This window comes from Halichoerus grypus, chromosome 4, assembly GCF_964656455.1.
Source record: "Halichoerus grypus chromosome 4, mHalGry1.hap1.1, whole genome shotgun sequence".
NCBI classification, from domain to species: Eukaryota; Metazoa; Chordata; class Mammalia; order Carnivora; family Phocidae; genus Halichoerus; species Halichoerus grypus.
The window spans coordinates 173,291,013-173,424,536 of NC_135715.1; the positions used below are offsets into that span (position 1 = coordinate 173,291,013).

The following is a 133,524-nucleotide window of genomic DNA, read 5'->3' on the forward strand; positions in this document are numbered from 1 at the left end:
CCTGGAGTTCCTTGCTCTTATGGGAGATTGGGCTTGACTGATCGGAATCACGAAAGCTCTCTGGACACCAGCCTCACTCACTCCAGCTCTGACCCTGCCTCCAGGGCCCCCTCAAGACCCACCGCCCTCTGCCTGCCCTCTCCTCAGGCCCCTGGAGTGCCCCCTGGCCTCCCCACACCTGCTCCCCAGACTGCGGCCCCACTGGGCCCCGCCCCTTCCCAGGCCCACCTCCCCATCTCTGTGCATGGTCACGGCCTCCCTTTCAGGTGTCTCCTCTCACACTGTCGTGACCCTCATGACAAGCTCCCGGCTCCCGCCCTGGGGGCTCCGCGGTTCATGAGGCCGTAAGTGACTCAAGATGTGCAGGATGGTGTAAGCACAGTGGTGATCGGACAGAGGGCCTGAGGGATGGCTGGCCGCCCGAGCAGGGCCTTCTTCAGGGCCCGGGGTGCCCCCGGCCTCCTCTTCCGAGGAGGGGGCATTGGCCTGGGTGGCTGAGGAGGTCCGGGGGTTTGTCCTGCCTCCCGACTTTTGATCCTCCAGGTCTTTCGTCTTGTCATAGTTCAGCACTTTCCACTGCTGGTTGACAGCCTGCCAGCGTTTAAAGATGCGGTACACGGAGGGTCCCTCGTGCACGATGAGACCTGTGGCGCCAGGGAGAGAGGAAAGCAAAGGCCGAGTAAGAGACCTGAGGTCACTGCCGGAAAAACTGTCTCCCTGCGCGTATCCACCGAGAGAGAAGTTGGAGCCAACTGGATTTGTATGGGTTTCATTTGTTCTTTTCAAACCTCCCTTTCAGCTCTGAGCCACAGGGCTACCATCCCTGTATTCCTAGGCTCGATGTGTCCTCAGAAGGGGAAGGTGGAGGCTGCCATACCTAGTTCATGAAATGGTCGCGTGCCTACGGGCAACGCTTTTGCCTACCTCTCCTCCACCCCTCCCACTTCTTGGCTTGACAAAACCCCAAATCATCATCCACTGAGGCATGATAGAAGTGTATTTTCCTCCCTCTACCACGTAGCCGTGGCACCTGGCACTTGGCAGATGTTGAACGAACCGTGTGCTCTCAAAGGCACCATGAACAGGACGATGGGCATTCCGTACCTGCCGAATGAAGTCTGGAATTCCACTGGTTAACTCTCTGCTACTTAACAAATAGCCCAGTGCTACTGAACTACACCCCTGGGAGAGAGGACTTGGACCCAGCTATACTGGCCAGAAGCAGTGTAGAGCCAGAAAGAAGCCACGCCACACAACCAGGCAGATCAAATGGATTATGTGCCTACTCTGTTCCAGGCACTGGGGCTGGTGCAGTGAGCAGGACACCAGAGTCCTGCCTTCCCAGAGCTGATATTCTAGTGGAGAGACACGCGGTGGACACATAACCAAACCCATGAGACTATGTCAGGTGCTGGCAAATGCTACAAGGAAGATAAAATAGGGTTAAATAGACACTGGCTGCAGACACTGAGGGTCCTGCTTTATCGAGAGGGAGGCGGGAAAGGCCTTTTGGGGGGAGGTGATATTTACGTTGACATGTAAATGATGAGGAGGGGACCATGCAAAGATCTGCAGAGGGGCATGTTAGTGATAGGAACTGCAAGTGTGAAGACCAGCAGGTGGGAACGGAATGCACATGGGTCAGGAAGGAAGGTCAGTGTGGCCAGGGTGCAGTGATGGGTGGGAAGTACAAAGAGAGATAAGGTAGGGCAGAGGTCAATATGATAAGGCCTTATAGGCCAAGGCAAGGGATTTTTATTTTATCCTAATTATAATGGGAAGCCCCTGAAGGGTTTTAATGGGAGGGTCGGGGTGATGTGATCTGGTTTACCCTTCAGAAAGTTCATTCTCGATCCTGTGGAACTGGATGAGGGAAACGAATAGGAGCAGGAGACCAAGCAGGAAGTGATATAGTGATTCAAGCAGGAAGGGCTGTAGTGATTCAAGCAGGAAGGGCTGTAGTGATTCAAGCAGGAAGGGAGGGTGGCCTAGACTAGGGTTATAGCAGTGGATTCCGTGAGAACTTGTGTGGTCAGGGTTTATGTAGAGGTAGCTCACAGGCTTGCTGACAGGTAAGATGTGAGTCAAGAGGAAAATCTGGACAACTCAGGAGCTTCTCGTGGCGGTGCCATTTACTAATATGTGGACGGCAGGAGGGTAGGGGGTATGAATTTGTGTGGCTGTGGTCATGACTATATCAGTTTCCTATTGCTGCTGTAACAAATGACCACACAGTGGCTTAAAATAACACACATGTATTCTCTTACAGTTCTGGAGACAGAAGTCTAAAGTGAAGGTGTCAGAGGACTGGTTCTTTCTGGTGGCTTTGAGAGGAGGATTCATGAATCTCCTTGCCTTTAAGCTTCTAGAAGTCGCCTGCATTACCTGTCTCTTCCCTACATCGCTCCACCTCTTTGTTCCAATGTCATATCTCCTACTCTTCTGTCAATGTCTCTCTCTGACTCGCTCTTATAAGAACACTTGTGATTGCACTGGGTCTGCCCAAATAATCCAGGATTCTCTCCCTATGTCACGATTCTTAAATTACTCACATCTGCAAGTCCCTTTTGCCATATAAGGTAAGATTAACAGTCTCCAGGGATTAGGACCTGGATGTCTTTGGGGGCCATTATTCAGCCTACCACAGTGATTAATAGTTATATTTTGGTTATGGTAATTTAAGATGTCTGATAGAAATCTCACTGGAAGGTCCAGGTGGGCAGTTGGACATATGAGTCTGAGGTTAGGGGAGGTCTGGCCAGGAGGTATAAGTCATCAGTGTAGAGGTAGAATCTGAAGCCTTAGGAATGGCCCAGATCTCCTGGGGAGAGAAGGTAGACAGATAAGAGAAGGGGGCCAATGACAGATTCCTGGGCCTTCTCATGTATAGAGGTTTGGTGGAGGTAGAGCCGGCAAAGGAGGCTCTAAAGGAGCAATAAATGGTATAGAAGCAAGACCAGCAAGTGTGTAGACCCAGAAGTCTAGAGAAGAATGTGTTTCAAGAAAGACAGTGTGCTAACTCTCAAATTCCATTGAGAGGGCAGCTCAGGTGGAATGAGGAGTGCCATTGGCTTAGTAGGCACAGGTGGAGGGAGGATGATAGATGTGAAAATCAGGTAGTTCTCATCCAAGTGCCTCTGTCTCTTCTATGTCATCAGCTAAGATGGAAGGGATACAGGAGGAAGTGTTGAAGATTTGTGGAGAGAAGAAAAAGTGGGAAATGATTATCTTGGAAAATGGGAGACTGAATTTACAAAGGAGATGTAAAAGAATTGTCTGACAGTGTTGAGTGTCCATTTGAGATTTGTGGCCACAAATTTGAAATGAGTTGTGTGGCTTTTCTCCATACCTTCAACTGCCTTCTAGGTGCACCTATGGAGTATGAAAGTTGCGTTTAATCAGTATGGACTTTTCTCAGGCAAGCGAGACATAAGAGAGGACAATGAGAATTATGGATGTTTGCAAGGGAGTAGTTATCACACTGGCCCATGGAGTCTAGGCTGGGGAGAAGGAAAGTGATACACAAAAGGGATAAGGAAAAATGGAAAGTGATAGGGTCAATGCCAAGAGGTCTCTTTGAAGTTACAGAATTGCTAGAGTCAGTGATCTACAAGGATGGTGAGGGGGAGTGATGCTCAGAGAGTAGGATGTTTAAATCCAGACTTTGGAAGTGGTGTGGTTCTTGGTGATGATGAGGTCTAGGGAATGTCCTCTTGGGCAAGGGCTGAGGTGGGCTAAAGGAAAAGGCCTGTGGAGTATTGAGGTAGCCAAGGAGTTGGACAGATTATCTGCATCAGCCATCCTCAATGCTATCAGGCCAAATGCTCCCTTTTAAAACAAATATAGTTTAATATCCCCTTTCTTACTTATTCTGAAGTGAAATTCACAAGATGAAATAAGCTACCGTGATTTCTTTTTTAAAAAAAAATGCCCTAAACAGATAATGTTAAAAAAAAAAACAGGAGAAGTCATTTATAACCAGGCAATATAAATTTCAAAACAAATTCTGGGGCACAACTATATTAGAAAACAAACAAAAAAACCTCAAAGATTTGCAAAATGCCCCTAGGAGATGGTGCCACCTCTTCTGAGAGCCACTGATCACAGAGATGCTAAAGACAGGAATGGTGGGAGGGAGTGTATGAACCAGGGGCCCCTAGGAATGTGAGGAGTGAGTAGGCAGTCAGCAGCCAATAGCATAAAGAAGGGGAAAGGAGAGGTCAAATACGATGACATACACTGCCAGGGGCTGGGGCTTCTGAAGGATAAGGAAGAGAGGCGGTTTAGAAGGGGTAATGGGGAGCAAAGAGGATGTGGACCTTACCTCCAGGCCCTGTAGAATACAGTATATGGGAGAAAAAGCAGCTACCACTTGAGACAGCAAGAAACAGTGTCCTCAGAAGATAGCTGTTTCAATGAAAGGAACACTCACAGAAGAAGTTGCTAGTGATGGACCATGAGGTCCAGAGGAAGGGCTGGGAAGATGGGGCCAGTTAAGGAAAGTGCACAATAAGAAAGTGGTAATTGTCCATATCATGAGGGTGGTCTGGGGGGCTGGGCCCCATGATGGGGAGTGAGAAGACTGGGCATTCACCCTGCAGCAACTGTCAGTGGAGGGGAGGCTGATGGCCTGGCCTGCAGGGCGGGGGTGGGGGGTGGGGGATGAGGAAGAGCTGAGTCACAGGAGCAAATAGCCATGAGTCACTCCAGCCTCCTCAATGTCAAGCAGAGACGGAATGGAAACATCTCAAAGCTTCTCCAACCTTGAACACACTGTGATTCTATGAGACAAGATAGCCACCCACTGGCACTCTTTCCTCTAGCGTGACAACAGTTCCTGAGATTGCCCTCTGGCAACAAGTTTCCAAGCGTTCCTTAGAGAGACAGTCTCCCTGTGGCCCAGTTGTTCCTAATCTCTTGGGTCATGTGCCACTTTGAGGATCTGATGAAGGCTAAGGACCATCTCCCTGGAACAAAAACCACACAGATGAATTTTGGGGTTCATCAATCTCCTGAAGACCACCAATGGACCCCTTCATATGGCCTGCCTGACCCTGAACAAGGAGACCTCTCTGCCCCCTGTCTCATCACCCTGCCCCAGTCACTTCCTTCAACCCTGTGAATACGTGTCCTGTGTTCATTATTTCCACAAGCCTATCTGAACATTGCAATGCTCTTTTCCCTGGACTGTTAGCCCCTTGAGGACAGAGGCCAGGAATGGTTGAGGGTTGGGCAGCCAACACAGTAGCTGGAGCTTAACGAAGCCTTGGTGATGATGGAGGAAATGGGGGCCTCGGGGAGAGAGAAGCAGAATCTTTTAAAGCCCCAAACTAACTCTTTCCAATAACAGCCACTACACTTGATTCTTAATTAGCTTCTTGATCAGACAATTTTACCCTGATTGAAGAGGGTGGCTTAAAATTTTGGTCTGAACGCTGCCTTCTAATTATCTAACTGTCTAGTGTTCAGGAAGTAATTAAACCACTTTAATGGATAGATGGCTGAAGGGGGGAAGGTGCACCTGTTTTTGAAGATAATGCTTGTTGGGCAAAAATGGGAAAAGCACGAACTACCTCATTCGCATCCACTTCCCTTAGCTCTCCCTCTGCTTCCTGTTCTACAAATTACTTATTGATTCCTTGGATGGCAGAATAAAGACAAAACAAACAAAACAAAAACGGAGGAAGGTGGGTAGGGCTCATCTGATTGGGACAGGTGAAAATGGGGAAGTTGAAGAGATGGGAGAGAAGGAAGATGGGTTGGAAATGGTGGTGGATGGAGATAGAGGATGAAATTAGAATAGGAAGAAGGAAAGCTATTGGTGAAGGGAGGCAGAGAAGCAATAGAAGAAGATGGACCATTAGAATGCATGGCAGTACCAAAAATTCAGTATGTTTTGATTGGGTCCTTCTCTGGTATTTTCTGTTTCATTTAACAGTGACCTCATAACCACCTACAAGGTGCCCAACCCTGGACTGTATTTGTGGGAAATCCAGTTCCAGAAGAATTGCCACCTTCATCTCCCTGACATCTCTCCACCTTTGGGGGCAACTCTTCCTCACATCGCTGGAGGCTCCATAACTCTCAGAACACTTTGCTTGCCATCATATCTCTTCCCACCGGCCTCCCGCTGAAGTGGCCCTTTGGTTAGCCCACAAGGAGGGAGAGAAGGTGGCCACTGTGAGTGGGTGATCCTGTCTGCTTGGCTCCTCCTGCCCCTAACTCACCACTGACCCAGGGCTGTCAGGGAGTCCTCAATCCTTGGTTGGGATCAGCATCCCAATCCTGCCCTGCTGAATTCTGCCCATTGGCTCTTGCTGTGTCCAAAGCAGTGAGATACAATTTAATTCTATTTAGGTAATATTTCCTGAGTACCTATTATTTGCTTTTCTGAACACCTGTGATGGAACAAAAAAAAACTGGTTCTTATCACATATGGAGTTAATAGGCCAAGGCTAACTGAGAAGTCTGCAGAGAAGCTTCTGGTCCCCTCAGCAATGCCCAAATCTTCCTTCCCAACCCTCATCTCCTGCAGGTATCCTGATTTAAGTGGCAAAAAAGTTACAGACAAGTCTACAACAGTGCTTCTTAAACTTTAGCATGCATCAGAATCAGCCAAGGAGCTTATTAAAACATGGATTCCGGGGCTCTACCTCCAGAGAGTCTGAATCAGTAGGTCTTGGATGAGGCCTAAGGATTTGCATTCCTAAGCTGATGCTGCCTGTGTGCGGACCACACTTGAGTAGCACTGCCTAGAACATGGTCCTTATTCTGGCCTACTGCTTCATGGAAGGCTCTAACTTTTGGTCAAATAAAGAGTTAAAGGTAATTTTTTAAAAGTTTTATTTATTTGAGAGAGAGAGAGAGTACAAGCGGAGGGGAGGGGCAAAGGGGGAAAGAGAGAAAGAATCCCAAGCAGACTCCCCACTGAACATGGAGCCCGATGCGGGGCTCGATCTCACCATCTTGAGATCATGACCTGAGCCGAAACCAAGAGTCAGATGCTCAACCCACTGAGCCACCCAGATGCCCCAAGAGCTGTAGGTAATTTTTAAAAATACTCTAGTTCCAGATGGGACAGACATGGAAATGTGAGGCAACCAAAGAAATGGATACTTCCCTTCTAGACCCAGAGGACTTTGGGTCCCACAGTTCAGAGGCACCTCGCCAATGAACACGCACTGGACATTCAGAGTGTCTGCCACTTACTCGCCCTATGGATTTAGGCAAGTTATTTCCTCTTCCCAAGCCTCAGGTTCTTCTTCAGTAAACTGGGACTGATACCTCCTTGCTTATAGGTTGTTAGGAGATTAAAGGAGGTAATGAGTCCTGTGTGCTCCTGCTTGGTGCTGTGCCCAGCACACATTTAACATGCAAAGCCACATGATATTGATTATTGTGGGGGTGGGGGTAGAAGTTACAGGACAGAAAAAGCCCACTCATATCTTTTCCTCCTCCTTTATCTCCAACTCCCTTCCCAAGCGCAAGCACCTGCTCTTCCGACTCCTAAATGCCCTTCCCAATCCTCAGTCTGAGTCACTGTTTACAGATGAGTAAGATGCTGGAGCTGAGAGGAGCTCTAGGGGCCAGCTGATTCTGTAGATGTGGTGACCAGCCTCCACTCCCGTCTCCTCTCCCACCACCAAGAGCCTTCAGCAGTGCCGAGGGAGTGATGCTCCCCACCTGCAGAGTCACCTGCTGTCAGATGGCTGTGGGGCAAGACTTCACCCTGCAGCCCCACCACTGCCAAGCTCAGCTTCCCGATGCTATCCCCTCGAGGGCCCAGCCCTGTCAGAACCTGCACTGAAGAACTTATCCGGCAATCGTGGGAAAGAAATCAATCTAACCAGTGTCCAGGGAGGGGCTGTCCTCTTGGAGGCGACTTTTATTGGAATTCCCTTCCCAGCAGAGTCCTTGCTGGACTGGTTGACCTTGGTCAAGCTGTCCAGGATGTCTCTAAACACATCAGAGCCAGAATCATCCCAGCCCCTCTGCCCACTCAAGGCATTGCAGAGACCTTTGAGAAGACCTTAGCTAGAAAATCATTAAGAGTGCTGAGACTCCTTGAAATGAATGAATGAGCTTAACTCAGTAGGACTGGGTAGGGAAGAGAAATATTCCTGGAGCCCCAAATATCCCTGCATTGGTACAAGTGAGGGGTTCATTCCTGGAAGTGTGTGCATGAAGCTATGTCCCAAGATACTGTGGGTTTTTTCCGTGGCGGTTCTCTAAAAGCTCAGAGCTATCACTATCTGGAAAGACACAGACAGAATTGCATTTCTCAGCCATTCTGGGCGATGGTGGTGCAGGTCATGGTAATGAAGGTGATGGTGATGACAGTACTTAGGGAATGCTTCCTATGTTCTGTCACTCTAAAAGGGCTTTGCAAATATAGTCTACATCTCACGGAAATCCCATGAGGTAGGTGGTATTGTCTCCACCTGACAAAGAAGAAACTGAGCTCAGAGAGGCTTAGTGTCTTGCCCAAAGACACACAGCTTGTACAGGTAGTGGGACATAAACTTAGGTTCATCTGAAACGGAATGGTGCCATGTGTCTGGGCTCCTTCCTCCTCCATGCTGCAGGTCGTGGGCTCCTCCAGAGAAAGCAGCTATGGAGGAGATAATTTTTTTATAGTCTGTATATACAATTTCTATTTCAATTCACAATAAGATGTCTTTTGTGCTATGCATTTAAAAAATGTGTTACAGCATTATAACCAAGTGGTTAAGGATGTGGGCTTTGAAATCAGATGAAACTGGGTTCTAGTTGTATGATGTTGGGTGATTTACCTCTTAGTCTTAATTTTTTTATTAAGGAAAATGAGCATTTTAATAGTAACTACATCGTGAGGTTGTAGGGAGTAAATAAGATAATGCACATAAAGCACTTTTTAACAGTGTTTGGTGTATAGCGAATAGTAAATTTTAGTTATTATTTTATTATCATCATTATGAAATAAGTTTCACATGATTTCATCTTAAAGGAGTTATGTTAAAGTTACAAAAGTAGTTTCTTTAAGCAAATGTGCCAGAATTCTATATCTAAAAAGAGTTTAAAATCCCAGGATTTTAAAAGACTATCCTTGGGGGGTGCCTGGGTGGCTCAGTTGGTTAAGAGTCTGCCTTCAGCTCAGGTCATGATCCCAGGGTCCTGAGATGGAGCCCCGCATCGGGTTCCCTGTTCAGAGGGGAAGCCTGCTTCTCCCTCTCCTGCTCCCCCTGCTTATGCCCTCTCCCTCTCTGTGTCAAATAAATAAATAAAATCTTAAAAAAAAGAAAAGACTACCCTTGGGAACTGGCGTAATCTTTCTTAGGCTGTCCTAGTGCAGAGCATTTCTGGAAATTTCTCAATGACAGCCTTTGACGGACATGACTGACCGTCCACCAAAACCCCACTCTTCTCTTCCTTGGTACAGAGTTACCACTGAGAAGGAATGACATTTCACCACTTTGCACCCACGGGGAGCTGGGTGACCAGGACTGCATGTGAGCATTAGTCAGGCCGAGGTTTAAGAATGGGTATTGAGGGGGAGAGTACGTGGTTTGTGTGTGTGTGTGTGTGCTTTATCCATGCTTGCTCTTATTTTCTATTAGCTGGAAATAAAAGATTCAAAAGCCTAGGGGACTGTGGTCACAAAATGGAAGGAGCATGGGTCCCTGAGTCTCTGTGTGGAGGAGAACCTCCCCACTGATCAGGAGCTTCTACTGCATTAAACCACTGAAATTATATATATATATATATATGTATATATATATATACACACATTCCATTGAACCAAAAACTGCTTTTCTCTTGTGGCCCCTACCCTAGCACTACAGGTATTTTAGTTAGGGTATTTGGTTAGACTAACTCCAGCAGATGCATATATATATATACGCATGTTTCATGTTTTCCCCCAAAATATATTACTTGGCTCAAGCAGCCACCTTATTTACTAGATTGGGGTTTTTTTCTAGCTATAGACCCACTGTCAATGGACAGACATGCGACTCCTGAAGCTATTCCCAAGACTGTGCTGTAGGCACTGAAGATGGTTCCCAAGAGGTGTTCCTAAACTATTTGAGCCCCGTCCACACACTGGAAGAAATGAAGTGCCTCCCAAGGGGTCTCCTTTGAGGGGGACAGTGCTCACTTGGCGTGTCTGCTTCTAAATCAGTCACCTGCACTTACCGAGCAGCTAGCATTTAGAGGTGGAGAGAGGGGACCTTGCATAGGAAGCCCTTGTTGGTCGGGGGAGGCAGGGGGTGGGTGGAATATGAGTTAACAGTTAATCTGGAGAGTTGGATAAGCCATATGCATTTAATGGAACACAGACTGAACATCATCCTCCCCATTTACATGGCTGACGCTTATCAGTTGTTTGGTCTAGCCAACATGATTGGGAATCCCCCCACCGTCACAGTGGTCAACCTCTGAGAATTATGACATCTTCTTGCAATGGAAGTGACTTCAAAATTCTAAAATGTCAGACCTAGAAGTACCTTGCAAGTTATCAGGTTCAACCGTCTCATGTTATAGAGGACTTAACTGAACTATAAAAAGAAGTAACTTGCCCAAGGTCACAGAAGTGGTGGCAAATCTAGTCTTCAGACCTAGATTTTCTACTTCCTAGTCTCTTCTGGGGTACCAGGCTGCCTTCCCCATATTTTCAGTTTATTAATCAGGGAATTAAAAGGTTTGACAGATGGGGTCATTTCTCGCCCAAGGGAAGGAAGAAAGGAAGGAATCTTTGTGCCAGGTAAGTGTTTTTTAGTTAATGTGAATTAAAATTAAGTTTGAAAAATCATGTTTTTGTAGTCCTGCTGCTCCTACCCTTTGCCCACTTACTATAAATTGGAATTTGAATTCCTTTATCTCAGACGGCAGGCACCAGGTATCTCTAAATTATAGGAAAGAACCTCAATGAATAGCAGACAGAGGAAGCTTTAACAAAAGATTTTCTATAATTTTGTAAATTACCATATTCCACTGTTTTAAAGATTTGGAACAATCTCGGAAATGCTCTCCTTCCTTTCCCTGACCACATCCCACTCACAAGTAAAAAAACAAACGTGATAACGATGAGGTCCTCATTTTTTTGCAGATTTGACTTTTTGGTGGCCAATCTCTTGAGTCTGTGGAGTGAAAAAATAATGTTTTTGGTGCCAAAGGCCTTAATTAATTTGCTCTTGTTAAATCCTAATAACTTGACCCACTAGAGCAGAGACTGTCCCATTTGTTTGCTGGGAGGCTCTGTCAGCTTTTCTGCTTGGGCAGCCACCGTCATCAGAAATGACAGAAGAGGAGGCAGGTGGTGGGAGGACATTCAATGTAATCAGATCTTCTCATTGAGGGGACATGTGTGAGGGAACTAAAAACCTTCAAGAAGAGGCACTGCTCCATATAACAGCAGACTCTCAATTATGTGAGGACACGGAGTCAGGCTTCCTAGGCTGTGACTAGCTTCTGGTTTTAACAGTTTCTGCAAACCTTTATTGGGTGCCCACTCCAAGGGGAATCTACCCGGATCAAGTGTCTCCCAGCCTGGTCACTGATTTTATGAATGCCTGCTCCTTTCCACATGCCATCGTATTTAATCCTCTCAACAATGCTCTGAAAATGGTATTATTATCCCATTTCACAGATGAGAAAAGGGAAGCAGAGAGTGGTTATGCAAATCACGGAAGGTCTCAAGGTTAGTAAGAAACTGAGCAACATGTGATCCAGGTGGCACACTCCTGCCACTCCAGAAACCCACCATCCTGGGTTTTGTGACCCATTCCCTCTTGTTTTTCTCATTCTCTGTCTTCATCCATCTTTTAAGCCTATAATGGTCCCCAGGTCTCCATGCTTAGCCACCTACTCTTTGAATGCTCCTTCTAAGTTGTCTTGCCAAAACCACAGCTTTACCCCCTCTTATTGTTGACCCCCAAACCCGTGTTCAAGTTTTATCCAACCGCCTACAGAAACCTTTCCTTACCTCCCTCCCCCACTTCTCATTAGTCACCGATCCTCATCAGAACTGGTCCAATGCCCTCAAATCTTCCTCTACGAACAGGAGGCCACCAAAGGCCCTTTCTTTCTTTCTACCCCTGCAGAGACTCTTTCCTGGCAATGCCTTCCCCTCTTTGCAGCCCATAATGTACTCCATGCGTCTTGCTTCTCTTCTACTGCAAACTCTTCGCTTAGGAGCTGCCTCTTACCTCACTGCCTGGATTTTAGGCTTGTGATGGGCCTTTTGTTTGGTGCTTTTGCCAAAGACTTACCTTTGGTTCCTCTTTGCTTCTCCCATTGCCAACCCCATTCTCATGCTCAGCTGTATCCCCACGCAAGCCAGACCCTGGGATTCCTACTTGCTTCAAAGAAGTTCATATAGTCCTATCTTATCCACATCCTAAGTGCTTCTCAAGGTCATCCCATACACGTCTTCCCCACTGCAGTTTTGCATTTCTTTCCCTTTTGCTCGGACCATTACAAGCATTTTCCAGCTGGCCCCTCGCTGCCTCTAGTCTTTCCAGCTCTGGTCCATCCTCCCTACCATTGCCAGAGTTACCTCTGTAAAGCACACATACATCTGACCACACTTCTTTCTGGTATAAAATCTTATTAATGCCTCCCTGTCACCAACAGGGTGAAGTCTGAGCTGCTTAGCCCATGATTCATGATACTGTGTGACTTGGCTCCTGCCAATCTCCACATCCCTATGGCCCATCACCCACCTTCCCACTCTGGCTCTTGACACTGAGCCATACACACCTGCTCCGAGTTTCCCAAGTGTCCCTGGTTCTCTCAAGTCTCTGGCCTCTACACATGCTAGTCTCTCTGCCTGGAATGTTCTTTTCCTCTCTTCTGGACAAACTTTGACCTATCTTTTGAAAATGGCTGAAGGATAGGGTTCCTTCCTTCAAAAAGCCTTCCTGGACTCCTCCAAGAGGGAGTTAATTGCCCTCTATTCTGTTCCACATTTCTCTGTATCTTATCCTGGCTGCCACTGTGCTGTGATTTATTTGTAGATTGGGAGCTCCTTGAGGGCAAAGACTGTGTCTCGTTCATTACTTTATTAAAGTTCCCTAGTTTTAGGAACAAAACCAGACAGCCAGGAAATGCTACTGAATGAATGGAGATGCTAATCCTGAGCCCCTTCTGACTCATAAATGATAAATGATAAATGATTAACTTGTCTGCCTTCCCAGTGAAATGTAAGATCCTTGAGACCAAGTGATTCTCTTATTGGGAGTGCCCTTTCAATAAATATTTTTTAGTGAATGAATGGATTCCCTAAGTTCATGTTAGCCAGGACATGTAGCTTCCCCTGCCCTAAGTTCCTTCCACCAGAGTGTCTCACAGGGAGACAAACCACCCAAATTTCACCTCAATTTCTATTTTTTTAAAGATTTTATTTATTTATTTATTTATTTGAGAGTGAGAGAGAGCACAGAGGGAGAGGGAGAAACAGACTCCCTGCTGAGCAGGGAGCACAATGCGGGGCTCAATCCCAGGATCCTGGGATCATGACCTGAGCCAAAGGCAGACACTTGACCAACTGAGCCACCCAGGCACCCCTTACCTCAATTTCTTAAGCCTCCCTCTCAGTTGGTGTCAGAATAGCACTGATCAAAAGGGAGGTGCAACAATGGCTAAACTCCAAGACCCTGAATAAAGGACAGGAGCAGCCAGGACTCACTAAATTTCTTATTGCTCAGCCATTACCTTATGGGTCAAGGTATTACTGGACCAATTTCCCTTCAACCTGCCTCCCCATCCAAGCTCTGCGTTTGCAATTTCACAGAGCAATCAGAGATAAAAGAGGCAGTGGAAAGCACCCTGGAATTGGAGTCCAAGGTTTTTGGTCTAATTCTCAGCTCTGCCATTTTTTTAGCTATGTGACCTGGAGCACTATTACTTTAAGCTTTTCCTTATCTGTTAAATATGGATCATAATACTTACCCTGCTCATCTTTTAGGGTTATTGTGCCCTTTCTCAGTTCTTCTGTGCCCTTGCAGGAGTGTTTGGTGGTTTGTTCTGTCCACAGCAACTTAGTTTTGGTTTTCACAGTGGCATGGATTGGTCTAGGAAGTTAGGACTCTACCCAAGAGACGTTTAATCTGTAAGGGCAGCTTGTCTCCCAGAATGTACAACCTTCTGATATAACCAAGTCTAGAGCCCTTGTCCACAACCCTGGACCCATGCTGCATCCAACAGAGAACCCAGACCTTCCTGGCACCCATTTCAGGCAAAATTCTTTGGTGAGAACCAAAGGCCCTTCCCTGGAGGTCAGCCAGGTGGACATAGCTGTGGATGGAGCAGATGTGGCTTCGTGGGCAGCAAGGTGACCATGTCCCATACACTGCATCCTCTTGGCTTCATGGCAGAGAATATCTGCTCAGCTGGTGCTGGCACCCAATGGAGTGTCTCTTTGTGTCCTGCCCACTCTCATGAGTTTTCCCTTAGAGCACTGCTCTGATAAAAGGTAAATCTATTTTTAAGGATTACTTAAAGCTATATATTTCATGTTTACTCAGATTCTTTACTGTCTGAGGCCATTTAACAGTCTTAGGGAATAGACAAATTGTTTTTGGTGTCTGAAAAATAGAGAAAGTCCAAAGACTCATTTTAACAGATGGTCTTATTCCTTTCTTACTCAGCCTTTTGAGCTAACACAAGGCTAGACTCATTTTCCTTCTTCTAGTGATAAATTTCCATCCAGGTACTGAATTTCTCCATCCATCCAAGGAGCTCAAGTCTATGGATATGGATTTTTTCATTTAACATTTTTTTTCAACCAACATTTCTTGAGAATAGTCACCTCTCCCATTATCACTTCTACCTACTTTCTGATAAGGAATCATCTCTTCCTCTGTCCACTCTGTCACATCATTTTCTTCCACTTTCTTAGGACTTCTGGAAGGGAAACTCCCCTTTTCCCATAGGAATCAACTAATTGACTGAGTTTTAAAACTGATGACCACCTCTATAGTAATATAGGTGCCATCCTGTGACTCTCATCCATGTTGTTCATTTTCATGCAGTAAGAAGACAACATTATGCTTCCTTCTGGCTCACCTAGCCAGGTCTCTTTCTATGTTCTAGCTCCTCTGTCTTGCATTGGTTCAGTGAAACAGGTTTGTGTGGCCAGAGTCAAGATTCATGGATAGAGGCAGGAGGTGGTAGGATAGAGGTGAGCAAGCATACTTGCTCCTTCTCTCAAAACAAACTAGACCCTGGGTTGCCATTCTGGCTTGTTTCCCTGGAATTCTGATGAAGGTGGAGTGTCAGCCGTGTTACAACATTCCCTAGGGTGGAGGTAACCCCTGACTGGTGGCTGCTTTACTATCAATGCCTGGTGGGAGGCTGTAGTTTGGGCGTCCCTGAGTACAGGGACACTTGTAACTACATATGACTTTTGTGGGGAAACTATGTCAAGGTGGATCCTGTATGCACTATTGTGGGTCTCATCTCTTTCTTCATGAGCTATCAGCTGGGGGCTGAGAGACTAGCCCTGGACTAGGTTATGGAGTACAGCAAGGACTCACCTGCAGAAGTAATCTGGACTTGCCTTATGGAGGTTGTGGTTCCTGTCCTAAATTCCTCTAAGTGAATCTAGTGCTAAGTGTACTCTCTGGTAGTTCTGTGAGTCTAAGTGTCTAATTGAGCCTAAAAATAAATACACTGCTGGTACATTCCAGGCTCCACCTGACTGTCCTACCAGGGAGTCCCTAAGAGGCTGATACTTTATAACCACTTATACAGTACTGAGTGTTTTTCCTCAACTGACCAGAACACTGCAGAAGAGAAGTAAATGACTGATACCTGAACTTCACCATTGAAACCACCATCATCACTACTGATTATCATCACCAATATCAAAATCATCAATGCAACCATCACAAGAATCTGTTTGTGCATTTCAACTACTGTCCATCATCTTCCACTCTCTTTAGATCACATATTACTCTCTTTTTGATTCTGTCTCCTAGAATATTCTCTTATGGACAACCTCTCCTAGAAAAACAATGAATTGAGAGTCCTGCTCTGCTGCCTGAGTCAGCCTAGGACAAATCCTTCAGTATCAGTTTCCCCATCTGAAAAATGGGAAGAAAATTATTGCCCCCGGGGAAATGGTCTGACAACTGAATTAGCTCCAGTTATAATCAACAAAATGATAGAGCAGTCTAAACTCTTTAAAGGTGAGCTAGTCTAAATATAAATATATCTGACTACTTTGGGATGGCACTAAAAGCACTTGGTCCCTAGGCAGCCCCCTCCTGTCCAATGGCTATCTCCAGGCAGTCACTGACTTGTCAGAGCAGAATGGACAGATCATGGTGTGGCTTTGCATCCTGGGAAATTATGTTTTCTTAAAAGCTTGGAAGGAAGGAAAGCAATATGAAAACTCTCAATATCTAGCTCACTGTGTTTCTTCCAGAAATTGGGTGACTGAGTGCCATATATATATGAAGAGAAAGAAGAGAAAGAATTTGAGAGATAGAATTGGGTTGGAGGGAGGCAGATGGAGAGGAGCCAAGAAAGAGACAGAGGATGAGATGGTTCTGTGGAGTCCTGCTCAGAGGGAGACACTATGAGCAGGAGGGACCAGGGTGCCAGGAGGCACAAGCAGAGGTGCTGGGTGGCTCAGAGCCACAGGGAGCAGGTCTGTTGGTGAGGGCTCTTCCTATAAGTGGGCCCAGGTGCACTCAAAGTTGCAGATGGCATCTACAGATGTTCCATAAGGGACACAGAAGACTCCTGCTTTCTGACGCAAGAAGAGAATGGAAAGAGCACTGGACTGCCAATCAGGAGATCTTGCTTCTAATCCCAGCTGAGCAATACTGAGCAGATCACTTCCCTTCTCTGAGCCTTAGTTCTCTCAACTTCAAAACAAGAATCATACAGGTTGATCCCATGATCTCTTCTATGTTTCCTTCTCTCAGTCTTCAAATCTATGAAGCCCTGAATGGCAGGTGGTATTTATGCTCCTCTTTCCCTCCCATGCTCCCTCCAGGGGAGGAGGAGTATGCTTCCCTTGCCCACCCCCACACTGATGTTGGTCTCGTTGATGACTTGCATTGGCCCATGGGCTGTGGACAGAGGGGACAGTATGCCAGTATTGAGAAGAAGCTTTGAGAGGCCTTGCAAATTTCCACCAGTCCTCTTGTGCTCTTGTACCTGCCTAGAAAGGTACACCCCAGAAGTCCCTGCCCCTTTACCTGGGCCCCAGCATGAGAAGCCACTCAGAGCGGGCTGCAACCCAATGCACAGTCAGAAGCCAAACCGAGCCAAGCCCAGCTGAGCCACAGCCATCATGCAGACCCAGCCACAGGAAATAAATGCCTGTCATTGTGAGGCACTGCAATTCTGAAGTTGCCTGTTACTGCAGCCAAAGCTGACTAATACACCACGTGACAGGAAAGCAAGTCTCGTAGAAGGGACCAGTCAAAAGCCTTCCTGAAGGAGAATGAAGGACAGCTGGAGAGGCTCCGCCAGGCCCTCTGCTGCTGCCCCCCTTCATGCCAGAGCTGTACACCTCCATATGGAGACACACCTGGTTTTTGGCAGCCACCACCTGTGCCTCAGCAGGGTAGGAAAGGATTTTGGTAGAGGGGGAACGAAATTAGAATGCTCCAAGTCAAATTCCTCCCCATTCACAGTCCTCTCTTCCACAGTCCTCCAAACCTGGGCAATCTGTCTAGGTGCCATAAAAGGCTGCCTTTAAAAAGGCTCTTGAACTCAGGGCTGAGGCATTGGTTTAGCTAGCAGGGAGAGGCAGCAAGATGCTTAGACAAGTATCAAGTGCCAGCATCACTGGTCTCTGGCTGCCATAATCAGATGCAAGTCTCCAGGCCTCTCTGACTCCTAATATTAAAGAGCCCCAAAGAAATTCACATAGCATCTTCCAGCCAAATTCTAGCTAATAGATGTTTTCCTGCCAAACGGAGCAGTGTAGCCTATTTGATATAATATACAAACTAAAGCCCAGAGAACACAACTGTGGAACTTTAGTGCCATCAGCATCATGGCCTAGGGGGTAACATGAGACTTCCAGGTTAGGATGTATGACCAGTGCTTAACCATGCTTCATGTCACTGAAAGAAAACCGGGATCTTGGTCACTTGAATGACAACTCCAGAGTTGAAAACCATAAGCATTTGTTGGGAAGAACAAAAAGACCCGGCCCTCCACCAATCGACCTAACATAATAGAAAAGGAAGGAACACAGATTTGGGAATGGTGTAAGGGAACAGACAGGAATTAAAGTGGAGGGTTTCCAACTTTTTTTCTAAAACACCAAAGATTTATTTAGAACAGAAATATATGTAAATGGATAAAAGTACCAAAACTCAAGGTGAAGCAAGGGTGAAGATTCAGAGGCTGTCTGCCCTGTGTTCCATTGCCCACTCCCAAAATTGGTTCCTGAAGCTATGTGTGGAACATTGGGACTCCATACAATTTGAAAACCACTAGACTAGAGAAATCTGGGGCACTATAATAGGCTTATGGAAAGCTGAAGAAAAGGGGGGAAGGGCAGGTATCATGATGCTGTTTCTGGGCATTTTGCTGGGAAGGGAATGGAATTAAATGTATAGTCATCCCTTGTCATGGCTTGGCGACCATGGAGTACACAACAGAGAAGAGGGCCTCCACATCCCGTTTGAGGCGGACAGACTGACAAACTGACCTTTCTCAAGTCTTCTTAGAGGCAAGCCTCCTTATCCTTATCTTCAACTGGGCAAGAATAGATTTGTTTGGGAAAGATTTAGATCTTCTTCCTTTGGCCTGCCTCCTCCCCCACCCCATTGACCCCTCAAATCTAAGGTGCTGGCTCCTCCTGAGTTTACAGGTCTCAAGCTTGGTGCTTCGACCTTTCAGAGGGAGGGATCCTGAGAGATCTGTCTAACTCACCAGCACATGGCTCCTCACTTCCCATAGAGACAGGCCCCCAGACCCACCTATGCACACCACATCCATGAATCCGTACATCCCATAGCAGATCTGGAAGAGGAGATCTTGGCGCTGCCATTTTGCTGAGGGACTGAAGGTTGACCAGATAAGCCAAGAGATACTGGCGATGAGGAAGAGGGAACCCAAGATGGCGGCTGCAATCTGAACCTTCTCAATGACTGTCAGAGAGATGGCTTGCCACTGCAAAGAAGACAAGGATAGGTTAGCTGTTGCTTGGATGCCCTTACCCCATTTCCACCCCATTCCCATCCCTCCTCCTTCTGCTGCCCCAACCTCTTACCTGGGGTTTAGGATTTAATGCAAAATTCTTAACTTGGAATACAATGGCTATCGTTACAAGTTTCTGAGTTTTTTTTAAATTTTATTTATTTATTTATTTGACAGAGAGAGACAGCGAGAGCAGAAACACAAGCAGGGGGAGTGGGAGAGGGAGAAGCAGGCTTCCTGCCGAGCAGGGAGCCCGATGAGGGGCTCGATCCCAGGACCCTGGGATCATGACCTGAGCTGAAGGCAGATGCTTAACGACTGAGCCACCTAGGCGCCCCAAGTTTCTGAGTTTCTTGTTGCACTTTTAATATGGAGGAAACTGATACCACACCAAATGGTCAGAAGTTATTGTAGGGAGGGAGTTCTGGGCAGCCATGGCTGGGAAGGAAGGCCTTTATAATTGATTATGATACAGACAGAGAAAGTGAAAGTGCAGAGCCAGTGTAGGTGGTATTCTAGGGCCCAGAATATTCTTTTCAGAGCAATGTTGTTTATTTTCACACTAATAGGGCACAGGCCTTTCTTTTACTTATTTTCTACAACACCTGACATGTCATTTAATATAAATACCAGATATTACCAATTCAACAGACAAGGAGAGGACACAGGATGTGGGGGAGAGATAAGAAAAACAGTATAATTTACTGACTATATATGAGCACTGAGATCTCATTTTTTAACAGAAAAAGCACTACGCTAATAGCAGTATTGAAGGATGGATTGAAGGCTGAGGTGTGGGTGGTTTTCAACTCTGAAATTCTATGATTCTATGACTGGCCTCAGTAGCACAGGCCTAAAGGAGCCTGGAGTTGGATTTTAGTTTGGGATTTATTCATGCTCTCACTCAACAAATATGTACTCTGCTAGGTGCTGGAGATAAAGCAGTAAGCAAAAACATATAAGATTTCTGTCCTCATGGAATTTATAGTCTAGGAAACACAGATGATCAAATAATTTATTTACAACTATAGGTCACCAGGCATAAGCGAAGGAGGTACATAGAACTATGAGAGCCTTTGATAGGTGGATTCGACTTGTCAGAAGAAGCAATGCTTGAGTTGAGTAGGAGTTTAGGCAAAGAAAGGGGGGAAGAGTGCTCTAGGCACAGGAGAAAGCGTGTGCAAAGGTCCTGTGGCAGAAAAAAAAAGTATAGTGAATATGAAAACCTGGAAGACCAGAAAGGGTGGAGCAGAGAGAGCAAAAGGGAGTGTGGGGTGAGACAGCTGGGAAAATAAGAAGAGAAGACCATATGGAATCTTGAAGAATATGCACAGAATTTTGGCTGTGTCCTAAGAGTAAACATGACGCTATGGAACAGTTTTAAGCAGGGAAGTGACAGGATCCCATTTGGGAAGGCAGAGGGCAGGACAATCTTCTGATTGTCGGGATTTGTGTAAAGTCCTATGGAGAACACCCCCAGCAGGATCTCAGCCTGAACTCCCCAGAAAAATCAGACAACTTTCCATCTGCCAATAGTGAGTCCTTCCTCTGCACTAAATTGTCGTGGATGCAAGCACTGAGTCCGGCTCCAGAGGGACTGACCAGCGGCCCCTAAGGAATTGTAACCATTGGAATACGTTTCACTTGCTGTTCTAGATGTAGGACATCAGCCTTTACATTTAATTGTACAGATAGCATCCCATTACAGGTAATTGGGCCTTTAAATTTTCCACTGCTTCCCCCAGCCTGGGGTTACACAAAACAAGGGGATTTTCCAGAAGATGGCCTGATCCTACAGACTCCTCTCAAATATTGCACCACAAATGCTTTCTCCAGAGCCTGCCTCTCCGTCCATGAAGAGGGTTCCTGACTGAGCTTTTTGTTTTGACCACTGAGTCATCAATAACCTTCACTTTCTCCTGCTCCAGACTTCAAAACACCCAAATATAGAGGCACAGAAAGGTCCCCTTAATCCCTAAAGCCACCCTAATCCCTAGTCCCCCAAGTGAGCTGTCGAACCTCAGCAGGGCCCCTGACTACAGTCTGAAGCATGATGGGAAGGAAACAGGGTGGGGTGCTGTAGCCAGACTCTCCTCCTGTCTGTCCCATGTGAGCCTCTACAAAAGGGGCGGGGAACAGAGCTGCAAAGAGCAAGAGAGAATAAGACAGCTCTGAAATCTCAAAGGGAGGCTGGGAAGGGGCGAAGGCTCCAGAGACTCTGCTACTCCCAACATTGGGGCTTCATTCCAAACAAGGTTCCAATCGCAGTATCGTGAGACCCCCTTCCGCCCCCACCCCCGCACCGCAGCACCAAGACTGGGCATTTCCTTCAACCCCGGAAGGGGCACTGAGCAAGGAAGGGGTCAGGACCCCGTTCTGGCCGAGCTCTGCTCCAGCTTGCACGGTGTCAGCTAGTAGAAGTCAGTAAGTCATAAGGACCGTCAGTTTTCCCTTTCATAACAATGGAAATCATTGGCCCTTCCCACTCCCTAGAGTGCCATGAGGGTGGAATGAAAGAACTCTTTGAAGGGGACAGGCAGCATCATTTCCACTTTCCAGTATGTTTGAGTAAAAATACAGTGACGCACGTCCCGGTGGGATATTCCTTTTTCTCCCCCCAGGTGGGACCTTCCCAAACGCACTCAGCAAAGCCGTGGCTGCACACCGCAGGTCGGAAGAGTCAGCCCCCTGTGTGCAAGCCGCCCCGCCAGGGTAACTGTGAGCGAACTGTGCCTCCACTGCTTCATCTGTAGATTGGGAAGAAGAACAGTGCCCACTGCATTGGGTTGTTTTCAGTATTAAATGAGATAATACACGTGAAGACTTAGAGTGGCCCCCAGGAAGCACTAACTAAACGTCATTAATATAACTACAGTTCAGCTGTAGCAGAGAGAGGGTGAGGAGCAGCCAGGGAGCCCCGAGGCCACCCCGAGATTCCTTTCTCCATGGCTCTTCTGCTAGAAACAGAACCTTGCGCGTGTCACTGAGATACCATGCCGGGGCGAGCACTGTTTCTCACAGCTTTGTATGGGGCTGGACCGCGAGGTGAGGGACCTGAGACATGGGAGAGGCCCCCCGCCCCGCTCTGACAGCAGAGGCTTGTCACCCTGCCACCCCACCCGCAGCTCCACTTGCTTGCAGGAGGGCCCGCCTGCTCCGTCCCCGACTGCAGGTGCTTCCGCTGGGCTGTGGGAGCACGAGCTGCTCCCTGGTGGCTGCCTCCCTCTTGGCTGGGCCTGAGAAGCCCAGGACACACAGCTGGGACAATCTGGGCCACAACCACACAATACTGCCACTAGGCCAAACTACTTCCTCCTTCTGGTGCTATCCAGAAAAGTGCAATGCCATTTACTGAGCACACATCATGCGTTTCCAAGAGCAACAGAATCAGAGGGAGTCCCCGGTGCCTAGAAACTCACAGTTAGAGACATGTTAGTCACTTAAATTCATGAATCAGTATTGTCAATACTGCCATTTGCTCACCATACTTAAGAGAGCAGAATAACCTTTTCTTTCTTTCTTTCCTTCTTTTTTTTTTAACTCCCAGAGAAAAAATTATCCCTAAATGGTTTTTCATTTTATGAGTCAAAGTCTGGTGCCTGTTTATGAACCAAGGGGGGATTTGGGGGTGGGCTTGTGGATCTGGACTCTGACCCTTTCCCAAGGCTTGAATGAGAGAAGAAGAGAGTGAATGCACCCCAGAGGGTATGGACTCTGCGGTCTCACGACACCACTATTTTAAGACACTTGAAGATTTGAAATGAATGACTGAAGACGGGACCAGCACAGGGAGAGGCTCCTCTCATTCCGACCCCTTCATAGACATCAGGATGGCTGAGGTGCCTGGGAGTTTTAATGCCTCCTTCCAGAAATGATGCCCCCTGCTGGCCCACAGGCATGTGCTAGCACTCTCACACACACACACACGCACGCACACACTCACATGCGCGTGCACACACACTCTCCTTCCTGGCAGCGCCTCATGTAAAACTCCACAGTGTTTAAACTAAAATGCCTGGACACCACAGCTCCAGGCTTCTGGCTGCCCCTCCACACGAAGCCCCCAGCCCCACAGTCGCACCACACCACCGCCCTTCTGGGACGGCAGAGTCCACTCTTCCCCACGCCACCGCCCCCCCCCCCCCGCCCGGAGAAAGGAGGAGTGAAGCGAGTGTGCCAGGCCACTGGTGTGCTGGCTCATTATTATGTGGCAGCTTCACTGGCTGACCGTGCGTATGTGCAGGTATTTTCAGAAGCAAAGTGCTCTCTATATGTGAGTGCGCCTTGCAGGGAGAGCCATTGGGTTTGAAGGATTTACGAGGTGGAGCAGGGCCTGCCAGCAGCGCTGGGGATGAGGGATGTGTCAGGGCAGGGCGGGAGGGTGGGGGAGGACGGGGGTGCAGCCCTGTCCTAATCCGTGGAATCCATGCGGCAGGCCCCACCCCAGCCCGGCCGCTCTGCCCTTGCCCCTGACGGTAGCCCATTCTCAGTCCCTCCTTTTCCTTTTTCCTTCCCTTCTGTTTCTCACTGCCTCCCTCTCCTGTCTCTTCTCCATTTTTCTGCGGTTCCTAGTCACGAGGAGCGTGGTCCATGGACCAGCAGCAACAGCATCACCCAGAGGTTGTTAGAAATGCAGACTCTCAGGCCCTGCCCCAGACTCCTGAGTCACAGTCTGCATGTTAACAAGATTCCAGGTGAACTGAATGCACCTTAATGTCTGGGATAGGCCGCTGAGTCTCCTCCTCCTTATTTCTTCTTTTCCCGCCCTTAGCTTTCCCTCAGTCTTCCTCCCACACCTCCCACCCTCTTTTTTCCATCCTGCTCTCATCTGCCCTCTAGTCTGTCCCTCTTTCTTTTCTTTTCCTCCCTGCCTCCCTCCCTCCTTTCTTTCTTTCCTTTCTGCTTCCATCCACCCACCTACCCTTACATACATCCATCCACCCACCCATCCTTATATCCATCCATCCATCCAACCATCCATCCATCCATCCATCTGCCCACCCACCCTTACATCCATCCATCCACCCATCCATCCTTACATCTATCCATCCATCCACCCACCCTTACATCTATCCATCCACTCACCCATTCATCTGTCCATCCATCCACCCATCCACCCATCCATCCCTTAGCTCACTGATTCTGTCTACCATTTAATTCTCGACACATCTTTCCTTCTAAATCTTTCCTCTGTCTTTACCCATCCCTTTCTCTTCTTGCTAAGGCTGAGGAGAAAACACAAGAGCTCTCATCCTGTCTGCCCGCATGTCACTGTTATCGTGCCCACCTAGCTCATCTTGTTACTTTTCTCCAGACTGCCCTGGACTCTAAGGGGAAAGCATTCTCCCACCCCAGTCGTACCTGCAGAGGATTTTTTGTGCTTATGGCGATGACGTGGTACTTGTAGTAGCACAGCTCGCAGCTCCAGCAGCCCCGCTCGCTGATCCACTTGATGAGGCAGGGCTGGTGCGTGCACTTGACGGAGCCATCACAGCGGCACGGGCTCAGCAGCTCCCCCTGCAGGGAGAGAGGCAGAGGGTGGTGAGTTCTGGGTCTGGAGTCTGGCGGGTGGGTGGCTGCTGGAGTGATGGTTTGGGCCACCTGGATAAGACAGACCACACCACTTAAACCAGTCCCTGGCTTTGTTGGGAAGTACCAGAATCCACGGGGGACAGGGGAGCCAGGCAACTTCAGAGAACTCAACTAACATTTCGGAGCCTCGGCTCCCATTGGGTGCTGCCCAAGTCCTGAGGTGCCTACGAAATGAGTGGGTTGATTTTTATGGAAGCCCTCTACCTGCACTGTCCTGAGGAACAGGGATGAGATGCCTGCTCCATGAGAATGGGAATCATATCCATTCGTGGACGTCCAGACCCCAGCACCTTGCTCAGTGCCCAGCACTCAGTGTATATACGTGCCATGAATGAACTTGGTAGCAGAAACGCTCAGAGCGCCTCATCCCCATATAACCCTTCCCAGTTCCCCGCTCTGCTCCTCCAGTATTGACAGGCCCCCTTCACTGTAGCTCCTGCCCTTCCTATACCCACTGTTGCAGCACTTCCCCCATTTGTCTCTGGGTTACTGCACCGTGACCCCTTACAGGGACAATAGCTTATCCATCTTTGCATCCTTAGCACCTAGTGCCGTGCTTGAAACAGATCCTCCTTGCAATGTTGGTGGCAAAATGCATTCCTATCTGTTTGATGAACAAGAAGTTCTGCTCCCCTAGGACATGGCCAGCTCTGGCACCAGGTGGCCAACTGTGGCACCTGGGAGAGAAGAAGAGGCAGGAGATGCCCACGTCGCTGGGCACCCGCCACAGCCTTCCAGGTCTAAAGGGCCCTCGGTAGTGAGTAGTTGCTGTGTAGCTTGGAGAAAGAAATAGGAGGGGGTGAGCGGGCAGAGGTGCTGGGGGAGGGGCAAAGCCCTCATTATTCATGGCAGCATTTCCTAGGCTCATTAATTCTAACAGGCTGAGCTGGGTTTGATTAATCGGGTTGTTAAGCAGCCATGTCAAATTGCCAATGAAGTAAGAGACATTACTTCCGGTCCCTGGCAACGCTGCCAAGTGACCGAGAAGGGCTGCACTCCTTGCTTCCAAGGAGCTGTTCCAGCAGCTAGGGGACAGGGCAGCGAGGGCTGTTGGCTGGGCACAACTGATAACAAGACCTGAGCTCTCCAGCGTGACTCTGGATGTGCGAACACACCACCAGTGCTCACAGGGGGCCCCGGACTGCCACACACTGTCGTGGGGAAGGGCAGAGCATGACCCAGCCTGGTCCCAATGCCTGGCTATGGGGCCCAGAGGCCAAACGAGCACTGTGTCCCCGGCGGCTCCTCGTCCCCCACGCTCTCCCCCCAGAACCGGACAACTCAAAAGGCAGAATAGGAACTCACTTCGGGTGCTACAAAGATTAGAAAGCAAGGACACCAAAACTGTTGGAAAAGTTTAACTCTGATGAAGGAAGCAATCCAGGATTTTTGCAAAAAAACAGTAAATCTGGAAAGATGTTATTTTAACCTTGGCATTTACATAAGTTTTGTATTTTATGATCTGGTATATTTTTATGTACATTTGGGAGAAGGGCCATCATCTTCTTTATGTTTAAGGCTTCTAGGAGGCCTTAACGTGGACGCTTTCCCGTCTTTGGCTGGTCAGGTCTATGCATCTTCAGGAGCAAGAGAAGTGGAAATGAGCCAGTGGCCCGACGGATCAGGTTAGACTTCACGAAGATGAGCTTTGAAGTCAACTCCGTGAAAAGCTGAAGTGTCGGGGCAGGGAAGGGGAAGTGGTAAACATCTCTGAGTGTAGGAAGAGGGAGGTTCAGTGACCAGTTCCAAGTCACTCAGCCGGCCGGTGGCGTGGCCAGAACGGGAAGCCTGGTCTTTCTGACACCAGACGCCAAACTTCTCAGCACCCCACTCTGTTCATCCCTCCTAGGCACTCTGTCCCTGCTGTCCCTCCCGCACCTCTGCCTGCGTCCTCCACCCCCCCCCCACCCGGGCCCCTCCGCCAAGTCTCTCACGCCTGCTAGCTGCATGCCTGTCTCTTCTCCCTCCCTGCACTGCCACCCAGAGTTTGGCACTTGCTCTCTGTGCTTTCTAGGACTCAGATGCTCCCGTGTGTCCCACAGAGCCCAGCACGTCACAGGTGCACAATGCGGAGTGTTCGCTGACTGGAGGGGCACCAGGGTGTGGCAGAGGATGAGCCCCCCGCCGGCCCAGCTCCTGAGGCTCCAGCCCTTGGGTTGGGGTGATTATTACCATCTTTTCTTTTTGTAATTTTTATTTTATTTATTTATCTTATTTATTTTTATTTGTATTATTTTTTTTATTATTACCATCTTGTCTGCAGAGCTCAGCAAATGCCACAGATCAAAGGGGCTCATTAAATGCAAAGGGCACCAGACACTTCTCAATATCTGCTCGGGGCTCTGGGGCCCAGGGAATGGTTAAGGCAAGAAAACTCGGGTCTTCTCGAATCCCCCCGCCCCCAACGGACACGGTGTCGGGGAGGAATGAAGAGCATGGTTTTCAGAGATGGACTCCTTAGGTTTGAATGCCTCTTCATGCTCACCAGCTGTGCAAACTTGGGCAAGTCCCTCAACCTCTCTGAGCCTTCTTCATCTTTCTGTTGCCGGCAACTCTTGCCCCCTCCAAGCGTGGCTGTAAGGATTGAGTGATTTCACACCCACAGAGGTGCTGGAGACGGCGCCTGGCACAAGTAAGTCCCCTTGTGCGTGTGTTACAATTCTAACTCCCATTTCCATGAGGACTTTAATTTCATAGTTTTTTTTCCCCTACTATAGCTCTATTTTATTCTCTGCTGGCAAATAAGGAAGGAAGGAGCCAGGCCATAGGTAAAAGGTCAACGGAGCCCCTGAGAGAGGGGAGCCTGCCCTTGTGAAGTGGATAAGAGGTCAGAACACAGATCTGCCAACTTGTGGCCCAGGAATGTCCTCTGGGTTACGAGGGGGATGCTGAGAGCACGGGGTGGGGGTGTGCTCTCCTTCCCTGAGGATGCTGAACAGAAGAGCGTGGGCCTCTTGGAGGGGTTAAGTGGGATCATGCTCAAGGCAGGAGGCAGGACAAGTTGATCTGCAGCCCTTGGCTGTGGCTGAGCTGGTGGCTGAGGAAGAGAACAGGGTGGATTCTTCTTACTGCCAATGACACAGCGAGCTGCAGATGCAAGACTCCAGTGGTTTCTCCATTCACAGATTTCTTTCTGTTTATTTCCGGTTCGCTTCGATTGTCCCCCATCTCAATCTGAAAGGACTCGCTTCTGGAGTCCTTGGGTTACCTGGTTGCCATGGCAATGGCAGGTAAGCCAAGATTTCCCCTTCCATCCACACGGGCACCGGGCATCCCTGCCACTGAGCAGAAAGAAACAAATACAGTCTAGTGATGCAAAGACTCCAGCCCCGTTGCAGTTTGCAGCTCCTCCGGAAGATCAGAACAAAGGAGACAATAGAAACCCTAGCCTTGGGGTGCAGTTTGGGGGCATCTTCCTTTATTGCCACTCATGTGGTGGTTAAGAGCTTGGACTCTGATCTTGGGAAGTCTCGGGTATATCCAGGCTCTTACAATCTGTGTGACCCTGGGAAAGTTGCTTAACCTCTCTGGGCCTCATTCAGTCATTCCTTTATTCATCAAGTATTCATCTAGTATGTTTCAGGTTCTGTTCTAGGTGACAAGGATACAGCAGTGAATGGAACTGACCAAAATTCTCTAGTAGAGAGAGACAGACAATAAAAAATATAAACAAACTATTAGTACCTTAGATGCTATCATGTGCTATAGAGAAAAATAAGCAGGGGAAAGGAAAATAGAATACCAGGAAAGGGGCAGGTTGAAATTCTAAATAGGTTGGCTATGAAAGGTTTCACCAAATGGGGACATTTGAGCAAAGACTTGAGGAAGGTCAGGGAGCAAAGCATGCAGACATCTGGGGGCTGGACATTTCAGTGCAAAGGCCCTGAGGCAGAAGCATGCCTGGCATGTTGTAGGGACATCAAAGAGGCTGATGTGCTGGGGTAAAGTGAGTGAGGGAAAGGGGAGTAGGAGATGAGGTCAGAGATATAATGAGGATGAAGAATGAGGGACAAATTAGGAGAGGCTTGTGGGCCATTTTAAGGACTTGGCCCTTACTGTGAATGAGATGGGAAGTCATGAGGGTTTTGAGGAGAGGAGAGTGTCATGATCTGACCATGTTTGACAGGATCACTTTGGCTGCTGTCTTGAAAACAGACTCGACAGAAGGGCCAAGTAGAAAGACAGGAGGCTGTTGCAGGCATCTGGGTGGGTGAGGATGGTGTTTTGGACCCGTATGGAAGCAGTGGGAGTTCTGAGAAGTGGTCTGTTTCTAGATACATTTTGAAGATACAGATAATAAGATTTGCTGATGGATTAGATGGGTACATGAGAGGAAGGAAAACAAGGATGACGCTGATATTGACTTGAGCCATAAGAAGGATGGAGAATTGCTCTCATTTGAGATGGAAAAGACTGAGGGAGGAGCAGGTTTTGGAGGGCAGAATGGGAGCTCAGTTTTGGACATGCTTATTAAATAGGCATCAGAGACTGCAATAGATACTAGTCTGGAGTTTAGGGGAGAGGTCCAGGCTCAAGACATAAATTTGAGAGTCACTGATATACAGATGGTGCTTAAAGCCATGAGTCTGGGTGAAATCACCAAAGGAGTAAGTGTGGGTAGGGAAAGAGAGGGATACCGGGGCTGCTCCCTGGAGGATGCCAACATGTTGGAGCTTGGGAGAAGGGAAAGCAGCAGGAGAAGAGGCTGAGAGGGAAGGTCGGTGAGAGGAGAAGGGAACACTCCAGTGGTTTCTCCATTCACAGATTCCCACGATGTGTGGAACACGTGTGTTCCAACAGCCAAACAAGAAGACAAGGTGTTTCAAAAAAAAGGGAGCCACGGCCTTGTCAAATGCTGCTGATGGGTAAAGTTGGATGAGAACTGAGAATTAAGCGTGGATTTGGCGAGTTTTCCTTGATTTCTTCATTGTCTACGTGAAATATGAAGCAAAGTCATGGGCTGAGAGTGAAGGTGGGGGAGGCGGTGTTGGAGGTCTGAGAATTGGTATAAAATAGTCATCTGCGGGAGTTTAAGAGTGATTAGACGGGAGAAATAAGGTATGATTGCTGGCAGCATAGAGGGTCCTTTCTATTAGATAAAAGGGCTCATCTGTGAGACTGGGGGAGGACTGTAGTAAGGGAATATATTTAGCACCATGACTGGCACCCGGTCAGCTCTCGGCAAATGCTGGCTCACATGTAAGGGGTTATAGGAGGGGTCATAGCAGAGCTCCTTCCCTCTAAGCCCACCTTCTCACCTCCTTCAAACGTTGATCAATTTCCTGCCTTCTCTCTTCACCCTTTATGTAACATTCTCCTATTAAAAATCCTAATGTTATAAACATTTCACAATTCTAACAAAATGCTTTCATTGACATTCTACCACCTACTACCTCAATAACCAAATGAGGCTAATAATTACTTCTCCTGTTTTACAGATAGAGAAACCCACTCAAAGAGGCTGCAACTTGCTCAGGAGAAAGGCAGAGGAAGGCTCTGAAACCAGTTCTGTCCAGCAGGCTATACCCACAGCATCTCTGCCAGCTTCAGCATCACCTGCTCGTCTCCTCTTCTCCTGCCCCCAGCGGCCTGTTCATCAGAGAGCTGACCTTGCTGGCTCCCCCAGGAACATACAAACACAGAGGCAGAAACCCTTTCCCCCTGTGCCCCTCTTCTCTGAAGCCAATTCCAGGCAGTGTTCATTGGGTGTTAACTGATGTGGTAGTGGTGGAGGACAGGCTAACTACCTCCTCACTTCCTCCTCCTCACACTCCAACCCTTGGCAGATCCTCCCCATCTGATATTGGTTAAATCAAAATTAAGAGAGAGAGATTTTTGTAAGCAAAGTAATACATTAACGTTTTCTCTGAGATGCAGTCTAGATTAATAAGGAAAGTTACAGTAGCCTTATAGATGCTCCACTGTGAAGACACAGAGGACCTAAAGCCTTACAATCAGAATTCCCCCTCCGGGGTAGACCCAGAAGCCATGTGTCCTTGGGTGGGGAAGAATGGGCATAAGAGTAGAAGCAGTTCATTAGGATTGTGGTGAAGAATAAGGAGCGGGTGTGGGTAGGAAAAGGGAGGGATACCAAAGAAAGTAGGGACTCCCTAGTGTCCATTCTGGGTAGTCTGAGGATGGAGAGTTGACTTGATAGGGAAAGAACTGTTTTGTACCACTCCCTGCACTCCACATATTTGGAGGATCAACTAACAGTAAGGTTCATCAATAACACATCCTTCCAACTCTACAGACGCAGCCAAACTGGTCCATGATATTGGCCAACTATTTATGTAGCTGTGATCTGGATTGGTGGGGGAGGGCTGGGGAGAAAGGAAACAAAGCAGGAGCACAGATGGGGCAAGTGCCTTGAAGGAAAACCTTCCAGGTGTCTTCTTCCTGCAGGAGGCCAGGCAACAATTTCTTGATTCCAGAGACCTACAAGAGGCCAAAGTATCCTGGTATTATGATCAAGAGAAATGACCTATCATGAAGACCTTCTTACCAGCAAAGGTTGTAGTCGAGAAATAAATAGGAGAAGGTGGGACTCTCTGCCCTGGAGGATGATAAAGCAAGTTTCCCCCTTATCTATGGAGACAGGCTGATGGGCAAGATGACTTCAGAGATCCCCATGGCCCCAGAATCCATTATTATACACAGACAGGCAATTCTGAATTCTCTACATATTGTGTCAGGCCGTGTATGGGCAGCTCTTTGTTTTCTGCCTGGAGCCCTTCCGGGCCTATCTTTTGGCTCTGTCACCCATCCAGGGCATGTAGCAGGCCCCCTTCCCAGCCAGGCCAGGCCAGCTTCTCACTTCCACGCTCAGGGGCGTCAGGGCCAAACCTTGGCTTCTGGAGACTAACAGTGTATCAACACTCGCACAAGGAAATCCGGAATTTTTGCAAGATAATTTGATTTTAAGAAGAAAGACCCTGTTACTAAGTAGAAAAAAAAAAATTTAAGGTCTTAATGAGCTATAGTTATCTACACTAAATCCAATTAACCACATAATTATTTCTAGTTCTGCTCTCATACCAGCAGCTTACTTTCACACACACACACACACACACACACACAAAACACACACATATAATCTGCCTCCCCCTTCATGAAAAAGTCTCCAGCCTTCCTGTTCATCAGCTCAAAAAAAGGAATATAGAAAGAGACAAGGAAAACAAACACACAAGCCCAAACCCAACCCTCCAAACCATGGTTTTTCATTTTCATGATAGTTATTTTATTCCTGCAATGCTTTTCCCCTTATAATTTAACTGGTATAAGACAAATGTACCTATTTTCTCTAACTGCCTCTAAATTTACTCAACTGGTACTAGAAAGAAGAACTTAACCTCACAATAATTGAATTTAAATAACATCCAATTCCATAAAGTCAAACATGGTCTGCATAATAAACAAACCACGCTGTACAGGGGCTGGTGGAAAGAAAGAAGGTCATAGCTTATGTGTATATTCATAACCATATCTGTATTTCTAATGACCTAAATGTGCAATATACTGTCCGTTTGTCTTTCCGTGTAACTCATCATGGCCATCACCGTTGTTACCAAAGAGCTAAAATTAAAGGCTCATCTGCCCTCAATCCTCTGCCTGACTCAATAGAAAAATGTAATTTTGATAAACCTCAGCTGGCCAGAATTGGGCTATTTGCATATGGCAGCCGGCTGGGCCCGTTTCCAGGGTTCCAGGCCGCCAGGTTGAAAGTGTGGAGATTCCAGGTCACTGTGTCCTCTTTCTTTCCCACAAGTCAGGCCGAGCCAAGGGCACGAGTCATGGCAAGTTAAAGGGCAAGTTCTCAATTACCCCCTGGGGTCAGCCCTCCTTACTCCCTACATGCTGGCAGAGGGAAGCCCAGCTCCAGTTGTGCAAAACCTTTGTATTACTGGAAGGGGTTGTGGTGAAATTCTACAAAAATTGATTTTCTGTCACAGTAATTAACATATCGCTCTGTGTTGAGGGGACACAGCAGATGTTACAAGTGCGAATGAACTATGAGGATGGGTTGAACTTCATGGATGTTTTGAATCACAACCCGAGGCTCTCAGAATCTTCTGTAGGGCTGGCTCCTACAAAGCAAAAAAGCTGGGTCTTTCCTGGGGGCCAACCCCGGCTCTGCCACCCTCTGGCTGGTGACCTTGGCTTTAAGCCATCCAGACCTTGATTCCTGACTTCTCAGAAGTCAGTGTACGCAAGAACCACCTGGAATCTTGTTACGAGGATACCCAGGCTTTGCTCCAGAGATTCTGATTCCATGTGAACCCACTCTTCCTGTCTTGAAGCAAGGTTGGCTAAGATTGATTTTGCAAAGCCCTGGACCAGATACTTTTTAGCAAGCCTTCTGTCTTCTGCATCACTCTAAGACTCTTATGTATACAGAGATAAAAACAAATACCAATAGCTAACACATATTGAACACTTACTGTGTGCTAGGCCCCATATGCCAGCTTTGACCGCTGAGTTCAAATCCTGGTTCTTCCACTCAGTGGGTGAATGCCATTGTGCAAGCGACTTACCCACTCTGAGCCCCAGCCCCGTCATCTGCATCTATACGCTTTTTTTTTTTTTTAAAGATTTTATTTATTTATCTGAGAGAGAGAATGGGAGACAGAGAGCATGAGAGGGGGAGGATCAGAGGGAGAAGCAGACTCCCCACCGAGCAGGGAGCCCGATGTGGGACTCGATCCCGGGACTCCAGGATCATGACCTGAGCCGAAGGCAGTCGCTTAACTAACTGAGCCACCCAGGCGCCCCTGCATCTATACGCTTTTATAAATGCTGTGGCTGCCATGGCTGTCTTAGTAGTTCACGCTCACGGAGCATGCGCTGCCCCCCCCCCCCCCCCGATGTTGTCCTAAGCACTTGCCATGCAGGAGGCTGGATAGCACGGCTACCGGGGCCAGCAGTAACCAGACTGGCTGGTTTCAGTCCTTGCTCTACCATTTTTATTACCTATGTGACCGTGGCAAGTCTGCTCAGGTAAAGCGGGGCCAAAGATACTTCCTGCCTCCCTAGGGTCTCATGAAGATTCAAGGAAATAATGCGCGAGTATTTAGAACCCTGCCTGACACATAGTGGGTGCCCACTGTAGATCATTACTTATTGTCACTCATGTACCCACCAAGCCTCTGGAGTCTCCACATCCTAACGAAAGGGGGCAGGCGGAGGATGCTGCTCTCTCGCGCCGCGGATGGGGTGTCTCTGCAGTTTGCTACCTTACTAAGCACCTCACTTGACCACCTTGTAAATGAAGCTCATCAGTTTGAAACTGGGGAGTACTTAAGCTGCTCGGAAGCCTGGATAATGAGTGGAAGGTAATAACAGTGTGATGAAGGCCAGGAGCCTCCAGGTGCTGCTAACTACCCTGTTATTTTGGGGGAGGGAAGGACAAAAGAGATACCCTGGCTCACATCCACCTGCTGGCCTCCGTGTCTCTTAGGAGTCCTCCCCACGCCTTGTCCCTCACATGCCTCTGCTCCTTCCTCCCATGAGGGGATAAATGACAAGGCCTTGAGCCGGGAGTGTTTCCAGCCATCACTCCTCTCTGCCCCCTTTCAGGCAAGGCTGTGAACGTGTGTTCACAGGGCCAACCGAGGGCTCTGTGAGGCCCTTGGAGGCACAGGAATGAGGGGAAGTGAAAGCAGGGCTGGAGAGGCTAGAATGATCTGTATCACGAAGAGCTGAGCGAGAGAAGGGAAGTAAGAGAGGGAAAAGAGAGTTTTGCCCCATAATTTCCTCTGCCTGCTTTGTAAAGAGTATAAACACTGACGTGCTTTTCAGCTCTTTCTCTGTATGGGACTTGCACTTTTTCTTTGTGACAAGCTTCATTCAGATAATCCTCCATTCAGACTGGAAAGCCCGAAGCCCAGGGAGGGCCGTGGTGCGGTGGGGCACCCTCCCCCCGTGGGTCCAGAGCTTCCACCCTTGCAGGACTGAGGCCTTGCACAGGGCGATACCCGTTCCAGAGCCTGCTGAAAGCTCAGCCCCGTTCTCTTCACACCTCTCAAGGAAGCATACTATTCCTGAAGTCTTGGCTCCGCTTCCCTGTCAGGAATAAGCACGCTAAGTAGAATTTGAATTACTATGGCGTGTGAATAGACTCCGGTCTGTTGACTCCAAGCTTCTGCTAAGCTGCTCCAAGTGGTTGTAGCTTCTGTCATCTTGGCAATTTTACTTTTTGTTTGAAAGAATTCTATATTCCTTACTTCTGGGGCTGGGAAGAGGGTGGTCTTCAAAGGCCCTTTGCTTTATCCCCCAGCCTCTGGGCAGAGGACCTGTCCCCAACCCTGACATAGGAGGCGCTCCTGTACAGAGATGACGTCAGGAAAGGGGGGCCCAGAGCCTCCCACACTTATCCAGTGCCCTTTTAGATCCATATGTGAAAACCAGTGCAGGGGCGCCTGGGTGGATCAATAGGTTAAGCATCTGCTTTCGGGTCGGGTCATGATCCCAGGGTCCTGGGGTCCCGCTCCCTGCTCAGCTGGGAGTCTGCTTATCCTTCTCTCTTTGGCCCTCCCCCCTGCTCGTGCTCTCTCTCTCTCAAATAAATAAAATCTTTAAGAAAGGAGGGAAAGAAGGAAGGAAGGAAGGAGGGAGGGAGGAAGGAAGGAAGGAAGGAAGGAAGGAGGGAGGGAGGGAGGGAGGGGGGAGGAAGAAAGAAAAGAAGAGAAAAGAAAAGAAAACCAGTGCAGACAAGCCCAAAGTTCATAGAACAGCCCAAGCTTCTGCACTCAAGTATTGGTGGGATATTTATGTACCAGCAGTGTTTCCCTTCAAAAGATTGAGACTATAGCCCATAGTCTCCTTCATTTAGGAGCTGTTCAGTGGCCTTGGTTGAGCACCGGCTCTGGGCCCTGGTGCTGAGACCACAAGATGGCGCCTGTCCACGCCACACATGTTCTAAGACGTGCTTTCTCAAACCCATCTAGATTCTCAGCTTTTACCATGTTTTTTTGCCCTGCATTTCATTTAATTAGTGGCTGGTATATAAAATATCACTTCCTTTTATTTGCTTTTAACCTTTTTTAGATGACAAGGTGGTTAGGCAAACAATCAAGACTTTTCTGGGATTTCAGTCAATTTCTGGGATTTGGTGATCCAAATGCATGTTGCTCCTCCCCTTTAGATTTCGTGATTAAAACTGTATTCATCTTCCCCTCAGCAGTCGTCCGTCAGTGAAAAGTCCTATTTTTAGATCCCATTCTCATGTCAGGCATCATTTCAACCTCTTTTTTCTAGACCTTCACCAGTTGCTTAAGTTTTTAAGGCAAGCTTTCCTGCTATGTCCCAGACAGCCAAGGATCCTCATATCCAGAAGCTGGGGGAGAAAAGGTCATATAGAAATATGTAGAGATTCATTATATATCAAAGTTTTCCTCATAACTATGCACCCCACATACACATAGTTTCCCCCAAATTAGGAATGTAATATACAGCCTATTTTTAACTTGTGTCTTTCTATTCACACTATGTCATTGAAAATTTCTCATGGTGATCCATGATTTCACGGTTCATACCCATGATTATTTCCTTAAAAGATAATCCTGGAGGGGAGTCTAGGTGGCTCAGTTGGTTAAGCATCCAGTTCTTGATTTCAGCTGGGTTGTGATCTTGGGGTTGTGAGATCGAGCCCCGTGTCGGGCTCCACACTTGGTAGGGCGTCTGCTGGAGATTCTCTCCCTCTGCCCCTCCCCGCACTCATGCCCACTCACTCACTCTCTCTCTCAAATAAATAAATAAATCTTAAAAAAAAAAAAAAAGAGTCCTGGAATGGAATTACTAACTCAAAGGGCATGGGCATTTTTAAGACTGTTGGTATATGCTACCAAGCTGGTCTTGCGCAAGATGACCCATCTTCCATCCATATCATTACAGTGTGTAGTACCTCCTGTTACTGCCTCGTATTCAAGGTCTCGTCCTTTCTCCACATTCTCGTGGGCAACAGTCAGTATTCCCATAGCTGCGACCCTGAGAGAAAAGGCTCAGAAAACGCAGTGGTCTATGCTTTTCTACCTTTCTTTCCACTATGGAGTACGAGCAGGAGGTGACTGCAGGATTGGGGCAGAGTTAAGTCCAGAATTCACAGCAAGATAATTGAGGCAATGCTGGAGGAGAATTTCAACCATAAAGGAGAACCTGTGGGCACCTGGTTCTCTTAGACTGGGTGCTGGGGAGGGGGGTGCTTTTCTTCTCCAGAGACCTGATGGATGATGACAAGGATGACTCAGAGTATTCTTGTCAAGAGTCTCAGTATAGCTCAGTCTCTGGGGTGGCAGACTACAAGGCTAAGACACCTGGGACTAATGGGTCCCACAGTTAACACCCCTCACCCGGATAATTGCCCTTTAAGATAGCGATACCCTTGTGTGACTGGGTGACTTTGCTGTTAAAGGTGTCATCTGGCCTTAATTTCCTTGCTACAATTTCAGCCTTTTTCTTTCTTTTCACAATGAATGGACGATGCACAGGTTTTAAGATCAAACAACTTCTAGCTCTGCCATTTACTAGCTGTGTCATTTAGTTTCAGCTGCTAACTATCCTCCTGCATATGCACCCCAAAATTAGTGGTATAACAAGCATTTATTATTTTTCACAAGCCTACAAGTTGGCTGAGTACTTCTGCTGATCTGGTTTGGCTGAGCCTGGCTCGGCTTGCTCCTGCATATGCGAGCTGGCTAGAGGATGGCTGATCTAAGACGGGCGCCCCCCTGCCCACATGTCTCTTATCATCCAGTAGGACTGCCTGGGCTTGTTCACATAATTCCGGGAGAGTTCCTGCCAGCAAGAGAGGGTCGGCCCAGATGTGCAAGCACTTTTCAAGCCTTTGTTTATATCAAGTTCGTAATGTCCCATTGGCCAAGTCATGTGGCCTGCTCCAGACTCAATGTGAGCAGGCATTACCAAAAGGAAGTGACTATAGGGAAGCATAAAGATCTAGGGCCATTAGTAGAATCAATCTATCACATTAGCTCTATGACCCTGGACAATTTCCTTAACCTCTCTGAGGCTTACTTCCATCATCTGTAAAAATGCAGAGCTTTTGTAGGATTCCTTGCTATAATATATGTATAATGTCTGGCACATGAAAAACATTCCATATGTGTTAAATTCCTTCTCCTTTTCCATCATTTGGACTTTCTCTTTTTTCCCTTAAATGCATTATTTCTATGAATTACCTTCTACATTCAAAGCTTCAACATAATAACACTAAACATTATGCCTGTGTCTTCTGTTGAATCTCCAACTCCCAGCCTGTGGATAACACAGTATGTAGGCCCTCAATTAATTCCAATCATCTGGAATTTGGATAGTAAGGGAATCAGGGGGTCTCTCCTCCCTGTGTTCCTGGGACTGCCCGGTTATGAGATGACCTCTTGGCTTTCTGACCCAGCTCCAATATCCAAAGTGAAAAAGAAAGGGTTAACACATTTGAATTAACTGATGACTCGGGATAGAGGCAACAAGATGGGGAACCTCCGTTTCCTAATTCATAGGTGGCCTTGGGGGTATGATAGGTATCCTGGCCTCTCCTTAGCTAATCAGGCTCCAGAAGAGACATTAATTGCAGCCAGTCCATCCTGCTGGGGAGACCCAAGCCTGCCAGCTCCCTTGCTGGGAATGGAATAGAATTTTAATTGGCTGTGAAAGCATCATGGCAGGTGGTGCATGAAAGAGTTGGTCCTCTCCCCTGAAGCAGGTGAGAGAAACTTTGGGGGAAAAGCCCTGAAGAGCTGCATGACAGCAAAGACCAGCCACATTCAGGGTTCATCCCAGTGGCAACACCACTGGGCCGGTTCCAGGGCTGGACTCCCGCCAGGGTCAAGGACTCTCTCACACACTATCCTTGGTGTGGTCAGCACAGAAGCATCAGGCCTGGAAACCCGTTCATCTCTGTGCCCACCCGCTGACTTCCGCAAGAGAAGCACTACATAGTTACTGTCACTTGCATGGCCAAGAAAACCAGTATCCCCTACCTCAGAGAACTTCCCCGATATAAGCTCAGTCCCCGTGTGTGTGTGTGTGTGCATGCATGTGTGTGTGCGTGTGCGTGCATGTGTGTGTGTGCGTGTGCGCGCGCATAGCATTCCTGTGCTGATGCTTCAGAGCCAGGTTCACATTTCTTCACTCAAATACAGGAATGTGATAATGTCTGGGAAAGCATGTCCTCATGGCAACGAATGTATTTTCTGCCATGGCGTTTCCCGGAACACACACAGAACGGGGGTGACGGGATGACGTGTAGGTCAGCGGATGTGTCCATGAAAACAGACAATGGAAACTTGTTAGCATAAACATACGGTGATGGGTGTTGTGGTTTTCAGAGACTCTTGGGCAGGTCATTTAACCTCCTCGTAGATTAGTTCTCTTATCAATAAAATGAGGGCAACAGCAGTACTTATCTAATAGGACCGTTGGTAAGGCTAATAAGATGTGAAGTACTTCAAATAATGCAGAGACTCAATAAATGTGTTTTTGTGATCACTTCTAGTGAAGCAGAGGGGAGTGGAGCTGGTCACTGACCCACTGTGCTCTGTTGACCTAATGCTATAATGAACCTGCAGGCAAAAAGTAAAGCAGAAACCCAAAAAACATACAAGCACAATCAATGCTTTCAGAAAACTGTTTTTGTGAGATGAGAGCTTGATAAAAATTCAGAATTTTCAGGGAAACTACTTCATTAACCTTTAAAACTTAAAGCAATTAAACATCATTCATAACTACTGAACAGTTTTATTTTCATTGTGTATTTTGATTTTTATTAACAATTTTTTATTTTAAAAGTTTATCAAAAATTCAGTTAGGGTAGGAGAGATGCATTGAAGGAGACCATTAAAAATAGAGTTTTATGGGGCATCTGGTGGCTCACTTGGTTAAGCGTCTGCCTCTGGCTCAGGTCATGATCCCAGGGTCCTGGGATCGAGTCCCACATCGGGCTCCCTGCTCAGCGGGGAATCTGCTTCTCCCTCTCCCTCTGCCTGCCACTCTATTTGTGCTCTCTCTCTCTCTCTCTCTCTCTCTCTCTCTATATATATATATATATATATATATATATGTATATATATATCAAATAAATAAATAAATAAATCTTTAAAAAATGGAATTTTATAATTTATAGAGATATGAAGACAAGCTTCTAAAACCAAAGCAAACCCAAAACCTCAATTCTGTTTCCGTTCTCACTGTGCCCCTCCTATTCATACCTCCCATCTCCTTACTGGGGAACAAGACGTCTTTCTGGTTTAAGCTCAGAACATAGAAATGAAAATAGCCAGAATAAAAGACATGGCCAATACACAGCATCTTCTTTGAAGTGGTGAGAATTTCATCTCCTAAAAACAGCAGATGGAAATCTGGGACCTTTGGGAAAAAGAGCCCCGGGAAGGTCGCATTAATTCCTGCCCTTAGAAGACAGAAGAGGCTCCCGTTATTGGAAGCGGCCCTTCCCCCCCCCCCCCAAACCTGGTCCCTAGATCACAGCTGGGTGCACAAACACCTGTGCCTAACTTCTCCCAGTTGGGCCGTCAATGTTGGGGAAATTAGCAGGACAGCCATTTAAAGAAGTAATTGATGGTACACATCAGATCACCCCTTCAGAGGACGGTCTTTCCTACATTCCCTGCATCTGTAAGAGATTGACAGCGTCAGTGGAGGTAAACCTCGTTCTTTCTCTGTCCAAGGGACTGGGAAACACGGCTGGGCCACCTGACTGGGGGTGAGGGGACAGGTGGCAAAGCTAGGGCCTCAGAGTGTGCAGATGCCCAAGGGGGTGCATCTCACACGGTGTAAGGGATGATGGAGCTCTGGGGGCAAATTAGAGGAAAGCCTGGCTTTGAGTCCTGGCCACTCCTTTTGCCACTTGGACATGTCTGTTTCCTGTTTTTCCTGGGCCTCTGTTTTCTCATTATTTAAATGGGGCTGTGGGATTAAATAACCTCTACCAGTGTCCGACAGTTTCTGACTTTTTAAGATTCTATAGTTTCTACAAAGGCTCTAGAGATGCACTGCAACACGAGACCCCAGGAGTTGCTTGAAGGTGAACTAGGCCGAAGGTATAGTAGCAGGAGCTCTTTGTGATTCCGAGGTTGAGCACATTGCTTGGGCAGATGAGGAGGTCACCTGGAGCGGCACCACCAACCACTGGAAACCCCTCCCTGCCCATCCCAGAACCCTGGCACAGGGGCTCCGCAGAGAATGATTTAGGGTTGTACGTCCAAAGTACAGCGGAGGGAGAAGCATATAGCCGTGGGAGTCCTCAGGGTACTGAAGAGGCCTGCTCCCTCGAGTGGAGAAGGGTAGGTTCCTATTGCTTGCCCCAAATTATTTTTACAGAGCATCTGATTCCTTCCTCATGCCCGCATGTCACTTAACAAGCTTCTTATCTTTTGTTTGGCTGCTCAGCTACATGAGATCCTAGAATGAGCTCCTTGGACGTGGGCACAGAAGCACTCTCGGTATTGAAAAGCAGGTATTGAAAAGTAGTGAAAAGCAGCTGGGGGCTGTTCTGTGTCTTCCACTATAAGCATAAATCAGCCTTCTGGTCTCTATCCTGGGTTCTTACAAATTTTCTTGGCCTGAATTATGTCTTTTCAAAATAGGACCACCCAGACTAAAAGATCATTAAATCAAGGTTCCAGACTTCCCTCAGCACAACCTTGCAGGGAAGTTTGGGGCAAAATGCCTCCTAAGGTTGTGGTCCCCTCCCTCCCACTCCTACTGCTCCCTGCACCCCCATCCGACCAAGGACATGAATTACTCCTGACAGGTACATGATGTAAGGTCAATACCATCTATTTATGTTTTTGTTCTGTTGTTTTGTCTTTGCTTTTTAAATACGCATCAGTCAAGTCTGTCTTAGCCCTTAGAAGAGTGAAAAACACTCACAGACTCCATGGGAGCCATTCAACTCAGCATGCAAGCATTCCCTGTGTTATTCCTAATGATTCACCAGCCTCTCGGTGACAGGGAGCTCAGTACCTTAAAGGCTACCCATTGTACTTTTTAATAGTTTCAACTAGTGAATGCTTGCTAGAGCAATGATAAATATTAGATTTGCAGGCTGCAGGAGAACAGGGCTTTGTGCAAGGCATGGTGAAGAGGTATTGCCAAAGATTGGACAATGATCATGTTGTATGGCATGTGCGTCTGTATTAGTGCGTGGAGAAGAAAAGGAGATAGGCAGATGTCAGTTCAAGGTTGTGTACTGTGGCTGTTTCTGAATGTTCATGTGGTCATGGTACATGGCCTGAGTGCCCTTTCTCATCACCTCTGCAACAATTTCCCCCATCCCATGTCCCTCCTGCCTCTTCTGGAATAAATACCTATCTCTACTCACCATGAGCATCACTTTTCTTGTCCTGACTCTAACCCTCAGACAAAAATGCCAGAGGCAAGAAGAATGGAACAGAGGCAGTGAAGAGGAGGGGAACATGAGTTTAAAAAGCCAACATGGCGGGTGGCTGGGTGGCTCAGTTGGTTAAGCATCCGACTCTTGATTTTGGCTCAGGTCATGATCTTGGGGTTGTGAGATCGAGCCCTGCATCGGGCTCCATGCTGGGCGTAGAGCCTGCTTAAGATTCTCTCTCTCTCTCTCCCTCTCCCTCTGCCCCTACCCCCCACTCCTCTCTATCCCTCCCTAAAAAGAAAAAAAAAGCCAATGTGGGATGCTTAGGAGCTGCCAAGAGACTCACCAAGAAAAGTAGTGGAATGGATGGGTAGGCCTCTCATGGCCCCAGCCAAGCTGGTAGACATCCATATATAAACACTCATACTCCATGGCAAAGAGCTCCGATTCCATGAATTTTGGCTTCCCACCTCTTATCATAGGTCCATGTGGGGATGGAGCAACTTGTGCTGTGGGCTGTTCTGGGTGGTTTGGTCACATGGAAGGGAATTAAGGGCTGGTCATTGCCAGCCATCTCCCTGTACCCATGCTTGTCCCTTTTGCCCAAGCCCTTCAGAGTAACGACACAGCATAAACCCTAAAGAATAAAGAGGCAAGGGACCATGCAAAACTTATCCTAGCCTGTTTTCTATCCAAACACTCCTTTCTCATAAGGACATCCCAACACATCTACCTAACCCCACCCCACCCACTTTCACCTAAACATTTTTCATGATGGTCGTCATCATCATCATCATCATCATCGGGGTTGAGATTGTTTCAATTTCACCATTTGGACCCCAGGGACATTTTGATTCCATGTTTACAAGTGCAAGGTTTTAATGGGAATTAGATATGCATTGTTACACACTCTTTGAGAATGTATTTTCCAAGAGAATTCCATTAAGCCAATTTAATTTTTGATCAATCTTTTTTTTTTTAAGATTTTATTTATTTATTTGACAGAGAGAGAGGGAACACAAGCAGGGGGAATGGGAGCGGGAGAAGCAGGCTTCCCGCCGAGCGGGGAGCCCGATGCCGGGCTAGATGCGGGGCTCGATGTGGGGTTTGATCCCAGGACCCTGGGATCATGACCTGAGCCGAAGGCAGATGCTTAACAACTGAGCCACCCAGGCGCCCCTGATCAATATTTTTTAATATACAGCAGTTAAACTGTTACCAGTTTTTCTATTTCTCATTTAATGTTTTTTTTAAAGTTTTTTTTTTTTTTTTTTTTTTTTTATTTATTTGACAGAGAGAGCTAAAGTAGGCAGAGCAGTAGATAGAGGGAGATGGAGAAGCAGGCTCCCCACTGAGCAGGGAGCCCGATGCGGGGCTCGATCCCAGGACCCCGGAATCATGACCTGAGCTGAAGGCAGAGGCTTAACCAACTGAGCCACCCAGGCGCCCCTCTCATTTAATGTTATTGAAACTTCTCATTGGGATAATTCCTTTTATCATATTCATAAGTAAAATGTGTGTTAACCATTCGATTAGTTGGTTTTGGGTCCATGTTAAAATTCACTAATTATAGCTTCCGTCATTGAAAGTTTTATTTTGTGTCCTTTAAAATCCTTCCAAATTTAATTTTTTCTGGATCAAAATTTGCCAATCTGAATTTTCTCAAGAAGCTGGGATCTTCTGCCAGATCTTAATAAACTATAAATTTTACTGAGGGCAGTTTCGGCCACTATCAGTTTTCTCGTACTGAGTGTTTGTTGAGTCTTCACCAGAGTGAAGATGCCCTCCCACCTAAGAGTAGGGGTACTCTATTAACTGCCTCGTACATGCAGGCATCAAATAAATATGACCTCATTTAAGCTACACCAGTGCTGAGAGGTGAGTATTATTATCCCCATTTATACATCAGAGAACTAAAGCTAAAAGGAGTGAGGCCATCTGCCCAGCGTTATACAGCAGCTCTACGGTGACCCCGGGAATTGAAAACTCAGCTTTTGACTATTAAAGGCTTTCATTGTTTCTACTGTATCACAATAGCTCTCTCTTCATTTATAATCACACTGAGTCCACTGGCTGCACATACCTTCCGCCTTGCTCTGGCCCCTGTCTGTCTGTCTCTCACACACTTACACGCACCCCATGTGCTTTGTTCCAACCGCAGGCCCCACCCCCAGGGGCAACCTGACACTTCTCTCCTCCTTGTCCAGTAGGTGCGTCCCACAGTCCCTGGGAAGCGCCTGGGAGGAGCTCCTGTTGGCAGCCCCTTAGTGGATCCTTCCACGTTCACATCCACGAGTGCCCCCTGATTCCAGCTGGAGGCCTGAAGGAGGGGGCCACGTGGTTCCCGTGGTAGTGGTGGCGGCGGCGGCTGTGTGTGTGAGTGTGTGTGAGGGAAGGGGTCCCACCCAGGGCAGGAGGCCGGGCCCCTCCGCCCCGCCACTCACAGTGACACACGGGGAGGTGACCCCCGGGCTGGGGGAGCACGTCTGCATGTTGCTCTATTTAGTGAGGAAGAGCATGTCTTTTCAGTGGAGCACATCCAGACAGTTTCCTTTTTTACAGCAAATTACAAGGGGATGGGAAGGAAAGGAAATAGAGGGAGGGCGGGCGGGAGGGAGAGGGGCTTCTATTTTTAAACCCTTGCCAGGCATTAGTTCTATGGAAGTTTCTGTGAGGAAAAAAGAAGGGAAGAGGAGATGGGAAGGAGCAAGGGATAGCTGACTAGAAGGGCCAGGTCTCGGGTAGTGGTTTCCAAACATACTTTTTTTTTTTTTTAAGTAGCCAGAAACTTTTCTTCAAATGTATCCTGTGAGGAATGCCACTATTTGAAATAAGTAAAAGGGGAGCTGTCTTTGTTGACATGACAGGAGATTCCAGACCCCCACCCGCTTGAGCACACGTGGTTCCCGTGCTAGCTTTACCGGAAACAGCTTTCAACCAACATGGCGTAGGAAGAGGATCACCTTCTCATGTATTCACTCCCTCATCCATTCGTGAAATACTTGTTGATGTCTATTATGTGCCAAGCACCATGTGAGGTGCTGGGGGATATTGTAGCAAATAAAACAGACCCGGCCCCTGCTTATGGTCTAGCCCGGGAGATGAACATTCATGAACTAATCACACAAACAAATGTAAAACTGCTGCTCTGACAAGCCCTGTGAAAAAGAGGACATGGTGTCACCCAACGGGAGGCCACCCCGAGGGAGCCATATGCAGGCTGAGGGCTGAAAGACAGTACTACAGGAAGAGGGGAGGGAAGAGCATTCCAGAGAGAAGGGACAAGAGAGAATATGGCAAGGGTTCCTGATATTAATTCTTACCTAGCAACACATCCCCAAAACCCAACGGCTTAAAATAACCACCATTTTTACCAATCTCACAATTTTGTGGGTCAGAAATGTGGACAGTGCTTGGCTGGGGACTTCTGCTCCATGGGGAATTGACCGAGGCCACTCTGTGGTATTCAGTTGGCAAATGGGCTGGCCTGGGCCCATGATAGCTTCCCTCACACATGTGGGACTTTGGTGAAGATGACTGGAAGCTGGACTCAGTTGAGACCGTTGGCCCACACGTGGCCACTCCAACATGGCAGCCTCAGAGTCATTGGACTTGATACATGGCAGCCCCGGGCTTCCAGAGAGTGTTCCAAGAGGCAGAAAGTGGAAGCTCCTACTTCCTTAAGGCCTCAACCAGAAACCAGCGCCATATCACTTCTACTGTATTCTACTAGCCAAAGCAGTTGCAAAGCCTCTTCAAGAAGTGGGAACATAGACCCCATCTCTCAATGAGCGAGTGTCAGAGTCTGTGGCAATCTTTAATCCACCACAGCAAACATAAGGGATTAAAAGAGAGTCAGCATAGCCAGAACACGGAGTGAAGGAGAACCATGTAGGAAGGGGGGAAGGAGGGAGGGGCCAGACCTCATAGTTGGGGCTGCAGCATATCTTTGTGTAGGCCGTACACAGCACAACTCCAGAAGGCACGATTCCCATTGTAGGCTATGTGAGTGGGGCCCTTGGAGTCATGAGGTGCACAACCTATGTGGCCACGCTGACTCCAGGAACCACAATGGCCCCGGGAACCATGTGAGACTTTTGAAAGATTTTGCTGATTGACTCAGAGCTTTTCTGTCCCACAGAGACAATATACAGGCAGCCTGCAACTTAAACAGTAGTTGGTTTAAAATTTAGAGTTTGGGTCTTCGCAACTCAGAAGCTGCTATAGACGGAATGTTGGTGTCCCACCTCCAAATTCATATGTTGCAGCCTAACCCCCAATGTGATGGTATTTAGGTGGTGGTGCCATTGGTCATGAGAGTGGGATTCCTCATGAATGGGATTAGTGCCCTTTTAGAAAAGATCCCAGGGAAGTCCTTTACCCCTTCCACCATGTGAGGACACATCTATGCACCAGAAGGCAGGTCCTTCACCAGACACTGGATCTGCTGGCCCCGTGATCATGGACTTCCCAGGCTCTAGAATCATGAGAAATAAGTGTTTATTGTTTATAGGCCACCAGTTGATGGTATTCTCTTAGAGTAGCGTGAATGGACTAAGACAGAAGCCTTATCTAGATAGACTGTCCAAGGTCACATTAGCTCCCTCTTAAAAGCAGGCATGCCCTCCCTCCAAGCTCACCCCAGGCACTGTGGGCAAAGGGCTTATCTTTTCTCAGCCACACTTTCTGACCAGTGGCAAGGGCATCCTGCTCTGCCTCGTCCGCTGTGTCCCTCAGGTGCCGAGTCCTTCCTTGTCTGTCCCAATTTGTCCAGTGGACAGGCCCTTTCCCACTGGCTCTCTGGCCCTAACTAGGTTCTGCCTGGTCAGCCTTCCCTTTCAGGCTCAGCAATTGCATTAGTTCTTCCTGACACACCGTGTTCTCGCCGAGTCCAGCCTGGCTCAGCTTCGACCTGGTGTACTCCTGACCAAGCCAGTGCTGGATGGGCACTTAGAAGAACATGCTTACCGATCGGTTAAGGCTGTTACGTACAGCAATAGTTTGAACATTTCATTGTGGTAGAATGCTGCCCCATATGAATGCATCATAATGATGGTGCAATTTTGGATTGTTTCTAGTTTCGGATTACTGTGAACATTCTTACACACATCTCAGCAAGAAGGATGGCCACATGAGGAAGGGGCACCCAAGGAAGCAAGGTCACCCTCACTGGCCTGATGAAAGTTCCAGACTCCCCAGCAGCCATACTGTCGGCTTTCCCCATGTGGCTTCAGCCTTGATCAGAGTCAAAAGATGGACTTCCAAATATGGCCCCAACTGTTAATGGTTAACTGTAATTCTGCACCTTGCAAGTCTTAGAAATTTTAGACTAACCAAAAGATGGGGTCACGAGCCCTCAAAAGAGTGCCCACCAGGATTTCACCCTCACTCCCTGCCCTAGGAATTTACCTGGAATAAATATGTCTGGCCCTAGTTACCATGCTTTGTCTTCTTGTCAACTATTCCTAGTCTTGACTTTAAGCTTGTCTCCAGACTTCCACCCTTGGGCATACATGGTCTATTTTTGCCGCTCCTGTTTTGCTGGTCTCACCCTGACTCCAGCCAGTGGAAAAGAGTCTACTTTTATTTCATAGACCAAGTTTTGGCCTCTTTTCCACATTATCATGAGACCCCAGCGTATTGTCCTATAGTGAATGCCATGTGATCCTGGGCAGGTCATCCAACCCCTGTAAACCTCCCAGCTCCCTTGTCAGTAAATTGGAGCTAGCAATTAACCCTTGTTCGGCTTTAGCATCGTTGTTAAAAGCCTAGCTCTTAGAGGTAGGCTGCCCAGCATTCAAATCTCAGCTCCGCCTCTTACTAGCTGTCTTAGTCCCTTTAGGCTGCTCTAACAGAATGTCCTAGTTTGGGTGGCTTATAAACAACAAACAGTTATTTCTCATAGTTCTAGGAAGCTGAGAAGCCCAGGATTAAGGCACCAGCAGATTCAGTGTCTGGTGAGAGCCAGATAGATGGCTATCTTCTCCCTGGGTCCTCACATGATGGAAGGGATGAGCTAACTCCCAGGATCCCTTTTAAGAGCTCTAATCCCTTTCGTGAAGACTCCACCCTCATGACCTAATTACCTCCCAAAGGCTCCGCCTCCTCATACCATCACATCGGGGTCAGGACCTCCAACATATGGATCTGGGGGGAACACAGACATTCAGTTGATGGCACTAGCAGTGTGACATTGCTCTATACGGGTCACTGAGACTCTCAGTGTCCTTCCTTAGTGTCCTTACCTGCAAAATGAAGAGTACCTACCTCATGCGGTTGGGGGGAGGATGACATGAGTTAATATACAGAAAGCACTAGGAGCACTTGGCACATAGGTTGCAAATACACGTTGCTAATATCATTAATGCTTTGCCTCATGCAATGTTGAAAGGCTGGAAGGAGAGGCCGGTTGCTGTGATCCATCCATACCATGTGGCACAGGCTGTTTCTACAAGTCTTGAGAAAATAGGTTGGCCCAGGATGGGTGTGCATCGTCTTTGGAGTCTAAAGGACCTTGGTTTGAATCCCACTCTGCCCTGGCCTGGTGCCCTTGAACAAGTTCCTTGTGAGAATTAATAGAGAAGTACGTGGCCTGGCGGCACACAGTGGGAACTGAGTTCAGGTCAGTTTTCTGTACCCCCCCGCCCCCCCCGTGCAGTGCTGCTCTGGCATGAGCAGTGCCTGACAATGTTATCTGATGGAGTCCTACTCACTAAGGGTGAGGTTGGCTGGTTTGCAGACAAGGCGGGACTAAAGGAACATTCAGCCTCAGGCTCAGGTGGGAAGCATGCAGGTGCCGGTCACACTGAGGCTGGGAGCCCCTCTGCCCATGGACATTATGGGTGCCTCACTATGTGACCTGTCACTGTCTGTCTCCCGAGGTCAAGGCCTTTAGGGCTATTTCCAGGGAAAGGTGTCTATAAGCAATTAATAATGATGAATAATGAACTGAGTAAATTGCCATTGGGCTGGATGCCTAATACCGTTCCTGGGCAGAAATGAGCCAGGATTGAGAAGGAGGTTATAAAGAATGAAATGACTCTGAGCAGGTACCAATGGGGAGACTGAGGTCACCTGAGAAGGTCCTACTATCATGGTGCCTGGGGTCCGGAGCCTGGGGTCTCTGCAGGAGTGACCCAAGGCCCCTGAGTACCCCATCTCCATCCCAAACTTCACTCAGGGTAACTTTCTCTTCATCTACTTTATATACTGGGTTTCCATGAATTTAATTTAAAAATTAAGTTCTGCTGCTAAAAACATTTGAGAACTATCGCCTTAGTTAAACACAGGAGCTAGGTATTTTAAAGATGCGTATTTCATTTTAGCCCCCACTTTGGGTTTTTCTTTCTACAAAAGGGGTGATTTTAAAGTATGTAAATGAAGAAAATAATAATGCTGCTTCCTTACAATTTATATCAGTATCATTTTATTCCAGTTTGCACTGTGCGATCATATTTCTTATTTGACTCTCACAGTGGGCTCAGTCAGCTATTAGAGGAGGGCTTCTTCTTCATTTGCAGATGAGAGGAAAGGGGCTAGGGGCTCCAGAAGTTTCCCAGGGAAATGAAAACCTGTTTGGGAACAAGGTCTATCAAGCTCTGGATGGTGATGTCAATGAGGATGCTAATCATAGAGCAAACAATTTTTAGGTGCTTATTTTTGTCAGTTCCTGTGCTAAGAACTTTAGATATGATCTCTCTTGGTTCTCACAACGACCCTACAAAGTATGTAATATTATCAGTAAATTGAGGCTCTGCATCACTGAGTAACTTGCTAAAGGTCACACTGCTAAGAATTCATGCATTTAACTTGAATCCAATCAGGTGGAAATGATCAAACAAATCCACCTTGAGAAACAGTCTACAAAACAATGGGTCTGGGCCCTTCACTCTCCAAAATTGTCAATGTTCTGACAATAGACAAAGGTAGGGAGCTAGATAGAAAAAAGTCACCTTAAAGGCCTTTCTGGGGACCTTTGGGGATATTTGAGTAGAGATTGTATATTAGCTCTTAGCACTGTATCAATTCTAAATTCTTGGGTGTAATAACTATACTGTACTTTTATAGGAGAGTATGCTCTTAGGAGATTCATGAAGACATATTTAAGGGTCAAGTATTATGAAGTCTGCAACTTACTCTCAAGTGGTTTAGGGAAAAGTTTTTGATAGATGTACATACATATACATATGTGTATACAAGTACATGCATATATATATATATATACACACCTTCTATATATACTATATATCTCCTATGTATATACAGCATATCTATCTATATCTCTCTATAGATTATCTATCTATCTATCATCTCAATATCTAAATATCTACCTATCTAGATACCTATATCTACCCATCTATCCATATAGAGAGAGCATACAATATGTCAAAATGATGAATCTGGATAAAGGGTATATGAGTGTTCATTGTACTATTCTTTCAAATTTTCTATGTGTTTCAATGTTTTTAAAATTAAAAGTTGGGGGAGACAATTTTTTAAAGAAATACTAGGCACAGGGAGCTCCTGTCCTGGGCCCCAGACCTTGCTGCCCTCAACAACCAGGGACATGGGTTTCCTGCGTCAGCCACCCTGTGGGCTGATGATGCGTCCATGTAACCACATAAGCAGACTGGATGGGAGAGCCCTACAGTGTGCCCAGGCCTCCCTGAAATGTGACTAGTGCACTTTGCTCCTGGAACCCTGTCCTCTGACCCTCCCACTAAGCACTGTGCTTCCCAGCACTTGTCCCTAACAGTGCTCAGAAAGGGATGCTGCTGGTTCACTGTGGAGCCCAGACTATGATGTCTGCATACTGCCCAGACACTTATATATCATTCATAGCTCATTAACCTGAGCTAAAAAAGGAAAGCCACTCAACATAGCCAGCTGCTAATCCTCAGGGTGCTGATCCTGGTTGGATTTGAATTATACAATCTGCTTAGCCACTCCTGGCCCCCTGTTCCCACCTTCTCCTATTCCTTTCAGAGAAAGGTATGGACATTTAAATCTATCATGGTATCATGGTTGTTCTTTGCGTTTACTCCTGATGAATGGCAGAGGCATAGTATTTGGAGAGGGAAAAGAATAGTTTTCAATGGCCAAAATGAAATCTCAGTGCTGTTTGTAAACTTCCATTTCCTTGCCTTTTGATGCATCCTCACCTCCATCCCCCATAAGCATAAAAAGTGAAGAGTTGATTCTAATGGCAACATATCTTTACAAAGCATCTGGTTCTGAAGATCCCATGGCACTTTACAGATGGTTCCTGGAAAACCTAATTAATCCTCACGGTGTGTCTGTGAGGAAAGAGGTTTTGATCTAAATCTACCCTGAAGATGGAACAGAGCAAGGTGGGTGGAAATTATAGCAGAAGAAATTCAAGCTAGAAGAGAGGTAGAATTACCAGATGGTATGGACAGGAAATAGATTTCCGTGGCAGCTGGTACATCTCCTTTTCCAAAATATTTTTAAAATAAGAGAGAACTCCCTATAGTGGACATAGGACACTTTCCTTTACATCTCCTGCTCAACCCACATGGTCCACGTAAGGCTAACTTGCCTCCAACACACCCAGATTCCCGGCAGGTGCATGGAACCCAGGCTAACCAACCAGGGGACATCTACTCTGGGACACAGTGATTGGTTTAGGAATGGGTCACATGACCAAAACCATCAAAGGAAGTCTTCCCAAGGATTTTACTTAAGTTTTGGAGAAAGACACTATCTTAGTCTGAGCTTATGAGTTGTGAGTACAACACAAACTCAAAGATGTCAGAGAACATCCTGCTTCCACATGAAGAGGCTGGTGTCATGATGCAGACAGATTCCACTACATGGACCAAAGAATGGAAATTGAAATCTGATTCCCCTGCCATTTAAATGATTTGAGTCAGCCTATAAATACCATGGAAATTAGAAAAAAAAATTTACTGGTATTAAATTTAAAAAACTAATTGAAATTGAAATTGCTAGAGATAAAACCCCTTGGCTCCAGGCACGCTGCGCCCAGTTCCATTCACTTCGGCTTCCCTGGTTTTTTAGTTAATACACTTTCTATTTTGCTTAATGCAGTTTCAGTTGGCTTTCTGTCACTTACAACCAAGAGCACTAACTGATATAGCTCCATTTCCCTGATCTTAAAGCCCCATTCCATCCCATCCCCAAACATACACCACTCACCTCAAATGGCTTTGGTGCCTTCCAGCTTGGAGCTGAGGAACCAGCAGACAGAAGGGAATGACGTCTCCAGGCCTCTCCTCCCCATTTTATAATGGGCAAAGCACAGAATCATGGGCCTACATGAGACCCTGAAAGTTACCTAACCAGTATCACCACTCAAGTGATTCCAGACTCCTCTCAACTTTGCTATCAGGTGGTCACCCATCCTTGACCCTTGCAGTGAGTATCTCTCCTTACCAAGGCCCCCCTTTGACTTTGGAACAGTCCCAGTCATTACAAAGTTCGGTCTTAGAGTGAGCCCACAGCTAGTTGTCTGTTGTTTCCAACCATTGGTCTTGTTTTCTGGGGTGACACAGAGGCATTTACTCTCTTTGCTTCATCATAACCTTCAGGTACATACATAGATAGCTGGTCTGGCTTCTGATGCTATACCTATACCTGGCCATCTTTCAGAGTTTTAAGTCCCTTCATCATGTCGCCCTTTTTTTAACCCACTTCTGTAGGTATATGCTCTTAAGGGTGACAAGAGAGGCATATAAGAGAGCTCTTACTGCTCTCTTCTGGATTCTGTAATTCAGTGAATGTAGCCGAAGGCCACATTATCATCACCAAGGAAGGGGAAGGGGAAGGGAGAAGAGGAGAAAAGACTTAAGTAAAAATGGTAATATAATGGATTATAAAGAATTTGGGAAACAGTAAGAAGAAAACAAAAGATTTCCTTTAATCCTACCACCTAGAGGTAAGCACTGTTACTACTTTATTTCTCTTCTAATCTTCTCCTATAAAAATATAAATATAATTTATTTATTTTTTAAAAGATTTTATTTATTTATTTGACAGAGAGAGACACAGCGAGAGAGGGAACACAAGCAGGGGGAGTGGGAGAGGGAGAAGCAGGCTTCCCGCTGAGCAGGGAGCCTGATGTGGGGCTCGATCCCAAGACCCTGAGCCAAAGACAGACGCTTAACGACTGAGACACACAGGTGCCCCAATATAAATATAATTTTAAAATAAAATCTGGAATCAAACTCTGGATACTTCTTAGATTTAGGAACATATCCAATGTCATTAATTAACATTATTGGTAATGATTCCAGAATAGTCCATACTGTGGCTGAACCATGCCCTTATTGTCAAACACTTTGGTTTTCTCACACTTTTCCTTTAATAAATAACCACATGATATGAGCATTTTAGTAGAAGATACCACTGTAGAAGTAAGATTAGAAGACAATAGAGTAGGGACACTTGTAAGGCTTTTGCTTTTTTTCTGGCAAATTCCGCTTCAGAAACATTGCATCCATTTATTCTCCACCCATAGTTTATGAAACACTTGTCTTATCACAATCTGCTCAGCATTACATATAATTTTATAATTTCTTATATTGCAATGAATTTATTAGGAGCAAATGATATCTAACTGTGGTTCCAAGTTGTATCCTTTGATTATTTGTAGAATAGAAAATTTCTTAGATTTAATAAAACAATTTTTAAATGGAGTAAAATTGGTTCCTCTTTTGTGACTTATTCCATTTTTTTCAGAGATAAATGGTATCTAATTACTCCTTTAAGTTGCATTTCCTTGGTTATTAGTAAAGTTGAACGTTCTTAGGTTCATTACAGCAGTTTTTAAATAGAGTAAAACCAATTCTTTTGTTACTCCTTCCACTATTGTATGCCTAGTGTATTACTTTCATAAATTGGAAAAAACTTCACTGATCCCAAATCTTAAATACTAAAAGTTATGGCCTCGTAAAGCCATAATAGCTACTCCACAGGTCAGTTTTCCTCTTTTTTTCTTTTCTTTTTTCTTTCATTTTTTTTTTTTTTTAATTGCATGCCATTTGCCCCTTGAGAACTGCACAAGTCAGCTTTGAAGGAGCGATGACATGTATCATGAGATGGCACTTGAAAACTTTAAAAGCACATGTAAGCAGGGCGGGGCGGGGAGGGTGGTGGTTGTCATCTTCCTCTCGCTAGCTGTCTCTGACTCCTTACCTGTCTCTCATCTTCATTCACAACTATTCGATGTGATCCCTAGATATGGAAGGGATGTGGAGAAATCCAGTTTTCTGAGGGTATGGAGGGGGCAGAGATTTTTCTGGGCTCCCAAAGGCTGATGTGAATATTGTCTGAAACACATCGTAGATAACTGATGCCCCTGCCATTTAGATGATTTGAATCAGTCAGTAAATACCATTAATTAAGGGTCCACTCTGGGCTGAGCCCTGAAATAAGCATGATGGGAAGCACTTAGGGCCAAGGCAATAATGGAGAAATGGAAGTCATTGTAGAGAGAGGAGTGGGCGGGGCTGGAGAGCCACGGTAATGAGAGCCATTGATTCTCTCCCCCTCCTGCTTCCTAGGTTTTGCTTCTGGTTCCCAAGTGAAGTGGGGATTATAAGAGAACCAATCTGCATTACAGTTGTGCGTTGTAATCACAAGATACTATTTAGGAACAGTTAAATTAGATCTCTAGTTCAAACCTTATGCCAAAATAAATTCTAGATGAATTTAACATTCAGCAACTTTTAATGAATGTCTTTTGTGTATCTAGGTCAGACACCAGGTTAGGGCTGGGAATACGAAACAGACATTTCTGCCCTCCGGAGAGTCTACAGTCTAGTTGCAAATATTGAGCAAATAGACAAGTGAAATATATAACTGTGATTCTTGATAGAGCTCATGAAAGAAGACAAAAGGTGCTAAGAGAAAGAAAACAGGAGCTGGGAGAACCTTCTTCAGGTTCCATAACAAAACAAGGAAAAGCTTCTCTGAGATATTTACTCTGAGACTGGAGGAATGGGAAGGAGCCACCCAGTTACAGAGGGGAGGAAGATCATTCCAGGCTGAAGACAGCTATCAAAAGACCATGAAAGTTGAGAGAGCTAAAACGTACCGGAAGAAAATACAGATAAATATTTTTATAACCGTGGAGTAGAGACACCCTTTCTACATGTGGTTCCAAAAAAGCTAGAAACACAGACGTTCAACAACATCAGAATGTTTAACTTATTCATGGCAGAAAGCACATAAAGACCAACAGTCAGTGAAGCAAAATGACTATAACTTGCATGACAGTTACTATCTTCCCTGTTTAGAAAGTCCTTTAAAACCAAATATCAGAAAGGTTAATGCTCCCAAAGAGGAGGAAAGGGTCAAGGGAGTTCACAAAACAAAGAAATACACATGGCCAATATGCAGAGGAAAAACTGTTAAACTCCTCTACTAAATAGAGAAATGCACATAAAAACAATGATTGGATGCCATTTTTCATTCATGGAATTGGCAAAAATTGGTGAGCAGAATTGAGAGGAATGAAGAGAAGCAGTTACTCTATTCTCTGCTGGGGGGATGTACATTGCTATAACCCTTCTAGAGGGCAGGCAGCAAAAGTCTTAAAGATATGCAGATTCTTCAAGTCAGCAATTCTAGTTCTAGGAATTTTTCATAGGGAAATATCCTCAGTTCCTTAGGAAGATTTAACAATGAGGCTGTTCATTATCGTATATTCTATCATGCTTAAAAGCCAGAGGCAACCTCCAGAGATTCATTGATACAATGGAATACAGTGAAATCATTAAGAATGATCTTATAATGATTTCAAAATTTATATTTTATTGACATGGAACTGTGTTCAAGTGTTAAGTGAAAGATACATGTTACAAAACAGTATTTACAATAGCATTGTATTTTGTTTTAAAATATATGTATGCATAGAAATGTCCTTAAAATGTTAACAACGCGGGGTGCCTGGGTGGCTCAGTCGTTAAGCGTCTGCCTTCGGCTCAGGTCATGATCCCAGGGTCCTGGGATCAAGTCCCACATCGGGCTCCCTGCTCCACGGGAAGCCTGCTTCTCCCTCTCCCACTCCCCCTGCTTGTGTTCCTGCTCTCGCTATCTCCCTCTCTGTCAAATAAATAAATAAAATCTTTAAAAAAAAAAAAAAATGTTAAGAACGCTTTATCTCTGACTGACAGGATTCCATGTAATTTTTACTTTCTTTGTAAAACCTTTATATGTTGTATGGTCATTTTAGAACAAGCATGCATTACTATTTTTTCATAAGAAAAAAAACAAAGCTTTTATATTGGGTGGGTAAGAAGTGAGTCATCGCAGTCCCCTCGGGCCAGAGAGGGCTGGAAGATGATCCCCTCTATTCGGCTTCTTCCTGGCATGTCTGTTTGATCAGCATCACCTGAACTTCAGGAACAGGGCTAATCCCCCGGGGAGGCAATATCCTTCTCCAAGCCCATTCTATCCCCGGTTTCGACACAGTCACCCCATCCACATAAGCCCCCTGCACAATGTTTTCTCTTTTCCTTGGAAACAAAGCCCTTTGCGTGCTCTGAGTCATTGCCCAGTTGGAGGCTAAGTCACCGGAGCCTCAGACGCAGGGGTCTGGGGTGATACAGCGCGACACAACGCCTCGGGAATAAGGGCAGCCCTTCCGCCTTCGAGGCTGTGAAATGTCAGGCGTGATTAGAAAGGTCACTTGTCCTGACAGCTCTCTGTGCTTCCGGGAGAGCAGCCTTCCTGCTGGGAACGTTCTTAATTGTGCTCCCCTGGTGGGGTCCCTGCCTGCCCACTCCCTTATAATAAAGGAGGCCCTATTCTCCCCCAAGTCCTTCTCAAACATGAAAAAAAAAAATGCCAAGGATTGCAAAACCTTGCAAAACAGAGCAGCGCTCTGATTCAAGATGCAGATAAAAGGTGAATTTCTAGGAAAAAGCGTTGCATGGTGGAAGAAGGAGACCGCCTTCTTGGAGAAAAGAAATATGCAGCCCTGGAGAATGTGTGGGGAGCTAGGGGGCGAAGGGGTCAAAAGAACAGAAGAGAAAAGAATAGACACACCCCAAAACCATAACCTTAAAGCAAGGAAGAAAAGCGCATGGCACAAACTCTGAACACTGAGGCGGAAGCTCTCCTACAGCTGCGCGCTCCTGGCCCCACCCCCTGCAGGTCCGGGGGGCTGCTGGTCAGAAATCTGCATTTTAGAAAAGCACCAAGGGTGGTTCAGAGCCGGCGTTCTGTGTATCCCCCTTTGAGAATCCCAGCGCGGAGAATAAGGATGGATATGTTTAAGACACTAGCTGCTGAGCACATCGGAGGTGTCCCAGGCCGGTAACGAGTGAAGGTGGGAGAGGAAGACTGCCCAGAAGAGGTGAGAGCTGTGTAACTCTTGAGCTACTGGAGCCCCAGCTAACCCAGGAGTGGCTTCTGACTGTTAAGTACACACCTGATGCGAGTGTTCCCCCAGCAAGCCATCATCTCTAATTGGTGTCTTTATGCAGGACCTGCACTCTGGTAAAGCATTGGCTGGACACTCGCCCTGTGGCAGTGTGTACCAATGTGTGCACAACTTGCCCAAGGATCCCATGCAAATGCAGATTCTGGCTCCATAGGTCTGGGGCAGAGCTGGAGATTCGGATTTCTAGCAAGTTCCCAGACAGTGGTTCTCAATTCAGGCTGCCTAGTACAATCACCTGAGGAACTGCGGGAGATGCAATGTCTGAGTCCCACTGCCAGAGATTTGGATGAAATTGGTCTGAGGCTTCGGGATATTTGAAGCTCTCCACTAAGGCTGGCATCCACTGCTCAGGGCGCCCCAAGGACGGTCAGGCAGAGAGCTAGAGGGGGCTCTCAGGCCACATTCCCTCTTCTTCACTAAGTACTAATTAGGCAGAGGATGTGGAAACTTGTTGTACATCCAGATGTAGACTCAGACCCCTGGGCTTAAATATGGCTTCAACTGTATTTTAAATTTGACCAACTATCATAATCATTGTTGTGAATAGCACTTTCTATCTTGCAGAGTTCTTTCCCATCATCACTCCTTTGTGAGTTATCCTCCTAACTCCTCTGTGAGGTGAGACACTGAGGATGAGCTAGAACACTGAGCATGAGGTATCAGGTTCCTCCTCAGACCCGCTGAATCAGAACCGCATTTTTACAAGACCCGTAGGTGATTCGTGTGCACATTGACATCAGAGAAATGCTGCACAGCACAGCCTCCGATCCCTGGCTGGCTCCTGTTGGGTAGGAGCAAACACTCTTAGGTCACCTGAAGGTCTTTTTTTTTTTTTTAATGCAGTCTTAGCTCTTCTTAATATTACCTAATTATCCTTAGAGAGTCTTGGAATGATTCTGAATTAGGAGATATGTTTGAGAGCATTTAGTTCAGTTTTTGGCAAAATGTGGCCTGTAGAAAACCACCACCATTGACATCACCTGGCCCCACCCCAGACCTCCTGAATCAGCTTCTCAGCATTAGAATCAGGAATCTGCATTTTCACTGATCCACCCCTGGTGGTTCTTATACTTAGGCTGAGAACTACTAGCCTAGACGTGTAGGGGACAAGTATCACCAATATTAAACTGTTATTTTAGGGAGTGGACAACATGTTTACTCCCTGTGTGATTGGATCTAAATTATCCATGTCACTAGGATGGCTGGGGGGTGGGGGTGTAGGTATGATGTTTGGGGGATATTTTCCTTTCATTTCCTGGTGTCCGCCTTCTGGCTGCTTCCTCCTTATTGTAGTTGCCCCCACAGCGTGGACAGGGAAGAGGGGACCATGCCGCCCTTTGCTCGTGGCTCTGCAGAAAGATGAAAGAGGGGTTGGAGCGAGTGGAAATGTGAGAACATCAGCCAGGATGAAGTTTTAGGGATAATCTATGGGTTTTAGAATCTCTATTTTTGCCCCATTGGTTGGAGTGTTATTTTCTCATCTCCATAGGAGTTTCTAGGGTAATGGGAATGTTTTGTGTGTAGTTAGCTTTCATCATGTCTTGTCAAGGCAGTGCAGCAGGGACGTTGGGCTCTAAAACATCAAATCCAGTTCCTGTGGTCACTAAACACCCTTCCCCCCCCCCAACGAGGAGCCAGTCTGGGCTCTGATGTACATCAGCTTCCTGTTCCTTTCAAAGCAAACTCTTTACACTTCTCCACAGGCAGAGAAAGGAGAGAAAGGATATGACCAGGTCATGTGGTGATGGCGTGAAGCATATGAATGGAAGAGGGAACAATGGACACATTGACTCTCTAGCGAATTCTGCAATTGCCAGGCAGTTGGTGGTGATGGAAGACACGGGAAAAATCTCAGCCATGGCTCTAGCTGTGTGACACTGAGTAGATAAAGGAAGCACGTGTTAAAATTGCCAGAAAAAAAAAAAACCCTAAAAATTACTGATGAAAGAAGTTAAAGAAGGTACAAACAAGTGGAAAGATTACTGTTAATAGATGAGAAGACTTAATAGTGTTACAATGTCCATACTACTCAACACAATCTACAGATTCAATGCAATCTCTCTCAAAATCCCAAAGGCCTGTTTTTACAGAAATAGAAAAGACAATCTTAAAATTCATATGGAACCACAAAAGATCCTGCAAATCCAAAGCAATCTTGAGAAAGAAAAACAACTCCTGGTGAAACCATCAACTTCCTGATTCTGAAATATATTGCAAAGCTACAGTAATTAAAACAATATGGCACTGGCATAAAAACAGATATACAAACCAATGGAACAGAATAGAGCACCCAGAAATAAACTCATGCATATATCGTCATCTTCAAAAGAGATAACAAGAATACACAATGGGGAAAGAATAGTGTCTTTAACAAGTAGTGCTGGGAAGACTGGATACCCACCATGTAAAAGAGTGAAATTGAACCTCATCTTGCACTATACACAAAAATCAGCTAAAAATTGATTAAAGATTTAAATGTAAGACCAGAAACTATAAAACTTCTAGAAGAAAACATAGGGAGAAAATTTCATGATATTGGGCTTGGTGATGATTTCTTGGATAAGATACCAAAAGCAAAGGCAAGAGAAGCAAAATTAGACAAGTGGGATTACATCAAACTAAAAAGCTTCTGCACAGCAAAGAAATGATCAACAGAGTGAAAAGGTAGCCTACAGAATGGGAGAAAGTATTTGCAAACCATATGTCTTAGAAGGGGTTAATATCCAAAATATGTAAGAAACTCCTATAGCGCAATAGAAAAACAAACAAACAAACAAACAAAAAACAACTAATAACCTGATTGAAAAGTGGACAAAGGACTTGAATAGACATTTTTCCAGAGAAGACAGCCAACTGGTATATAAAAGGACACCCAATATCCCTAATCACCAGGGAAATGCAAATCAAAACCACACTGAGATATCACCTCACACCTGTTAGGATGGCTATTATCAAAAAGACAGATTAGAAAAATTGGAATCTTTGTATGTTGTTGGTAGGAATCTGAAATGGTGCAGCTGCTATGGAAAACAGCGTGGAGGTTCCTCAAGAAATTAAAAATAGAACTACCATAGATCCAGCAATCCCACTTTGGGGCATATATCCAAAAGAATTGAAATCAGGAACTCAAAGAGGTATCTATCTGTATATGCATGTTCATTGCAGCATTACTCACAATAACTGAGACATGGAAACAATCTAAATGCCTATCAATGGGTGACCCTATCAGGAAAATGTGGTTTAAACATGTGCTGAAATATTATTCAACCTTAAAAAAGAAGGAAATCCTGACATACATGACAATAGGATGAACCTAGAGGACATTAAGCTAGGTGAAATAAGCCACTCACAGAAAGACAAATGCTGCATGATTCCACTTATGTGAGGTATCTAAAATAGTCAAACTCATAGGAACACAGAGTAGAATGGTGGTGGTCAGGGGCTGGGAGAAGGGGAAAATGGGAAATTACTCTTCAGTGGGTATAGTTTCAGTAATGCAAGGCTGTAGGTCCTAGAGATCTGTTGGACAACACAGCACATATAGTTAAAATACTGTATTGTGCACTTAAAATTTTAAGGGGGTACATCTCATGTCTAGTGTTCTTACTACAGTAATAATAATAACGGGGCACCTGGGTGGCTCAGTCGTTAAGCGTCTGCCTTCGGCTCAGGTCATGATCCCAGAGTCCTGGGATCGAGCCCCGCATCGGGCTCCCTGCTCCGCGGGAAGCCTGCTTCTCCCTCTCCCACTCCCCCTGCTTGTGTTCCCTCTCTCGCTGTGTCTCTCTCTGTCAAATAAATAAATAAAATCTTTAAAAAAAATAATAATAATAACAACAACAACAACAATAATAATAATAAGTTACCAGGAAAAAGAAAGGGTTTTGCCAAACAAATGCAACCAACCCTTGTCAGCTGACTTGGGATGCAAGCTGCAGAAATGATAGGGTGTTGTTCATCAGAGCATCTTCCCTTCTTGCGGCAGGAAGCTCATTACAACTACCCATGGAAGCAGAGTAGTCTCTGTGGTTTTTTTAAAAAGATTTTATTTATTTATTTGTCAGAGAGAGAGAGCACAAACAGGGGGGAGAAGCAGGCAGAGGGAGAAGTAGGCTCCCCGCTGAGTAAGGAGCCCAATGATCCCAGGACCCTGGGATCATGGCCTGATCCAAAGGCAGACGCTTAACTGACTGAGCCACCCAAGCACTTACAACTATGTTTTTAATCTCCAGGCTCTGTAAGTTAGTGCTTGCATTTGAGCAGCTCATCCCTAAAAGAATATTATACCAAAGGAGGAAGGTAGTTCCTTGCAACCTGCATTGAGCAAAATGTAAGGGAAAAGGAGCCAAAGCAGATGCATCATTCAGGAGTCAGATGTGTGTCTGTCAGGCCAGCCATGGCTCTAGGTGCGGGAGACACAGCAGTGAAGAAACCAGGCAGCTCTCAGGTGATTCAGTCCAATGGGAAGAGATAGACCACAAACGAGTACTTTAAAATACGTATGTCAGGGGTCATAATTGATGTGAAGATAATTACATCTAGATAAAGGGACAGAGAGTGATAGAAGCTACTAGTGGGAAATCAAAGAAGGCCTCTATGGAGATGAAATTTGAACAGTGATAGAATGAAGTAAGGGAATGAACTGTGTGAATATCAGGGGGATCCCTGCTCCAGACGGAGTGCAAGTTCACAGGTGCTGAGGTAGGAGCAGTCTGGGGTGAGCAAAGAACCACATGAAGGCCTCCATGAATAGGAGAACGTCAGAAAATGATATCAGGGGCTTCATCCCTCAGGGCCTTGTTGGTCATGGGTGAAACTTTGAATTAGCTAGTGGGAAGCACTTACAACTAAAGAGATTTTCTCCCCAAAACTTTCATGATGTGACTAAGAAAAATTATTAAAACTACTTCTTTAGAGATTGTTAAAGGGGGCTGCGTGGCTCAGTCATCAGGCGTCTGCCTTCGGCTCAGGTCATAATCCCAGGGTCCTGGGATCAAGCCCCACATGGGGCTCCCTACTCGGCAGGAACCCTGCTTCTCCCTCTCCCACTCCCCCTGATTGTGTTCCCTCTCGCTGTCTCTCTCTCTCTGTCAAATAAATAAATAAATAAAGTCTAAAAAAAAAAAGAGATTGTTAAAAACAAAGGCATTAGAAAAGGAACATGCAAAAATGAAAGTAATCATGTTAGGGAGATGGGACAATGGAACTTATTTTCTTTTTAAACAACAAATTTGTGATTGTTGCAATGCTTATAGAACATACTGTATGTTTTCCTTGAAATGAATCCACCACCTCAGGGGCAGGATGGTGCTTCTGCATCGCTAGTACTTGGAGTTGCATGCAAATGCATGTTGGGCTCTCATAGATGCTCATGGACTCTGAACCTCTTGAGATGGGTTACATGTTCTGCCTGGAGCAGGAGAATAAGAAACTCCCCAGGCCCTTCCTGAATCAGGTCAATATAATCGTGGCTTCTGTACTCCATCCTCAGGATTTCAAATTAGCCATGCCTGTAGAAGGCTCTACAGCTATAGAAGTACTATGATTTTTAGCAAAGAGGCTACAGACCTTCTTTTGGCCTTTTGGGAAGCACAGGTTGGCTACCTGGTGCCCCTGACATGCTCATCCAATCTGGAAGCCCCGATGAATGTACAAGTTGCCAATGCCTTGCTTAAGTTCTTCTTCATCTCCCTAGTGCACTGGGCTATGTCAAAGAGAGAGTGAAAAATTTTAGAACCTAGAACCATTGTAAAACACAAAGGTAGATTCAGAGAACACAAAGGACTCAACATTAAACAAACCCATAAATTGTATCAACTCTTAAGATATTCTTCCTGTGATGTTTTCTGGGAAATAAGTAAGAAAGGCAAATGTCACATTTTAGCTTTTTATGGCCCAGTTCCTATGGGTGCTTAATTCTCTACCTCTCTTATAAGCATCCAATTTAGTTAGTAATAAAAATGTCTACTGATTGAACACCCACTTGAGTCAGGTTCTCTGATAAGCATATCACATAACTTAACTCATTTAATCCTACAGGGAAGACAGCATTACCTCATATTGCAGATCAAAGTAACTGAGGTTAAGAGACATTAAACCATTTGCTCAAAATTACACAGCCAGCAAGTGGACGACCCAGGTTGAAAACCTAGCTCTACCAGATTCCAAAGCCTATGATTTTAGCCCCCACACTAGATAACCTCTTAGAACACCTAAGGGTGTATAGTGTAGCTGCCTTTCCTTTAAGTAAGATTTTGAAAAATTTCTCTGAAGTTGGGTAAGAGTGGAAAGGAACAATGACGTTAAAATGCCAGAGCTGTTATACACAAATAGAAGTTCAAAATAGAAACCCGGGGTGAGACAAGAGGGTCATTTAATCTAGGAAATGGACTTCCTAGTGTTGGTATGAGGGCCTTAACTCCCCAGTCAAAACTCCAAGGCTTCCCACAACCTGGACTAAGTACTTCCCATTCATTCATCCATTCAAAAAATATTTAATTAAACACCTAGCCAGGCAACAAACAATAAACACAAACAGAATGATCCCCACTCCCATGAAGCTTATGTCTATATACAATAGAATCTAAAATAATATGAAATTGCAGTGGTGGTAAGTCCAATGCAAGAGAGCTATGTGGTGCTAGAAAAGCATGTAAGAGGGGATTGTTCTGTCTTTGAAAAAGTGATGCTTGAGCCAAGATGTGAATGATGGCTAGGAATTAAGTAGGCAGAAAAGGAGGGAAAATGCTAATAGAATTATCCAGCCATTCCCACCCTCTCTCCCTCTTAGCTTGCCATGGCAGAAACCTGAATCCTGTGAAATGGAGATGGGACAGTACAGGAAAGGGATCCTTCAGGTCTCATTTTTCCAAGCGAATGTAGCCCTGGGAATACTGAAAGTTTTATTCACTGAGGAGAAAGAAGAGACAAGATGACTTGGTGATACAAAACCAGAATGGGGACGTTGGTATTTTATTCTCTGGTATATCAGTCTTCTGGACTCCTTGATGACATGGCTATCAGGCAGGCCTAATGTCTGAGCTAGAAAAAGGCACCCATTCCTCCAGGAAGACCCAACTCAGGCCAAGACACCTGGCTAGAGGAGTAAAGCATGGGCTAGATTTCTACCCTGAGGACCAGCTCCCCCAACTCAAACCAGACACCCTTGTCCAGTGAACAACTGTCACATCCATACATGATGGAGCTATGGACAGACCTCTGCTCTACAAGTCTCTGTAACTGAAATAGCAGTGAAACGAGGGACTGGATGATAAAAGTGTTGCGCACAATGATGCATACTCAGAGGTGTGTGTGTGTGTGTGTGTGTATGTGTGTGTCCTGGTGAATAAAGGTAAAGTCACCAAAGATGACTAGAAAAGTCTAAAGAGAGTAACAAGAATGAGAACAAGCAAAATTAGCTTGTCTTTGGAATGTGTTTACCAGAACCAGTAACAAGGAGAAACGTGTTTAAGTAGACAAGGAGAAAGCAAGAAGTGGGCATCAAACAATCAGGAGAGAAGAAAACAAACACCAGACAATTGGCAATGAGGTGCCTAGAATCAGAAAAGTTGAAGGTTGGTTTGGTCCCTGGAACCTGGCCCCATTCTGGTTTAGAGCAAAAGTTTTTAACTTGGGGTCCATGAATGAACTTCAGGGATCTCTGAGCTTCCTGAAACTGTAGTATTATTTTACACATATGTGTACATGAACACTTTTTCTATGTGGAGGGTTCTTAGCATCAGATGATCAGCTGAAGGATGCCTGGTCTTGGGATATACAGATGACCTCCCTGGGTAGGTCAGAGTATTCTCCGTAAGGATAAAAACATCTTGTCATGAGATGTCCTGTCAGAAAACAAAGGTATTTACTATTAAGGCAAAAGAAGTCATAATTTCCTTGGCAAAGAGCTACCGATGCTTCGAAGTGCCCTTTCCCAATGGTAACTCTGAGCAGCTGGGTTTTCTGAATGAGTGTACCTAAAATAGAACAAGCAAAGTGTGTTCATCAACAGATGTTTAAATTGGTACTGCAGAAAGTTACATTCACATCATTTCTGCCTCCACAGGTGTACAGTAATTAATTTTCTCCTTCTTTGCAATCATCCAAATTATTAGAACATAGAATAGAGTAGATAAGAATCTAGGCACTGGAGTCCTTCAATGTGGAGTTCAAGACTTGGCTCTTCCAGTTACCAGCTGGAGAAGTTGGTAGGTTATTTCCTCACCCTGAACTTCAGTGTCCATACCTGGCTGAATGGGGATCATAACAGGACCTACCTTAGAAGGTATTGTGAGGATAGAATAATCCAATTAATCCACATAAGGTACTTAGCATGGTAGAAGCGCCTTATACAAGTAAGAATTATAATTTACCCCATGCCTCCCTTTTAAACTTCTGTTTTTACTCTGTGCTTTTTAAAATTGAATGTAATTTACATAAAGAGGAAATCACAGATTTTAAGTACAGTTCAATAAGTCTTGACAAACCCATGCATCTTTTGATAAACAAAAGTGACGTGCTCTTTCTGTTGTCTATTTAGTGAAACGTTTTGCTTCCCAAACGTTGACTTATATTACAATATATAATTTATCTATAAAAAAATCTCCACCCTCTCTCCCTCCAACATACAGTTTCTAAAATAGCGTCTCCCCACCCCCAGACCAATTTAAAACCTGGAAGGAACTTAGTGCAGTCATTTTGCCCCCTCCCCTGCATCCAGGAGAGGCTGTGCATAAATCTGTTTTATTTTTAGGTCTCAAAGGAAAGTATTTCTACAACCGCCCTCAGTCACCTGTTGCGGCACTTGGCAACACTTAACACTAGAAAACTCTGTCCCTGTGTGTCTCTGACTTTTAAATGAGTAATAACCATTAATACTGATAATGCCTTAGCAAGGGCCATAGAGCGAGACATGGCAGAGATATGTAAACTCAGCAACATGAGTGCACGTGGGTATGTCTTGAGAATTGGGGGGTGGGGGTGGGGTACAGAGAAGGAGCACTGCTCAGCTCCAGCCCGCTGGTCATGGGTCAGTTTATAGTCTCCGCTTTAGAATGTATACAGTGTTTTCACATTTACTATCTCATTTAACCTCGAATATACCTGTAAGACAGGTAAGGCCGGCAGGTATACAGTCTGGTTTTTACGAGATGAAGAAACTGAGGCTCGGAAATATTAACTGAGGCTTGGAAATATTAAATGACTAGTTCAGTCTACACGGCTGACAGAACCCAGGTCTGATGGTCCTGTTTCACTGTTCCCCTGCTACATCCCAGCTTTGATTCAAGGGGCCGTGAGAGTCCTTGTTCACATTTCAGTGGCTAGGCTGCCACCCACAGCTTATATCAGTCCTTTATGGAAAATGCAGGAAGAGATGAGGGGCAATTCAAAGAGTAAATATGTGGATAAATAAAACTGAATATTGACTGCACAAAACCATAACAATGATATTTATGAGGTTTAAAATATTTGTAGGATTTAAATCCATGATAAAAATAAAAACGGCCAGAAATGCTTCCAATGGATGTTTGTGCCCCTCCCAAACTCGTATGTTGAAATTCTAACCCCCAATATGTTGGTGTTAGAAGATGTTAATCAGGTGATGAGTGTGCATCCCTTACTGGAATTAGTGCTTTAGGGAAGGGACCCCAAAGAGCTCTCTTGCCCTCTATCTGTCATGTAAGGTACAACAAGAACACAGCAGTCTGCAACGCAAGAGGGTTCTTACCAGAAGCCCACCAAGCTGGCACCCTCTCTCATACTCTCAGCCTCCGGCAATGTGAGAAATAAGTTTTTGTTGCATATAAGCTACCCAGTCTACGATACTTTGTTCTAGAGCCCAAACTGACTAGATAGTGGTTAAGAGGTTTAAATGTTCTCAGATCTGACAATTCTTAGCATGGTCTCAAAAATGGGAAAAGTACCAATTTATATTAGACTATAGTCAGTAAAGTTGACCACTAGAAAAATAAAAGGATATATAACTAAAAGGCTGAAAGAGGGGGAAAATACTGGATTAATACAAATGAAGATAAGAAAGGAGAGGGGAAAAACATGAATCAGGTAGGACAAACAGAAAACAATGGAAAGATAGTAGATATAAACCCAATGATGTAAGTAATTATATTAAATATAAATAGACTAAATACTTCAGTTAAAATATAAACATAATTGGGGCACCTGGCTGGCTCAGTCATACAGTATGCAACTCTTGATCTTGGGGTTGTGAGTTCGAGCCCCATGTGGGGTATAGAGATTACTTAAAAAGAAAATCTTTTAAAAAAATATATAAACATTATCGGACTGGATTAAAAAAAATAAAAACCCAATTATATGTTCCTTAAATATAATGACATGAAAGATTGAAAGTAAAGGATGAAAAGTGAGAATGTCAACACTAACCAAAAGAAAATTGTAGCTAAGCTGATATCAGACAAAGTAGATTTTATAGCTTAAAGCACTACTGGAGATATTTTATAATGATAATATGGTCAATCAGTCAGGAATATATAACAATTCTTAATTTATAGATAACTACATATAACTCAAAATCTATAAAGCAAAAATGGACAGAACTAAAAGGAGAAATAAAGTCACAAGGGAAAACTAACACAACTCTCTTAATAACAGATAGAATAAGCAGACCAAAAAAAATCAGTAAGGATATGAAAGATCTGAAAAACAAAATGACAAACAAATTTGAAATACAGACAGAGGTAAAACACTGCTCATACTAATGATAACATGTACATTCTTATCAAGTGCACGTGAAATTTTCCAAATTTGAACATATATTGTGCTAAAAGGCAAATTCTAAGAAAATTCCAAGAACTGAAATCACTCAATTTTCTCTGAGCATGTCCAATTAAGCCAGAAATCAAGAACAAAAAAATGACTAGAATATCACCAAATGTTTAGAGATTAGGTAATAAACTTCAAACTAATCCACGGGTCAAAGAAGAAGTCACATGGAAATTTCCATTCTTATTAATAGAAGTGTGACATACCAAAACGATGTGATACAACCAAAGCTTTACTTAGAGCCTTATACCTTGATATTGGAAAACAGAAAGGCTAAAAAAAATCAGTAATCTAAGCATTCAACTGAATAATTTAGAAATAGAACAGCAAATTAAGCCCAAAGTAAGTAGAAGGAAGAGAATCATAAAAATAAGATCAGAGGTTAATGAAGCAGAAAACAAATGCACATTAAAGAAGACCAACAAAGCCAAAAATTGTGTCCTTGAGAAGAATAATAAAATGGATAGACCTCTGGCAAGACCCGTCAAGACAAAAAGAGGAAAAGCACAAACTATCTATATCAGGAATTAAGTTCACCACAGACCTTTAAGACATTACAAAGTTAATAATAGAATATTAAAAATTCCTATGCTAAAAGTTTTAGAAAATTCAGGTGAAATAGACAACTTTCCAGAAGAGTACAACTTACAAAACTAACATAAAATAGAAAATCTAGTATCTCTATATCTACTAAATAAATGTTTGACAAAAAATCTTCACACAAAGATAACTCTAGGCCCATATGGCTTCACCGGTGAATTAGCCCAAATATTTAAGAAATAAATAATATCAATATTATATAAACTAAAGGAAAGAAAGAGAGGAAGGAAGGGAGGGAAGGAGGGAGGGAGAAAAAAAAAAAAAAGAGTACTACATTCTATGAAGCCAGTATAGCTTTGATACTAAATTCTGACATTAAAAGGAAAGAAAAATTCTGGTTGATCTCTTTCATAAACATGACACAAAAATCCCAAACAAAATACATATCAGCAAATTGAATCCAGTGATACCTGAAAAGAACAACACACTAGGACCAAGTAGATTTATTCAGAAACATGGGGACTGTTTAACAAATGAAAGCCAGTCAATGTAGTTCATTTCATAAACATAATAAACATGTTTATTTATTTATAAAGGAGAGAGATCATATGGCCATCTCATTAGATGAAGAAGAAAAGATTTAATAGAACTTAACACCCATTAATGATTAAAATTCCTTGTGAACTAGGACTAGAAAAGAATTTCCAAATTTTTTCTAGAATGTCTACAAAAATCCTAAAGCAAAAATAGTAGTTAATGGAGAACTATTATAGGATTTTCCTCTGAAATCAGAAATGAGACAAAAATGCTCACTACCTTCATTTCTATTCGAACTCTCCTGGAAGTCTTAACCACTTCAATAAATGAAGAAAAGATATAAATTTGTATAAGAATCAGAAAAAAAAACAAGTAAAGTTGCCATTATTTGTGTCAATATGACTGTGCACATAAGAAAAAAATAATCTGTAAGTGATTATAATTAAAAATGATCTGGCAAAAGTTCTTGATTTTTAGGGCTAATAGAAATCAATTTATAGATCAGTGGTAAACAGAAAATAAAACATTTAGAATGATATTACTTAAAATAGCATCGAGAATATCGAATACATAAAAATAAATCTTGTGAAATCTTGCAAGAACTTTATACTGATTATTACAAAACTTTGCTGAGGAAAAACTTAATAAAATATAAAGATGTTCATCTCCCTAAGCACATCTATGGATTCAATGCAATACCAATCAAAATTCCATCTTTGCTGTGGAAATTGACATGTGAATTCTAAAATGTATGTGGATATGCAAAGGGCTGAGAATAACCAATACAATCGTGAAGGACAAAGCTGTTTGCAACACCAGGCATGAAGACTAATGACAGAGCCACAGTAATTAATTCAGTGTGGTATTGAACTAATTCAAAGAGACTAGTGGAAAGGTGTCCACAAACAGGACAAATCCATGATTACTAGATTTATGACAAATGTGAAATTGCAGGGCTGCAGGGGGCAGACTGGTCTTCTCAATCAATGGTGCTGTACCAGTTGCATATCCGTATGGAAAAAAAAAGGGAATCTTGAACCCACTTCATCTCAGACACAAACATTAGGTCTAGATGCATTGCAGTTCTAAATGTGAAAGTCAAATCCATAAAGCTTCTAGACGAAAACAAAGAATATTTTCATGATTTGGGGGATGGGTGAAGTTTTCTTAAACAGCACACAAATAGCATTAACCCATGGTGGGGGGAGGATTTGGTAAAATTAAGAACTTGAGTTTATCCAGAGACTTAATTTAGAAAGTAAAAAGGCAACTCCCAGAATGGGAGAAGATATTTGCAAAACACGTACATGACAAACACAAAACACATCTATGACAAAGGCCTTAAATCCAGAACCTATAAAGAAGTCCAACCAATCAAAAAGAAAGAGACAGATAACTCAGTAGAACGGGGGCAAAATGCTTGAACAGGTATTTCACAAAAGAAGATGACCAGAGGGCCAATTGATTTAAGAAAAAGTGCTCTGCTTCGTTGATCATGAAAAAAATAGTTTAAAGCCACAATGACATACCATGCAATCCCACTGGATTGGCTAAATTTAAGACAAATCTGCTCCAGAGTTTGGTCTTCCTTGCTGGGGGAGGGTTCACATCAGTACAACAAACACGAACAGTGTTTGGTGATCTCTACTCAAGAGGAACATGCATACCCTTTGTCCCAGCAATTTCAAGGGACGTGAATCATAAATTCAACGCCTCAGTTCCTCCCGCTTTACACATTTCTCTCTGCTCTAAAACGATTTCTTTTGACCCCATTTTCTCTAAAATCCTCCAGCTTTCTTTTCTCCTGTTCTCCCTCCATTCTGCTATCTTTAGCTTGGCTGGCCTTTGGGAGACACCTAGATGGTTCATAGGCCATCTCTCCTGCTTATTGCAAATAGGGCCCTCGACATCTGCAGCAACAGACCACACCTGGAATCCCTTCCACTCAGGACTTGGGGGGAATGTTTTTGTAACACAATGCTGAAGCAACCGTTGGTCCCCTATCCCACTCCCCTAAATCTAGGCCTGAAGTAAGCCTAGCTGAGGTGATTTTCTTTTTTAACAATAATCGCTAATGTTGGCATGGTGGGCAGAATACGGCCGCCCAAAGATATCCATATCCTAAACTAGGGAACCTGTGAATATGTTACATTACATGACAAAGCTGACATAAAATTAAGGAGATTATCCTAGATCACCCAGGTGGGCCCCATCTAATCATACCCACATTTAAAGTGGAAGAGGAAGGCTGAGCGTGGGTCACAGAGGCTCAACAGGAGTACTAAGTATTGTGGGTGACTTGAAGATGAAGAAAGTGGCCCATGAGCTCAGGAAGGTGGTGGCCTCTGATTGCTGAGAAGCCCTTAGTTTACAGCCAGCAAGAGTTCTATAATCACAAGGAATTGACTTCTGCCAACAACCCAAATGAACAGAAACAAATTGTCTCCCAAGGCCTCCAGGAAGGAATGCAATGTGCCAACATCTTCATTTTAGTCTGGTGAGACAGACCTATACTGGACTTGGAAACCACAGAACTGTAAGAAAATAAATGTGTGCTATTTATAGCTAAGATGTTTGTAGCAATTTGTTTGAGCAGCAATAGAAAACTAATAGAGTTGGCAAGGATGCCAGGAAATAGGACTTTCGCAAGGAAACAGGCTGTTTTATCAGAAAAGAATGTGCTAAAACATGGACTTTCCAAATAGCCAGTGAGCCCAATAAATCAACCAATTGACCAGATTCACCATAAAGTAACCTGTGGATTCTGGAGTATTGTAAGGATTGGCATGGGGAGGGGATCTTCAGAGCTGCTCCCACCGTTCAAATGGCTATGTGTTATTTCTAGTAATGATGTATGATTTGTATGTTGGAAAAAATAAACAGGAAGATCAGCTTGGTAGCAATTTGCAGAAAATCTATATAGTTCACAGTTCAAGGCAAAATTGGTCAAAACACATAAAAGAAGATACCAATGACAGAGCAGAACCACTAAATCTTCTGTATGTGCACCATAAATCTGAAATTGCTGGCAACGGAGCCAAACGGTCATTGGCCCCAAATCTTATAAACACCAGAAGACGGGCTAAGCAAGAAAAGGGCAGAAAGAACTGCGTCCATTAATTCCAGAAATTCAAAATCAAAGCTGATATGCCATTTGAGGAGCTGATGACAGAAGGCTCCCAAATGACTAAAGATTGGAAAAACAGAGAACATGACATGCACAAGTGTCCAAAATGATCTCATCACAGGGGAAATGTTGAAATGTAAAAATTTAACTGCTAGGAATGTATTAAGGTTGATATGCAATTTGGGAATTAGTAAATGAATGCTAAAAATGCATACAATTGAAAAAGTTTAAAAGATAGTCCCCAGCATGCCAAAGAAACCAGAGGACACAGTCCCATCTAACATGAAATCTTGAGGTGTGGGTTTCTAACATGGAGCAACTGGAATGTTATGACTTAGTAGAAGTTTTTGGAAGGCTAGACATGAAAGGGCAAGCAGCAGAAAAAGAGAACAAGAATCTGGAAGAGAATGAACAGTGTGACAAGTGCCTCCAATATGATGGACATTAACCATCAATATACAATTATTGAGGAAAGATAAGAAGTAAATTGGTTACCAGTCCTAAAAATGCTAGGCAAATTTAAGGTAACAGGGGGACTAAGAAGTGACAGTAGTACCCAGATCACATATTAAATTTTGTTTACTAATTGCTAGAAATCAATCGAAGGACCATTGAGAAATGAGCTGAAGTCTCATAAAAATGTTAAAAGTGTAGCAACAGAAAGTGATGTAAAAAGGATTTCAGAAGAAATTAGTAAAAACAGGAAGATTCCTAGTTGCAATGCCAACAAGCTAGTTTCTAATGAAGAAATATACTTTTTTGATTATTAGATACTCTCAGGGCACCTGGCTGGCTCAGTCGGTAGAGTGTGCGACACTTGATCTCAGGGTCTTCAGTTCGAGACCCACATTGGGCGTAGGAGATTACTTAAAAATAAATAAATAAAAATTTAAAGATACTCTCACACACAAAAACCCGTTATTTCAAGAAACTGAGCAATTCTTCAACTGCTGCTCTAAGGACAAAATGAGACCAGTGCACTCACACATGACGGCCATCTCCACAAGCACAGGAAAACCTTCTCATGCAATAGAAATTGCTTTACGACAATGTTAATCAGTACATTTGTTAAATTACTTATTCTGTTAATAGGCCATTTAATGAATTGGCTTTGGCTTGCTCGCCCTATCTATCTATGTATCTATCTATCTATCTACCTACCTACCTATCTACCTATCATCTTCCTAACTGGCCATTTTGTGAATGGGTCAGTTGGTTAATTGATTTTTGGCAAAATATTAGATCAATTCAGTGTTGGTAGGTTTACCTAGAACCATTTCCTCTACAGCAAATGGGAATGCCAATAATTAAAAGAAAAAAAAAAACCTTCTAGAAAGCAATTTGGCAATCCCTGTTAAAAGCTGTAAAAATGTGCATGTGCTTTGACCAGTAATTCCACTTCTAGGAAATTATCCTAAAGAAATAATGACAATGTGCAAAAGGATTGGGCTATACAGATTTCCTCATATGATTTCCTAGTACAGTAAAATATTAAAGACAAGCAAAAATTTCAGTAAGAGCAGGTGGGTTAAATAAATCAAGTGACTGTCTACAGTGGACTGTTATGATGCTTTATAATTTGTCTTTATAATGTGTGCTGTGAAAGCGTATTTAGGGTCTTGGAAACTTGTTCAAGCATTATTGTTAAGTTTAAAAAAAAATAGGTTGCAAAACAGGGGCACCTCGGTTAAGTTTCTGACTCTGGATTTTGGCTCAGGTCATGATTTCAGGGTCCTGGGATGGAGCCCTGCCTGAGTCAGGCTCCACGCTCAGCGAGGAGCCGACTTCAGGATTCTCTCTCTCTCCCTCTCCCTCTGCCCCTCCCTCTGTGTGTGTGCACGCTCTCTCTCTAAAATAAATAAAATCTTTAAAAAAAAAATAGGTTGCAAAACAGGTTGATACTACTCTTAGCAAGAAAAAAAAATGCCATATGTGTATGACTGAGTGGATAAACTCCAAACTATTTACTGTGGTTATTTTGGGGTTTGGCATTAGGCATAATTTTTATTTTCTTTGTTCTGCTTACCTGGCTTCTCTAAATTTTCCACAGTTAATGTGTTATTTTTTTATAAAGAGAAAAAAGCTAAAGTTTTTAATCACCTACTAGCTTAGAAGCCTGGAGAGCTGGCGATCCTCACTATGTGTGTGACCTTGAATAAGCCCTGATGTCCTTCTCCAAAATGTCATACTTCCCATCTTCCTTGAACTTCATGCCTCTCTTCTTGTCTTTTCTTTCCCTCCACTAAAATTCTGTTAGTGACTCACTACTTCTAGAAATCCATATGCCATGAACTCCAGCCTAGCTGGAGAAGGGTTGCTTGGAGAATGTTTTGAACAGTTATATGTTGTATGTCGACCTACAAAGCTTTCATTCAACAACTACTGAATTACAGGCCCTTTAGGAGCAAGGGATGCCAAGAGGAGGAAGTCACTCCTAGCAGCTCATCCTCTAGTGGAAGAAACAGATATCTGATCCCCAACGGCACTGCATTGTGCAATAAATGCTCAACTTTCAAGTTTGAGCAAGGTGGTGTAAGGTCACAGGGGTAGCAGCGCCTTCCAGAAGACATATGAGCACTTACTGAATACTTGCTATGACCACGGGGGCTTTGTCAGCCTTAGCCCATAGGAGGCTCACAACAGTTGCACCAGGTCAACCACCAAGCATCCTCCCCCTTCCCCCACTTTTTCTTAAGCAATTTAAAACACTATTTTAGGGTAAGTCATGTGCCCCATGTCCCTGTGTGGGTCACTCCTTGCCTTGCCCGGTTCTGCTCTATGTCACAGGGCACTGACCCATGGAAACCACACTTCTGAGGCTCCATGGCCAACCGGTTCAGCCAAGCAGGAGGTTGGAGGGTGGGAGTTAGGGAGAAGCTAGGGTCGGTCCTTATTCCCTCAGCTTCAGGGAACAACTTCAGGGGTAGCTGTGCAGCCTTCTTAGTTTCAGTACCCCCTACCCCACACAACCCCTCCTCTGGGGTCCCAGATCCCACCAGGAAGCCTCCAGGAACCTGCCCCCTCCCTCTGTCCCTCCAGCTGAGGGATGGTACCACCTTACTGCATTGCTTCTCTGTTCTGCCTCAAAGTCTCCTGCTGGACTTACAGCTCCTCCCACACCAGCAAAACTAGTTCCCTCCTGAACTAACCAGCATGAGCTCTCTTTTCCTAAACAGACCCTGATCCATATAGTCACACAGGTACTCATTGGCTGAGCTAAGACATTCATGGCTTTTGGACTCCCAAGTCTTCAAAGATGATAGCCCACATCCACTTACGACATGTCAAGGTCTTTAAATGGATCATCTGTTTAATGCTCACAAGAACCCTATGAAGTGGGTGCTATTATTACCTCTCCATTTACAAGACAAGAAGCAGAGACCCAGAAGACAAAGTAACTTTCCCAAAGACAGCCAGCAAGTCAGGGAAGGAGGTGTTTGAAGATCCCGGCAGTTAGTTTGAGTCCAGGGTCTGTGTCTCCAACCACTCTGTGGTCCCTGGGTTGGACAGCAGGGAGCAGAGCGGTGAGAGAGGGTCTCCAGAAAGGGGAGAGTGAAGCACAAAAAACACAACAGTGACCTTGGACCAGTCCTTTGACCTTTAGTATTGCAGTTCCTGAGCTATAGTTGAAAGGACGGACCTGGTCACCAAGACCCCCTTCCTGGTGCTCCACAGCAGCCGACCCATCGCGTTGGCATCTGTGAGAGAAGAGAGTGCTTGGCCTGTCACAGAAGATGCCCACATGTGAAGTGACCCTGCCCTTCTGGGCACCTCCTCAGTTCCTCATGCCCACCCTCCTGCCTTCCACAGTCCTCCAGCCTCAATGGGCAAAAGCCCATGGTCCCCCTTGGAAAATCCAGCCCGTCCTCCTGGCTCCCCTCCCTTGGCATCTCCACATCACTGGAATTCAGGTTGCTCTGACTCTAATGAGCAGGTGCTAAGCAGCTGCTACATTTCTTAGTAAATATCTCAAAATACAAAATCCATTCATTCTTTCATCCCCCCTCCCCTCGCCTCCTTCTTTAAGACATGCTTTACTCTCTTGGCTGCTCAGCTAAGCCGTGTTTTGCTTCAACAAAGGCAAAAGTGGCATTAACACTGCGAGTCTGGCAGTCTTGCAGTCCTTTTCAAATCCTCATCTGCCCTCTTGGTCCTCCATCCATCTGCTCATTCGTTCATTCATTTGCCCACTATGGGGCAGGCACTGACTTAGGGCTTTGGGTTTTATCGGGGTCTCTCAAGTAGAAAGCTGGCATCACGAGGGATCCTATGGAGACCCTCTGGGAGGCCTCATTATCACCCAGGGCTCTGCCGGGCCACTGGGTACCAGGGAGCCTGGTGGGGGGTGCGGTGCACTTAATTTCCACCATCACCCTGGGCCTCCTGCTGGGGTGTATTGAAAACAACTCCTTAAATCCAGCGGTAGCTGGCTCCCCGCCCGTGGCTCCGCCCCCAGCACCGCCCCCTTCCCCTCGGAGTCTGGGGTGCAGAAGCCAGAATTTCCAGCCCTCCAGCGCACCCCTCCGCAACCCCCTTCTCCAGGACCCCGCGCCCCAGACAAAGGAACCAGGAAGTCGAGAGGGTGGGGCCGGCTGTTCAGACCACCCCTCCCTGGAGCATCTGCACTGTCGGATTGGCTTTACAGTCCTGGTTCTGGGGCCCATGCTGCATTTTCATGGCCAAAATGAGGGACCTCTGGGTGGGCTGACGGGGAACCTTTCCCGTGCGAGTGTTGTTGCTGTTGTTGTCTTAATATACGGTAGCACGTGAATGTAACACCCAAAATGATTTTGAAGGGCTGGCGGTGCAGTTTCAGCTAGGAGCTCACACATGATGCCCTCCAGAGCTCTTTCCCTGGCAGCTTTCAGCCCGACAGTATCTGTGGGGGAGGAAAAAGAAGAGGCAGAGGGGGGCTTCCAGGTCAGAGCCTCAGTGTAAACTACTGAACCCCACCCGGAGCCAAAGCCCGTGATTTCCTAACCTGACCCCCACCCTTCCTTTATAAGTAGCCCGCGTGGCCACTGCTTGCAACAGTCTTAGCCATCCCCCAGGCTGTCCCTCTGTCCATCATTCCAGCACAGACTCAGCCCGTTCCATGCTCTTAGGACCTCATGATCCAGAAGAGAAAGGAAATGATCCTTGGCTTTAAGGACGAGCTCCCAGCTGAAGGAGAGCAATATATAAGCCAAAGAATTTCAACAAAGGGAATGAGGGCGGGGGTCTGCATGAAAACGTATTGGGGGGGGCACAGAATATTGGGGCTGGCAGGGACTTGCAAACTCCAGTAGCCAGTCTGTCCAGTGATATGAAAACCAAGGCCCCCAGGGGTGAGGCAACTTGCCCAAGGTCACCCAGGCAGCCAGGAGCAGCACAGAACTCACCCAGGAGCCTCCCGGTTTCTCAAATTCAACATCTGCACCTTTCCGAACAGCTCTGTGGCTGTCAGTCCCTCTGCCTCCCCCTCATTCTATTGACACTCCCTTCTGCTGGCAAACCCTCAAGTTCGTGCCCTCCCAGGGTGCCCAGCCCCCAAGGGCTTGGGCCCCAGGAAAGCGGTTGCTAGTACCATTCCAAGGAGGCAGGCCAGCAGTGAGAAGTGCCAGCAGAATCATTTTCATTAATTTATGCCATTTTGCAGTTCCTCCAATCTGTGTGCTCCCTGCTGGTCCTTCTATGTCCTGACTGAGATTGCTGTTCTGTTTGTTTCCATTGTCTGAGAAATAAAATGGTTTTGATTACACCCACGGTCTCTCGTGCATGACTACATTTTGGTTGCCCACAAGGCAGAAGGCACCATCTGTGTTCTTCTGCACTGGCTTCTGGGAGAGGGCTGTCCGCTGCTGAGAGCCATGGGTCTGGGGACACCACCAGACCCAACCCAGCCCACCCCCCGAATCCAGTTATGGACTGAGAGGTTGGGAGGGACAGCTGAGTAGAAGGGCAGGATCCAGGATGACCCAGTTTCCCGTTAGCCTCCAAAGAAGGGGAGAGGTAGGCAAAAGAGTGTGTTAAAAAGAAAAATCACAGGCCCAAAATGGCATCACTTAGGCCAAGTCACCAAACTGGGGTGATTATCTAACCTAATTGCAGTTTCAACCTCCCCCAGAAATGTAGGTCTTAACCAGTCAGGCAGGAGTTTTCTGATCAGCACCAGTGAGGTAATCTGTCACATAGGCCCTCTCCACCTACCCCCTCCAGGAAGAGGAGAAAATCCACCTAATAAGACCCCCTGCCCTTCCACCTAAGGGAAGGTGACCTTTTCTTTTGCTAACTTTCTTGCCCCACCCTCCTTCCTATAAAAACCTTCCATTTTGTACAACATCTTGGGGCTCCCCTCTACCTCCTAGATGGGATGCTGCCTGATTCATGAATTGCTTCGTTAGATCTGCCAATTAGATCTTCCAATTGACTCAGTTGACTTTTTGTTCTTTAACAAGAGGAAACTAGGGAGCCTGGTGGCTCAGTCGGTTAAACATCTGCGTTTGGCTCAAGTCATGATCCCAGGACCCTGGGATTGAGTCCCACATTGGGCTCCCTGATCCATGGGGAGTTTGCTTCTCCCTCTGCCCTTCCCCGCTGCTCATGAGCCTGCGCTCTTTCTCTCTCTTTCTCTCGCAAAAATAAATAAAATCTTAAAAAAAAAACAAAACAAGGGGAAACTAACACTTTTTGAGAAGATAAGGCAGAGTCCGTCAGTCAGCCAGTCAACAAACAACACATACCATGTGCTGGGTCCCCGGCTCAATGCTGGGGACTCAGAGGTAAACATGAGGCACATCGGGGCAGTGATGTTGTTCAAAATAATAACTGGACCTGCACAAACACCAACTAATCAGCTGCTCTGGAGCCCTGACAAGGTTCCCAGGTGCTCAGCCGTGCTGGGCATTAACCCTTTAGTCGCTGGATCCCGGTGAGATCAGAGAGCATTAATCCCAGTGGAAGAGCCAGGGCAGTAGGGATGGGAGAGCCCCAGACAGCAGCTGCTCAGGAGCCGGCAGTCAAAAATTGTTAGGGGCAACCACCACTTAGCAATGGCCCATAGCTGGGAAGAAAACACCCAATGATTCTGGGCCTTCCAGTCTAACAATTTTTCAAAGGAGTTACTTCTAGGGTGTATGTGTATGATTTTTATAAAAAATAAATTATATAGGGGCACCTGGGTGGCTCAGCCAGTTAAGCGTCTGCCTTCGGCTCAGGTCATGATCCCGGGGTCCTGGGATTGAGCCCCGTATAGTGCTCCCTGCTCCCTCTCTCTCTGCCTGCCGCTCCCCCTGCTTATGCTCTCTCTCTGTGTCAAATAAATAAAATCTTTTAAAAAATTAAAAATAAATTATATACCCAGCTTTGGTCAAAGAAAATGTACCTTTGCCCACACAGCCCTAGAGAGCCTTCACTTTAAGCCCCGCGGCCTAAGGACACCAGGAACTGGGCTGGGCTTTACAGGTTATAACTACAGTCAATCCTCACAACCACCCATAAGGTTCATGCTATTCCCTCCAGCTGACAGATGAGAAGGACCAAGGATCAGTGGTCTATGGGGACAGGAATCACCAGGGCACCTGTCTAGCACAAGAGAGAGCAGGTGGTTGAACCCAGGGCGGCCTCTGTTTAGGAGGAGAAAGGACCCCCTCTGGTGCACAAACGTTCTGGTGCTCAGGTCCACCCCTGTCTTGTCAGAGAGATGAGCCGGGCTGAGAAGCAGACCTGCAGAAGGACCGGCAGGGGAACCGAGGTTGTTGTGATGGGCCTAGGATGCTCTGCTATGCGGGCAGCAGGGAAGGGGGCACCGACCTCTCTTTAGGAGTGGGAATGGGGATATAGAAGTTAGAGAGACTCTGGAGCTTATTCCACTCAGAGGATGAGTGAATCTGGGACGTGGCAGGGGAGTCAGAGACCCTGCAAAGAGAGTTGAGGAGTGGGATGAGGTCTCATTTTCCATATGCCCGTGGAAAGATCCACATTCCACCTTCTTCTCTGTCCTGGGCCTTAGGAGCTGGTTCCCATGTGCAGCAGTGCACCTGCCCTCTGAGACACGTGCAGCGCCTGGGCTCTAACCCAGCCAGCTCCCACAGTCTCCAGTGGGGCCACCAGTGGGGGGGAGGCTCTCATATTCCCCTGCTGCAAGACTGTTCTGGAATGCCAGGGAGAAGAGACAGGTGGAACTTAGGGGAGGGACCAGGTGAGCAGAAGGAACTGCCCAGGAAAAGAGCATGAAGACGGGAATGAGCGTGTGTGTGAAAGGAATGGTAATACGTCCCACTGTCGAGAAAAACAGGGACTAGTAGAAAGTGAAGATTTAAATGTAAGGCTGTGGCCAAGTTGAAGGACTCTTAGGGGACTAGGACCAGAGCTGAGGTATTTTATTCAGTGGGCAAGAGGGAGTCATAGAAGGTTTGATAGCAGGGTGTCTGATGAATTAGGAGACTGACAGCTAATCTCTGAGTTCTTAACATTTGTCAGACTGTTTATAATCAGTCATCCAGCTTTATATATACTCTTTTTTTTCAAGATTTTATTTATTTATTTGACAGAGAGAGACACAGCAAGAGAGGGAACACAAGCAGGGGGAGAGGGAGAGGGAGAAGCAGGCTTCCTGCCGAGCAGGGAGCCCGATGCAGGGCTCGATCCCAGGACCCTGGGATCATGACCTGAGCTGAAGGCAGATGCTTAATGACTGAGCCACCCAGGTGCCCCTATATATACTCTTTATATATCTTTCAATGAATCCTGAAAACAGCCCTGTGAGAAAAATATTAAATATTCCCACTTTGCAGGTAGGTAATGACACCACAACTCCGAAATGTCAGACAACATGCCTGAGCTCATACAGCTCACAAATGACAGTTCAGGATGGTAACTGAACTGGGGGGCTTCCTAAAATGGGAGGTGGGGAAAGTACTTAGAAGTCTATGGGTCTGAACAGAAAGATCTCTAAGTGCAGTGGAAGCCAGGGGAAATGCAGGGGAGGGGGGTGGATGCTGAAGTCTTCCGAGTGGGCCCTGGTGACTGATTCAGTGCACATGGAGGTGTGCACGGAGGGAGGAGGAGAGGGAGAAGTCGTAGGATGCAGGATGTGGCATGGGAACCCTGGAGAAACCATCAGCAGTATAGGGAATTTGGCAGGAGGGCTCAGTTCGCAGAAGATGGTCTTACTGTGATTTCAGAAATGTTGCAGAGGTGTGGGAATGTCGTTTTCACTTCCCGGTTTGGCAGTACAGAAAGACAAAGTAGAACAGAAGCTTCTCAACTTTTTTTTTTTTAAACTAATCTGCAGCAAAAATATACATTTAACAATACTTACCCTTCCTACATGGAATGTACTCGGAACTTCATCCTATCCTATTCTGGTGTATTTCATGGGAGGGCAGAGGGTGGGGGATGGGAGAGAATGCTGGCTATAATGCAGTCAGGCAGTTGACTTCATGACCCACACCTGCAGGGGAGGGCCGGCAGTGTGGACAAGTCTTCACCAGAAGCAGGGTGGGAGGGATGGTGAGCGGCCAGTGCTCATGGGCACTGCACACAAACATTAACAAAGACAGACCCAGGAGAGCAAGGAAGGAAGAGTTGAGGGTGTCTAACGGGCAGAGGAACCGTGAAAGGAGAGCTTCTAAGAGGCCACTGGGTTTTAGAATTAGGTCATCAGGGACCTTCCAAGGAACATTTTCAGTCAATGGTGGAGAGGAAACCAGACTGCACAACAGAAGTGCACATGAGGGGATGAAAGAGCACTACACCTTCCGGGGATGTTGAAGACCTTAGCACGCCTGCGTGCCCACGAGCAGGGCCAGCGAAGAGGACGTGATTGGAATGTCTGAGAGCATGTATGTGCATGCAGTGGCAGTGGATGCCGGAGCCCCAGGGCAGATGGAAGATGGGATGAGCTGGAACAAAGGGCACCGGGGTCATCATCTTGGGAAGGAGGCACATAGGAGGGAGGGGAGACACGAGGTAAAGATGGACGTTTGCAGAAGGGAAGGGGGAATGATGACCGGTGGAAGTGGGGAGATGATGGAATGTGAATGGCTGACCCCACATTTCTCAGGAAAGTAGGAGACAAGTTCATCTGCTCAGAATGAGGTGGGCAGCTTGATGAGAATGGGCAATGTTTGGAACAGCTGCTAGGGGACATCAACAAGCAAGGAAAGAAGAGACATTCTGAATAGTCGGAAGACCAGCGTAGATGATTCGTCTGTGAAACCTGTTGGTGTGGGTTTCAGAAGACCTCTGCCCTCTCCTATCAGCTGCTTTCAGAGCAGGGCCCCTTCTCCCCACGGTTTTGCACTGGGCTCCATCACCCCGGGGGGTTCAAGGAATGTTGTTGATTTCCAGCTAAACGGCCAAAGAACACAAACCGTCATGCCCTGTTTTTTTTAAGGAATCTTGCCTCTAGGCTTTCCAAAATAAGCTCCCTCTTTTAGATTTCTGACTCCACTTCCAATAAATCGCTTGACAGCACGGCCTAGCCCATCTGGACCAATCAATCAGCCCTTATCATCAGCAGTATTTTTCTCTCTTTCCTGCCCCGCCCCCTGGGATTTGCAACCCTGTCTGCATATTGGAATCACCCGGGAAGAGTTAAAAATACTGATGGCTGTTCCCACCCTACGGACTGACTTAATTAGTCTGGGTTTGTGACTGGGCATCTGTAGCGTCCCCCCAGATAATTCTAATATGCCAGCTAACACTGAGAACCACGGAGTCCCTTGCACTCAAAGGGTGCTCTGTGGAGGAGAAGTATCAGCATTGACCTGCGAACCTCTAGAAATGCAGAACATCAGGGTCTAGCCCAGACATGCGGAATCAGATGCTGCAGCTCAGCAGGGACTCCCTGCGTTTCATACGTATTTTAAAGTCTGAGAAGCTCTGTGCTAGAGATCTAACTTAAGCTCTCCCTCCTGCCCTGTGTAAGATCTAATAGGAGGGTCTCAGAGATCACACCCCCTTGACTCTAGGCAGCCTGGCAAACAGCTGATGGCTGCTTTCTCCTAGAGTGTGAAAACAGGCACCTATCAGTCAATCAACAAGTGCTTCTTGACATACGGTAAACAGACACTGAGTATCTGAGGTGTTGTCCCTGGATGTAGCAGTCTACGGTGCAGTTCATTGGAGCATTGTTGTAGGGTGACCAATGGTCCGGGCCCAACTGGGACTATTCCAGGTTCAGCACTAAAGTCCCGCACTGTGGGAAATTCATCAGTCCTCTGGGAAGCTGGAATGGTTGGCCACCCTATGTCAAGTAACATTCAGAACTGATTTTACCCCACACACTCTAGACACACACACACACCACCCAGTTGGGAAATGTGATCAAAAAGATATGACCGTCCATTGACCTGCAAGCTGGTGAAATGTGGGTTCCACCTTGCTTTCCCTGCTCCCAGAGGCTGCTCCAAAGCCGGAGCCTTGAGATAGTGAGGTGGTGTTGAAAACACCTGCACAGTATACCCAGCTGAGCCCAGTTAAGGACCCTTTATAAGCTTTTAAGACTTGGAAGACAGGTGCAGGGATCCATTCACCTTCCTGCCACCCAAGACAAGCCTCATATGTAAGTTCCCTTTGCTAGTATTAAAATTGCCACCTATCACCTGGGGTGGCTTGCCTCTTTCCTCAGTCTCTGCCTGCCCTCTGCGTATGGGGGCTGGTGTCAGATTACACCAGGAAAGCTCAGGAGATGGTTATGAATTCATACACACACACACCCCATCAAAGGTAAGATCTGTTTCTTTGGTACCCACCACCCCCTCATGAACACACATAGCTTGGAAGTAGGGTTTTGATGCATAAAGTTAATGCTTAGAAATGTTGGTTTATCTATTCAGTAAAAATCCATTGAGTGTCCTCAGTGTGTTGACCTCTGTGCAAGTTGCTGGGAAGCAATAGGACCCAAGTAGACACAATACCCGCCCTCATTGGGATTACAGTCTAGGGAGGAATATAGGAGCAATGACAGTGTAGTGGGGTGGGTGCTGTGATCACCAGGGTGAGTGCAGGATCCACATAGCTTATGGGAGGAGTGCCCAACCCACAGAGGAAGTAGGGACTTCTGAAGGGTGGGAGATACTAATTAGGTGAGAGGAGAAGTGCATATGTGAGGGGGCAGAGAGCTTCCTGAGCAGAAGGAATGGGGGTTTGCATGGGATAAAAAGAGCATGGGAGCTCCTTTGAACCGGAAAGAAGGTCAGTATCTCTAGGAAAGATAAGAAAGATGGGAGGTAAGGGTAGGCAACAAAAGAATCTGGAGAGGTAGGTAGAGGCTGGTTGGCCTTATAAAGTAGGTCAAGGAGCTGGGATGTGGTCCTGAGTGTGAAGCCCATGTGGGTGAAGAATCACTGCAATTCTGTAGAGAACAGACATGGAGTAAACAGGAGTGAAAGCAGAGATTTAAGAATCAGGGAGAGAGAAGCAGGCAGCTCAGACTGAGGTGGTGGCAGTCCAGGCCCAGAGAATTGGATGGATTGGAAAGATATTTAGAAGTAAAAGGGGACGCCTGGGTGGGTTAGTTGTTTAAGTGTCTGCCTTTGGCTCAGGTCATGATCCCAGGGTCCTGGAATCAGGTTCTGTAACAGGCTCCTTGCTTAGTGGGGAGTCTGCTTCTCCCTCTGCCTGCTGCTCCCCCTGCTTATGTGCCCTCTCTTTCTGACAAATAAAGAAATAAAATCTTTAAAAAAAAAGAACAGAAGTAAAAGCAATGGAAGAATATGTTGGTTGAAAAATGCCCATGAAGGGATGCCTGGGTGGCTCAGTCCGTTAAGCATCCGACTCTTGATTTTGGCTCAGATCTTGAGCTCAGGGTCATGAGTTCAAGAATTTGAGACTCAGGGTCACCCCACATTGGGCTCCATGCCCAGCATGGAGCCTGCTTAAAAAGAGAAAAAAAGAAAAATGCCCATGATGGAGAAAGGGCAGGAGAAAAGAGAGGAATTGAGGGTTATGCTCAGGTTTCCTTTTTTTCTTTAACTTTTTATTTTCAAGTACTTTCAGACTTACAGAAAAGTTGCAAAAATGGTAGTTTCTGTATATCCCTCCTCATGCGTCTCCCAATACTGACATCGTATGCATTCACCATACAACCATGAGAATCAGAAATTATGCTAAATACTATCACTAAATGAAAGACCCCACTCAAACTTCACCAGTTTTCCCAAGAGCCATGTTTGGTTTGGGTTCCAGGCTCCCACACCTCATTTAACATTATTTATTTCTGGTCTCCTGCCATCGGCAACAGTCCCTCAATCTTTCTCCTCTTCCAGGATCTTGAAATCCCTGAAGACTATACATCAGTTGTTTGCTGAATGTCCCTCAAGTCCACCTGTGTGGCGTCCTCGGGTTTCTGCCTCTGACAGCAAGAAGGTAGGTTCCTTAATTCAGATCAAAACCACATTGAGATACGACCTTACACCAGTTAGAATGGCAAAAATGGACAGGGAAAGAAACAACAAATGTTGGAGAGGTTGTGGAGAAAGGGGAACCCTCTTACACTGTTGGTGGGAATGCAAGTTGGTACAGCCACTTTGGAAAACAGTGTGGAGGTTCCTCAAAATTTAAAAATAGAGCTACCCTATGACCCAGCAATTGCACTCCTGGGTATTTACCCAAAGACACAGATGTAGTGAAAAGAAGGGCCATATGCACCCCAATGTTCACAGCAGCAATGTCCGCAATAGCCAAACTGTGGAAAGAGCCGAGATGCCCTTCAACAGATGAATGGATAAAGAAGATGTAGTCCATATATACAATGGAATATTACTCAGCCATCAGAAAGGATGAATACCCAACTTTTACATCAACATGGATGGGACTGGAAGAGATTATGCTAAGTGAAATAAGTCAAGCAGAGAAAGTCAATTATCATATGGTTTCACTTATTTGTGGAACATAAGGAATAGCATGGAGGACACTAGAAGAAGGAAGGGAAAAATGAGCAGGGGGGAATTGGAGGGAGAAATGAACCATGAGAGACTATGGACTCTGAGAAACAAACAGCGTTTTAGAGGGAAGGGGGGAGGGGGGATTGGTTAGCCCGGTGATGGGTATTAAGGAGGGCACGTACTGCATGGAGCACTGGGTGTTATACGAAAACAATGGATCGTGGATCACCACATCAAAAACTAATGATGTATTGTATGGGACTAACATAACATAATACAATTAAAAAATAAATAAATAAATAAATAAATAAAAGAAGGTAGGTTCCTTATGGGCAAGGGCATGTCTGACTGCTCACTGACAGATTCCCAGTCTTAGAAGCAGTAATGACTGTGTTGAAGGAATGGCAGGGAGGGTGAGGTGCCAGCCACTGAGATATGGTTAAAAACATGCTTCATAGATCCCCTCCCCCACGGTATTAGTCTGCTCAGCTGCCATAACAAAATATCATAGACTGGTGGCGTAAACAACAGATATTTATTTCTCACAGTTCTGGAAGCTAGAAGGCCAAGATTGGGGTGCCTGCATGGTTGGGTTCTGGTGAGAGAACCCTGACTGGCAGACAGCCACCTTCCTGCTGTGTCTGCACATGGTGGAGGTAGAGCCAACAATTCTCTGGTGTGTCTTCCTGTGAGGACACTAATCCCATCATGGCAGCCCTACCCTCATGACCTCCCCTAACCCTCTTACCCACCCCCACAAAGCCCTATCTCCACATATCATCACATAGAGGGTTGGGCTTCAACATGTGAATTGGAGGGGAGGGCAACAATTCAGTCCATAGCGCCCACATTAGCAGAAAGCAGAAAATGTTGGTTAGAAAAAAAAAATGCTTTTCTTGAGTAGATCCATGAAAGTATGTAAGTACCTAATGGACTTGGGTTCTGTTAATGACATTGCCTTTTTGAGCCTGCTAGGCACAGCGAGTGATACAACAGTGAGCTATACGCATGGCAGCAGCTCTCTTGAGCTCACCTTCCACTGGGGAAAGGAAATGAAGGTCAATGGTGATAACAGGGCAGGCAGCCTGTGGTGAGTGCATCTATGGGAGCACAGCCAGGATGAGATGCAATGTAGGAGGGAGTCCTCATGGAGAAGGTGACAGGTGAGGGTGACAGGTGAGGAGGTGGTTAGGGTTCGGGCTGGTGGTGAAGGCAGAAAGGAAAGAGGTTGCAAGTGAAACAAAGCCTTTGAATGGAAACCAAAAGGCAGAGAGCCAAGGGGTGTGTTTGGAGAATGGAAAATGGCAGGCAGTGGGGATTGGCTGGAGTGGCTGATGGGACGTCAAGGTGCTGAGGCTGGAGGCTGGAGGCTGGAAGGATTGGTTAGGTCCAAATCCCAACAGTCTTTGCTTGTCACCAAACCAAAGGCATTTAGCTTTTTTCCGTGTCAGTAAGAAGCAGGAGAGCAACTGCTCAGAACTCTTTTTTGTAGAGTCAGGGTGTGGTCTGAATGTTTCTTTGCCTCCTTACTGAAAGGAGTAGCTTTAGTGGAGGCAACACACTGGACATGCTCAAGGACTTCTGGTCCTCACCGTCTTGTCTCCTGACACTCCTCACGTGTATCCCTTTCACATGCCACACCAGCTCACCTTTGCAAGTGCCAGGTTGAACTCTGGTGAACTCTTGCCCATTCTCTTAGCACCGGCTGGAGGTTCTTGTCTATGAGGCTGCCTGCCTCTGATTCATTTGAGCAGAGTTGACCCTTCCCTCTTTTCTGCCCATGCTGTAACTAGAACATCTCTCCACCATTAATTTTATGACAGTTCCCTCACATACTTCAGTCTGACAAGACTGAAAGGTCCCTGACAGAAGGAGCCATGTTTATTTCTCCATATTCCTAGGGTTAGCACCATGATTGGCACATCATTGGTACTTAACAAATAACTACTGAATTTAATTATTTTTAATTAAATAGTAGAAAGAGCACTGGAGGGGCGCCTGGGTGGCTCAGTCAGTTAAGCGTCTGACTCTTGATGTAGGCTCAGGTCATGATCTCAGGGTCCTAAGATCGAGCGCCACATCAGGCTCTGCCCTCAGTGAGGAGTCTGCTTGAGATTCTCTCTCCGTCTCCCTCTGCCCCTTCCTTGCTTGCACGTTCATGCTCTCTCTATCTCTCAAATAAATAAAGAAATCTTAAAAAAAAAAAAAAAAAGAGCACTGGACTAGGAGCCAGGAGCCCAGAATCTAAAGTCCAGCCCTACAAACCAATGCAGTTAGGACCCTTCTGAGTCAGCCTCTTCATCCATAAGAAGAGCAAGGGACGGTAATCTCTATTCCATAGTTTTGTCCTGGAAGACTCTATTACATTTCTGGAGTGTAACTAGGGCTGAAGTTCTGTCCTACCCCTTAATTATTTGCTCAGAGTCTGGAGAGTTTATAGAGCAACAACAGGCATAACACAGATATCGCTGCTACCACTGGTAGTTCTGCTTCATGCCAGACATCACCAAGGGTAGAAAAAGGACCTCTTGTGCATATTTGAAGCAGAAGTGCAGTGGGAAAGGGACTAGAAATTTGATCAAGAAACTAGCATTATCCAGGAGAGGGAAAGCAAGAGCTACAAACAGAACTGTGCCAAGAAGCTAGAGCAGTTTGCCCAGGATGGCCATGGCCTACCAGGACACTAGCATGACCTGGGGCCAGAATGCCACCAGACTTCACCTGTAGACTGTAAGCTCCATGACAGTTGAGGCCTTGTCTGTTTGGTTCGTGGCTGTATCATCTATGCCTAGTCCAGGGTGTGTGCATAACAGTAGCACAGAAACATCACGTAACTTCTTTGGACCTTGATTCCCTTGATCTCAAAAATAAAGGGACATCCCATTCTCCCAACATACTCTTCTATAAGCAACAAAACCTGTTAACATTTTCTAGCATGAAGGTAGGTAGCAATAATGCTGATGGCAACTGAGGAATGATAATTTAACAAGGAAAAAAGAGAGGCAAACGTAGTACCATTGTTGTGTCTCCCTGTGATCTCCACAGATGGGAGCAAGCACAGAGAGATGGGAGAGCTGGAGAAGATGAAGGTCTGGAAACACAATGGGGTCAGTGCTATATTGATGACTTTTTTTTTTTTTTTTTGGACTCTTTGGCCAGAAAATGGCCTTTAGGTTAGAGAGAGCTAACCTGGGCCTTGAATGAGACACTATTTACCTCAATGAAACACAGACCTCCACATGTTTGCAGTTTTGGGGCTTCTACACCCCCTTTGTCAATCGGCTGCCCTCCCCAGCCACCTGAGATACTGGTTACCATGGTGACCACCCACAATGGACCCCTGTGTCCCCTTCCTCAAGGGGGCCAAGCGAGGCAGAAGCCAGGCTGGACTAGGCCACACAGATGAAGCCCCAAGCCGAGCAAGACTCACAGCTTCCACAGTTGACACCCTAGGGAGGCAGCCAACTTGATTTCCCAGATGATGTAAAGAAAGGAGGATGAGTGAATGCTTGTGTCTTGAAGCACAGTGGGCTTTTCCATTCCTCCTGGGGGTGACGCTCCTTTCTTCCCTCCAAGTTTTTTGGAAAAGCTCCTACTTCTGCCTGAAATGCCCTCCCACTCTCTTATCTTGGCCAACCTCAGGTCCAGCACAGATATCTCCTCTTGCGAGAAGGCCTCCCTGATCCTCAAGCCTGCCCGCCATTGCACTCAGCACAACTATCAGCTTACCATCCTGCCTTGTTATCACCCCAACTGCAGTTATGAGACGGCAAAGCTCCTGGAGGACAAGAGCCAGGTTCCAGTTCACTAGCATATCTAGAACCCTTAGCACAGTTCTGGCATAAAGCAGCTGCTCAATAAATATTTGCTGAATGAAGGAACTAGAAATTTCACTCCCCTGTTGTGGGAGGAAGATGAAACAAGTTGATATCACAGTTTAAATAAAATCCACTCACCAACTTCCGCAAGGTATCTGTGGTCTGTGAAGCTAGAACTCCATTCCCTTTGCCTTCTATAACCACAGAGCCTAGTGTTAAACAATAATCCTTCAACATAAAAGACATTTGGGAAATGTTCAAACTCACTGCAAGGTGGACTTACGTTTTGTAAAGATTCTCAACAATAAAAGCTATAACATAAATTACAGGGTTATCCCTGAATGAACTAGAAAATGAAATTAACCATCAGCTGACCCTATTCCTGCCCATTCTCCCTCCCTAGTCTCTTCCATTCTCCAAATGTTCTGGTAAATTAACACTTCACTACAATATAGGAGTGTGTTAGGAAGTGAATGAACGAATATTTTTATGGCTGAAAGAGAGTGGGGGAAGGATGAATGACTTTCTCCTGTAAAGTATTGACTGGTATTTCCCAGTCTGAAAATAGGAACACAACACTTCACCTCTCTGGATCCTGGTTTCTCACTTCTAAAAATGAGAAAAATAACGTCTGCTTTTCCCTCCTTACCACAGGAATATGAGCTAGTGCCTCAGCATGTATTGGAGGCTAAGGAAGCTCCTGAACCCCAAGGGTCCTTCCAGACTCTCCTGAAGCTTCCATATAAAAACTCAGTTCAATTAACCATGCAAGTTTCTGTGGCGTTACTATTCCCAGGCAGGTGGCTCCCAAGCACAGCCAGACCATGAGGCTCTTATTACAGAAAGGCCATTAGAACCCAGCCCAGAGAAGCTAGCGTTGAGAGTAATTGCTGGAGAGGAGTAAACCCACCCCTCCCCTCTCTGCACCCTGCCCACACTTTAATCCACCCAGCTCTCCGAGGAAAGCTATCCTGGGTCTTAAAATATAGCAGGGCAATTTGAAAAGCAATGAGAGGGAGAGAGGATTAGGCCAAGTGGAAAGGAATATGTTTCTAATGAGGAGAATGAGGTAGATCTTGTATTGCTGTACTTTGGCACACACTTTCCCTGGGAGAATTCCTCCTTCTCAGCCCGACTTGTCCACTCAAAGATTAGCTTCTCTGGCAATCTTTGTCCCATTTTCTCAGGCTTCACTAGTCACCCCTCCTGTGTGGTCCTTCAGCACCTTGGATGCAATCCTGGTTCGAGGAACCCATCATGTTGTCTTGGGGTTGCTTCTCACACTAGATTCTGAGCTCCCCATCCTGCCTCCTCATTCCCAGGGCCTGGCACCCAGTTGTGCTGAGTCAATGGTCACACTGATCCTTTTGCTGCCATCAGACCAAGTAGACCAGGAAGGAAATGGACGACAGGACATTTTCATCTTTAAATCATGACCTTTGGGGATGGAAGATCCCTTAAGAGGTCATCAAATGTATTCCCCTCATTGAGCAAGATTAATGAAGTGCCTGGTGAGACATCCTCATGTTCTGTCTTTGACTCAGGTCCCCAGCATTATTGTGCCCAAAGCTATCTCATCCACCCTCAGCTAGCTCCACCTCCCCTTTTGTGAAACCTATTTAATAACTGTCTTTTTATAGCAAAAATATGTCCTACCTTTTTATTATGTACAATTTCAACCACATATAAAAGTAGAGAAAAATATATAAAATATATATAATTATAAAATATATAAGTACACATGTAAAATATAATGTAATAAAACATTTTTTAAGTAGATAAAATAGTACAATAAACCCATCACCCAATTTCAGCACTTTTAAACACATGATCAGTCTTGTATCATCTACAGTCACTGGATTGTTTGGAAGCACATTCCAGCTAGCATGTCAAATAAACACTTTTTTACTTCCTTTACATTCACAGGGAAGATGAAAATTAATTTAAATCATGAAGAACCTCTATGTGTTTTTTGGGGGGGGAGGAAGAACCTTCGAAATCGTATCATATACTCCTCCAAAGCCCCAAACTGATTTTTTTTTCTAGCAAACACTTAATGGGTGTCCAAAGCAAGAAACAAGGCGACAAGCATTATGTAAAACATGAGTACTGATTTTGCAAAGACTAGACCCTCCAGGCTCTGTCTGGAACAAAGGTGTGCAAAAGGCTGGAGCAGTGAAAGGACCAACACTCTCAAATGCTTTTTTCTTCTGAATTCAATAGTCGTATTCCCTGTGCACACACACACCCCCACTCCCTTACCCCTTCAGCATTCTTGCTCACTCCCACAAACATGCACCCAACAGGAGAGGACACCTTTGCACTCTCACGGACACTAGCCCTCATTCACGGGCAGCTGCCTGGTTTGGACAGCTGTTTTCTAAACATGTTGGAGAATTCAGAGCCCCAGTACTAGAAAGCTTTTCTTTCTCAAGTAGCACATTGTTCCATGGAGGCTTAATTCTGCGGCTCCCAGAGGGATCGCCACAGGATGTATCAAAATAGACAACCCACACTCACTCAATGTGCCAAAGCACTCCTTTTGGGGTGTCAGGTTAAAAACTGTTAAAGTACCACTGCATAATGGCCAGTGCTATTTCTGCTGATGATTATTAACTCTGTTTATATGCCTAAGATCCCATATTGGGAAAACTTTATTGCCCACTCAAAACTTTCACTCCTCAGGTGTCACCTTGTCAATCTTGAAGCACTTAGCACATAGCACTTATACCCAGGGAAATGTGCGAGGCATGTTTATCATCCTCCCTGGATAGAGGTGGAAGGAGCACCCAGACAGAGAGTTCATGTTTATGGGGAGCCCCTTCATGCACTGCAGTAGGCGTTGTCTACTCAAATTCTTGCAATGATGCTATGAAGTATTTTTTTTTAAAGATTTTATTTATTTATTTGACAGAGAAAGAGACAGCGAGAGAGGGAATACAAGCAGTGGGAGTGGGAGAGGGAGAAGGAGGCTTCCTGCCGAGCAGGGAGCCCGATGCGGGGCTCGATCCCAGGATGCTGGGATCATGACCTGAGCTGAAGGCAGAAGCTTAACGACTGAGCCACCCAGGCGCCCCTATGAAGTATTTTTTATTTGCTCCATGGTACAGACAAAAGACACTTAAGTTCAAAGGATTTAAATGATTTGCCCAAAGCCCACAGCTAGGAAGTTCTAGAGCCCAAGTTCTAAATGAGGTTTTTAAACTGTCAAAATCATGGCCTTTTTTCTGTACTAGTAATTCCCAATTTTTCCATGTAGAAGTAACTACACCCATTGAAATTATTTTTATTTTTTAACTTTTAATTTTGCAGCAATCTCAGATTCATTTAAAAACTTGTAAAAATGGCACAAAGAGTTCCCATTGACCCTTCAGCCAACTTCCCCAAAGGTTAACATCTTACAGACCAGTGACCAAAACCAGGAGCTTAATGTTGATACGATACTGTTAACTAGTTTACACACCTTATTCAAGTGTCACCAACTGTCCCACTAATGTCCTTTACTCGGTGCAGAATTCAATTCAGATCACTCATTGTATGTAGTTGTCATATCTTCTTAGACTCCTCTAATCTGGGACATTTCCCTCATTGTTCTTCATTCTCTGTGGCCTTGACACTTTTGGAAAGTACTGCCTAGTTGTTCTGTAGAATGTCCCTTGATTTAGCTCCCTTTTAATGTGTCACTTTCACAAACACTCAAGTGACTTGACTAGTACCTTGAGTATTTGTTGATTGAGAATATACTTACTGACAAGATGCTACACTAAAGTGAGGGATGCTTTTGATTTTGTTCATCACAGTGGCTTTCATACACATTAAAAAAAAAGTATGTATATCTGTGTGATAATTTTCACTTAGTCTACCAGCAGCGCTTGGGTATATTTAGTTTCATCTAACCTGAAGATGTCTTGGCAGCGCCGCCTGAGATCAGCAGTCACAGTCACACACACACCAAGGCAGAAATTCTCAAAGAAAATTTGAAGAAGTGAGTAAGGTCAGATAACAACATTAAGAGCTAATGTTTATTGGACATCTGCAAATTTATCCTTATGTTTGCATTCCACACTATGCCAAGAGTTTTGCATGTGTTCTATCATTTGAACCTCACAGCAACCTCTGAGACAGATACTGTTATTATCATTCCCATTCTATAGTAGAGAAAAATGAAGATTCTGGGTCTGTAAATGATTGTCCCAATATCATACCACTACTACACAGCAACACTGGGATTTGAAAGCAGTTCTGCTTGGCTATGTAGGACCCATGTTCTTATCCACTGTGCTAACTTTCTGCAAAAGCATCTTTGATTCTTTGCTTCCATTGTTCTTATGCCTGGAACAGTCTTCATTGCCCTATTTTCCATATTCTTTCCTTGATTTGGTCTTTAAGGTCCAGTTCTAAGTTCATTCTTCTAGGGAGACTGCTGTTGGTGGAGGGAGTTGGTATGCCGGCCCCAGGTGCTGCTCCTCCACATGATATGGCATGAAGAGGATAGCAGAACTAGAAGGGGCTTGGATATTTCTGAGGACAACCTCCTCCTTTTATAACTGAGGAGATAGTAACAAAACCACTCGTATTTACTGAGTGCTCACTGTGGGTCAAGCAGTTTCTACATGCTCAATATGTGTTCTCTCATTTACCTTTCTCACAACCCTAAGAGAGAGGTACTAATACTGTTGAGGGAGAGACGTCTAGAGCTCACCATACCTGAGTTTCCTCTCTTTCCAGGCACCCAGGAGGATGACACTCTCCATCCCTACTGCTATTAGGTAGAGCCATTCTAGATTCAGCCAATGAGCTGTAGGTAAAAGCAATGTGTCATTTGTGAGCTGATGCATGTCATTGTGGGTACTCAGTGAGCTATGGGACAGCAAGCTGTGTACTTTCTGTTGCCTTGCCTTGGGACTCTGGGGCTTCCCCAGTGAGGCCCCTGATTTGACTTTGCTCAAGAATACTCTCTGAACATAATTCAGGAGTGAGAATTAATGGTTGTATTAGCCGGGGAAATTAACATTAGCTGGGCAACAGACAAACCTCCAAGTCTCAGCATCTTAATATAATCAAAGTTTGCATCTCCCTCATGTTACAGCCCTGTGTTGGTTAGCTTTTTCCATCTTGCAGCTATCCTGTTTGAAACTTATAGCTCTCAGATCACTGAGGCAGGGAAAGAGAGAGATGCAAGAGGTATCACTTCCTGTCTCTCCCCTGAGTGACACATGTCACTTCCTTCTTAGTCACATGGTCCTGTATCCTCTCTGCACCTCCAGTGCCCACCTGCCTGTTGCTTGTATGTCCTCAGGTCTGGGGGAGGCATCTCTTCTTCCCCACTTTGGTTGCCTCTCCAAACTGTTGCCTAATACACAGTCTTCCTGAATCACCTGCATTAGAACTGTGAAAGCCAGTGGTTGAAAATGCAGATTTCAGGGCACTACCCCGGGGCCATGGCCTGGGACTCAGCATTTCCCCCCCCGGAGGCACTTCTTGGAATCCACAAACATTTCAGAACTATTATAAAGTATGCGGCTCAGGTCAATGTCACCCAAACTTCAGTCACGTACACTTTCAAGGTATGCATGTACTATCTATCCTATTATTTACTTGATACTTAACATTTTTCTTGAAATGTCTTACATTTTTACTTCAATAAATGTATTTCTAAAGGAGACTTTTGTCACTACCATAAATAAAAAACTGATGTCATTTACCAAAGTAGGAATAGACAAGCTGTGTCTATATGATAGAATATTATTCAGTGCTAAAAAGAAATGCGCTATCGAGGTACAAAAAGACACAGAGGAACTGTAAGTGCATATTACCAGTGAAAGAAGCTAGTCTAGGGCGCCTGGGTGGCTCAGTTGGTTAAGTGACTGCCTTCGGCTCAGGTCGTGATCCTGGAGTCCCGGGATCGAGTCCCGCATCGGGCTCCCTGCTCGGCAGGGAGTCTGCTTCTCCCTCTGACCCTCCCCCCTCTCATGTGCTCTCTCTCTCTCTCTCATTCTCTCTCTCAAATAAATAAATAAATAATCTTAAAAAAAAAAAAAAAGAAGCTAGTCTGAAAAGGCTACATACTGCATGATTCCAACTATATGACATTCTGGCAGAGGCCAGGCTATATCGCCAGGAGTTAGGGGGTGGGAGCAAAAGGATAAATGGTGGAGCACAGGGAACTTTTTAAGCCATGAAACAATAATAATACCATATATGGTAGACACATGCCATTATCCATTTGTCAAAACCCTTCAAACATATAACACCAAGAGTGAACCCCAATGTAAACTATGGACTTTGGGTGATAATGATGTGTCAGTGTTGGTTCATCCATTGTAACAAATCACTACTCTGGTGCAGGATGAGGTTGGGGTGGAGGGTTGGCCACAAGTGAGTATATGAGAACTCTGTACTTTCAGTCCAGTTTTGCTTCAAACCTAAACCTGCTTTAAAAAATAATCTATTAATAAAAGAATAGATACATACAACTGCAAATAAAACAAGACTAACAAATTATAGCTAGATATTACTGGATGTCCAAAGACTCTGAGCCTGATGCCTTCTCTTTGTTTACAAAGGAAATTGACAAGTGTTAAAAAGGTGTTAAAGACATATTATCACTCCAGTGAGATTTTCCCCTAGACATAATCATAAGGCATGAGAACAAACTGAAAAGAGAACAGCGTTCCTCACTTGATGATCAACATTATTTAACATGGTGTCTGTCTGCGGTATCCATCTCATCCCAGGCTTTCAAGAAACACTAGTCTAGGGATGACCCTGAATGCAAACACCTTGCTGTCACATGTTGGGCAATCATTTCTTCTGCCACTTCCCCTACATGCTCCTCTGTGTGCATAGCCTGCTCCTGGCCTCTAGGGACTCAGAATCTAGGAAAGTGTCTTTCTGCACAGTTCCTGCCAAGAAGAGAGTGCTGCTTAATAAAGATCTGTCAGGAACATAGCGGTGATGGAGATACATAAAGACAACTATGTTGGGGGTGAGAGACCTGGGCAGGAGAGCAGGGAGGTTGAACTGAATCAGGCAATACAGAGGCAGAAAGTCAGCTAAACAGACACACTGGATCTGAATGCACACCTCTGATGTCAGGCACAAAAACAGCTGGGGTTTACTGTGGTCAAAGCACAGCCTTACTTAGAGCACCTGATTTTTTAAGGCTGTAGTAACAGAGAGTAGTAGGAAAGGCAGCAGCATGATCTGGGAACCCTACTCCAGGTCTCTGAGTCACATTGACAGAATGGGGGTAATTATCACTCCCATTTAATGAACAGCTTGCTGTGTGCCTAGAACTTTAATACAGCATGTCCACCACTTATGGTAAGTGTTCAAGCTGAATATTTTATTCTTGTTTTGTAGACAATGAAATCAAGGTCTAGGGAGATTAAGTAACTTGCCCAAGGTCACCCAGCTGGGAAGGGCCCAAATTGGGATTTAAATTCATGTCTTTCTGACTTCAAAGCCTGTGTTCCTCCCATCATTCAGCAAGAGAACAAGAACAGGTCTGCTCCTGGCCAAGTGGACTCAAGCCAGGACAACAATCACTATGATTGCTAGGATAAGAATCATCACTATTTGTTATTATAGAATCTGAAAAGGAGGTTGGATGGGGCGGAGGGGGGTCTCAAGGGAGCATCCATATCCCTCTTGCTTGGCATTTTAATTTGTATACTGACACATACACATATGTGCACATGTACACACACACACACAAATATACCATCTACCATGTGTACCAAATATACCATCTACCAGGGACCACAGATAGCACTATTAGTCTGGAATGAACATGTGCCAAGAAGGAAACCAAGGGATCAACAAATTTTGAGCCCCTACTGTATGCAGAGTCATATGCTAGCCACTAGGGTGGCTTCAAGAGGCTTCTTTTGGAGAAATTGATGTTGATTGACTTCAACCACATCCAAAGTGACCTTTCCATAAAGAAGGAAATTAATTTGATCTGTCCACCTCAACATCTCTGAACAGGACCCCTGAAGAAATCCTCACGCGGGCAATGAACTAGACCCAAGACGAGGGCTTGAATCATGGAGTTCGACAGAGCCTCTATTTGTGGATCCTCTTTTTTGCTGATAGTTTGCATTTACCTAGAACTCAAATTGTAACTAAATCAATTTTGCCTATTTTGTTATGAAGCAGTCGGTCCCACGTGCACCCCATCTTTACTTTTAACATACACAGAGGGAGGTATCAAATGTGTACTCTATGCAATACGCACACATAGACTCTATCTTACATATGATACATCTCGGTAGGGGGATGGTGTGCAGCTCAGGCCACACAGTATTCACTTGCCAGCTCCTTTACATCCAGGCTCACTTCCAACTTGGCTTCCTTCCCAGCAAACAAGAAGCAGCTCGCTCATTCCCACACTCCTTTGAGTAGCCCCTCCCCCCTCAACTTGCTCCCCCTCCCCCAACTTACAGGCCACAGCTGGGCTTCTCCGACACACCAGCTGGAAAAGAGGAGAGCGGTGGTGGAGGGGAGGGGAGAGAGAATCCTAGTATCTGGCCTTTCTCCTCCCAGGCTCTTTAGAAATCCGTATTTTACTCCTGCCCTACCAGCTTTATTAAGTACTTCTCTATATGGGGGCTTCAGCTAGAAGCCACACCCAATAAATTAGCCAGCCCACCACAACCAGACACAGGCTGACAAGTGAGGAAGGATGACTCCAAAGTGAACACTGTGTAGAGGATCTACAGACAATCGAGGTGAGAATCACTCCACAACTGTCAAGACAGAAGGTGCCTCTCTTCCTCCAATCCTTAATTCTGTCAAAGTGAGACAGGTGCACTCAATGCCTTATTCCTGTGCATGCATGTGCATGTATGTGTGCGTAAAAAATAGATGGCTAAATCTGGAAAGTAGCCAAGGACCTGATGGTGGAGGTTGAACATCCTTACATCACTTCCCAATAAAGAATGAGAGCACAGGGTCCTTGCAGCTTTCCGTTTAAACAGGACCAGGACTGACCAAAGTAGAAATGGAAAAACCACAGTGGAAAACCCAAGAGGGGAACATGACAACACCTGCTCATGACTCTGGGTTGGGGGGTAACTGGGCTTCCCCTTTTCTGGGACGTTCGGCATCCTTAGGTCCACAGTAGTATCTGTTGCTTATTGTTCATGACATGCTGCTTTCCTACTTTAGTATGTGCCTGGTGTAAATTGATGATTGCGAACAACTTAGGATTTCTGTGAACACAGGACAGAGATTATTCTTTGTGATTTCTGCTGAAGACACATTTGTACATGCCATCTATTGCACACACTAAGATTAGATACTGGGACGAGATGACCCCTTGAATTGAAAAGGGATGCAAGTTCATCTCTTTACACTTAGATTAAAAATGTCTCTGGACCCTCAAGCAATCTCCTTGTAATGAACCCCAACTTTCAAGCTCAGAAAGGATCTTGAGGGTCATTAGCTCCAGTCACCCGTTTGAGCCCCCTTTCTAAGGCAGACTATCATATCTTGGGACAGCTTTGATAGAAATTTCTTTCTACTATCAAAACCAAAGTTGGCCAAAGTACTGCCCTTTGTGATCCCACAGAACAGGTCTGCCCCTTCTGCACAGCACATTTTCAGCAGTTGATACCGGCAAGTGTTTTTCTTCCTTATAGTCTCTTCTCCCCAGCCCCCTACCTGTGGAGCTGTCCACTGGATGAGCTCTAGAGGATCATTCATTCAACAAAAACTTACAGAGTATGAAACAGGTGCCAGGCACCAGATTGGGAGCTGATGACCCAATGATGAGCGAACACACACAAGTTGCTGCTTCTAGGGATCTTATAATCCCTTTGCATACCTTCCTTAGACCCAGACAAGAGGGTCCCTTGCTGAAGAAGGCTCCACTCTGGCCCTTCTTCACCTGTACCCTTCCCATAGGAAATCTGTGAGGTCTAGGAGCTATGCCTCTCTTCTAGAACATGCTCTGATTACCTGGGACCCCAGAATTCCTCTGTATTGAGACATGAGCCTGCTCTCAGAACATTCAAGGTTTCTCTTCCTTGGGCTCAAAGGAAGAGGGGCAAGGGACAGCTGTTTAGGGGTTGTATGGACAGAGCTTGAGCAAGCCAGCTGGAATGTCCACGTGTGTGTGTGACAAAGGCTCATCCTGCTGCCAGATGTAGCCAGCAGTGGAAAGAAAATCAAAGTGGCTTGTAGACCAAGGGCTGGATACCCCCATATGGCTAGCACAGAATTCTAAGGAATCCAATAATTCTAAATTCAAACCTGTCTTCCAGGTTGTTTTGACATTTTATTTGCCAGGATAGGAGGATAAAATTCATTTTATTTAACAGTTATCTGGATTTATTACTTTTAGGTATTTTGGCTTATGGTATGTGAGCCTCTATCTATACTTTTGTTCTAGAGTCCATAAATGTTAGAGATGGGTCCATTCTTCGTGGAGACTGATATTAATTAAATGATCACACACACACACACACACACACACACACACACACACACACAAAAATGTAAAATTGAACCATAGTGCTAAGAAAAATAATACACTGTATGGGTCTCTCCTAAAATGCTCTACTTGATCTCCATTCCCAGGGTTCTCATTGCATCTTGGGCTCTCCAGGTTTTCCCGAGCACTGCAAAGCTCTTCTCTTACCCTCCCAGGACCCAAAACACTGACTAAAATATTTCACACTACTCTTGCCCCTTCTGAACGTGGAGCTCCATGGAAGCAAACACCAGGAAGAATAAGGGAGGTAAACCAAGCCTGTTCATCTCTTCCAAATTCATTTCTTCTTTTCCATTTGGTCCAAAACAGGTGCCCCACCACCACCACCACTGCCATGGTGGATTTCATTCTTGAACCCATCTCTAGGTGCTCCACAGCTGACCCTGCCTAGGAGATGGTTTCACCTCTTTGTCGAGGTGTCCATGTGTCTCACAGCTCTTCTGCTTCCAGCTGTCTAAACTCAGCCTACATCCATTGCTTCTCACTTGGTCTTCAGCAGCAACAGAGAAGCCTTCTCTGACTAATTGGGGAAAAGGTAGCACATTCCCCCCACTTGTCTCTCTGAAAAGGCACCCCACACACTGCTGCTTTTAAGCACACATCTCTTTCTTGTATCCAATATTACTATAATTCACCTGCGACCCACTGTTTGTGAGTTCTTGATCTCTATCAGTCTCTCTGATGTCTGGGTTAGATTGTGAAACTCCCAGAGGGCAGGGCCACATCAGCCCTGCGTCTCCAGACTCTGCTCGGCAGAGCAGCAGGCCTAGGGAGGCACTTACTTAATAAAGACCTTTGATGATGGAAACAGAGGAGCCGCACTCTGCGCCTAGAGGATTGTGAGTGCACAAGAAGCAATCTACTACCACCACCAGACCACAATCACAGCAGTCCTGCCAGGGACTAGACTGGGAGCTGGGGCCCACTGTTCCTTTTAAATGAGGCAGAGGGAGCACTGTCTTGCCCTCTGAGATAATAACAGCAAAACACTGTGACAGCATGGCTCTAACTGTGTTGACTGATCTGTTGCTCAGAATGACCATCAGTTGGGGTCTATCATTATTATCCCTGTCTTACAAAGGAAGAACCTGAAGCATGGAGGGGCATGCTACTTGTCCAGGCCTCGAACTGGGGCCATCTGGTTTCAGAGACCTCAGCTTACCCACTATGGTCCATCGAAGTGAACCAGTGCAGCTTCAGCCAGAAATAGAGGGTCAAGAGCTGCCAACTGGGCTCTTGTCCCACACTTCCATGGATCCTTGACCCCTGTCCAACCTGGATGAATGGCTGAGAGGAGGGGAGTGGCTACTCAGTCAGCTTTCCAGCATGGAGCCAAGTTGGCTCTCCAAGCATTTATTCACACACCATCCGTCTGCCTTCTCCTGTCCTCTCTTCTGTTTCTCAAACATGCTAAGCTTGTTCACACTTAGGTCTTTGAACCTGCTATTTCCTCCACCTGGAATGCTTTTCCCCCAGGCCAATGTATCAGGGGGTCCTTCTCATCACGTAGGGGCCAGCTCAGATGGCACATTCTTGGGAAGGCTGTCCCTGATCACTTTTTCTAATGTAGTTGCATCTTTCCCAAAACCTCCCTTTCATTCTTGTCTAACTCATTATACTGTTTGACTTTCATCATGGTCCTCAATACCATCTGAAATCGCTTTATTTGTCTACTAGTTGACTGGTCTGTTTCTGCATCTCTACTAGAAATGTCAGCTTCAGGACAGCAGAGGTCTCACCCGTTTTGTTCACTCCTGGATACTCAGTGCCTGGAACAGCATCTGGCACACTGTAGGTGCCCAGAAAACATTTTTAAAGTAAATGCATGCATGAATGAATGAATGTAAAGACCATTACAGACGTGCAAACCTGGAACTAGTTGGACCCTCCAGTGGCCCCTTACCACATAGAAGCCCTTGTCAGGAAGAGATCAGATCTTCATTTGGGGCAGTCTTTTAGCCCCTGGAGCAGCAGGCAAATGACTAGGGAGCTGTTTGATTCCTTTGTTTGGGCAAAGAAAAGACCAAGACATTCAGTTGCTGAGATTGCAGACTGCTCTCCCTTCAGAGCCACATGTGCAGGATTGCTGGACAGCTGGCTCCCTGAACAGAAAATAGGATACTGATATCTCAGCTTTTCACTTTCTTTCTGTCTCTCTGTCTCTTCCTACTCTAGAGGGTTTCCCCATCTCCCCTTTGTCCCCCTTCCTCACTGAAATCCTGTGAAGAAAATTGAGTAAAAAGAGGGAAAAATATGTTCATATCCAACACATGCTTCTCTTATCACTACTATAGCACAATCTCATTAAAATCTCCTGGCTCCTGCATGAATAATACAAACCCCCAAATAGAATCATCATATGCAGGAAGTGCTTGACTTAATCCAGTCTTAATGCCAACACGATGCCCCTATTCCTTCCACATAATAATAGAGCCCATTCCTTTATTGGTGTTAGCTTTTTTATTCAGTGCTTTATTTATGACACACCATAGAAATAATGAACAAGAAATGAAAGCTCCTAACCTCTGCCCAGACCCCATATCACGTGCAGGTATTTCACAATATTCCTACTGATCCTTTTCTTCTTCTTCTTTTCAACAAAGTACTGCTTTTTCATGATCAAAATACCTGCCATTATATTTTAATCCCTTTCAAGATGTTTTCAGGCTCATTATTTACTGAACCCTCCCAACACACTTATAAGGAAAAAAAGGAGGACAGAAAAAGGTGCCTCTAAACCACAGAAGTTGGAAAAGGGGCCCAGAGGCATAAAGTGATTTGAAGAAGTTCACACAGTGAAATACCATCCAGAACAGGCTCCAAGTCCTGCTGTTTTCTAGAGACAAGGGTGTTTCTGCCAGAAGCCACACTCCCAGCAGCCCCTGTGACATGCAGACCTAAGCCAGCCCATATGGGAAAAAAAAAAGCTTAAGAAATTTGGAAGCTAAGTAATTCTTTCTTTTGGAAAAGATGAGGCTCCTGATTGGGGCAAAAGGCTGACCAGGAGCATCCCAAAATGAGGCCTCACTCTTGCTCTCAGCCAAGCCATCCCACCTTGTGCCCATGAATGGAAGTGGAGACAAGGTCTGGAAAAAGGGCACTGAGCAGGTGCCCTGGACTGCCTCACCTAACAAGAGTCCTCAACTCTGGGCAGGACTTCATTTGGGACTTCAGTAAGCCTAGTCATAAGAAGGAGGAACCCAGCCCTTAGCCCCTCAAAAACATTTATGCACACTGAGATCTATGTCACCTCCTCTCATAATGCCCAGGCTGTGGCCCCGGTCATCATCTGTCCCTGAAGCATGTTGCCCATTCAGAGCAAAGATAAAATGAATGAAAATATCAGCTAAGTCTGTCTCTCACAAAACAAGCCTTCAGCAAGAGCCAGAGCCCCCTCAGGATCACCGGCATGGCATCTACTGTTCTCCCACTTGTTCAGGAAGCACCCAGAAGTCTTCCTTCCACTTCTGGGAAGCTACTGAAAAAATAGCTGATGCGACCACAGAACTCTGACCAAGGTGCAATTTAATGTTCCTTCTCCAGCATCACTAACTAGATCAGATTTTTCAGATGAGACTTTTCTATCTGGGATTCTGTGGGAAGTGTCGCCATAATTCATGACTCTTGGGAAATGTCCACATACTATCTCCAGCCTCTAGCAGACACTAGATTGGAAGTGGAGCTGGAAGGGCTGGGGTGAGTCTATCTGTGAAAATCTGAATGAACAGGGAAGGGAGGACCTTCAAACTTAGGAAGACTGGTCCATGATTGTACTTGGCAACCCCTGTCCTGGATGGGGAGGGTTTAAGGGATATTCTAAGTTGATGTGCTTCAGGCCTGAGAAGGGGAGTAGATATGACAAGATTCCTTACTTCCTTCTCCATATCTCTTAAACTCACTCTCAACCCACTTACCTATTTGCTTTCAACCTAGGAAAAAAAACGTAAGTCCGCCAAGAAGTGTCTTACCAAACTGTAGAGTCTTCTTGGACCTAGAATCTCTCCCCATTTCTTCCTCGCTGACTAAAACATACCACTGAGGATGTCAGTGTAATATGGTAGGGGGTAGTTCAAAGTAAGAGAATAGGGTCAGGCTTGTTGTGTTTCAGTCTATGAGAATAGGGAAAGAGGAGACAATCTCTGCACATTTCCCTCCGAAGAGGGAAGATGTTTGAATCTGGGACTGAAGATGGGCTGGGGGAAATGTCAGTAACAACAAATCAGATAAAAAGATATCTTGGCTTCAAGCATGAATGTACCACCAAGTTCCTTCATTTTATCACTTCTGACTTCTGAATCTTCTATTCTGTGGACGCTTATGGAATTTTTGGATGGAATTGAAGACACTAGCATTGGAAGGAAAATTCAAAAACTGGGGTACAACTGAGTCACCAAACAGGCTCTACCAGACACCTTTTGGGCAAACTTAACCACAAGAAACATCATTGAGGAGCCCTTAAAACATATATTCCTCACACTAGAGACAGCACTATGGTTCCCCAGGGCAAGCAGGGGAGTAGTAATGTGCAAGACCTAGAGACACCATAAGGCAGCAGGAAAAGGGAAAAAGGGTCTCACCTGTTCCGGCCCCTGGAAGCAGATGCGGCAGAGCGGGGTCTTCATGCCACTGTCCAGGCTGCTGCCCAGTGAGTAGCAATCCTCAGCCTTCCCCTTACAGAAGTCATCTGAGGAGGCACTGCTGAGCAGCGAGGTGGGTGGCTCGGTGGCTGGGCCACCCCAGTCATCTTCCACAGAAGAAGGTGGCAAAGGTGGTGGAGGTGGCAGAGGAGTGGTCTCCCTGCCCACCCCTTCTCGAGGGCCCCTCCAGCCTGCCCACCCCCCGGCACCCAGAGCCGGAAGGGTGTTGTTGTTGGCCGCCAAACTGGGGGGCTGGGGGTCGCCGTGCATGGGCAGGGGCGCTGGAGGGGGGCGCCGCAGTAGGAAAACCTTCAGGTCATTGAAGAGCATGCGGCAGCGGCACTTGAGGAGACCCTGGTGGCGCAACATCTGGGGAGCCGGGGCACACGATCCACAGCGGTACCAGGCACAGCAACAACAGAAGCACCACCACCACCCGAGCAGCCCGCTCAAGGGCATCAGCATGTGCCCAGGGGTAGCAGGAAGCCCAGGAGGGGCAGCTGGAGTCTTTTCAAAGGAAGATAGGAGAATGGTTTTGGGGGGGGTCCCCAGCAGAGCTGTGTTATGGGGGGAATCTGCTTTCTTGCTGGCTCCTCTTACACCCCCTCAAAGTAGCAAATCAATTGCCCCCAGGACTGAGAACTGTGAGTCACCGGTTCTGAACTCTCCCTGGAAAGACCGACAACAACAAAAAGGGTTTTCTTGCCCCCCCCCCGCCCCACACCAACCTTAGCTTTGCTCAGAGTGTCTCCTTTTTTGCCTTTGACTTGGGGGTATGGCAGGGGAAGGGGGGTAAAAAAAGAATGTTGAGGAAGGGCTCTTTGGGCCTTGAGATCAAGGTCTAGTTGTCAGAAAGTTTCCCAAGAGAAGATATTTTCAGTTCTTCTCAAATTCCTAGGCAGTGGGAAATCTCTTTTCTTTTGTATAAAAGGGTGGGGAAGATTATAAATCAAATTTGGAGTGGACTGAGCTGGGCTTAGGGCAAAACAGCTCAGTGAAAAATTGAGTACTGTATGTGCAGAGAGAAAAGATAGTTTTCCTCAGGAAGCTGGAGATTGGTTGTGGGGGGTGGGGGGTACGGTGGGGAGGAGAGGATGTTGGGAGAAGTTTTAATTCTCCTGGGCGGAAAACTGGGGCAATTAATCCCCAGAAGCACCAGAGTTGTTTTTAAGAGAGCGGTTGGGGGGTGGGGCGTGGGTAGGGATTGCAGGTGAAATTGGGCAAGGGGCTTGTGCTTTGCCTCTGCAGCCAAAAGGCTGCATGGAAGAGGGTAAAGCCAATTAAGGAGAACAGAAGTGGGAAAATAATGGACTGAGGAAAGGGAAAGAAAGGGGGAAAAAGAAATGATCCTTTAACCCTTGCAGAGCCGCTTCCTTCCTGAGCATTAAGATCCTGGCTAGAGGAAAGGTGTGTGTATAGGGGACAGGAGGCAGTGGAGCAGAGAGAAGGGGTAGAGAAAAGGGGCGTGTGGGAAGAGACAGGAGGAAGGAGTAGTTACATGATCTCAGCCCCCAGCCCAGCCCTGCGGCAGTCTGTAAATCCAGGGCCCCTTCCCTTTGGCTCCATCAAAGGTCCCTTTGGGCGAGGGGCAAAGGCCGGGAGAAGGGCAGATCCGGGCGGGTGAGTGGCCTCGCCTTCTCTTCCTCTTCCTCTTCTGGGCCGTTATCGCCCTCCTCCTCTTGCTCCGAGTCTGCCCGCGGCCGCCGATGCTGCTGTGGCGGCAGCAGTGAATGCTGGTCGGCGTCCCGGTGTCTCCGGGGCGGGGGCTGCTCCGGCTCGTCCTCTGGCTGCTGCTCGCCGTCCGGCGCGGCCGCGACTACCGGCTTCATGATCCTCCTCCTCCTCCTCCTCCTTCCCTGGGGGCCGGCTCTGAGCCCCCGCTCCCGGGCAGCGCTGCCATGCAACCAGCGGCGAGGCAGGCGTAGGGGTGGGGGCGGCTGGGGAGTGAGGAGGGGGGGCAATAAAAAATGAAATAAAACTAGTGGAAGAATAATAATTCGGTTCTCAAATAATCAGGAAAGAGTGCTTCTGGAGGGGTGGGGGTGGAGGAGGGCGGCTGCTGGGTCTTCACGGCAGCTCTGCCCCCGCTACCCCCACCAAGGGCGGCCTCGGCCGGCTCTCTGCCACCCCCCCCCCACGCCCCTCCCTCCTCTCCGCTGCCTCCGGCTGGTTGGGCTCGCTGTTGCTACCTCCTCGCAGATGCAACGAGGTAAGGCTTGTTTGCGGTGCCAGTTGCAGGTGGGGAGGGGGAAACGAAGCAGTGTGGCCGAGGTGGGAGACAGCCAGCAGTTGGCTCCGGCTTGGTCCTCGCGACTCCTCAAAGCCGTATATAAATATATCTCTTATAAAAGGCGAGAGGAAGCAAATCAGATTCCAGGCTGCTGCCAGGTGTTGTCTCGTCTTCCGCCGTTGCTCAGCACCCGCCGCCGCGACTGCTGCCCCCCTGGCTCAGTTCCCAAAGGGGTGGTGCTGGAAGGGAGGTGGCGGCGCGGTGAGCTGACCGTCCGAGAAATGGAAACAAGGTTCTTGCAGCGGAGAAGGCTCTCAGCTATCTCCGCCGCTGCCGCCGCCGCCGCCGCCGCCGCTGCTGCATTCAGCACCCCAGGCGAGTGGACAGCTCCCACCCAGACCCCGCGCGTCACGCAAGTAGGGGCCTGACGCAGACGCCGCGGAGGGATGGAGGAGGGAAAGGGGCCAAGAGGAAAAGAGGCTACGGAGAGAGAGAGAAAGAGAGAGAGAGAGAGAGAGAGAGGAGAAGAGAACTGTTCGAGGGAAGGGGATGGGGAGGGACCAAGGGAAAGGGAAGGAAGGAGGCTAGGGAGGGATTTAGGAAGGAAGGGAGGAGGGAGCAAGAAAGGGAGAAAGGCAAGTGGGGTGGAAAGGAGCAATTCAGGGTACATTTTCCCCCAGCTGGAAAGTATCAGTGTGGATAGTAAGGTTGTAGAATTTCTTCCCAATGTCCATTATCACCAGCCCTCTCAACACGCATACACAGAGCCTTCTACATCTCAACCAGAGTCCGTTTCCCTGCTCATAAACATTGTAAGCAGATATCAGTCTGCAGGCTTTGGAAAAAATAAAGTTTTGTGATTTTCTCACTAACTCTGGGACTCGGTGGAGATTAAGTCCCTCATGACTAAGAACTCATGAGAAGAAACGCTTCAAAGAGGGAGGGGGATGCCAGCACCATTTTTGCTAGTTTCTTCTAGAAATTCAGCTCCAAAGGGCAGGATTTGTTTGTTGTTGTTGTTTTGGTCCATTTTAATCTTATGTGCCTAGGTCAGTGACGGCATGTAGTACGTGCTCAATACATATTTGTTGAATGGAATATGACCACCATCACCATCATCAAAGTCATCATTACTCCAAGCTATAGACCTCTTCCAATTGTGAATCATAAGAACCCAGAGCAATATTACAGCCTCCTCCTAACCAATATCTCCAGCCTCCCTCCATCCAAGCCTTTCACTAAGCTGCTGACAAGAGGTAATTTGAAATGGATTTTAATTTCCTTTTTTATTTCTGTTTCTGACTCATGTCACCCTACCCCATCCTTGTCAAGGAGTTTCTAGTGAGTAGTAAGGTCTCCCCAAATGTGAAGAGCAAGAAAAAGAAAACTTAAAGTGGTCTATACAAATAACTCAGTACTTAGAGTTGTAGACTTTGGTCATTTAAAACTTAGGTTTGCTTTCTTGCCTTTCTTCATAACCTCCCTCCCCCTCAATACACACACACCTCCAGGGTCATAGACTTGGGCAAGCTATCCCAATGAGTCATCTACACAGCTGTGGTAATGCCTTTAGAAATATTGGAGCCATAGAGAAGCATGCAAAATCTCTGCACCAAAATATCACTGACATGAAGTTCTGCCCTATGAATCATAAGAAAACTACCCCTTTGCTGCCATCTCCTTGAATGATTTATTCCTACAAGCTCTAAGGAGCAAGGACCTAAGTCTGGGTCTTGATTAAGCCAGGGTGGCTGCTTGTATGAATCATGCCTCAACACCCACCATGGATGCTGACACCTGGCCCAAGGTGAGTGGCTGGAAGAGGATACTACAAAAATAACTACAAAAACAACTACAAAATAATATGTATATTACTGATATCAGCACACCCACTCTGCTGCAAAAGAGAATTTCTTTGTTACAAAAATCCATCTGCTCTCAAAGAAAATTCTCTGTGCACCACATCACCCTGTGCCTGACTCTGACATTGTGCAAATCACACTCTATAATAATGATCTCATCATATATTCATCTCCCTCGACAAGACACAGAGCTCCTTGAAGGCAGGGACCAGTATTTATGTTTGTATCATTAGCATATAACATAGTGCCTAAAGCCTAGTGGGTGATCAAGAAAATGAATGCTGAATGAAAGAAGGGCCTTTTCGTTTCAGTGAAGCTACTCTATTTCTCCCCTTCAACCTAAACACATTCATGTGAGTGCTCTCAGACATGACTGAATATCTGCTTTACCTATAATTGAATTTCAGGGTCTTGTAAAATACTAATACTCATAAAATACCAGTTTCAAGTGTGTCGTGCAAGTAAATTGGGGTAGGAGATAGAAGAGCCATATGAAACCTATATTCAGAGTTATAGAAAGGGGTGATATCCATAAGACTGTTTTTCCCAACCCTTCCACGGAAAGGAAAAAGATTTCTAGAAACAGAAAGCTACTAAGGACAGGGAGCAACAACAGGGCTGTTTTCAGAAAGACTGGAAGGCTTGAGGGCTCTGTTTTGAATATAATGTAAATATTGAAAAGCACCTCACTTAGTTAGAGTCTCCTTACGCTATTGATGAAACAATGGTTGTGAGCCCCAAGAGTAAAAGCCACAGTAAAGAAAATGTTAACCAATGAGTCTCCATTCAAGTAGTCAAAAAATATTTACTGAACACCAATCATAGGCAAGGCATTGTGTTGGAAGATGGCAACACAAAAAATGGATTGGTTGGAATTGCATCCTCAAGACTCTAGTACTATAAATATGTACATATGAGGTACAAAATAATAAATGCTACAAAGGTATAAAAATTTGGGGATGGTTTAAAATAAGGAGGTAACTATGTTTATGGCTTGGCAGCAATTGGGAGAGGTGGGGAGAAGTGGAGACGCCAGAGCTCCAAGAAAGCCTTTTTCTTGGCTTTCTGAGAGATATGAACTGAGTTAGAATATGTAGAATTTGGAGGAGGGATTCTGAATACTTTAGTTTTTCCATTTGACTGGAGCAGTAGGTGCTTGAAATTAAGCAGCTGGAAGTCAAGACTGAAAGGTAGGCTGGAGCCAGATCACAGAAGGCCCTGAATGCCAATCTGGGAGAAGATTTACTCATCGACCAGTTACTTGTTTTAATGGTTTTAAAGATTTGGAGCTGAAGGTGAAGGGCAGTAATAAACTTTATCTCTGAGCAGGTTAATTAACTGGATGGGATTTCATTGCTAACAGGTGAGAAGCAATCAATATTTTTCATTTCATCCAGAAAGTTCTCAGCTCCTTAATAGATTTATTCTTTTAAATGAGGTTGTTTTTCAGATATATCTCATTACATACAGAGATGTTGGGGTCATATGAATTAGAAGGGTAGAAGAATAAGAGGCTCCAAGGAATAGTCTTCAGGAATAAATATTAGGAGATGAAGATTTCAGAAGAGACTTATTATGGAGGCCATTGCACTTGCTTCTCCAACTAGGGGAGTCCTAAAGTGGTCCCATACTAACTGCTATTGTTTCTTCTTCATCTAGACAGAGAGTACTCAGGCTAGAAGACATTTTGCAGAGGGTGGAAAGAAAAAAAAAAAAAAAGAGGTCCAGAAAGATTAGGTGGCTTTGTGCCCAAGATCCCACAGCAAAGTAAGTGTCAGACAAGAGCTCAAACTTCTACATCTTCTGATCTTCAGTATAGTTTGCTTTCTAAATATCAGTTGGATCTCTTCAAACATATTGTTTCTCAAGAATAATTGCAGAATTAAAGTTATGCAAATTATTAATAGCTACCATGTACTGAGCCACACATCTTGGCATGTAGTAGGTGTTCATACATACTTAGAAATATTTGTGCATTTATTAAAAATAGAAATTCTTAGGTGCCACGTAGTTCTCCTGAATAAGAATTTCTTGAGGAGAACCTGGGAAAATGCATTTTAATAAGTGCCTTACCCAAGTGATTTTTTTATTTTTAAAACTCTTTAGGTGGTGGGTATTTTCCACATTTTTGGGGTGAGAAAATTGAGGCTCAGAATAACTAAGCCTAAGACTATGCAGTTGGTGAATACCAAAGCTGAGATTCTAACACCAAAGCTGACAGGCCTCTCTCAACCTAAAGTCTATGCTCTTCTTATGATGCAACAGTGCCTTTTAAATTAAATTTCTGTGCCACATAGAATCCCCACACAGTTATTATCTGTCTGCCATATTGTGTCCCTTGTTTAAAACTCAGGCTAAGGCGGTGATAGGCAGCATCTAAAAGGGTTTTCAATGATCCCCATCTCCTGGTAGTCAAGCTCTTGCATAATCCCCTCCTTTTGAGTGTGGGTTTGTACCTAGTGACTTGCTTCTAGTAAATAAAATACAGCAAAAGTGATGGCATATCACTTCAGAGATCAGATTACAAAAGACTGACTTTCATCTTGCTCTCACTCTCTCTCTGGCTCTTCTCACTTGCCCACTCTGGTGGAAACCAGCTCCCATGTTGAGAGAGGCCCTATATGGCAGGGAACTGAGGATAGCCTCCAGCTAATAGCCAGCAAGGAACCAAGGCCCTTAGTCCAATAGCCCATGAGGAACCACAGATAGCCAACAACCATATGAGTGAGCTTGGAAATGAATCCTTCACCAGTTGAGCCTTGAAATGAGGGTAGCCCTGGCCAAAAGTTTGACTGCAGCCTCATGAAAGAAGCTGAGCCAGAGGACGCAACTTAGCTGTGCCTGAATTCCTGACCTACAGAAGCTGTAAAATAAATGTGGTTGTTTTAAACTCTCTGTCTCTATCACAGCCCCCACCCCAAACACACATACAGAGACATCTACCTCTCAACCAAGAGTCCATTTCCCAGCATGTAAGGAAATACATGAGTATTTGAGTAGATATCCATCTGCAAGCCTTGGAAGAAATAAAGTTTTGGGAATCCTTCACTGAACCTGAGGACCTGGTGGAGATTAAACCCCTCATGACTAAGAACTCATGAGAAGGAAATGCTTTGGACAGGAAGGGAGATGCTAGCTAGCATCATTTCCTTCCATTTCCTCTTCTAGAATTTAAGCTCGTGGGGCAGGGATTTTTTTTTTTTTTTTTTTTTTGGTTCTTTTCAATCCCATGTGCCTAGGTCAGTGATGGCATGTAGTAGGTGTTCAATACATACTTGTTAAATGGATTGTGACCATCACTACCATCACCAAAGGGATCACTCCAAGCAATAGATCTCTTTCAATTGTGGATCACAAGAATCCAGAGCAATTATTACAGCCTCGCCTTAACCAAAAGCCCGGGCTCCTCTTTATGTAAGCTTTTCACTGAGCCACTGATAAGGGATCATCTGAAATGGATTTTAATTTTCTCTTCTTTTTCTGCCCCTGACTCATGTCACCCTACCCCATCCTTCTCAAGGAGTTTCTAATGAGCAAAAAAGTGTCCCAAATGTGAGACACACACTAAATTTGGGGGTAATTTCTTACACAGCAATTGATAACTCTTACATAAGGGCACTGAGAACATCAGTCATTGTGCCCATGCTTTCTGTGCCCCAAGGCACTCTACTCTGACCTCAGACAGAGAGTTTGATAATTCACAAGACAATGCAAGTATAAATGTGAGAACTCACCAGGAAAAAGCAAAATTATTTTGTATGCTTAGTTGGTGGACTGAACTTAAAACCTAAGAGAGCTCCTCTGAAGACTAAGGATGCCTCTAAGATACCTGTGGTGCTTGTTAAAGGTGCAGATTTCCCAGTAAACTCTCACCTCCAGAGATTTTTTACTTCTTTGTCAATCATAGACTTGGGATGTGTATTTTCTACTAGTTCCTTGGGCAATTCTGAAACAGGTGGTACTTGGGTTCCACTGTAGAGAAACTGCTTTATAAGATAGAGCTCAAAGTCAGGCCCCCACCCTACAGTTACCAGCCGCTACGTGGGCAGGGTGAACACTTCCCTGCTAGGAGTTGATATTCTTCTCCAGAAATGAGTGAGGAAAGAGCAAGTTCCAAATCAATATCAAAAAAGAGGCAACATAATGGTATGGAAAAGTGCTGAGCAGAGATTTGTGTGTTCACCACTGGAGTCCTGGACCATTCTCAGTGATGCGGCTACAATAGGGAGCAAGATAGATGAAGGCTTTGCTCTCACAAAGTTCACATTTGTGTGAACAAAGCGTGGGCAAATAAATAAGTTAATTTCATATGGTGATAAGTGCTAGAAAGAAACTAAACAGATATGGGGTGCCTGGGTAGCTCAGTCCGTTAAGCATCCGACTTGATCTCAACTCAGGTCTTGATCTCAAGGTCATGAGTTCAAGCCCCGCATTGGACTCCACATGGGCATGGAGCTTACTTAAAATAACAATAATAACAATAATAGTAATATTAATAATAATAATAAAGAAACTAAACAGGGTAATGTGATAGGGAATGACCACTAGCCTGTGTGTAGACAGGAGGGAAATAGATGGTGAGGGCAGGGAAGGCTTCTTGAATTTAGACCTAAGATGTGAAGAAGAACTAATGATGTGAAGATCTGAGGCAGTGTTCCAGTTAGAGAAGGAGCAAACACAGAGCTCGAGGCAGCTCGAGCTTGTTAAGGGAATGGCGAGAAGGCCAAAGTAATGGGAGGCTAAGGAATGAGAAAAGGTGATGGAAGATGAAACTGGAGAGGAGAACAAGAATTATATCATGTAGAGACTGTAACAATGGTGAGAGAGATAGCGTTTAATTCTAAGTGAACTGGGAAGCCACTAAAGGATTTTAGGTAATAGATTTCTATTTTTAAAAGGTCACTCTGGCAGCTGAGTAGGGAAAGAACTAGAGGTTGACCATTTCTTGAACACTTACAAGATGCCAGACACTGTGTCAAGCACTTTATATGCTTTATCTCATTTAATCTGCACCAAAAAAACATATGGGTTAGATATTATCATTTCCCCATTTTATAGAAGAGGAAACTGAGCTCAGAGAATTAATTAAGCAACTTGCCCAATATCAAACAGCTGATAAATGACTATGGTCATTAATTCCAGTGGTCACCAATATTTCTGATTCTCTTCCCTTTCCTGGATACATGGAAAACTTTATTTCCCACCTCTCTTTGCAAGTGGGGAGGGTTTTGTGACTAGTGTTCTCAATGGGTTGTGATTGCAAGTGGCAAAGTACTCCCAGGCTGACACATTTCAGAGCTGGCATGTGATCTTCAATCGTCATTCCTCTGCCTCTGCAGTCATGGTAGCATGTGTTGAGATGGGATACCATAAGATTAAAGCAACCTGCACTGCTGAGCACTACATGAAGGGAGCTGCCCTGCAGAGTCACTCAGACCTGCACTGACTTGGTGGAAAAAAGCAAAATAAACTTTTACTGTGTTAAGAAACTGGAAATGTGGTGCTGTTTGTTACTGTAGCATAACCTAACCATTCCAAGAATGGAAACAGACTCTTGGTTATATAAACAGCTTGCCCTCTAATCAGCTGTGCGACTTCAGAGATCAGTTGTACTCTGGGTCTCAGTTTTCCAGTCTGTAAAATGTTAGCTTGGGATCTGAAGAGTGATGTGGTTCATTCCAGCTTCGCCATTCAGTGAAATACACTGCAGTAGCCTGAATTTGAGCCAAGCTCTTATACGTTAGTGGAGAGTAAGTCTCTGGTTTCCCTCTCACCACGTGCCATGGTCACTTGATACCAGCTCAGCACTTCCTTTTCCTCTCTAAGCCTCCTGACTGGTGCCTGAAACCACCTGCACAACCTCCTTTCCCTGCTACATTCTTAGCTCAGAGCCATCTGTTGGGGTTTTCAATTTGAGGATACTCCTGGAGGGGAATGATTGGCCAGCCTGTTCCATGTCTCACAGCCCTCCTGCTCACCTACTTTACCAATGTCTGCATGGAGAGTACAAAAGCTTCTCCAAACTCTGTTTCTGGGAAGGCAAATTGTATTATTAAATATTCAAAAAGCCTGCAAGAGGCAGTGGACATGAAAGACAGAATCTTCTTCTCAATTGTGCTGAGAGGCAGTTGCCTGCTCAGAGTCATCCTTGGACAAAGAAAGAAGTAGTCTCAGCTGACGATTCCCCAAGCTCCACTGGATGTGCCTTTGATGTGTCCACCCCGCACCTGGTCCCAGAACATGAGGGCTTTTGTCCTTTGTGGGGACAAAGCCCTTGACCAACCAACCCTCTTTGGGAACATATTGTCTTATTCCAGTGACATGTGACTATGCATAGAATTATAGGAACCTGAGATGTACACGTACATATGTAATCCTGAACAGAAATATAATCTGTATTTATACCATGAACTCCCCCCGCCCAGTTCACACATGTACAATGATACCCATACCCTGCAAACTTTAGCCATGTGCTATATATAACCCATTTTAACAGAGAACTCACTTAATGCAACATGGCTTTAAAAAGAGCCTATTTTAAATGGCTGTCTGATGTGCACATGTAGATCGATAGCCAGACAGATAGAAATATTGATTTTTAGATACATACATGCAATAATAAAACCTTGAATTTATATACCCTCTTTGTCCTGGGGAATTCACAGGATATGTCGTCTCCCCTATGTGGAGAGCACAAAAGTTTATCTGTGCATGAGATGTGAAACAGAGTTAATAAAAACCAAAGAAAGCCCCTTAGTATCCTGATTTATGCCAACTTGCACCTCGTACATCCCGAGTGTCTGGATTCATATATCCTCCAAAATAGGAAAAACCTGAGCTCTATAAACTATACCAAGAAGATGTATGTAATGCCATTCATGTGCATGCTATATTGCTATATTCTAAACAATATTAACTGGAAATTTTAAAATTATACCTTCACTTCCTGCAGTATTTATCATCTCTACCTTTTTAGATTAGATATAGCTATGAATATAGAGAGCTGTTACATGAGTATTTAATTGTGTAAAAATCCGTTAAGCTATCCACTTAAGATTTGTGCACTTTACTGTGTATAAGTAAATACCTCAATATAAGAAAGTAAGAAAACACAAATTTGCCTCTTGAAGTCCAGGATGCATTCTCACACACTGGAATCAGGTTAATAATGAGTATAGTGTATGGGCATGTCTCAGAATTCTGTTAGTGCAGATAAGGTGGGACACTGTGTCTTGAATTTGATAGCTCCTGGTTGTGTGACCTTGGCTATCTTACTCAACCCTTCTGTGCCTGTTTCCTCATCTGTACACAAAATAGAAACAACCTTGCAGCGTGATATAAAGATTAAATGAGAAAATTAATGTAAAACACTTAACATGGTGTCTGGCACATAGTGAACTCTCAGTAACAGTTGGCTATTTTCCTTATGGTTGTAGTGACCTCTAACTCCTTGTGCTGACACAGCCAGAGGCCACTCAATGCGTGGCACTCTCTACATGCTGCAATTTCTGCCCCTCCCACCACCAAAAGCATCTGCAAAAACAAAAAGGTTTAAATATAATCAGAAACCTAACTAATGATTTTTAATGTCCTGATTGTCCCACCCCATCCATAACAGCCAAATGAATAAATTTTGGTCTTCCAATTTTCCAGCTGGGCATCATGTTTTCTAACATCCTCAGCAAAACAACACAACCTCCTCCCATCACCAGCTCCCCTACACTAACATGCTGTAACACCTCGGCTCTGCTTTTCTAATCTTGAGACTCTATCTCACAGGCCTGTCACCCAGCAATTCCCCTTTATATACACCCCTGCAGTTATGTGCCCCAGAAAAACTACCTTGGCTAACATTCTCTTCCAGTTCACTTATATGGGGAACATGCGCGTGAGCAGCGTGTGTGTGTAGAATGAACAAGACATGGGCTTTGTAGTAAGAAAGGCCTGGATGCTGCTCCTAGGCATGTCTCTCAGGGCAAGTCATGTCACCTCTCTGAGCCTTAGTTTCCTTATCTAGAAAATGGGACCATGGATCCCTCCCTTAGAGGGTGTGATGAGAATGGATAAGAACACACATATCAAGTAAGCGCCAAGCACAGTGCCTAGCATTAATACAACAGACCAGAAATATAGATTACTGCTAAGTAGGAGGGAGCTTGCTGCAAACTCCTTGTTTAGGAGACAATTTGCAGTTCTGTTGGACAGGATAACTTTTTATTAGCTGAAATAAAATTGCGTGCCTCCTTGAGAATTATCTTCTCTGAGCATTTTCATTGAGAGTTGGTCCTAGCTAGGACTGGCAAGATTTGTGCAATTCATACATACTTGTGAAATTCAAGCACATTATCTCTTACTGACAAACCATAATGACTGTAATAAACAGGGAAGCCTCTGCTCTAATAAACAAGTAATTATAGTTGACAATAAATGTGTAAGCATGATGCTAATTAGCAAATCCTCTCATAGCTGTTCCCAGTTTGGGGACCCATATACACATGTTTGGGAATATGGGTAAGACTGGGTGGTCCATGTTCTCATCCATAGGTATATGAATATGTGGGCAATTGGTGCCACCTTCCTCGACAGTCCTTTTCCCCCACAATAGAATTATCTTCTTCAGTGGAGAAAGCAAGGTCATTTTAACATCTTGGTTTCCAAAGTAATCCCTTTAAACTCAGGTTTTCTAGTAACCTTGGGAGACTGTGATTTTTTACACAAAGTGCCTTTAGATATGGGGACACTGGCCTCATTACCTGGGTTCTTTCCAAAACAAAGTCATAGCCTGTCAATCTTGGGATTTGGGGATGGCAGGTAAAAGAAGGCTGAAAGGAGAAGGCGGTTGACATTAATAAACAGTCTTAAACCAACAAATTGTCTTTATTGAACTAAGAAGGAGAAAAGCCACACAGGGAGACAGTGACCAGAATGGAGGTTCTATCTCACTTGCATGCAGAAGGGCTATAGCTTGGAGCTTCTCTTCCAAAGCAGAGAGCATTCCCATTTATGCTTCCCTAGAGATGGGCTGCAAAATTATTTCCAATGAGGAGCAGCTACAATTAATTCCCTGGCCATATGCAAAAATGCCAGAGGCCCTACTTATAAAAATTTATTCCAAAGAATCCCCTTTTTTTTTTTTTACTATTTTTTTTATATATAATGACCAAAGGAAAGACAAGCATGATTTTCTCCTAATCTCTTTCCTAACTCTTTTATTCTTCTAGTAAGAGGGTTCATAAGTATCACATTCCTTTCTCATGTCCCCTTTCTCTCATCTTTCCAGGGTGACAACTTCTAAAAAGTCTTCTTGGATAAAGAGGCAGAGAGAAGCAATTTGCTCAGTGGTTAAGGACACTGCCTTTTGGCTCAGAAAGACTTGTATTTGATCCCAGCTCCTCCACTGTTTCAGTCAGCACAGGGTAGGTTATGGTGCAGTAACAAATAGCACCACATTTCCAGTTTCTTAACACAATGAGAGTTTATTTTGCCTTTCCACCAAGTCAGTGCAGGTCTGAGTGCCTCCGCAGAGCAGCTCCCTTCATGTAGTGCTCAGCAGTGCAGGCTACTTTAATCTTACGGCATCCCTTCTCAACACATGCTACCATGACTGCAGAAGCAGAGGAATGATGATTGAAGGTCGCATGCCAGCTCTGAAATATGTCAGCCCAGAAGTACCTTGTCACTTGCAGTCACAACCCATTGAGAACACTAGTCACAAGATCTTCCCCAATTGCAAAGAAAGATGGGAAATATAGCTTTCTATGTATCCAGGGAAGGGAAGAGAATCAGAAATATTGATGAGTACTGGTATTAATGACCATAGTTATCAGCTGTTTCATCTTGTTACTTAACTGTCTGAGCCTCAGTTCTCTCAGCTATAAAACAAGAGAAATAATAGTATCTAACCCATAAGTCTGTTGTGCAAATTAAATGAGGTAAAACATATAAGGTGCTTGGTACAGCACCTGGCATCTTATAAGTGTTCAAGAAATGGTAGGTAGCATTATCAAATATAGCATTGTCAGCACACTTTCTACTTACTTAGGCAATAGGGTACAAATGTTGGCAGGGACTAAAAGCAGAGAGGGATAATAACCCTCACATCCATAATTTTAACTATTAGGCTTCCCAAGAAGGCTAGGTCCTAAAGAACAAGTGTGAGTGACTATCCTTTAGACTTATAGAACATTGGGTGTGATCGAGGCATGTCATACCTTGTATGACGGTGTGGCTCAGTGGATCCTGCACCTGCCACCTGCCTATATTTTTATTAGTTTCACAGGTAGAATTTAGTGATTCATCAGTTGCATATAACACCCAGTGCTCATTACAACAAGTGCCCTCCTTAATGCCACACCCCCAGTTATCCCATCCCCCCTGCCACGTCCCCTCCACTGACCCTCAGTTTGTTTCCTAGAGTTCAGCATCTCTGATGGTTTGCCTCCCTCTCAATTTTTATCTTATTTGATTTTTCCCTCCCTTCCCCTATGTTCATCTGTTTTGTTTCTTAAATTCCACATATGAGTGAAATCATATGGTATTTGTCTTCCTCTGACTGACTTATTTCACTTAGCATAATACCCTCTAGTTCCATCCACATCATTGCAAGTGGCAAGATTTCATTCTTTTTGATGGCTGAGTAATATTCCATTGTGTATGTGTGTGTGTGTGTGTGTGTGTGTGTGTGTGTGTGTGTGTGTGTACCATATCTTCTTTATCCATTCTTCTGTCGATGGACATCTGGGCTCTTTCCATATTTTCTGCTATCTGCCTATTGTCTGAGTCAGGATTCTTAGAAGAACCAGACAACACACTCAGAGACTTTCTATTGAAGGTACTATATACAGACGTGTAGTTAGGAATAAGGGAACCAATACGGAGTGTTGAGTCACTCAAGAAGGTAACCTCCAGGAGTTAACATGCCACCTTTAGGCCTGAAGGAGCAAAGGGAGGGAATGGTATGATGGAGTCTAGATGAAAGAAGCATCATGAAAGAAGAACGACTCAACAGAAGCACTGGTCATAATGGAATGTAGCCACTGTAAGAACCATGACAGCAAGGAAGAATCAGGAGGAATAAATGTCTGAATCTCTCCTCCCTCCCTTTCATCTTCTGGTGATGCCAACCATTGACCAAACCCAACCATAAACCAGAGGACAAAGGGGCCTGGGTGATGCAGTCCATAGAGCTCAGTTCCAGGGCAGAGAAATCATCTGAGGTTGGGGACACACAGCACACCTGTGCCCCAACTCTCCCTCTCTATGAACACTTCTTAGCTACCACCTCCTCCATTCCCTCCCCCTTCTCTGCCTCTCCTGCTTACACTTTGCCAGGCTGACTGAGCATCTCCTTAGGTGAAAAGTGCTGCCTGGACGGAGGTGATTAAAGCCATAGGATGTCTACCTACCGTGTGCAATGAAGAATTTACTGGCACCAGTCCAGAGTCTTCCTAGACAGTCCCATTGACCTTCCACTGCTGCTGCTGCTATTTTGAGTCCAAGTGCAAACACAGTTCTTGCCTCTGTAGTCTCTTGATGGGAGGAGGTGGGTGGTGGGCATCTGTTGTTTTTGCTGCCCAGCATCTATTCACCTCCTCTTGATTACCATCCCCAGCTCTGTCTGCAGTATCACCCTTTCTTCCCCCACTCTCAGCTTCAGGTAGGGTTGACTCAACCTGGCTCAGAGGTAGAGAACCTGACCTAGGCTTAAACCAATCATTCCTTCATTCCACTTCATCCTCCTGTACACAGTAATTGGTTCAGGGATGGACATGATAGTGAGATTTTCTTAGAAATGTTGGGACAAAAACTGTTGTTTCCAGATAGAACACTGTAGAAGACATTGTGGTTGACTCTTCACTAACCATTCCACTCTAAGCCAAGGTTTTTCAATCTCAGCAATACTGACATGTTGAACCAGATAGTTCTTTGTTGTGAGGGCTGTGTCCTGTGCACTGTAGGATGCTTAGCATCATCCCTGTCCTCTACCTACTAGATGCCCACTACATGCCCAAAAGTGTCTGGATATTGTCTCTGTGAGACAACATCTTCCCTGGTTGAAAACCACTGGTCTAAGCTAACATGATAATTGTATCCCACTTGTCAGTAGTTGGTTGAAAAACGGGCAAGTGGAACAATTCTGTCCCATAAGATATGAGAAGTCTTCTAGGAGATTCTGGGAACATTTCCTTTTTCTGAAGAAAAAGCTGGAGGAAGAGGTAGTTTTACTTCTTTTGCTGTGCATTGCAATGTCTGGATATGACACTTGGAATTCCAACAGCCATTGTGTGACCATGTGGGGGGCCGTTCTGAGAGAAAAATTGATACTGAAAATAAAGGAGTAGACAAACTTGGCTCCTTGATGACATTATCGAGGCACTTAAACAATCTGGATCTCACTACATCTTTGGATTTCTTGTTGTGTAAGGGGAAGATTTTCCTCATTGATTAAGCTAACTTGAATCATATTTTCTGTTGTCTGCAGCTCAAATTATCCCAGCCAACGAAGACTTTAATATGGATGTATGTGACCCTGAGAGTTTCTAGATGTTCTCTTGTGATCACAAAGGGAGATCCTACCTGAGACTTGAGAAAATACAGACGATACAAAGCTGAGAGGAGAGAAGAAATGTATTTTAGTGACAATGGTTCAGACATGTGAGACAATACATTTTCCTTGCTTGGTTTAGTCCATTTGAGTTGGGTTTTCTGTCCCTTGCAATAAAAAATGATCTAACTGATACAGATGGAAGAAGAATAGAGCCTCTAACATCAGAAAGTCACCTCAGAGTAAACAAGAGATGTGAGTATTTAAGATATCAGTCCACCCAAATTAATCTGAACCTTTCGGCTGTGTATATACCAGGAAGTAAAGTGGAATAAGGTACTTTCCAACTTCCCCAGCCCACCTTCCCAAGTATAAAAATACTCCTGCCCAAAATATTAATAAAATTAAGCAAAGTATGGCCCTCAAATATGGACAACTTCTCCCAATTTCAAATTCCACTGACTCATTCTAGATTTTGCCTAGATGATCCGTGTAGCTATTTGATCAAATTGAGTGATGCTGGATCCATAGAAGGAAAGAGTTAAAAGTAAACTTAGATACATCCTATCTGACTTTTTCACTTTTGCACAGGAAGAAACTGAGGGTCAAGGAGAGGGAATGATAACCAAGGTCACACAGTCCCTAAGTGGCAGAGCCAGGACCAGAAGCCACATGTCCTGACTCTTCCTACCCCTATTCATTCTCCCTCACTTCACCTACCAGATTTTGGGTCTCATTTTCAGGAACGGTCCCTGCAGAGACTGGGGACTTGGCTGGGCTTTCCTGAAGTGCTAGAAACCACTCTCCCAGCATCCAAATATTCTCAGTCAGCGGCACCCATGAGAACACGTGCTCTAGTATCTGGAGCAGCTGTGTCAGCAGCCCTGGGAAGCCCTAGGACGGCCGGGACGCTCATCCTCAGCTGGGATAGAAGCCCCATCTGGTGAAGCTGGTCCAACTGCCTGCCCTCCTTCAGGCTGAGCCAGAGCCAGATGGATGCTGGAAGGGGGGAATAACTGGAGAGAGCAGAGTGGGAGAACGGGCCCTCCCAGTGGCAGGAGGCACAGCATCTTTTGTGCCACCAAAAATTCAATCCAAGTTTAAAGCTGACACAGGTGGAGTGGGCGGGCCTCTGTGATTTGATGGGTTCTCCGAGGTTCTGGCTGCCTAAAAATATCTCCTCTACCCACCTGCCTATGACACCCTCCCTTCTTATCGGGCCCGCAATTCCTGCCATTAGAGTCTCCAAGGTTGTAGATGACAAAGGATGGAGCATGTTTCCCAGCAGGTCGCCGTTAAAGCAGGTTTCCTGGGAGTGGAAGGGAGGCCCTTGTGTCTGCTCCTTTTAGCACAAAGAGCTAATACTGCCAGGAGCTCAGAGAAGACGAGACTGGCCTACTTTACAATTTTGGTTCCTACTGAGACACCAGTCACTCAATTCATTCATGCCATATGACCAGGGCTTTGAAGAAATTAGGCAGCAGGCTTTAACAAAAATAAGGTAAAGATGCTGACAAGCAAAGTATCATATTCTGCCTCTCCTTTGCATTCCTATTTAGGTTTCTTCCCCCATGGGAACCTGGGTCCAAGTTGGAGAACTTTCCCATGCGCCTGCTGCAGCCAGCTATCAGAATCCTTCCAGAGCTCTGCAGGGTGCTCCAATTATTGCTGTTCTTGTTTTCCCCTAAATCCTTTCCCATTTCCTCTTGTCATCACTTCCCTTGGGCCGATCCCAGAAGGAAATTTAAAATCCTGGCATGCTCCTGAGAAGTAGAGGGATGAAATGGTGGAGGGCAGGGAGGGGCAGTGGGAGAGATTCATAACCCTGTTGATTGATTTTGTCCACTCCATTCCGACAGATGTGAGCCTCTACTCTGCTCTCTCAGAGGCTGGGGCGAGGGAGAGAGATCAACATGGAGGGTCAGAGGGAACGGTTGCTGACAGAAAGGGCCTGGCAGGCAGCAGAGTGATTAATTGTCTTGGGCTTGGGGAACAGACAACGGCCAGAGGAGCGGAGGGTAGTGTTGATGGGGTTTGGAGTTGTGCTAAGAATTTATAAGCTCTGGTGTGAAGGGGAAGCTTTCTGAATACTTACGAAGATGCTTGGTGTAGGGCTGATGGGTTGGAATCAGGGTGGATACCTTGGGTTTGGTCAGATAACTCATGCATTAATTTACAAGGTGCACATGGATAAGACTAGAGAACCCAGTTGAAGGAATGGATTAATGTCAGACCATTCTGTGATTGTCTTATCTGGGCCAGACACACCCTGGTGGCAGGGGGTGGGGGAGATGGGGGTGGGTGGGGGATGGCTTGCCCTTGAAGCAGATGGATCCTCCCTGTTGTCAGTCGTCCTGGCAAGACTTTAATCAGTTGTTTGCTCTAAGACTATAAGGAGAAGGGACTTCCATTGGGAAGAAAAAAAGCGTATCTGTTTTCCTCAGGGTACCCCTTCAGCTGGTGCCTCAAGGCCAAGAACAGCCCCAGGATATTTCTGGTGTGAGTACACGTTCAGGCAGGACAGCTGCCCTTTGTCAATGGAGGCCCACAAGGGGCCAAGCAAGGAAACAGATTTAGAGGATGAGCCTGATATGGGGCAAGAGTTTTTGACCATTCTCAGTTTTCACAACTTCCTTTCATTAATCCCGGACTTAGAGAAAGTTCTTAAGATACATAATGTGGTTTCAGTGATGCTGTCGAAGCTGAGGGAAGCAGCTAGCACCTGTCTGGGACCCAGCAGCAGAGCAGTGGCTGGAGAAGTAGAAACAGTGGCAGCCGCAGGGCCCCTGTACCCAGTAGGAATGTCATGGAAGTCAGTGGCTGAAGCAGTGGCTCATGGACTTGCTCCTGAACAATGGGTAAGGCAGGATTCTGGGAAGCCCTCAGAATGGTCTGAGAAGGCTAGGGTCTCAGCTCAGGCCACTGTAATTTGAGGAACTTTCTTTTGTAGTCTCAAACACATCCTGAGGGGCCCTGCATTTTGTTAGGCTCTAGGGATATAGGGATGAACTGGACATGATCCCTCCCCTGAAGGCCCTTCCTGCCTAAGTGACTTTACCACATCCCTCCAGGTGTCTGGAAACAGAGGGCCCTGGGTAGGAAAAGGCACTCTGAATCCCGGGCCACAGAGGGAGCACACCACTCGATTCCCTTTGCATTGTCCACGTTGCCAGGCCCATGGCTTGATTTTAGGAACCACCGGTTTGTAAGATCTGGAAAAAAGGTTGGGGAATATCTGATTCAACCCTCTGATTTTGCAGACTTAGGAACATCTATATGGTAGGATCCGGTGGGGAGGAGGATCTGATAGGATCTGGTGTCCAGATCTGTCCCTTAGCAAAGGGGAACTTTCTGCAAGTTGATATCAGAGCCTCACCCTGGAAATGAGGTTAGCCCTGTGGCCAAGCATGCAGGCTCACACAGAAGGATTCAAATCCTAGTTCCAGCTCTTTGACCATAGGCACATTATTGAAACTCTTGAAGCCTCATTGCCTCGTCTATAAAATGGGGACAATAACGGCAGCTACTCACAGGGTGAGTCCACTGGGGAATAAATGAAAAAAAATCTGTGTCAAGAACTTAGCACTGTGTATGGTACATTAAAAATGCTCCACGGATTTTAATTATTTAAGAAAAGCTTTTTTCTCAAAATATGCTCGAGTTGGGATTGATTAGCCCTTTTTTTCTGCCTCAAAGTACATGTCACCTATAAACCTTGCTACTTTTGATATCATCAGTCATTACCAATGGATGAAAATACCCTTGCTGAAGCTCTTGATTCTCATTTCCCTGCAACTCTAGTGCTTTTTCCTGCATCTCACAGCCTCTGTAACACTACTGCTGGTAAGAGGTAATGTTCTGGTTATCTACTCTTGCGTAACAAACTACCCTACAATGTAGTGGCTTAAAACAGAAACCCTCTATGTTCTATCTCATGGGTTTATGGGTCCAGAACTTGGGCAGGGTTTGGCTGGGTGGTTCTTTTGCTCCATTTAGTGTTGACAGAGGTTATTTGGTGATAATGAGTTTGCCCTGGTGCAAATGGCTAGAATTCTGGGCTCAGCTGGGATGGTCAAGTGCTTACACATAAACTCTCCAGCAAGGTGGCTTTTAAGGTAGTCAGACTTCTTACATGGAGACTGGGGATTTTATAAGCCAGTGCAACAAGGGTATAACCTTGCGTCAGAATTCCCAGGACATTAGTTCTACCATATTCTATTGGTCAATCAAGTCACTAAAGCCAGATTCAAGAGAAGAAGAATTAGACTCCACTTCTCAGAGATAAGAGTAATGAAGGATTTGCAGCCATATTCAATCTACCAGAGGTAATGAGAGCATACAGATCAACACTGTTAATGTAAAAATAGAAACCACTAGGGGGAAAAAAAAAAAAAGGAATTTACATGATTGTCTGCCCTCCCCCCACGACCAAGGATAGGGAAACTAAGCATAAGAGGATTGAAAGAAACCAGTGACGCAAATTTTGATAGAGTTCAACCTTTTGTATTTCAAAAGCGTTATAAACAAGACTGAAAATAAAACTCAAGTCATTAAAAAAAAATTGCTACAACATAGAATAGGCTAATGTTTCTAAGGTAGAAAATTAATACAAATAAATAAGAACAAATAAAGTCAATAGAAAAGTAGGGAAAGTAAATAAACAGAAAATTTCCCCAAATAAGAAATGCACATGATCAATAAATACGCGGAAACACTTCAATCTCAGTCCAAAAAATAGATTAAAACCATTATAAGATATTTTATAATCTTGTTGACTTTGGCTGACCAGAAGTACTCATCTGGATACTGGCTAAGATGATGGGGAGACAGACATTCTCAACAAACTTCCTGGAAATAAAATATATCAAAAGCTTTTAAAATGTCATATTCTTTGAACCACTAATTCTGTTTCCAGCAATTTATCCAAAGGAAATAATTATCGGTGTGCACAAAGACTTAGAGACAAAGATATTCACTGCAGTATTGTACAGACTAACAAAAAATGGGAAGAAATCTAACAATAAGAGTTTGCTTAAATAAATTATGATATGTTTGTATAGTGTAATACAATGCCGCCATTGAAAACAAGGTAAAATATGCTACTGACAGGAGGACATTTTCAAAATCCATTGTTAAAGGAAAAACATGCAGTATTATCCCATTTTTGCAAGAAAAAGATATATATTTACATAGAAAACAACTTTGGTACCAGACAAATGTCATTGCTTCCACTACAGCCACTTGAAGGTACAAATCTACTCTTTCCATATGATGGTCATGGGTTGAACTGTGTTTCCTCAAAAGATATCAAAATCCTAGCCTCAAGTATCTGTGAATGTGACCTTATTTGGAAATAGAATCTTTGTAGATGACCAAGTTAAGTTGAGGTCATTAAGGTGGATCCTAATCCACTATGACTGTGTCCTTATGGAAAGGGGAAAGTTGGATACAAACACATACCCACAAGGGGAGTGCCATGAGAGAATGAAGTGGAGATTGTGGTGATACAGCAGAAGCCAAGGAATGCCAAAGATCCCAGCAAACCAGGAGACATTAGGGAAGAGGCATGGTACAAATCCTCCATGCAAGCCCCCAGAAGGAACCGACCCTACTGTAATCTTGATCTTGGACTTCGGGCCTGCAGAACTAAGAGACTAGGAATTTCTGTTGATTACACCCCTAGCATATGGTACTTTGTTATGACTGCCTTCGCAAACTAATACAGATTTGTGACCCGGTCTACTGGATGAAGTTTCCTGGCCTAAGCTGGCGGTCTTCCTGGATTTGGAATTAGGACAATGAAAGATGGAGCCAGTGAGATTGAGAAATCATTGAGGCCCCAGAACAGGCATGAGGACCACATGTGAACTAATAAGTGAGCAAAGAAGAGTGGTCTTCGGAGACAGAAGATTGAAGCAGGTGGACAGATGAAGCAGAGATGCCCTGGGAGGGAGGTCGTCAGGCCCCTCGGAGGCAGAGAGGGCAACTTTGGTGTCTGTTGGAGTTTAGTTCCCTTGAGGCCCAGAGACACTTTGTGCCCTGTAGACTTCTCTGGAGTCCATGGCCACCTTTGATCAATATTCCTGTGTTGGGGCCAGCTGAAGTGGATTTCCACTGCTTACAACTCAGAGAGCATGGAAGAGAACAGTCAGCATGGATCCATAATGTCAGAAATGTCAGCACTGGGTATTTCCAGATGATGGTTCTTATTTCATTCTGAAGGCTTATTATAGTTTCTAATTTTTCTATGAGGAACCCATATAATATGTTTCATTTTTAAATTAACTAGATTAAATCATTTATTCATTCACTTAATATAGTTACTGAAAAGCTTCTAGACCCTAAGGATGCAATGAACAAACCCACAAAAATCCTTATCCTTATGGAGCTAAAGATAAGGAAGATGGAGAAGTAAAATATAAATGGTGATAAGGGTTATGGAAAAAATAACGCAGGGGAGAGGGAGGGCATTGCCAGGTGAGAGAAAGACTTTTAATTTTAAATAAAGTGATCAGGGAAGGTTTCACTGAGAAGGTGAGTTTTTGAACCAAACCTTGAAAGAGGTGAGAGAACAGGTCACTGAGTGTCTGCAAAGTGCCTGAGGTAGCCGCATGCCAGGAGGCTGCTCAGCACAGAGACCTCTTCAGACTGGTCTCCCGCCCCCTCAACCCCAGGGAGTGACCCAAGACAGACAAGGTGACAGCCTCAGTGTCTTCTCTGACCCGGCCTAAGAAGTCCCATTCCACACCCAGGATTTGCAATACGGTACTGGTGACACAGATCAGCCCTATTTAATAAGGGAGGAGACTCAAACAAGAATGTGAATACCAAGCAGCCCTTTTGGAGGCTGGCTACCACAGCTATTCTCTTTAAATGATCATTTCGAATATACGCAAAGACAGATGATTTGCCAAGTTCAACCCAATACCCTTTACAGGGGTTATCTAAACATAACTAAATTGAAGAAGCTAGTAATTCTCCAAGTTCTAACTTCCAAGGGACCTAATCTATGGTAGTTGATCTTCAATCTGCTAATCTCCTCCTGATTGTCATTTGTCCCCAGAATGAAAGAATCTTTAACAGACATCAACGTTAAGCTGGCTTGAGCACAAAGAAATGGAATTTGGGGGAAGGATATGACTTTTCACGAGGAGTCGCTTTTAATGTAATTCATCTCCCACACCCAAGACTCCTCATCTCTCAGTTCAAAATGCCAAGTTCCTGGGAAAGGGGATCTGATGGGCTTGAACTGGGTCAAGTGGGCCCCACCCCCACCTGGACCAATCACCTGTTGGGCTGGAGGGGTGGAGGCAAGTGATACAAGGTCCCCAACTGAGGGCTTAGCTTGGTGTTGTATGGAGGAAGTTCCCAGAGAAGCGTGACACCCCAAGAAATATTTTCTATAAAGCTCATAGACATACTGTACTCCGATGGTCACTATTGAGATTTTAACCCAGGAGTGATTTGCTTTTTTGTATTATTGCATGCACATTTGTCAGTATTCTGACATGAAATTATTTCATTTTTCAATATTTCAATATTCAATTTCATATTTCATTATTCAATAATGAGTAATTATTTCATTATTATACTGAGCAAAATGAACAGCAATTCTTTCATCCTAGTATCCAGTTCAAAAGTTTCTTGATTATCTCAAGGTGTTCTTTTTACATTTAAAACGTCTCCGTTTTCGTTCCATTTTTTTTTACCTTTTATTTACCTTGATTCACATTTTGCGTTTAATTAGTTTGACTCACACTCTAATTTTTAGTCTAGCTCAGAGGGCACTTTGGAAGAGTGTGGCATGTTTGGGGCTGGCTCAGTGCTGGGTAGGGGTCTCGCTCCTGGCACGGAGGGGATGGGCGCAGATAGGTGGCTACACAGGCGCAGCCTGAACTTCTGCAATCTGTGAGACAATCCTGTGTGTGCCGGACCCCACGCTCCACACCACTTCCCCATGTCCCACCAACACGTTTATAGAGTTGGAAATTTATAATCATCTGATCTTTATTTTTTTTATTTTTTTTTATTTTTTAAGATTTTATTTATTTATTTGACAGAAAGAGTCAGCGAGAGAGGGAACACAAGCAGGGGGAGTGGGAGAGGGAGAAGCAGGCTTCCCGTTGAGCAGGGAGCCCGATGCGGGGCTCGATCCCAGGACCCCGGGATCATGACCTGAGCCGAAAGCAGACGCTTAACCCACTGAGCCACCCAGGAGCCCCTCATCTGATCTTTAAAATGTGATGTTTTACATGTGAACGGAAGGACTTTTTAAAATGGTTTTTCATATATGCTCGGCGTACACTAAGAATGGGACTGCTAGGCAAATTATAGAAAGATTGGGCTTCACTGGGCTCAGTGCTTTCCCAGGAGTTGTCCAGCGTTTTGCAAAGTCACATCACTGGCGGCCATGCTGCTTGTGGTAACTGAGTCTCCAAACACGCACACCTGCGTTAGCCTCCATTCATAGCTGTCCCACTGCGGTGATTTTACCTTTCATGTCTGTTTCATCGTCTTCCGGTGCTGGCCTCTCTGTTAGTGTCTGTCAGCTCCTCGTTATGCCCAAGCCAGACACAGAAGTCTCCAGCTTCATTTCCCTTAGGGTAACGTCCTGACATCCAGGTTTGGAGGGGGTCTGGACAAGAGGTGAGCATGCATTTCCCGAGCTCCCTGACATTCACTCAGGGGGCCAAGGAATGCCCCTGTGGGTCACAACAGAAGGGGCTTACGTGGGAAGAAACACTTTGTTGTCGCCCTCTTGCCCCCCTGCCACCACCACAGCTGCCCCCCATCATCACCGCCCACCTTCAGAACAAAACTCTTACTGCACTGGCTCTAGAGTCAACTTACGTCTCCCTAGGTGCCTCCACCCTGCCGGTCAGTGGGCCACGCATCTCACGAGCATCGACACAGGCATTATTATCCCCATTTTACAGGTGAGGAAACAGACCCAGTTTCCACAGTGCGGGAAAAGACCCCGAGAAATCCTCCGAGAACCCTCACCTGCTTTCAGGAAGGGCTGGGTGGTCCTTTCCAAGTTCAGGCAGAGACAGGCTTTCTCTCTGTTCATTCCCTCTGTCCCTTCTTATGCCCGTGCAGGCTTGGAGGAAAAGAGGGGCCGGGAGGAGTTCTGGCCAGATGGCAGGGTAATAAATGTCTGATTTAATAATCTGCTGCTCTCCTCTTAATTAAAAGGCTTTTCCCTAAATGACTTGCTGATCACCCGAGAGCATACACAGCTTGGGTGAGGTCTGAGGGGCCAGAGGAAATTTAGACTGAGAGGAGGAGGACCTGGAGAAAGAGGTGCCAGATGGGCTGAAGAAACCCACCCTACACATGCCGGGGACCAGCTTCGGGGCCTCCCTTCCTCGTCAGGTCTCAAACATACTCCATCTAATCACAGAGCCGTGAGGAACGGATTCTTCTTTGGGGTCTGGACTGTCCTGGAAGCTGACTTAGCCGTAGGGTTTTTGAATCTCTAGGGTCAAGTATTTTATCTAACACACACCTCGGCACTCAGGTTCCCCAAAGCCCTATCTGGCCTTGGGGGGTGGGGGGATGACCCACGGACCATTTTGCGTACGTAGTGTTCCTTACACCCTTGCTACCCAGGGCAGCGGCAGGAGGAGTGTTGGGGGTGCCCATCGTTCCAGGCACTGTGAAGATCTGCAGTTGCAATCAGTTAAACGCACTGTTTAATAAACCCCCTATTTCGTCTGTGCAATTATTCTGTGTAAGTCCCGGTGACTAAAATCTGCTTTACAGCAATTATCATTCAGCAGCATGCTTTCAAAGCCTCATATGGAATTAGAACATGGTATTGATAAAGTGTTAGCTAAAGATTTAGACTTTGAGTTTGTTCATGAGGGATTGGATTAGTTAATATTGATACTACCCTCCCCCGAACTTAAACTGTAGTGGAGAGACTGAGATGTCAAATTAAATCAAAGCCCACATAACACCCCCAACCAAGGGACTCCTGGCCCTCCCTTACTGCTTCAGATTTGTTCAAAGGACCCCCAAAGATTATGTCTGTCATTCCAGAAACTAGCCTGTCACACTGAAACTCTTTTAAACATATTTCATTTAATTAACCACATTTTCCTCAGCATTTGTAATTTTGTCAGATTGGATCATCCTTGTAGCTAGCATCTTTTCCCCTTTATCTTTGCAGGTCAAACCCCTACTTATTCTTTGAAGGCCAGTTCAGATAGCACTGCACCCACTTAGCCTTGTTGGTCCTGCCCTGGCTCTGTGGCCCCCAGGTGCTCTGTATTTTAATTAGTAACAATGGAATAATAACTTACCTCCATTGATCATTTACTATGTTCCAGGCAATGGGCTAAGGGCTTTACATTATCTGATTTAACAGGGACAGGAAGTCTCCGGGATAGGTACAGTGATTTCACAGAGGAGGAAATGGAATTACAAAGAAATTAACTCACTTCAAAGCAATGCAACAAGCAAATGCACACCTGGGCGTATAGCCTGTTACCACTTGTATAAAAGGAAGGAGGGATAAATATGTTTTTACTTAAATGTGCACAAAATACACCCAGAAAAATATGCAAGAAACTGCTGACATTGGTTGCTGGTTGGGAAGGGAATGGGGTGGTTAAGAGACGGGGATGGGGGCAGAGGCAGAGTCACGTTTTGGAGGCACCGAAGTGCATACAGTCTGGGGGGGCAAGGGAAGCTTTTAAAGAAAAAATAATGCAAGATCGTGAATACAGAATTAGGTGCAGGCCCTCAGAAGGGGCTTATGCAAACGAGGGTCCCTGAAGCCAAAGCTTCTATAGCTTCACGTTAAATCTGCCTCCAGCCAGCAGAAAACATTCCCTGTATGGACTTTTGCGTGTGTCTGGAGTTTGAATCCTGTAACTGTATTGCCTATCCAAAAAGTATATAGTTACTTTAATTAATATTTTAAAATGCCATCTCTCCAACTGACAGCGTGAAATGGGCCTTTTAAATTTTTCAAAAAGCAAGTAACTGTTTCGTTTATTTACGAGCAGAGAAGGAAATTCTTGCAGCAAGCTGGAGGGGGCGCTGAGAAGGAGTTCTGGAGCTGTCTGTGGAATGCAAGCCGGGTAGCAGAAGACAGGGATTTACTTTCATGGTTCAGAAGTAGAGGCTTGTGCCGGAAGTCTAAAAGCCTTGAGTGTGTAACACACTTGCTGTACAAGTCGGGTTAAGAAGAGAGTCTCTGATCTTTCAGAAGCTGACAAGGGAAAAACAAAATAAAAACTAGAATAATATTGAACTGATGGCTGAGAGAGAACTGATTTCCCGAAAACAAGTGCTGGAGGACCAGCGTGAATGGACTAGATGCTAATGCTCTTTCCCAAATGGATCTGATGGCCCCGTGGTTTTCTATTACTGCATCCAGGAGTAGCAGGTCCTTACCGTAAACTACCTAGAAAGCACTCATCCTCTTGACCACTCAATTAGGATAATTCACCTTCATGATGAATGGCACTGCTCCTTCTCTCTGATTCAGTGTGTGCGGACCCCCATCGAGTGCAAA

The 133,524-nt window shown here is 45.3% G+C and overlaps 1 protein-coding gene across 1 annotated transcript; it reads right to left on the bottom strand.

Annotated features, from left to right (window-relative positions):
- Nucleotides 1-217: 217 nt before the first annotated feature.
- MARCHF4 (membrane associated ring-CH-type finger 4) lies at nt 218-108,122 on the bottom strand. The gene is made up of 4 exons (XM_036085293.2): nt 105,302-108,122; nt 24,511-24,666; nt 18,930-19,122; nt 218-644 (listed from the first exon to the last, which is right to left on the bottom strand). Exons 1-4 carry the CDS (start codon nt 105,824-105,826, stop codon nt 277-279), a joined length of 1,242 nt encoding a protein of 413 aa, XP_035941186.1. The 5' UTR covers nt 105,827-108,122; the 3' UTR covers nt 218-276.
- Nucleotides 108,123-133,524: the final 25,402 nt, after the last annotated feature.

Bases quoted from the DNA above. Each gene is read 5' to 3' on its own strand.
- MARCHF4 (XM_036085293.2), bottom strand. From the start codon at position 105,826: ATGCTGATGCCCTTGAGCGGGCTGCTCGGGTGGTGGTGGTGCTTCTGT. The intron at 24,667-105,301 runs GTGAGACCCTTT...CTCTCCCTGCAG, and splicing joins GCTTCCAGGGGCCGGAACAG to GGGGAGCTGCTGAGCCCGTG. The intron at 19,123-24,510 runs GTACGACTGGGG...TCTTCTTTGCAG, and splicing joins GCACAAAAAATCCTCTGCAG to TGGCAAGCCATCTCTCTGAC.